The sequence below is a fragment of the Paralichthys olivaceus genome, chromosome 1, assembly GCF_024713975.1.
Source record: "Paralichthys olivaceus isolate ysfri-2021 chromosome 1, ASM2471397v2, whole genome shotgun sequence".
NCBI lineage: Eukaryota > Metazoa > Chordata > Actinopteri > Pleuronectiformes > Paralichthyidae > Paralichthys > Paralichthys olivaceus.
Genome location: NC_091093.1, coordinates 7,935,981 through 8,045,534, shown reverse-complemented (window position 1 = coordinate 8,045,534; position 109,554 = coordinate 7,935,981). Strand labels below are relative to the sequence as shown.

Sequence of the window (109,554 nt, the reverse complement as noted above, 5' to 3'; positions counted from 1 at the left end):
GTGATGTATTAATTCTGCTGCAGAGATCACATGATTTAGTTTACAGCTCTTATCACCACAAACTCTTCGCATCTTTGTCAGTGTCTTCTACTGACATGTATGACACCACCTTTTCACCACCCCTCCCCTCACCCGCTTACTTTCTACAGACTTTGTATAAGGAGGCCAGGTGGAGAACGTCCGCAGAAACTGCTGAGACTCTCATTATTTCCATTCTCACATGCGCCTCCTCCAGAGAAAATATAGAGGATCTGTGGAATTCAATGCAAGTCTGAAAGCAGCTTTAGTAACAGTTCAACTTCACTGTCAGTTAAGAAAACCTTGCTTTTAGTTTTCATCATTGCTGTTTCTTGTTGGCACTAGTTGCTCTAAGTATGCAACCATTTGCAGAGGAGATAATACAAGTGTGGACGTAGATCGTTTTCGTTTTAAAACAAAAACATATTAGCATGGATGTAGCCTCAATAAAGGCACCGTCCAGTTGCATTATGGTCAATATATAGGTATAGTATATACCTAGTGTCTGAGCTTGATCCATGCTAGGGAATAAAATCCAGGATATCTCTGCTCTGTGGTTTTCAATATTGAGCAATGTTTTTTAAACCTGTTTCTTGTGAGTCCTTGAACTTTATGTAAGTACAGTAATGATTCTCTTTAAAATACTCTAAGACAATAAAATCCTGTGAATATCATCACTGATTTGGGGTTAAAACACATCAAGTTCTCCTAAAAGCAGCAAAACACGGAGCGGCTACCTTAGGTTTAACAAGTGTTTTTTTTTTTCATCTGACCAGGACTTGAAGTAATGTTAGTTTTCCTCCCCACCATCTGGGTAATCCCATTCACCTGGCATGCCAGGTGTAAATCACTCCCAGACTGTTTGGTTAGAACAGAGAGCAGCGTGGCCTCGAGTCCTGGAACAACAGGATGGAGAACCGCTGGGTGCTGCATTTGTGGCTGCGCTGAGGAGGGGGCTGTAATTGGTTCACGTGGCCCACGGTGTTATGCATGTTGCTGCCAGGAAAACTTTGGATGCAATTTTGACCCTTGCGCTCCCTTTGTTTCTTGTTTCCGGGAGCACCGCCAATTTATATTGCCCCCAAAAAGTGCACAGAATATCATTACAGTAATGTAAGCCAGACAGGGGGGGATTCTGAGATGGAAAACTTCACCCACCTCCTCCTCCAAGACACCCACCCCATTCTCCTCTTCCAAACCGCAACCTACAGCATTGTGGCTTTAATCAGCCTCCATCTTGTTGCACATCCAACAACACTTTCTGTCAGGCTTTCCCCCTCCAGACTCTTCCCTCTCTCTCTGTTGATGCTCTTAATGCGGCAGTGGTCTATAAAAGGGGTCTCTGTGCTCTAGACCTGAGGGAACCCTAGTGCCCTTGACTCCAGCACCCCCTGCCCTGAAAACAGAGAGCAGGTCAGCCCATTCACTGACGGCTATCATGAATGAAACATTGTACCTACGAGAGACAAGAGCCTCCTAAATCCTGTAGGGTCACTCCCACTTTGGAGCGGTGAAGATAGACTGAGGGGTTTGGCGGAGGGGGAGGTTGTTTCAGCGAAATGTTGAATAAAGATAATTTAGAAAATGGGCTACAGCACAGTGCTGCCTCTGTATCCCCCCTCTCCTCCCTCCGCACACTCAACTCCCTGAGGCTGCACCACTCGTGCTTGTTTTGATTTTGCTCCCAGAATCTGGATGAGGAGGTGGGGTGAGGGGGTTGGACGGGGGCAGGTTGGAGGATTTTAAGGTGTATGGCAGTGGTTACAACAGACTGGAGCAAATCTAACTAAACTAGATGGAATTTGTTTACATTTTACGGCACAATAGACGATTGGAAATGGATTCCTGTGGTTGGTGAAAAATCAAGCTGTGCAGAAGTATGCTCTGCAGCTTCTCTTGCCACTTATTCATCCGAAGGTCTGTCATCACGCAGGGCTGGGGACAAAAATGTAAAAAGTATGATTCACTGTTACAAAGGAATAGCAGCAGCTATGCTCTGTCTGTTTTTCAACTTACCACTGTACTTTTGTTCCCCTTTCCACCTCCCATCTAACAGCAACACTAAACGACTCTTTTACAATTTGTTTATGACTTGTAAATAACCAAAGTAAGTGTGGAACAAGTCCCAAATGACTTCTGATCATTAGCAAAGTTTGTGAATACACAGAAGGAGAAGTTGAGTCCTCTGATTACAGTAAACTCTGATACCAGCTCAGTTGGATGAATTGAGGTGTTTCCACAGCTGTCTATACCTGGTTTTCCACTCACACTTAAAATTCCTCACGAGGTTTGACTTACACCGAACTAATCCACTGGATATTAGAGGGCGAGACATGCAGAGCTCACTATGGACCCATTTTTAAACAATTTTCTCTCTATTTTGGATTTCATTTTGCAGTCTAAACATGACGTCAACTAAATATTTTGGTTCTCATCTGCGTTTGTTTGTTAGCAACCCATTTCCGTACAACCCTGTGGAGGGGTGGGTCATAGCCCCAGGAAGAACCCGTTACATTCTGGTGTGGATCTGATTCAGAGGGCGGAACCATTTGGTTTTCTTTTTAACAGTTTGTTTAAGAAATGTTTTGCAACATTTTCCTTTATTGAATATGTTTTGAGGACTGATATTTTTGAGTGTTGGAAATTTGGTTCAGATCCAAATAGAAATCAGGTTGTAGTGAATTGAAATATTGTTTAATGAGGGGACTGTTGGGCAGTAGTTGCGCCCAACTGACTGACATTCTGGTTTGTGATATAAAATTCATGTAAAGAAATGACACTGCATTCAGAAAGCCAATAAATCAAAAGTAAACGTAAAAGCTGTATGTGGTAAAGGGCAGGTACATTCAGACATACACATAATAACCACTGTTTTCAACAACTTAGCTTAATCTACTTTCCATGCACCACAGAAGCATGAAACATATTCATAGTTTCACAACTTCTTCAGAACTAAATATTGTACGATCAACAATAATCAAGCACGAGTCTTAAGAAGCTCCTTAGTGACACATTCTTGTTCACATTTCTTCCTTTCATTTCATTCTCTGAGCTCAAATCACACCATCACACAACTTTAGCTGATAAACATTTTATTATAAAACTCACCCTCCCACATGAGAGACACTGCTCTGAGATGGTTACTGCTATGTTTCCACAAGATGAGATGAAAAATTGGAAAATCTGTATCATGTCAGGCGTTGTGGACAAAATCTGAGCTACATTACATTTGTGTGTATGTTGTGTATTAAATGCATTTTGCTGTAACAGTGGCCATGCACTGGCTTCATTTAACTGCATATAATTGTGAAGTATATACACATTCTTCATATTCTAGCTTCATAATTTAACATGTATCAATGTTCAAGACTTAAAACCAAAAACAGAAAAAGATTAGTTTTGACACTGGTTCCGTTGGCAGAGACACAGCAGGGCAGCTTTGTTACAGAAGTGATGAATACTAATGAAAAAACACTGTTTACTTTCCCTTTTTTGCTAAACAGCGAGACGGAAAGGCTGCTGGTTTGAATCCCTGCACTTAAGTTGTGGACCAGGTAACATTAGCCTGTTTGACACACAGAGCATATCCACATGTAAATGTCTGCAACAGTAAAAATTCAAAATAAAAGCCTTCTTGGTTTTTTAAAGGAATTTTGAAACCCTACTAAATCACATTTCAATTCTTCTGACCTTCATTTGTATTTGTGCAAGTTATTTATTAAGCACTTAGTGACCGTCCTGCTACATTCCCTGATTGTTGTTATTCCTGCGGGAGATTCCATCATGACCTTCATCTTTAATGTATAAATGTATAAAATGACTTCTCTTTGTTCAGTGAGTTTATGAAAACTCACTGAAACACTGGAAACACATTCGTTTAGAGCTGCATTCACACACGAATATCAACATAACAGACGTCCTGTCATGAGCAGAGTGAACAAACTTCAGGCGTGATGTGTTCACGCGTTCACACGTTCACACCAGCAGCCGACAGGTTTCCCTATAGCTTCAGTGTGAGAACAGTAATAAAGACAGGGGTCTTTTAAAGGCGTGAGAGGGGGCAGGCAGCAGAGAGGGGGGGGTCTCAGGAAAAGTTCAATAAAACAATCTCAAACAGGGGAGGGGACCCAGACAGAGTGCTACAGAGGCGCTTCAGTTAATTTAAGAACTTGATCCCACACCCTTGCCTGTCCTCAGACCATTCCCCACAAATATCTGAAGTGTGCCTTTGCTGCAACAATGCATGTGGCCCCTGAAATGAAGAGCAGAGCAAACAGACTGTAAGAGTCCAATGTTTGCCCAAGGTCTTAATAAAGCCACACACTCCAAGTGGCACTGAAACCAGACCAAACAAACAGGAGCTTCTTTTAAAGACATACAAAAGAGCAATGGCCCCGGAAAAAAAACAAGTGTGGTTTTGGTTCATTTCCTCTCATTATCACCTGGATGTATGTGTGTCGTTTCTGACGGCAGTCGCTCTTCTACTAATGAGCAGTTAACTCTGAGAACTACAAGGCCACCTGTGGCAACATGAGAATCACAAATCAAAAGAGCAGTATTCCTGAGGGAGATGTGCATCAAGGAGAATTTCTGTGTGAATTGTACCGTTGTGGAAGGCCTACACAAATCACTACTGTGCTCTCTGCCTCCATGCAACTAAACTGGGGTGTCAGGGAGTCCTGCTGCGGGCGGAGCTCCTTATCCATTAGACCCAGGTGCAGGTTCTGTGTTGGCCACACAATTAATGTTTTAGAACAGTCATTTATAAACCCAACAAGTGTTTGGAGTGCCCATCATCTCAGTAAATAATCCGTGCTAGAGGAAGGAACAGGAGCCCCATGCAGCTGGATAACCTCTGGGCAGAGGAGTGGTCAGTATACACCTCCTCTCTGTCACCTTTAGGGTCATAGTCCTCATCCTCGTACATGTCATCCACATCAGGCTGGTCTGAAATAACATTGTGGTCTCCTATGGAGCACAGTTTGCTCATGTTCTCCTTGACCACTTCACAGAAAGGCCGCTCGACCCCATCGCAAACACAGCGGTTGAGCAGCATGCCATTTGGGATGAAAAGCATCTGCTGAATGGTGGCTTTACACTTGGAGGAGCACTTCCTGCCGTTGAACAGCTGGCCGCAGTATGACAAGTAGGCCGTGAGGGAGGTGTGGCAGTTGCTGTCCTCCTCGCAGCGCTGCCGGGCCTCCATGCACCCGATCCCGCCGGCGTCGCTCGGGTACCTGCGGGGCAAGCACGGCTCTATGGTTCGCTTGGCGCTCAGACACTCCAGGTCCCGCGCGCAGTCGCAGGTCTCCAGGTCCGGCCCGCTGCGGGTGTGATTGAGTCTGATCAGCGCGTTGATGCAGTGGCTGGGACACTGTCTCCTCGTCCCCCTGATGTTCCCCTCACAAGCCGCGAGGTACTGGCCGTACGCGAGATCGCACTCGGGTTCGTCGTGGCACCGCAGCAGCGCCTGCCAGCAGATAAGCTGAGCGTCTATGGCCACCAGCACCCATGGGAGAAGTGCCAGGGCGCTGCACCAACATTTCATGCTTGGATGGAGTTCTAGTTCGGTTACGTGCACTTTCTCCACCAGCACATTAGGGGACAGGGGCAATTCACACACTCGATCTCGCAGAATGAAGTTCACACAAGTATTCCATGAGTTTCTTTTGTAATCAGTTTGTTACAACCGCACATAATTTAGAGGTGATCCTCAAACCTGCGCATTGGTTGGGTTTGGGTGCTCCTGGTGGAGTCAGGATCTGACTCGGGGAAATCACCACGCGTGGCTGCAAAAGAGAGAAACAGCTCGGCAGCAGCAGTGATTCCGGGACGCATGTCCTGTTGGAAAGAAGGAAATGTTATCTCCAGTCTGTCCGCTGCAGATACGAGGCCGGACACCGCGACGCGTCACCGCAGCGCTATCCGAAGTTTACGCGCAGTCCGACCATCGCTGTTGTCCACAACTTTGCACACTTGAACTCCTCTCTCCTGTGTGTTAACTTACAATCCTCTTCGCGTGCAGCTCTGCCACTTTTATAAACACCGATCCACGCATCCCGATGTTTTCTTGTTGTTGCGTTTTTTAGGTTTCTATCTGTCTCATTTTGTCCCGCTATGTCCGTCTTTGTCCCCCTCCTCTGCTGGTTACGCTTCACGGTCCGCCGAGCATTTCCCCCCACACAACACCCCTCCTTCTGTCGAGAGAAAGAAAAGTTTTCCTTCCCCCTGTCTCTCCCTCCCTCCCCCTTCTCCCTCTCTCTCATTTACAATCCTGGCCACCGGATTGGTCGTCATTGAAGAGTCAGTCGTGGGACCCATCTCCCGGCCTGTGTAGCGGCAGCAGCTTTACGCACAAATCCTCACGGGTGCATGAGAGACGGGACGACATGTTCATCCAGATGGGCTGGATGAACATGTTTATCATTTTCCTCGCATCGTGCATCTGTGTGGTCCCCCTCTCCTGCTCTGTTCTGTTGGAGCAAAACCCAAGTAAGAAAAGAAGAGGAGGGGGCTTGCATTCCTCTGCAAGGAGCTCACATCTGCAACTTCACTGCTCCACTTTTCAGCGTGGAAAAACAAAATCTGTTGCTTTTTATCCATAAACTGAGGGCAGAACAGAGAGTGGGGGTGATTACCGCCTCGTCGTTGAGGGGTTTTCTCTTAAAGACCCTCGCTAATTGTCCCTCTCTGTCCCTCTCTCCCTCTGCAGAGTTTTTAAAGCCTCGATTGATGGAGGAGAATGGGAGAGAATAGTATTTTCTGGCCCGTTTCACCTCAATTGTGTCAGATTGTCCATGCAGCGGCCCAGTGTGTCTCTCTCCAGGCTGAAGATTGTTCACGCACTGCGGCCTATGAATGGAGAGGGGTCTCAGCATCAATATATTTTACAGCCATCCCCTTTCACACAACACTTGAAGACTACCAATAGCTCAGGCTTCCCTTCCATTGAAATGGTAACTAACTTAATTTTTTTCTTTTTGCAAAGTAACCCCCTCCACCCCCCAAACACCACAGACTGTGCCAGTTTTACTGCACAAAACCAGATATATGCCCAAACCTGGTATCTATTCATGAATACAATAGGAAAGATAGCTGTGTTTTTACTGTGCTTTAGAATGCAGGGTGTTGATAGAGTTGCCTTGTTTGTGTTTGCAGTACATTTACAAAATAACAGACACATATAGTTGTATTATTATTACATGCATCATCTCCACTTACATACATGTAAGCGTGCATTTGTATTTCTCTTTATGAAGGCTTTGAGCATGTACTGGTACATTTGGACTATTTGATTTAGTCTGTGTTGCTTCTCACAGATAATGTTTCCCTCCATATGAATATTTATATATTATTTACGTCTTTTAAAAATACTTAATGACAACAACATCCAATGTCTGATGCTGTCAATCACAACCATCAGTCAGCTTCTTGATCCATCAATCTACAGCCTCTGTTCCATAACTTTCCTGTGTGTGGTTTTGTCTCCACCTGGTGTTCAAGCCTCTGCAGATGTGACAACACTGATACACGAGTGAACACAATCTGAGGCTGCTCCTTGTGAAATTCACACAACACACAGGACGTACATTATCCTAAAAATCAGTTTATTGCAGTTAAAACTTAAAATCACTGAAATCCTTTCAGAGAGAGAATGACAGAGATAATCAAAGAACGAGGAGAAACTGCTTGTCGTTGCAGCCACTTCCTGAAAGATACAGAAATCAACTGCACAGTATGACAGCACAAAAGTACATTTATATATCACTATTAATATAAGTAGTATTATTGAGTTACTGAATTCTTATTTCAAGTTATACACACTCATACAAAGCAAACAGTTTGCTTTATGGCTTCTGCTCCACCCACTAATGTTGTCTTACCATGAAACATGATAATTGATCATAAAAGGACTTATTGCAACTTTTCCTCTGCTTCATATTATTGAAATATTATGAATATACTGTTTATTTATCACAGGGCGATATCCACCGCACTGAAAATGTCTCCCTCATGTTTCCTCAGGTTTCATTCAGCAGTAGTGTGGCATCTTCAGATGGAAATTACCAACAAAATTAGAAAAAACAGGCAATATCTGTTTCCCCCATATTTCCTTAAAATATGTAAATGAAATAAAAAAATTATAATAACTTTTTTGGCAGTTGAACCATAACAGGAATCAATGTAGGGGGCAGCTGACATCACCCTCTACACCACTGCTACGTAAACTCAAACACTGGCAAAAATGTATATGAACGTAACACGACACCAACGACACCCCCCTCTTTAGTCGCCCACGCTGCCACGCCTCACGGTTGGCAGGGAAAACAGCACAGACAGAACACCTCAGTGACTGTGCTGCATGCGTAACTCTACCACCAGCACTCTCTGCCGGGACCAGGTTTTTTTTTTTTTTACAAAGACACCACTCGACATATCACATCGTCTAAACATCACAAAGTCCACCAGCACAACAACGGAAGCCACTGAGGACACACGGGGTCGGTGAGATGGAGGACAAGGTCAAAGGTCACACAAAGCGGGCTACAACACTACGAGACCAAGCGAGTCGATGAAAGTGCAGTGGATGATGGCCGCTGTTGACATTATAGGCAAACAGGAGATACATTTACATCTTATACAACATAAATGTTTGTATGTGGATTTATACACACAAACACACACTTCGGTTACACAGTTTGACATATTTACGCCATTTCCTTTGGCATACAACTTCTGAAGCATTTACATTTCTCTCATCTGAGCAGCTTTCGTGTCTGTTTTTTTAAAACTGGATGCAGCACACAAACAGATTTACTCATTATGTAGTTGAGATTGTTGCCAGGTTAAATTCAGGAAGCCAGTTATTATACACGTTTTACTGTATTTACTCACAGCTCATAAAATGCAGCAAACATAAGACATCATATATGCCTGACTATATATTGTTTGCATCTAATTCAACTTAAAAAAACTGCCACAGAGGAGCAAACCAGAAGACCAGTTTTTGTAAAAAGTAGCTTACACATCTTGAAGCTATAAAGACGACAACCTTGTACGGACGTCAGAGGCACACCGAAGTACTGAAAAAGCTAGAAACGCCAGTAAAATGATATGTTCAGGGAAATATTGAAAGTAAGATTAATGCAGCTCACAGGGAGCTTAAGTCTGGGCACCAGGGCGCTGACATTAGTAAGCTACTTACAACAAAGATCAGCCTGATTTGTTGCTCTAAAATGAATATTGCCTGTATTTTGGCTCTTTTATTTTATTCACCCTGAAATAAATCACCAAATTTCCTACATCCAACATAAAACATGACTTCCTGACACAAGCCAGAGTCAGTCTCTCCTGCTGTTAATGCATCAGTGAAATCTGCGGCTGTGCTGTGTGTTTGGAAGCAACTTAACCCTCTACACATAACTGAGAGCTCTGCTGCAGGATTGTATTGTATTATCACAGGTCAGGTGAGGTACAGACACAGAGGAAGGTTTGGGAACGAAGGGATTTGATACGCGGGATAAACTTTTCTCAGAGGAGGAGTTGTTCTAAATGCAGAAATAGTCTCATGTGTTAAATCAATAGGAGGAGCCCAAGAACCACAGTCTTTGAGAGTGCAAGTTAGCTGATTCAATAAAAATATATGAATGACATTCATGGCTTATAGGAGATTTGAGGGTTAACAAGAAAATTCCCTAGATGACACTGTAGCTAGAACTACTATCTTTCCAGTTTGTAAAATGAGCCCCAGATTTCAAAATATCAGCTTTTCCTTTCTTTTCCACAGGGGCGTCTGTCCAACTTTGCACAGCTAGAAAAACTGTTATTATGTGGCTCTGCCAACTGACATTCCACTGAAGCAATGAGAATATTTCTATCTCTAGAGCAGCTCTGCCTCTGAAAAATATTTGTACAAGTCAAACTCTAATCTTCTGGGACTCAAGAGTTTTGCAGGATCACATGAGGCTGCAGTTCTCCGTCTGCTTTTTCAGGTCTTCCAGCGTGGCCTGGGCTTTGTCTTTCAGCTGGTCGATGTCCACGTTCTGGATGTTGGACAGTTGGCCCAGCACCGACTGCTTGTGCGTTTCCTCCTGGTTGTCTTCAGCGATCATCTTGGCCAGCTCCGTGGGCAGCTCCACGTCGTCCCCGGCCTGCTGGATCTGGGTCTCATCCAATTCGTTCTGGGGTGGACACAAGTTGGCAGACACATGGGAGACACATGTATACATTCAGGTCCATACTGACACAGGAACCTTTAAAAGAAGACTCAGATTCCTACCCAGTTTAAGTAGTGTACTACAAGAATAACCTTTAAAATGCAGTTATTCTGTTTTTTTCTTCACAAAAGCAGAGCTGGATTAGTTTACCTTTGGTAACCGGTACTTTTCCCGGAAATGAGTTCTAACTGTAGCTCTCTCAGCTTTCTTCTGGGCAAAATTTGCTTCTCGTTCCTGTCTGTAAAAAAAGGAGAAAAACAATTATAGGTTTTGCTCAATATTCATGGTGCTATACAAATTTAGACCATCTCAGCTTCCAATCAACTGTTTGAATTGCATCACCTTGCACCTACGCTGAGCACCACACATAAAGAAAATCAGTGTTCCTCATTGCAATGCTCATGTCCAGTGGCATCTCTGCTTTAAGATCATCATATAAGGCCTGGATTGGGACCCTGGAGGCCCTTGAGGCAGAGCATTGCCATGTGTTCTCATCTTAACTCAGCTCCAGCAGAAGGTGGAGCAGCAGTGATGCCGTGGGGACAACAAGCAGAGAGAGATGCTCATGTTTAGGGGCCCCAGATGCAGCACTCTGTCAGTCCAACACTCCTCTGAGGGATTTCCAGCCTTTTGGGATGTGGACTGCCGGAGGTGACCGACTAACTGCTGACTCACTGCCGCGTATACAGCTGCCCCGTTCCCTATTCCGCACAAATCCTGGACTCAACTCCCTTTCTGCAGGGCTAATATTAAACGTCAATGTGTTTTCATCTTTTAATCCTGGAAATCCTCAAAATAGCAGAGGAAGTATCTTTGCAACATGGGCAGTTTGGGCTAAACTATTTAAGAAGAGAAATAACCCATAAGCCCATTTTTTTTATATATAGATATTTTTTGGGAAATGTTCTGTAATTTGTCTCCTAAAAGTCATTTGTGTGAAGACGCCAGCTTACAGTATGTGATGCCTCCAGCAGAGGGCAGGCTGCTGGCAGTGCTCTCTCCCATCAACACCACTGGAATAATTATGGCTTCAGTGTGGTTTGTAATTGTTCCTCATGAATTGTAAAATTTTGTGAAATGCCTCTACAACATTGTGAGTCAACAACATGACACAACTCTGATCAAACTTGCTGCAATGGCCCGAGGCAAAACATGTAGCGTGAGCAACGATGACAAAAGGCCACAGTTTTTATTATCGTACACCCTGGATGATGATCTTTAAGGCAGAACTACAGTGGCAGCTCGAGGATACACTGTACGTCTGCAAGGATCAAATCAGCAGCAGGGAACACAAGCCTGGTTTGCAAAGTGCTTGTACCCAATGTGTCAGGGCAAGGTCATATTATGTGAGGATGCAGTTCATGGTGCTGTCTGTGTGAGTGTGAGTTCACTTTGTATTAACATGAGCGGGCCGAGCACCAAACAACGTCACACAGCCCCGTGCAGCGCTCCCTGATACAGCCTATGAGCTGAGCTGTGTCTTCCCCTCTCAAGGGCATCAGATGACCTGGGTTGTCACTGTTGCCCTGAGTGCTGAGGGTGATAAAATGTATTTTTTACGTCAGTGTGAGCAGTACACCACCCCCTCAACTCCACCCCCAAACCTTATTCTGCTTTAATCTGAGCAGTATGGTCGTCTCGGAGATCTATGTTCATGTTTAGCACCTCTGACTAATAATTCACTTCCACCGAAGGTCACATTGCGACAGAAGAGCGTTAAGCATCTCGCCAGGCCTCCTGTGGAGCTCAGTGGGCCGAGCTCAGTCAGTGTTAATGCTGCTGGAGTTAGGGCTTCACTTCCCACTCATTCCTAAAGTGCACATGGTGCAGTGAGATTGGCTCCAGCCCCCCAGTGAATGTGGCTTGTCATGTAAAGAGCTTTGAGTGAGCAATAAATACACATCCATTTACCATTTGATAAACCTAGGTTGGGTTTATTAACTCATGGATCAACAACAATCTATCAAATCTGTTCCTGTCTCATGAAATCGCAATAAACATCCTCATTATACACAAACATGTAGCAGCTAAAGACACAACTCAGACCTGCTCAAATTAGTTTGTAACAGGTTTTTGGATTTCCAAATTGAAATTGTTTTTTGTTGACTTCAATTGTAAAATAAGCCAAACAAGAGGTAAAGCAACCTGAGTCACTCTAAATTAAGATGTAAAATACTAAACTGAAATCTACATTGGCCCCAAGGGTCCATCATGAGACTTCAGAAAATATGTTTCTGAAAACACATTTTATAGTAGACAATATGAGAACACAACATTTCACGAAATACATTTCGAAACGTAACAGTTGGATGGATGGTACGATTAGACACTACAATCAAAATCTCTCTCTCTTTCTTTCTCTCTCTCTCTCTCTATATATAGAACATAATTTATTTAATCTTAGGCTGGAGAACATCTGATATGGGATGTGGAGTCCTGCTGTAAGGGAAGCATCACACTAATCAATAGTGAGTTATTGTCTGCTGGGTGAAGTCTTTGCCAAATGACCTTGTTGTTGTGTTAAATGAACCTCCAGTATAGGCTCAGGGGATAAACACCATAACAAACATGCAAATCAGAAATGATGGTACAATAGTCCACTTTTGTACATCACACACAGAGTAAAGAGTTAAATGACTTCAAGAATAAAGAATTAAAAGGTTCACAGCTGTGAATATATAAATGAAATTAAATTTAAGGTACAGGTTTAGAGATATGAAAGAGATTGTATCCATATTTGTTTAGATGATATCAAATCCCATAAATTGATTAAATCATATCAAAAGAAACTTATGAGCGAAAGATGAATGTCGTCTAAGAAAGTGAAGCCAATGTTAGTTGATCAGTTGGTGTCGGTTTTTTTGCCCTCCGTCAATATCCAAATGTTTTTCACACACAATCTGCTTCATAATTTAGACTAATGCACAGCATTGGGGACGTTTTTGGCCGCAGGGTCCGATCCCTGAGGACATTTCCACGGAAGACTGATTCCAGGAATCCCAAATTATAAAACGACTCAACATAATTTGCCGGAGCGAAGAGAAAGCGAGATCCCTGGGCGAGAGGAGCAGCTGTGTGTGGAGCGCCCGCGTTATTGCATTGATGCGTAAAGAGAAACGCACGGCGCACTGGGAGCGCTCAGCTATTTACCCACGAAAACACACAGTTTAAATATGATGCAGAGCTCCCACCACTACACACACACACACACACACACACACACACACACACACACACACAGTCTAGATTTCCATGACAACTTCACAAGCTTCAATCATCGCCTTACTTTTCCTCCTCTAACTGTTGCTGATATTGTTCAAATTCCTCCTGGGTCATCCCCTGCGCGGCGGCATCTGTCTTCTCTGCCTCGGGTTTCTCCTCCGTCAGTCCACCCGTCAGGTTCTTCAGCTGCCCCCCCACCATGTGCTTCACCATGAACGACATGGCTGCGCCTCGGAGACTCCTCTCTGTGACCGGCTAAGAAGAAGTTGAGGGCTTGGTGCGCTCTTGGCGAGGGCGGTGACGCTTAAACGAGACGTCTGGACGTGTCGCACGGAGAGAGCATATAACTTTCTTCAAGCTCGGTGAGAGGAGTGAAACAAAGATGAAGAGAACAAAAAAAAGAGGAGATAATTCCTAAGGCGCGTCGGGAGGTGAGAGTTTCAGCACCACTGGACCCTGGACAGCTCCGCGCCGTGGAGGATGGAGAGCTGTGAGTCAACAAGTTTGGCGGCGAACTGAACCAATCACGACCCTGCGTCCGCTGCAGCCGCCGCCCCCTCCCCCCCCCACTCCACCCAATCCCAGGCACCACCGGACCGGGTGTGCGCTCGCAAGGCGCGCGTCCGCATCCACGGGCTCGCACGGGATTCCGTGATTCGCCGTCTGATTATAACTCAGGAAGGAGTCAGACAGGACTCTGGGGGGGCAAACAACACGTGACGAGCCTCAGCGTCCCCTGGCTGTTTTGATGCCTCTGTCTCTTCCAGAGTTGTGCGCGCGCTAGAGCCGAACAGTTTGTCAACACACCAAAGAGCCTTCTAATTGCAAATGAGTCAAATGGCCGTCGATGAACTCAGGGCATGAATACATTCATTAGCCTGATCAGTAAGGAATGATGCGTCTTCTCCATAAGAGTCTGGTGATGTACATGTAAACTAATCTCCAGAAGATGAGGAGACCCAAGTGATGAAGCATCAACTGCAGATATTCACCCTTCAGTCTTACCCAGTGCCCTTGCAGATATCCATTGCCCCTTTCAGGGACCGGAGCTGACATACTAAAATTAGAAATGCTGTCTCCAGTTGCATCACCATAAGATTCCTACTGTGACTCATGTGTCTGCTTATTTGGTCTCCAACTGGATTGTCTGTGCTCCTTCCTCTCATGTTTATGTGTCTTTTAATGGGGAAGGTGGGTTATAGTTCATCATCAGAAAAGATGATTTATTAAAATACTGGGTAGTACTGGGTGGCAATGTGTGACGCAGTGTTCAGCTGAAAAGCCTCACTGCTAAAACATATGACCTGTGTGTGTGTATGTGTGTGGGATATTTAAAATCTCTCTCTCTCTCTTTCTCTCTATGAGATTCCTGACATCCAAAGTGAGAAAAGAAACTTTGATCACAAGTCAACAACAACTTCAGCGTCCTGATCCTCGCAGCAGTCTGACACCGTGCCTGGCCTACTTTTCCCCAGTCCCCGTGGATCAGGAGAGACACTACACATCTCCGTGTCTTCTTCGTCGCAGGCTTAGATGCCTTGTTAGCCTATACCTGCCGCACTTTAAAGCCCCCTTCTCACTTCAAAGCTGCCAGCGGTAAATAGATGGAAACGTAACATGGTGAATAAGATCAGAACTGTAATCTCTGTGAAATTGAATAATAAAGAAAGAATTTGTCCATCCAGCATGTTTCAACATCAGTTTCTGTCCTTTTTTGCTTTTCACACCTATAGGATTTGTTCCCAGCACAGGTCTCACTCACTTTTTCATGAGTTCTCGACTACAGGTGCTTTAGCAGTTACGCAGCAGGAGGGTTGAAATCCAACATGATGTCAATCACACACATACTTAATAGCAAAATCCATAAATTTCAGTAAAGAAAACTACACACTGCATGTAGTGACATGTTTGACAACTCAGCCTCACAGAAGAATCAACCTGATCCAAAAAAAGAAGAAATAAATAGAGGTGTAGGTGCTTTTTGCTTGCAAGGTTGAGGTAGCTGAGGAAACGGGTGGATAGCACACAGAGAAGAGAGAGGAGTTTGACCTGCAACCAATGTTTCTCATTATAGTCGAAGAAGAGCTGCTTTTTATGCGTTTTGTTTTTGGTCCAGTGACATGTCTTGTGTGGAAAAGAAAAAAAACAGTCCAGAGGAAGACAAGTGATTAAAAGAGAATTGTACACATTAGGGCTAGGGTTGGTAATCCTGGGAAGCTAGTAAGAGCAGCCTACACTTTGAAATTATGCAACCAATACATATCACCCTCTCCCATCAGCCCTCTCGTCCACGCCCCAAAAACACATGAACGTGCACTGACAACTGATGTAAGATGACTTTTCTGTGACTCACTGGCTACCTTCAGGCTATCATCTCTGTTTGTATGTTCTCCCCATGTCTGCGTGGGTTTTCACCGGGTTCCTGCTACTGTCCAAAGAGATGCAGATTGGGGTTAGGTTGATTGGAGACTCTAAATAGACAGTAAAAATGTTTTGAGTCTGAAATGTAAAACCGTAACATTAGAGTGGATGCAATCAGTTGTATTTATTTTATAAGAGCATGTGGCACTGACGTGTAACCTTCATGGTCACATACAGACAAACAAAACAACAAATCACACTGCCTGGTTTAAAAATAGACTCATGTAAATGCTCCTTGCATGTGCTCAGTTAATTTTACCGCCACTCGGCTTTGAATGATGCTGCATTGGACTGTGAAAATTAACAGTTGAGGTTTCGTTGAGCATGTATAACATCATATCAGCATGCAAAGTATTCACACAGATGTTTACTGCAAAGGTCACGCATGGCTGCACATGAACCTGGCACATTATTCCGCCCCCATGCACAAACATCTGTGTTTATTCTGAAGAAATACTCAAATTCAAATATCTAAAAAAAAGCAGTTTGTGCATTTGATATAGTAAATTTCATATTTGAATGAGAATGAAAAGAATTTCTGTGGAAAAAGCTACAAAAGGATAGACAGGCATGACGAGTTGTGTTTGTCGTGCGCCAGGAGTGATCACGTTGTGAGTCAACATAACCGAAAGCATCAAACTGGCTCCCGCCCAGTCACATTTCCAGCCTGGTTACACTTGATCTTCTCGGATTAGGAGCCTGTGTGGGATTGGGAGAGATGGGCTTCTGTACGCCATCACTCACACTGATCCTCAGCACTTTACACTTAACACTTTTTGTTTCTTCAGACAAGGGATTAGACTCATCAAACCAATGTGCCCTGCGGCACACAATATCCACACTGGGGGAGTTTTTTAAATTCACACAGGCGGAGATGATGCCACTAGCAAGTCTCTGGGATGCCTGTTTTAAGGAAATCAGCATGTGTGTGAGTGTGTGTGTGTGTGTGTAGCGACCCCCTCATGAGATGACAAAATATCACACTAATCTCATTAGAAGTGAAAAGTGCTCTGAGCACTCGAGGATGAAATTTCTTCTTCTCTATCAGGAAAGCATTGGAGGCCTTTTGGAGATGCTGCTGATTCGATGAGGTGAATTTCTGCCTTTGTCAGGTCCTGACCACAGATCAGACTGACAAGCTGGGGTCACTGCAGAACGGCACCATATGGTGGCAAGCGTGTCGCCCCAGCAGAGGTAGTTTGATGCCCCGCAGGCCGTCCAGGAGGTGTTGAACTACACCACTTATCAGAATGGCAACTGTCCCCCCAGCTAACATCAGCTGCTTCCACGTGACCTAAATATTACAGCCCTGATCCAGAGAAAACAAGAGGATTTAAAGGTCACATATTTAACTCATTTCTGGTTTTGTTTTCCACAAGAAGATATTGTGATTTTGAGATGATGTAGGTTTGCATCTACTCTCTCACATCTCTCACTGGAGTTCACGTAAGAGTAGGTCAGTTATCTGAGCAACACAAGTCACATTGTGATAATGTGGCTGCAGCCCCTTTTCCACTAGTCAAAAAACCCACTAACACCTTCTCACATCTGACTTTTGTCCGCAATGGGAAGGATTCAATCGGCATTAACTGATGATTCTGCAGTTGCATGCTTCCCGTTTAAACCCCAGGACCATTTGGAAGTGTTTGGGTAAGAGGGTCCAGGTCCAATGCAATAGTGGCAGAGCCCCCTGCCCCTGCCTCCAGCATCCCCAGACGGACCAGCACAGTGCCAGTGTGCGTGGAGGTCAGCCACAAGAGTGTGTGTTGTCGCAGATGTCACAGAAACCTACATCTTCACCATTGGGGACATCATGGAGTTGGACAATCGGTTAGCTGGGACTGAGTGGAATATAGTGAGTGGATTACCACAAGGGAAAGGAATAGTTTCCCTTGCAGCCCGGTCATGAAGAGTTTTCAATGGGATTGATTGAAAGTAGTGTCAAAAGACTGTCGGTGAAATTAATGCGAGTGCATGAAAGCTGCTAGTTTGTAGGGAAATGATCAGAAGTATGCTTCGCCTGGGCAGCAGCGATGGAGAGAAAGCCGTCAAGCAGCTTATCCTTTTTCAGAAGCCCTGACTCCAGGCGATTGGATTTCATCCCTTGAGTAAGCAAGATTTGCGTCCACACACACTGTGGTAATAGCAGCTGGTTTTCACACCGTATAACTCATAAAATAGTGGGATTGGTGAAACAGAAAGCTTAAAACAGCAAAATGAAATTGATCCGCCATCAGAAGAAGAATAACGTTAAAAAGCTGAAAGAGAGACAGAGATCAAATCTGGAAGGTTTCACAGATATGTGCTGCAAGGCTGGTGGGCAGGTTTGATTGGGCCTTGCTGCGGGCATTGCTGTGGGCGGTTACTGTTTCATTGTGACATCACAAAAGCTGCTTTGAAACATGTACTGAAGTCCAGACATTTTTCCAGAAATTTTCCAGAGGGGCTGCGTGTAAGAACACAAATGCTGCTGTGGGCATTTTTCAGGACTTGTCCTTTCAGCTCTCTGGTAAAATGTCAGAGTGAGCGAGATGTTTGCATTTTGAATTCGCGCTGGACGTGCAACTGGACAATACAAATATCTCAAAATGAAAAAGTAGTGCCACACATGTAGAAGACACTGACAAAGATGTCAACTTGGAAAGTCAATGAGATTGGAGAGCTTTTGGAAAAGTTGATGCCGGTGCTGATGTGTTGCAAACAAAGACATATGATTTCCACAGTGGAATTGACATGTTATCTCCTTCCTCCTGCATGCTCCAGTGACACTAGCCCTCCTCTGAATGTTCAGGAGATTTTCCAGTTGTTGCAAAAGCATCTGACTGGACAGTCTCCTGGTGCATTCTTCATATGTGGAAGACAAACCTCCGGACAAACGTCTAAAAGCGACTTAGTTACAGCTCTTTTAAAAGCAGTTTCTGAATATGTGCTTGTGCATCTTGCATGGATTGACTGTTTTGTATTTAGCACCTAGATCCGTTTTATAATCAGATTAGATATAGAAATCTCACGTTCTTCAATATGGGACCTTTAAACTTTTGAACTTCCTCTTAACCCAGACTACAAAGAACCAACGAAATAAGTGCATGTGAAAAAAGCATCAAGTCTTTATAAAATCAGTGTCTCTATGAGACTTGATAATCCACAGAACTCACTGCAGACCATTTTCAGAGCAACTATTTCTTCAGCAGTTCACAGGAAAACTGTTGACAGCAAAGTCTGTGGATTACCCACAGTAATTGGGACGAAGTTTCGGGGAATGAAGTGTTGCTGGGAAATATCTTTTTTTCCCTTTTTTCTGTTTAGCACATCAATAAAAATAAATAAGTTTCTGACTGTTTTCTTTCAGCTCATTTCAGTAAACTTGGATGAGAATTATCTCATTTCTGTGGATGAGAATTGGTTCTCAGCAACCTGGTGTCATTTACCAATGCACCAATATGAAAATTAGATGATGTGAGGCTATGACAGCTTTTCCTTTCCCTCATTATCCATCCATCCATCCATCTTTCCAAACCCATCTTTCCTTACATCCATCCATCCATAGTTTCACAGAGGGGTTGTGAAACTATGGATGGATGGATGCTCAGAAAAAAACACATTCACAGGACAATGTGGTGACAGTAAACAGGGCCCCGGACAGGGATTCAAATTACACATTGGTGTGTTTGTACGTGTGAAAAGAAGCTGCTAAGAGACACAAACAGCGACAGCATTCACAGCCGATCAAAAGTGAGAAAGATGAAACTGAAATGTTCAGAGAGTTGGCTGAAACAGACCTGTCCGCCTCCGAAATGGCATTCAGACTGGGGGAGTGACGCAGAGCCTGAAAAAAGACAAATCATCATTGAAATAAACTGAATGTTAGAACTCAAGGACGTGAACTCAGTCTCAACATTCACAATATGTTGCACAAAACCAAACGCCTAAGTGAACAGTGAGTTTAGTATTGTTTCTGATTGCTGCCAAAGAGAGGAAGCAAAACACCATCCATCATCATCCAACAGTGCGGTTTCTTTTTGCCTTGATGCAATTATCTCAGGCTGCATCAAACTGTCTTGCAGGTCACATGCAGCCCAGATGCCAGATGTTCCCGGACCCTGGGCTGGTTTTATACTTTATTTTCTACCATTAATGAATCAAAGTGAATGCATTGCGTTGTTCTGTAACAGCATGAGCTGCTCGTGCTCTGGCCATAGCGAGAAACATCCACAGTCGCCAAATTTGAGACATTTTGTCTTGACTCTCCTCCACTCCGGCTCTGCATCACTTTTTTGTCCATCAACATCTGACATTGGATTTGTTAACAAATGGTTATATTGTTTTTACATGTAAAAACCTTTTCTCAATGGTTGTGTTGTTTTTAAATGCAGAGTTGATTTACTTGCTTAATGTTTCGTTTTAAACCTGAATCACAGGAAGTTTTCATTGTAAAACAAACAGTTACTTCAGTGAGCCTTACCTCTTCAATGTTAATGTGGCACACTTGATATGTTATTGGTGCTATTATTATTTCTATTCATAATAGATATACTATGTATTACTTGTTGCCATTACTTCAGTTTGTGTACCAGTACTTTTTGAACATTTTCGGCACATTTTAAAAATGCCATGATAATTCTGATAGCTGTAACACTGTTTCCTCTCTACATGTGATCTCTGGTGACCATAATAACTTTCAATCCAGTGTTATTTATCCACATCCTGTGCATTAACTGTTCTTTCTTTTCTGCTACCACGCTGTAAAACTACTTTAAACAAGCTCCTATCTCCATGTCTGCTCAGACTAGTGTTGATATCAGCATGCTCCACTTCGCTACATTCAAATGCACCAACTTGTATTAGTGCAAGTAGCTCTGGTGGCTTTTAAACCTCATAAGCACTGGAGCTTTATGCCATGCTGCAAAGTGGGCTAAGTCACCACACAGTGAGCCGGTCTGTGCGCTGGATGTCAAGTGATAAAAAACATAAGAGCGGATTTTTATCCACAACTGATATTAGAGAAGGAAAATTATGCATAGTGGCAAAAGAAAAAGAGCGAGAGTGACATTAGCATGTAAGGAAAATCTGCGTTTTACAAAAGGACATTTTCAGGAGACAGGAGAGAGTGAGGATGGAGAGCAGGAGCGGTCATGGGCCAAAATTAAGTTCACTTGAGCATATGGCTGCTTGAGCCTGTCGGCGCTGTAACATCTCTGCTTATTTAGCTTTTCTTTCCCATTGTACATCTTACACCTCTCCCTCTCTGCTTTTCCCCTCCTCTAACCCTTCCTTCTTACCCTACCCTCAAATCCCCACCATGCTCCCTCCCTCCCTCCATCCTAATATCCCTCCCCCCCTCGCTGTCTCCCCCTGCCTGATTTAGACCTCTTGCCTGAGAGGAACATCAGAGCACAATGGGTTAGTGCTGGCTGAGCTTAAATGGAATGAGAAAACCGGAAAATTCTCTTTCATGAATAGATGCAAACAATTGGCAGTGCGAGGGTGAACGGAGGAGAGGAGGATGAGATAAAGCCGGCAGGGGAAGTAAAGAGGAGAGACACCGGGAGAGAGAGAGAGAGAAACGGCTGCTGAGGTGATGGTGGAGATGGGGTGAAGGTCAGAGCAGGGATGGTGACAGAAAACGATGACGGTTTTTAATTCCAGAGGAGATTGTTCACTAAAACTTGTGGCTTAACAATACACTGTAGATTGTGCTCATGTAGTTTTCATGAGCAAGGTTCTCCATCTCCTGATATTTTCAACAACTCTCTGCTTTGGAGCCTTGGAGGGGTTTTCTATATTTAGAAGACTCTGTGGCTTCGCTGTTTCTCTACGAGCACAAGCAGGTGTTGAAAATCCATCAAATAAGTGGTCAATGTTCGTTTTGTTCACTGCACTGTGCCTGACCCCTTCACATGGTCGTTTCATACGCTGTTATTGTGCAAGGCAATTCTCGATGGTCACGTTACATACCACATATACTGTATCCGTCATATTTCCCATGATGCAACATGCCACATATTATCCATACATCTTGCTATCTTGTTGTGACCCTGGGGTTTGCTAGAAGCCTCCATCTGTTTCCTTAGAGAGTTACAGCTTTATTTGTGTCTCTCTCTTACACACACACACACACACACACACACACACACACACACACACACACACACACACACACACACACACAGCAATGATAGCTGTGATGGAGGTGTTGGTAGAGACTCACGTTTTCATCTGCTGCCATAACACACACACACACACACACACACACACACACACACACACACACACACACACACACACACACACACACACACACACACACACACACACATGCACACACACACATTTAGCCATGCCATGTGTACTTCTCTCCTTGTTATATAAACCTCCTCCCCTACCAGCACAAAGAGGAGTTATGACCCAAAGTCTGTTACTCGCTCCTTGACCCTGTTTTCCCTACGCGCACGCACACATACACACACATACATACACACACATACACACACACACATACACACACATACACACACATACACACACACATACACACACAAACACACTCACATACACACTCACACACACACATACATACACACTCACGCACACTCACACAGTCACACAAACCTTTGTACTTCTATCTTAGTGAGGATATTCATTGACAGTGCATTCCCTAGCCCCTTACCCTTACCTGAACCATCAAAACTAAATGCTAAATATTTAACCCTTACCCTAACCCAAACCTAAGTCTAACCCTAAAACCAAGGGTGGACCAGTCAAAATGTCCTCACTTTCCAAAAATGTCCCCACTCCCACTCTGTAGGGTCTATGGTTAAAATGGTCCTCTCAAAGATACAAGTACAGCTATGAGACAAATTGTGATTTGTCAATATGGGCTATAAAAACAAACTATATAAAATAAGTATAAGGGAAACCAACAATGAAAAATATGAACAAAGGAATAGTTGTGACCTTTTTTATAGGCCTGAAACAGCAGCAGAGAGTTTTTCTGACTTGGACGAAGCCTGTGACTTTTCCTTTTGTTTGTGGTTTGGGCTGGAACTGAGTGTCTCCTTCACCACGTGTGCTGGCTGAGGCTCAAATAATTCGCAGATCTGCTGTGATGCAATGTTGCTAAACATTCTCAGCACGTCAGGAGCAAAACAGCTGAGCTGGGCATGCAGGACGCTCTGTGACTTCATTTGAGACTTACTATAACCACAGTAACCATAGTCACTAGTTGCCTAACCTTAATCTAAGCCGAAACCTAACCTGAACCTTAATTTACACCTTAACCTTAGCCTTGCCCTTAACCTAACTTTGACTTAACTTTAAATGTGGACTTGATTTAATTCCCCTTTAACATGCATAATACTACTATAATACACACACACACACACACACACATTAAATACACATATGCTGACGTGACAGTGGAGTCATAGCAGAGCTCGGTTTGTTCTTACATTCAAATAAACACGCTCTGTATGTGTTTACACTAGGAGCACAAACTCCCACAGTCTGACCTCAGAAAGCCTGCCCCTGACCCGTCTTTACCCCGGCCTGCTTCCCTGAAGTGGCCAAACACCAGGATTCAAATCAAAAGAAGGCAAACAAGAGAGCGTCTACCCTGGGAATGAAAGTGATTTTCTGTTCTGTTTCAGACCAGTGTGGCAAAGCTGTGAGCCAAAGTCGCCTCATCAACAGTGTGTGTGTGTGTGTGTTTGTTTGCAGTTAAGTGCAGCCTCTCTTTCTGTCCACTCACTGGAAGCTTGTGAGCGATGATGTTTGCACTGTCCCAGTGGACGCAGCCGATCTGAGAAACAGCTGAACCACCGCAAACATGAGACCTTGCAGAGTCGCGACAGATCAGAATGGGGGTGGATGATGCCTATATGTGCCAACATGTGTGTTCACACAGTAGCAGCTCAATGTTAATGCTCTCTTATGTGCCCTCATGTGCTATAAATAGTTGTTTGTTTTTCCGCTCATGCAAATGGTGCTCTGTGAGCTTATTAACAGGAGCTTGCAAATTATGCATTTAAATGCTGTATGTTGTGAAGCATGAACACTTTGACCTTTTTCAATTACAAGCAAAAATGATTAAACTGATTAAATGTTCACTCCACTCTTTCAAAATGCCAGATTTGAAAACATCTATTTAGTTTTTTTTGTATGCAAATGTAATCATTTCTACGGTCAGCTGACGCTAAAATCGAAACACTCTGACGTGCTGTATCTGAGAGCGTCCTCTGCTCGACTCTAAACACACAGTTGACTTCCTCACAGCGCAGACAAACTCCTCTGAGCTCGCCATCGCTGATGACCTCATCTGATCTCGGCCCTCACACATCAGCGCCCCTGATCCATGTTATCCTTAGAGAACTCATATCTGTAAACACCACACACACACACACACACACACACACACACACACACACACACACACACACACACACACACACACACACACACACACACACACACACACACACACACACACACACACACACACACACACACAGTAATTTAGTGAGAGGCTGTGTTGTTCTCCATGTGAGGACGAAGTATGAGTCAGTGTGTGTCTGTGTGCACGTGCAGTGGGGTGGACGGAGGTGGGGCTAATCGTCCTCATCCTGTCACTTCCTCTGTTCCTCTGTCTGCTCAGGTTCTGAGACGACTGCACAGATAAACAACAGACGACGGTCACAGAGAATATAGATACACTGACGAAGCCATCAGCTGCTCCTGCACCACATGGTTGTTTTTCCTCACATAAACACAATGGATCTGGATTTTATTTTGTGGGTTTTCTCTGAGTAATTCGGCTTCCTCCCGCAGTCCAGTGACATGTAGCTTGGAGACTCTACATTTCTTGTAGGTGTGAATTTGAGTGTGAATGGTTGTTGTCTCTGTATGTCCACCCTGTGATGGACTGGTGACCTTTCAAGGGTCTCTCACGCCAAGGTCAGCTGGGATTGGCTGCAGCCCTCCCATGACGCTAAAAGAATAAGCGGTATAGATAATTGATGGATGGATGGAAGTAGATACCAGAAGAGGTTGTTCAGAAACTGTGTGATTCTGTAAACTGAGAGAGCCGTTCAAATGTGAAAACTCCCTCTCTCCTCTAATATTCAAACCAGGTTTCTCGGCAGCCACTGACCCAGTGCAGCACGAGGAGGAGTTACATAAGACCCTGTGTATTGGTAAATGTCTCCGTCCAACCTCCCATGCCCTCCACCCAACCAAGCCAACATAAGGCCAGCTCTGATGAAACCCACTGAAACCGGCTCATATGCTCTACTGAATCAAGCCCTCACCCCAGAGGCAAATTCATCATCTTCGTCCCTGCTGGAGCACTGATGTCCCTCCCTTTCCTCCCTCTTCCCCTCCGTCAGACCTTTGTTCACCAAATTCAATTAACTCGGGCTCAATCAGAGCGTCTCTGCACGCGGCGCAGCTGAAGGTGAAGGTAAGGTGAGTTCTCAAAGTAGGTCGTTGACATCTGAGAAGTCAGGGCCGATCGGAGGAGTCATCAAACTTCCGGAGGCTGGACAGGATGTTGGATTTATGTGACAGGCTGCCTGAAGACGTTAGCATTCCTGGGCGTCATGGACCTCACCAGGGCGATGGCCCTCATGCCACGTGACACATGATGGCTGCATATAGAGAGCCTTGATGTTTCCCTCGCAGCCAAGAGAGTGTCCGTCACGGCCTGTCCCCGCTAACTATGCAACCTGTCACACTCCAACACGACACACCTGGCTGACACATCACACGACATGGATAAGCTTCAGAAATAAAGAGCATGATACAAACCGTATAAAACTGTAATTGAGACACACATCAATCAAGGATCCAGAAAACTAATGACTTATAAAGGTGAAGCACATTATGAGAACATGCAAATAAAGCTAGGGTTGGTAATCCTGGAAGATCTAATAAGAGCATGCTCCACTTTGAAAAAATGCATTCTTCCCACCCCCTCTCATCAGCCCCCTCGTCTCAGCCCCCTCATGTTCCCAAAACACATGAACGTGCAGTGACTGACAACTGCTAGAAAACATCTTGAAGTGACTCCCTCACTAACTTCTGACCATCGTCTGTGATCCAGTGGTGTGTGTCTCTCTGGCTGAAAACTCTGGTCATGAGAAGTGAGAGTTCGGGCAGGTAGGTCGGTTAGAGGAAATCCTTTATCATGCTATACTTCTATATCACATACATTGTGTGACTCTCCTCTGCACTGGCGTGTTTGTTCTATCTTTTTTCTGTTTTATAATATTATCATGCACATTTTACTTGTTCATACCTGTGTAATGTGACTAACAGCAGCAGAGCTTTCACAGCCTTTCTTCCCACATATCCCTTAAGATAATAGACAGTCTCTCCTTCTATTTCTCGCTGTTTTTCTCTCAGCGGTCCTCAGGTGTAAATCTGATCCACCTCCTGCCATCCTGCTTCATGTGCAAATTGTTCATATGGCACAAAAGCAGAAAGGATGACACACAGTTTGAAGGAAGAGGCAGGTATTTGATTTATTTACTGAGGCACCACTAAAAGGATTTTAAACACTAACAAGTGCACTGAGCTTGTATTTGTACTTCTTGCTGGGGAAAAATGGGACACTGAAGATGACAATGCATTTTAAGGGAAGTCCTCCTGTAATGAAGCAGCAATTTTTTTTTTTTGATCTAACAGAAAAAATGCTGACAAGGAAGTCAAAGATGGACTTGAATATGAACATAAAGCCTAATTTTGATTGGTACATGGCAAATTTAAATCTAGAGTTGCTGAAAGCATGTTTTTTAACCCTTAAAGGGATAGTTCACCGTAAAATGAAAATTCACTGATTATCTACTCACCACTATGTTGATAGAGCTGTGATTGAAGTGTTTGAGTCCAAAAAAACATTTTGGAGTTTCAGGGGCAAACAGCGTTGCAGCCAAATCCAATACAATTGAAGTAACTGGGGTCTCCTTCAAACGTAAAACAACATAAAATTCCTCCATACTGCTCCTGTGGTGTCATCCAAGTGTCTGTTAGCGCCAACATTCATATTCAATTCAGAATGGTGTAATTTATATTGTGTTTTTAGTCTAAATGTCCTCTGGAGCCACGTTCATGTTCATACAATGTCAGGGCTTACGGGCACTTGGATGACAGTCACCAGTTACTTCAACTGTATTATATTTGGCTGCAACACTGTTTACACCTGAAACTCCTAAAGTGTTTTGTGGACTCAAACACTTCACCCACCCCTCCATCGCCCTAGTGGTGAGTAGACTATGAGTGCATTTTTCTGTAAACTATCCCTTTAAACAATCTCTCCTGAAGTGCTCTTGAGCAAGAATACATGCAACCCCTCTGGTGGTGCTGTTATCTGCCCACTGGAGAGGATGTGTATTGGGTACCTGTCATTGTTGAGGTATGAATGTGTGGTTAGGTGGTGCTGTACATCTGTGGCGACTTAGATGATTCTATCATTCATATACTGACTAAAGGAATCTTTTGTAAGTCACAAACATCTTTCAAGGTTTTCACCTCGGCCACAGATAATGCCTCCGCCTCTTTGTTAAGCAGTGCGGTGCTAAAATCGACGCTCTTAAGAGCCATGTGAGTCACGCTCGACGACGCTGCCCACGTCTGTGTGTGGGGACTGATGAGTAATCCAGCTCGGACTGAGGCAGGAAGCTGTAAAGCTGAGGCTCAGCAGAAAGGGGAAATGCTTAAGCACAGACTAAACATGCCACTAATACAAATCTGAAGCCAGTGATAGTGAGTCATTCACCTTGGTCAAAAATGTAGCCATGCAGTGTAGATTAGATCCTGTTTAGGTTTCACAGCTCACTATATCAGTCTCAGTGAGCTAATGTATATTAAAGGGACTAGTTCCTCATTACATCAGACTGAGCAGGAATGAAGTCCTGACACTCGCTGAACCAAAACGTCAGAGTTGTGCAGGAATGATCCGGAGCAGAGCGGCTGCAGGAACACGGCAGCAGTGATGTCATATTGGCCCCTGGCTGCATGAACAACAAAGGTTTGCACGTAATTCTTACATAAAGTGTATCAGCGCACTGAGCTCGCTGCTATCAGCGGATCCAGGGTCAGACGGCAGCCGGTCCAAACCACTCAACCATCTGACGTCCCACAGCAGCAGCAGACATCACTAAGCACAGGTTTAGATGTGACAGTTAATAAAATACAGCAGAGGTTAAATTATACTTTTGCAGTTTTGGGGTTTGGGGTCATGAGAATTGTTCACAGCAGAGCACGACCATGTAGTTTATTATGTACATATCAGTATCTGTGTTAGTCTGCTGATATGCATCGATATAAAAACTTTTATTTTACAGAATAAAGAGTGCACATATGTTTGTTTTGTACATTTTCTTAATACAAGTTCTATTTGGTTCTATTTGTCTTTGCTTTTAATTGACTAAAACCTGACATTACGATTACATGTCTTTGTAATATAGCTTTTATTATGAAATCTTATCGGAATGATTTTCTATAATTATATTGACCTATATATCAGCACCAGAAGATTTTTATCCTCAGACATCAGTATTGGCCTTGGCTCCAAAACCCACATTAGTCAGATTATAATTCATAGAGGAGACTGCACTTCCTCAAGTCCTCAGAAATGCAGATTCCGAAAAATGACAGACAGAGATTTCTGTATTTGTTAGGAGATTAGATTATATAGATTTGTCAATAATAAAAGAAACAGTTGTTTTTTTAATTGTAAGGATTATGGAGTCTGGTTCTTCCTGACTGTGTGCTGCTGCTGGCTGGGTGGGTGGGGCCTCTGGTTGCTTCTCTGGTCTCCACCAATCCACACACGTCATGAATCTCAAATTATGTATCAGGTCTTGTGTTCTACTATTAGACTCCTTCCAGTCCTAACATGTGTTAGAAGGTAGTAGCATTTATATATGCATAAACAGGATTTCAATAGAATTTTCTCAATTCTCAAATGTAAAAGTACACACACACACACACACACACACAAAACCACACATACACACACACACACCTGCAGTGTTGGTAGCACGCTGTAATGATCAGCATGCTGATTTTAAATAGCTGCTTCATGTAATGGTCACATCATCCCACTTTCCAGCATTACGGCCCAGGAGGCAGCACAGGAATACATCAGCAATCATGAGCTACTGAGGCAGTGATCCGTTAACCTGAGAACACAAAGGGACGGAGTGAAAGGGTCAAGCTCTGCCCTGAGTCTATAGTTCATGTCAGACCTACACAGCAGCGTCGTCCACGTTAACACGAGCTTTCTTGCGCTCCTCATCCAAACGGCACCGCTGTGTGCCGCCTTGTGCCCGGCCATCACGGAGAACGCGTGCGCTTGCTAACAGCTTGCTTTGCTGCGGCTATGTGATTATACATGTCTGCTCACATGTGAGTTGCCACAATGCATCAACTTAATTAATGTGAATGTGCTCGGAGCGGCCCGGGGTCATTCCTGCCCACGGTAGAGAGGCTGTTACATCACTCACACACACAGAGCAGGAAACACACACAGCTATTTGGAGACATGCTTTCCTGCCCTTATATCTGTAATCTCCAAGACAAACCTTGTCGTGTTTGTTGTACTCGGTGAGCCATGAGCCACTCCTTCCCCCTTTCAGTTTTTATTTCTTTTCTTGGCACAGCTTCTGTAGGGTGGTCTGAGCCGTGGAGCTGAAGCTGCTCAGCCACACACTGACTTCTGGCTGCACTCATTAGCTCCTGTGTTTCTAAGAAGGCCTGGTCACCAAGCCTGCGCAGACTTCTAGCCCTCATCTGTGTCCCGACTACCCCCCCCCCCCAGCTCTGTGCCAGGCTTCAAGATAAATCTCAGCTGTACTCTCTGGGTGGGCAGACTGAGGCTTTGTTTTCCTCAAAGCCGTCCTCATAAAAATCAAGTTAACTAGATGACTAAGCTCAGGAGCAGCACCTCAACCACACCTCAGGCCGACATTTACCTGTTCAACCCATCCCACTCCATTTGTCTCAGATTCACCCTTTCCCTTCATCCTTCTTTTCCTTATACCTCCATCTGCTCCTCCCACATCCCTTGTTCCTCCCCTCATCCATTCATTCACCTTCCATCATCCCTACACATACCACTTTATCCCTCGTCCATTTATCCTCCTTCCCTCATCCCCCTACCCACATCCCTTCATCCTCTCTTCCATCATCCCTTCATCTTTTCCTCCCACATCCATCCATTCTCTTTCCCTTGTTCCTCCCCTAATCCTTTCATTCTCCTTCCATCATCCCTACCTTCATCCCTTCATCCTCTCTTCTCTCATCCCTTCCTCTTCTCCTCCCACATCCCTTCATCCTCTCTTCCCTCCTCCCTACCCTCACCCATTTATTCTCCTTCCACCGGCCCTTCATCCTCTCTTCCCTCCTCCCTACCCTCACCCATTTATTCTCCTTCCACCGGCCCTTCATCTTCTCTTCCCTCATTCATCCAGCCTCTTTCCCTTGTTCCTCCTCTCATCTTTTCATCCTCCTTCCCTCATCCCTTCACATACCACTTTATCCATCATCCATTCATCCTCTCCTCCTCGCTCAACCATATTTGGTGCATACCTCTTGCATACCTGTTACTGTCTGGGGAAGGAGGGGGGATTGATGCCTGAGAACCCTCACACTGAGTATCCCTCTGCCCTGTCACCAGTGCATCCTCCCACACCAGCCAATCACATGTTCAATTCGACCACTTCACATAACATCCATTCATTTCTCCTCAACATCCAATATATCAATTTCCGCTCAAACTTAAATCACGAATGGGGGATCGGTCCTTGCTTGTTAAAGGAAAAGCAACTGTAAGCTAATATTTATGTTACCTTCCTGAGACTAAATAACCCAGAACCGAAGAAATGTTGCTGCAGGGGTGTGATAATGTGCTCTCAGGCAAACCTTCAATTAACCACATCTCCCAAAAACCCCCACAGTCCAAGAATGTGGCTGTGAACGTGTCGTTGTGACAAGCCTTTGACTGCGCGGGTTTTATTAGGAGTCTACAAGGCATTTCATGAACCTTAACATTACTCATGGTTGGCTGCAGCTCCTCATGTGTCACAACAGTTTAGAGTCTGTCCTCCGCGGATGCTCGCTATGCGTCGCCGATACAAAGCCCGGCTCATTTGTGAGACAGAACATTTATTTTGGTTTCCAGAGACAGGAAATGTTCAGACGCCTCCTCCTCTTCCGTTAATCATTACATCTCTACAACTGTCACACCGGCCATGTCAGAATGGACACTGACTCTCTGTGGCTGTTCCCACTTCTGCCTGTGAATGCTGACTCCCCTGTATGCAATGACTTATAGAAAGTCCCACATGATAATATCAGGTTATTTTATGGTGCGGTGCGGCGTAAAGTTTAGCATTCTCAAAATAAATATTATCCACTCACACAGCCTGCCACACAGCCTGCCACACAGCCTGTCGCTTGTCTATAGAAAGTGATAACCAACTCCTACTGCTGAATGACAGCATGACGAGTCTTAGGTGTCAACACTGTTAATGTTATCCAACCTAACATCATCTGCCAGGCTTAAATCATTTTTCTAGCTTTACACAGTTGAGTCTCCAAATGGCATCGAGTCGTCTTTGGAAAAAAAAGGTTTGAATTTCAAAACCCTGGTTTGGCAAAAGGCTACATTTTATTTTGGTCTCCGATTTATTTCGAGAAATGTCAAGCTGCTAAATGATCCAATATATTCATCAACACAGGATGTTAACGTTGGCTGTTTGGCATTTAGCGTACAGTAGGTTGATCAGAGATTTTCAGTGAAGCAGCTGTGCCCAGAAAACCAGGTCAATAAAAACCAATGTGGCTGAAGAAAAACGCTGCAGCCTCTGAGACCAAAACAGTCAAATACAAATGCTACAAATCTCCATTGATATAAGCGGAAGTTGAGCCACAGTTCCAAATATTAGCAACACATCTCATATGTAAACAATCTGTTTCATTGTTAATATGAAATTATTGATTAGAGCAGCTTTAAAGGGATCACCCACAACACTTAGATTGGATGATATCAAATTCTTCTCTGATGCAGAGTATTCAGGTCAGGCAAAAAGGAAAGAAAAATTGCAGCTTTGCAAGAAGTTATGTGAAGATAATTTAAGTTGTAATTTACAGGAATAAAGTCATAATATTATGGTACATAAATTGACAAGAACAAAGTCATTATTTTAGGCTACATATTGAAGGGGGATTCTTTGACTTTGAGTAGATTGTGCTAGACACTAAATCTGTTCTGAGTCTATGATCTTATTCAACACACTATTCTCGAAATCTTGGGATTTAAAAAAAAAAAAAAAGGCCATAAAACTGTAAAGTTGTTTTTTTCTACGGGTGCAGATTTACAGTTTTTTCCTCTCTTAACTTGCTACAGTGAAGAGGATAACGTGCGAAGGAAAGTTCCTACATGGATACAGTGGTATCATAATGGTGGCTCCCAGGGGCCGCGGGGCCCTTCACCCTCTCCTCATTGAAATGTGTGTTGGCACAGTTCCCCCCGCCGGTGACCAGCAGGCCAGGGGCCCGGGGCAGGGAGGAGGTGAAATGTCAAGAGCAAAATGCAAATTCATGCTGACAAGCGGTGCAGAAAACATGTTCTCTGCGACTCAGGGAACCTTGATATTTCACAAAGTCAAATGAACATTGACTTTGAACACTGCGGGGCAACTTTTGGGTTATTTAAAGAGGAGGTTCAGAAAGCAGGCTGGTGTAACGTCACAGGCAGCGGGGACTGTTTATGTGCAGCTCAGCGGACAAGACTTGCCTTTGTTGTGGTTGTTATCCTCCTTCTCCAGCCTCCCTCTGTCTGTGAGCCACCACCGACTCTCAGAGTGAGACACAGCGAGGGTGGGCCAGTGGAGGAGACGCATACCGGTTCACATTACGTTTCGTTATGGCATCACTGCTGCACACTCTCATCTGCCAGTTCCGCTGTCGGACACAACCCGTGTGTTATCTGCCTCCAGCTCACAAAACCCACTGTGTGGCCCACAGCTGGAGCTTTGATTGGCAGCGGGACACCAGGGATTCTTAAGAACCAGATTCAACCTCCAGCTTTAATAATTCAAACTGCTTTCTGACTACAATAATACAACAATTCATTGTGTGAGCATGCTCATGATGTACAGCTTTTGTTGCTTTGCTGCTTTCTAACCAGGCATGAACTCCAGACAACTTATTGTGCACTCGTGGCTGGTTATTCTCGGCTGTGGTGAAGTGATTTTGAGCACTGTTGTCTGCATCTCATCACCATAATCATAAAGTGTCCTTGGGCCATTTGCTGCTGACATATATACCGGCAGTGTTTGCATGGTGTGCACAGCATGTTATAGTGCTATAGATAAATATAGTCCCGTTATCATTTGCCATAATCTAAGGACTGTGACTCTGATTGGAAATGGTCATGTGTTGGATTGTCCACCACTTTGATCCAGACAAATATCACCAGCTATAGAAATCAGTAGAGTGCATTCCTCCGCCAAGGCCCAACAGTCCCTGTTAATTCAAGCTGCACCAAACTGTACATGGTCAAAGATAACAGTCCCCTAAATTTCCTCTGAAAATGGTGTAAAAGAAAGTGAAAAATATTTCCTGGATCTTTCTGGGTCCACACCAAAAGGCAAGGAGTTCTTCCCAGACTCATACCACATCCATCCACCAGGTTTCATGGTAACCTGTGCTGTAGTTTTTGTGAAATGCTACTAACTGACTGTCAAACAGACAAATGCCGATGAAAACAATACCTTCTTGGTAGAAGTAACAATTGTAGAGACGTTCATTGTCCTCAGAAGATGATTAATACCACTGACTCCCCCCTGACTTTTCATTTAACACCACCATGAGGCTGACATTTCTGGTCTATCAGCAAACAAACAATATGCTGATGTTCACATTTAGCTCAATGCACTGCTGTGCCTGAGCCTCACAGAGCTGCTAGTGTGCCTGTGAACCTTTAGTATGTGGTGTCATCACTTGTCTGTGTGTGTGTGTGTGTGTGTGTGTGTGTGTGTGTGTGTGTGTGTGTGCTCCTATTCCTCAGCTGTAGCTGAGCCAGGAGCCACAGTCCATGAAAACACAAACTGCTAATAAAAAGATGATTTTGGAAGATCTCCATCTGGTTTGTTGAAAAAAACTGAACCTGAAGCCTCATATTAAGTTTGGCTGCAGATCCAAAGATTTTGTTCCCTCATCCATTTCACAAAGCTGTGAGGAAGTGATCTTTATACACAGATAATATGGAGAGGAGAAATTATAACAACCATTTAAAACCATTTCACTGCACATGTAAATATTGTTTTAACTGGGAAAAAAATAACCTTTCCTATTGTTGAATAGTACGCACCAAATGTAAAATACAATATGTGCAAGAAAGTTTTTTTAAAGAAAAAGTTCATAGTACCTGCATTAAATTAAATGATATTTATTCTCTCTGCAGTACAGTCTGAATCTGTCGCTCTGCGGAGGAGTAGCTCAGCGTACGAGGTCATGCCTCCTGCCGCCTGACATTAAAACACACACTGAGTTGCTGGTACAACTGAAAGTCATATGCTTCATTATATCACTTGAATCTCAGAAAGTCAAAAACAAAAGAGTGAGAATAAAATCCAGATATGTCAATACGTCAACATGGCAGATACAACTGATGACAGTTAGATGGAGCCACTGCAGTGGAATAAACTCTGCATGTACATGACAAATAGGGATGTGATTCAGGTGTCTACATCACTTTACTGCTGTGACACAGAACAATTAGGCCTGATTGCAAATGACACAAGAGAAAAGAGTGGTTTTCATGACTGAAAGGCAAACATCTATGCAAATATCCCCAAATAGAAGCTACTGGCAGCAGGAAACAGCTCATTTATGGTTTGTTCAGTGAGATGTTGAGTGGCACATCCAGCAAGAAAAGAGCATCCGACCAATTTGTATAGCCCATATTTACAAATTACAATTTGTCCCAAAGGGTTTAACATGGCGCAACATCCTTTGTCCTTAACCCTCAACAAGAGTGAGGAAAAAAATACCCCAAAAATCTTATTGACTTGCGAAAAAAAAAACGTGGAAACCCCAGAGAGAGCCACATGTGAGGGGTCCCTCTCCCAGGACGACAGAAGCGCAATAGATGCCTTGTGTAACTGAACACATCAACAAAATTACAAAATGTGTCCTTTTGAAGAGATCTCTGTCACTGAGGCCATGTGCACGTTGGCCTGATAACGTCAATGTTTTTTCCTTCAGCTCCACGGCTGCTCCCTGTCACTGCAATGACCTGAAAACGAAGAACACCCACGGTCACTCAGTAATAGTGGTGGGGCTGCACAAACAAACCCCTCAGTGTGTGTCAGTAACTCTCCCCTGCAGTCTGCTGCATCACAGACTTCAGCCCCCAGACGTGTTTGCTGTTTTACTTATTTAATGGGATGATACCGCTCATTCTGACCACCAGCAAGTTAGCTTAGCTTAGCATATGGGGACGATAGGGGGGAAACAGCTAAACTGGAATAATGCTGCTGACGTGACCCCATCATTTATTGTAAGATCCAGTTTCTGCAGTGTAACTGGTTTTAATGGTGAGTTTCCATCAGCGTGAACATAAAGCATTGGGTGCTGCAATGACGCTGCGATACTTGGCGAAAAGAAAATGAAATTCCCTCAAATAAGGCTGAGGTTAATGCTGGGTGATGTGTGCCTGACGTAGCTCACAGATTTGTGTGTTTGTGGTGAGTCATGTGGCGTCAAGAAAATCAGCCATCACGTTACTCAGCAACAGGCACATGATGCCAGGGCCGAAGGTAAAAATTAAATAAAGGAATAAATATACTGAACGCCGACACCCTCATTCTGTCACACATGTACCTGTGTCAGGTCTGGCTTGATGAGCAGGACGACAATGCAACATGTCACCTCTATAAAAATGTGCAGCGCCCTGCATCTTCCTCAGACTTACCCCCCCAAAATATTGTGTTGGAATAATCACATTAATTCAGAGGCTAATTTGTTGCTGTCAACTCGTGCCTGGCTGCCGTCAGTAGCACAGATCCATAACTCATCAAAAGCTGATTAACACATCAATCCTCCTGCTAAGAATGTGGAGCTGTGTGGTTGTCAGGATTAGTTAAGTGTGAGCGGAGGAGCGAGCCGTCCAGACGAGCGAGCTGTGCATTAACTCTCCCTCCTGTCATCACAAGCCTCAGTCACGGTGATACCTCAAGTTGGGCTTTACATTTTGAAATGTACTATCATAATTCATCCTATTTTATAACATTATAATGGTTCACTGTTCTGTTAATGTGGAAAGTAAAAGAGAGAATGTCGTGAGATGGAGGCAGATGCTGCAGAGGACGAGAGAGAATCCCAGGTTTCTGTCAAGACGACATCTACAAAGCATCTTTGAACAAGAGACTGGATGCCATGACCTTTGACCTCTGTCTTCAAAAGTCATCACGTCCAAATATAAGTTGTTACACTTCAGGGGATGTGGTAAGTGGCGAGATGTCCAATGCTTGAGTATCACGCTTCAACCAAACAACCAAATGGTAAATATGTAAAAAAAAAACAAACAAACAAGGCTTTTCCAACTTTCTCAATGTTTCTGACGTCAGCTCTGTTGCTAGGCAACAACAGTAAGGCAGGGACAAGCTGGTGACACAGATCACACAAATCCTCCGTAGACCAGATCGTCTCAAATTCGTTTCAGCTTTCGCGATTTAAGTGGTCCACGAAGGAGGCAGTCTACGTGGGCTAAGTAGACTGCATCCTCGGTATGTCCTCTGAAGGATGCAGTTCCTGAAAGGACACACAACTGTAATGTCTAATATCTTGAGTAAAAACTTCCCTATTTAAATCCCATCTAAACTCAAAGCTCCTTTTAAGCTCCCCTGGGAACCTTGCCTCCCTGCGGTGTCTTTTGGCGGCCAGGCGACATCCAAAAATGTTCCCCGGAACACCCAATGAGCTGTACTTTTTGCCAGTGAGCCAAAGAGACAAACTGTGTGAGTATGAAGGGTGGGGGGGGGTGGTCTCTCTGCAGCAGGCCGCTCTCGTGCGCTGCAGCCATGGCGAGATGGTAAATCGGCGCTGGCATGATAGGTCCTGACAGCAGGACAGTCTTGGCCATGAGCACAAACTGCCTTGCTTATGTAACCAGGCCCAGTGCTGCCACCCTGTCACTGCCATTAAGATCCATAGGAATCTCATGTGATTATGCCCCAAACAACTGTTGTGCTGCAGCGACAGCAGACACAGACAGGACAGGGTTTGTCAAAAGTCTAACAGATGAGAGTAGAAGGAGTTTAAACTGAATCACAGGGTGCAGACACAGTGTCAATAAAGGGAAGCTGGTTTCCTCTCAGCCTGTAAGTCACTGCACAGGGAGGAAAGCGGACACACCAGAGCAAAGGTGGCGAGGTGAAGCCAACTGTGCTGTGAACAGTTAAAAATGACTTAACACTAAAACAGCTCTTCACACCTATGAGGCTCCGCTGACACTTCACCACCTGTTCACAGCACTCACTCTCTCCAAAGATGATCACAGCAGATTATTTATAGTCCTTGAAGAGATTAGGAGACAGATGCAGGACGCACGTCTTTAAATCAACGGTTCACACTCAGTTCACACTCTCGTCACAAGACGATGATGATGATGGAGTGTTACATAGTTATATCAGGTTCTTTTGCAATGACCTTTCAACACTGAAGGAACCGACACTCAGTTTGAGAGCCACCATCATAGAGGAAGTACTTAAGTATACATTTAAACTACAATTACCTGTATGCCACCACCAACCAGCAGTAAGAATGGGAAGGACAACCCAAGAACATAATGCCGTCAGCCCCTGGCTGTCACAGAGCATAAAACTTTCAGATCTCCATTCAAGAGTAATGTCACCTGTTGGATTGAGGTCTCCATTTTAAAACTATGCACGGGCCAGAGACAACTGGTGGGAGAGAATGAATGAACTGTTACCATGTTATGATCGATGATAAGGAAGTTAACATCGATCATATCATGGTGCTCCTGAACACGTTGAGCAGCTGCAGAGGAGCTGCTGAGTGACCTGCGGTCGAGCTGCAGTGTGGATGTGTGATATAATGTGAGTACGGTCAAATCAAACATAGAAACATATGTTTTCATTGAAGACAGATAGTGACTGTCGCATCAGCTGCTGCTGATTTCTGCATCATCATCTTCTTAAAACAGAACAGTCATGTTCCACCATAGTAACAGTATTCACAGCACACAGTCTCACTTGTATCTTTGAGTGATTTCAAATATCACACACACACACACACACACACACACACACACACACACACACACACACACACACACACACACACACACACACACACACACACACACACACACACACACACACACACACACACACACGGTTCAGATGGAATGATTTATTCATAATCATGATAGCATAATAAAACAATTAACATTGAAAGCACTGACAGTTGAACCCAAGGCCTCTCACACACAGCATGCACCACCCTGACCCCAGCATTCACAGAGACACTGAACATTCCTAACGCCAAGAGACTCCTGGCTTCTTAAAGTCCTCCTCTTTTTAACTCTCTGCCCCAGTCAGTTTTTTCCTTGTTCTTTTTTAATCCTTTAAATATATTTTGATATAAAAACAAGCCCACATATGATGAATTGACCATGTTCGAGAACTGCCTTCCCCCCTTCTCCTCCTGGTATTGTCCTGCTGCCCCACCGCCGGCTCCTCTGGACTGTCTCGATCGGAGGACAAACATGATACTGGTCCCCACATCCTCCTTCTTCCTGTTCACGCTCTCTCTTTTTGGACATCTGAAAAAAAATGCATACAGTCTGATGGGGGCATGTTGGAGGTGGGGGAGAAAGCACTAAAAATGGTTTGATAACCTCCCTGAAAAAAACCCCGAAAGCAATAAAAAAAGATCTCTTAAAAAAAGCAATTAAAAAAGCAAACCACAAAAAGTCCATTGAAAGAAGTGCTGGAGGGAAGTCTGGAGCTCTGTAGACTGGAGGCACTTTGGCACAGAGCGAAGGCCCCACACCTGACACCACGCCGACGGGAGGGAGGGATTGAAGGAAGGATGGAATGACAAGAGAGATGGGCTGAAAAGGCATGCAGAGCCACATCGTGATACGGAGAACCGGGAATGAAGGAGGGATGAGGGGGAGGAAGAGAGAGCACCTGACAAACGTGGAGGAAAAGGCCAGCCTCCCCTCCAGTTAATGCCATGTTCAGGAGAGGAGGAGGATACAATAAAGAAAGAGGGATCTTCATGAGGAGAAACCATGAGAGGAGAAAGAGAGAGGGAGTGAAGCGGCAGGTAAAGAAGGAGGGAAGAGTGCTGGCCCATCGAGAGAAGAAGAAACTGGCCAAAGCTATACAACACAAACAGGAAACAGTCCGTGTGTGGAAGTAGAGGACGGCTAGTGGGCGTCTGAGGTCGAGGAAGGGGAGGGGGCACAGTGCGGCAGTCCCACAGGTCAACAGGCTGGGCGGGCAGGAGGAAGGCGCTGTGGTCCCTCTTCTTCTCCTCCTCCTCCTCCCGCTTTACAGCATCGCTTGGCTGCTTCTCACCCCATCCCCCCTCTTCTCTCCCCCACCCCACCCTCTCCCGTGCCTCCTCTTCACAGGTAGAGCTCCTTGGCTCTGATATGCTGCAGCTTCTCCCTCAGCATGCGGAAGGAGGGCCGCACCACGGCGTCCAGGGTCCAGCACTGCTTCATCAGGTCATACACGACGGGCGGGCAGCCGTCCGGGGCGTCCATCTTGTAGCCCTTCTCCACCCGGGGCACCACCTCCTTCAGCGGCTGAGACACAGAGACGGAGCGAAGGTACACGTAAGATTCTCAGCATTAGCGTTTGGGTCGCCGATGCAACTGAATGACTCAACAAAGGTTATAATTTACAATGACATGTTAGTAAGTATGTTAATGGGAATGTATAAAGTGGTGAAGCATGGAGAAATTATTTAATTCATAATTTACAGAACATAACGCGTCACATTTTCATCATGAGCTCCAGCAGTTAAAGGGCAGAAATCTAATTATTTTTAGGTCATCTCTGACGCATGAGACTTCATTTCATTCATCTTGTACTAAAATAAATTTAATAAAAAAAAGTGGTCCCAGCAAATGAAGCCTGCCATCTGCTGGTACACCTCAAGCCTGCCTGATCCAGAGAGACCTGGTGCTCAGGTACTTGTAAAGTGCTTTGAGTAATCGAGACTAGAAAAGCGCTTTATAAACACAGAGCAATTACACTTTTACTTACAATTCTAGGGTAAGGCACGCGCCCAAACGAGTAGATCTCCCAAAGTAGGATCCCGTAACTCCACACGTCCGACTTGGTGGAAAACCTCTGTGGGACGAAAAAGAAGAAGAGGCTAAATTCACTCACTGATCAAAAGGTGTTCAGAGGAGCTTGGTTCTTCTTCTACCATACAAACTAGGCCTCTCGTTTGAACATGCGGAACATAATAACATAATTTAACCCCTACACATCAGGCCTTTTCTCAGACTCCTGCTCGAAAAATACATGCCAAAATGAATCGAGTATATCTCTGCAACTACAGGGTCTATATGAATAATCTTTGTGTCTATACAAAGGTAACACTTGTGAGATTTCTCCAGATGTGTGAGCATCAGTATTAATATTACTGGACCAGAGTAAATGAAGACGGAACATAAATATAGAAAATAAAGACTTCATGTCCCCTATGAAATCATGCATTCTGAAGCCTAAAACATCTGAACATTATCTGTGCCAGATTCTATTCAAATAAGGTGAGGCAGAGCAAAGTGACAGAGGTTTTATTAGAGATATGTAAAGATGTAATCTCCAAATCTGTTATGCTGCTTCTCCACCTGAACATTGCAGGAGCAAACTATTGGCTAAAAGCAGTCAAATGAATTTTATAAACACAGTGAGCCTCGTGAAAGAACCTCAAGTACCAAGAGATCCTCTCTTAATTGGGAAATATGACTGATTTAAGAGGGAATGCATTTGCCAAGTTTTTCATACTTACAAATTATATTATAATATCTGTTGTATGAGTCATGCACTTAGAGTCTGCCTCTCTTAAATGAAGGAATGAAAATTCATAATACCTTAATCTGAAATAAAAAGATAATAAACAAGCTTTATTAAACCACGTTATTTCTGTCCCCTTATTGCTGTTACCTGTCTGGTGCTCAAGTTAAAATAGGTGAAAACAAATGCAACAAAAGCCAAAACACACGTGTGATACTGGTCCAGCCTCCGTCCTCTCACCTTCTCTCTTAGTGCTTCAGGGGAGGTCCACTTGACAGGCAGCTTGGCAGTGTCCTGAATAGAGGAAGCCTCCTTGGTGAGGCCGAAGTCGCTGACCTTTGCGATGTTGTCGTCGGACACCAGCACGTTACGGGCTGCCAGGTCTCTGTGGACGAAGTTGTTGGCCTCCAGGTACTCCATGGCTTCACACACGTCACTGAAAGGAGAGATGAAGAGTGAGACAACTGATGAAAGCCCATAGGTTAATGTCTGCTTCTTAATCTACATGGACGTATCTGTGGCTACAATCGGAGGGAAAAACTAGACTCGGATCTCCTTTGTTTGCTTCATGTTCGTGCAGTTAAAATCAATTTTTTGAATCTTTCATGACTCTTTAAAATGTTCATTCTCAGGTTTTATGGCTGAAAATGAATCATGAAACCTCCCTGTGAATGCATGTTTTTATGCCTACTGATCTGAGAGTAACGGTGATAATAGTTTCAACTTGTGTGAGGCCACGGTTCTGAGCTCCATGACTGTTAAATAAAAAATAAAAAACTTAAATGCACTTGACGTGGAGATAAAGCAGCCATTCATCCCTGCATGATGGCTGCTTGTGTAAACAAATGGGCCTTTTATGTTGCCAGTCAAGTGCATTTACACTGTTCTTTTGTAAATTCATTTAAAATCCCGTCAGCTAAAGAGCAGTCGTTAAGCTGTATACCCTGATCTGTGCTGACTAAACATCGGTCTTTCTGAACAAACAGAGAAGGACTTTAACAGAGAGGACTCACAGTGAGAACTTGAGTAGGCAGTCTCCGCCGAGCACAGTCCGTCCTCGAGACCGCAGGTAGTCCACTAGGCTGCCCTGTGACACAGTTCACATTATCAACACATCATGTAGACGACACAACTAAACCATGTGTGGCTGCAGTAAAGAACAAATCCCTGAGCGTCAAAGTGTGAATGTGTTCTCAAACCCAGCTACATGGAGTTTTTCCCCAACATTTTAATTCACAAATTCGAACGGGCTGGGTTTGGAAACAAATTTAGAAATTATATTCAGGTTTGTTCCTGGTTGGGCTGATTTTAACATGTCTGTTATCGGGATAAACAAGCAATGACCTGTGAGGGACACGGTGACACAAAGTCAGTGCTGCTTATATTGACTGGCTCGGGCTCGGGTCAGGTTTGGACCAAAAACATATTGACTGAAGGGTTTGAATGTGACCTCAGACTCACTCCACTTAAAATATATTCTAAGGACATTTGTCATCTTTATTTTATTGATAGGACAATGGACAGCAAGTTTGAAATGGGGAGCGAGAGCAGGGGAAGACACACAGATAAGGGTTGGGTCAGAACCAAACTGCTGCTGGAGGAGTGAGGCCTCTGTAAGAGAGCACCAAGGAGGTTATGTTTTCATCTGCATTCGTTTGTTAGTTAACAGGATTACAAAAAAAACTATTGAACCAATTGCCATTTAGAACAAAGAACACATCCGGTTTTGAAACAGATCTGGATAAACTTGTGGAATGTGGATCAATTCTTTTCCAAGCGCTCTTCTAGTTGAGCAGATGTTTTTAGGTTATTGTTTGTGTAAGCTTTGATTGTTGTAAAGGGCTGGTAAAACAAATTCAAACCGTTTCTCCGGAAATAAATGGCTTTAATGGGACTGACCTTTGCCATGTACTCTGTGACGATGTAGAGACTGCCCCTCTCCTCGACAATGACTCCTAACAACTGCACCAGGTTGTTGTGCCTCAGTTGCCTGGAGAAACACAGAAGCAGGAACATATAGAGGGTTAAACTGCAAGAGCCCATTATAAGATTACTTAGAAATAATGATTTTTGCCCATAACCCAATGATAGAGGATGGTGTTACATATGAAAGAGGTATTTTATAGGTAGTGTAAAGGACAAGGACTGAAGAGCTGGCAGATCTTACGTCATGACAGATGCCTCAGCGATGAAAGCCTGCGCTGTGGCGTCATTTTTGATACACTTGACTGCCACCTTGGTCCCTCTGTAGTCTCCCACCATCACATCTGCGAAGGACACGAGCAGGGTTAAGTTTCATGACAATGTCCGAGACGTCCTTGGTCCGTGTTATTATTGCCTCTGTGTATGAAATTAAATGCTGTGATTGATCGTTGAAAAGCTCAGTTGCTCACCTCCAAACTCTCCTTTGCCGATGGTCTGGATCAGTTTCAGCTCCTTTCTGTTCAAGGCCCAGCCACCTGTCGAGAGAAGACAGAAGACGCAGTGAGAAGACATCACAGCTGAAGTATAAGATCATCGGGTTCATATCATCCTGTAACTTGTAAGCCCCTCTTCACTGGTCAAAAACCCATTAACACCAGCTAACATCTGGCTTTTGTCTGCAACAGGAATGGCTGCAATCAGCATTCACTCCTGCATCAAATGACTCTGCTGTAGACACAGCACAGAGATTTTAATCGGCTCTGGCTCCGATAGGCAGGGATGGAAACATGACACCCAGGTGAATTTGTTCAGACAGCACTGTGAGAGGGCATCTCAGTTTTCAGTGCATTTGTGACGTTGAACAAGACATACTGGAGAGAAAAAACAGAAAGGCAAACTCCTCTATATGTTTGGGGTGTAAAAGAGGTATTGTGTGATCCAGGGAAAGGCTTTTTGTAAAAAAAAAAAAAAAAAAAGCAAAATTCATTATTTATGTTGTTATCAGAAGAAGTAGTAAAACATATTAGTTTGACAGCCATCTTCTGGTCAGAGTAGAGCTCCCACTATTTGAATGATGAATCTCTCATGTGGGAAAAAAGTTTTAATGATTTATTGCAACATTTATCTTTTTTAAATTTGTGTGGGGAAGGAATTTACAATTTACTGAGTACAGACGGGTACATGTGGAGAAATTAAGAGAGACAGAGGTGAAGGAAGACTTGGATTGACCTTGAGAGCTGGTGAAGCCCAGCAGACGTCCCCAGACACAGAAAGATTAATTACCCTCTGTTGACTAATGCTATTAGGACTGGGATGACAGCAGAGACTTGAAGGAGATGCAGTATACAGTCTGTATACTTTAGGTGTGTGTACACATCTACAATCCTCTTCATGTTTGAGAGGTTAGCGTGACATTATACACACAGTAATGTCCCTGTGTGCCAGTGTCCCTGTAGAGCAGTGTAATGAGCTCAGTGTGTCCTTACTCCTGGAGAACTCGTCCTGCGCTGCCACTGTTCCCTCCATCAACTTGGGTTTAATCAGCCTGGTGCAAAGGCCATCAGCATCTTTGGTGTAATGCTAGAGACAGAGGAAGAGAAGATTAAATATAAACATTAAAAGCAAACAATGAAAATACATATATTTGTTAAGTTTGAATTACAATTTTAAAAGAATCTTAAGTATAAAAGTCTGAAATGTGAACTAGTTCCCTCTACCATCTTTAGACTGTGATGAGTGATCAGGACTGACATTCATAAATGAATTCTGATTGGTGCGCCCGTACACAAGCTTTTGAAATCTAAAACAAAACCGTGGCTACTGTTTTCAGATAAAAAGAAGCTTCAGACTGTGCTGAGAGTTTGATGTGAGGAGATCCCTCTGTTTTATATGTATGAGATATCAGTGGGGTTTGCTTCAAACAAAGAGATGAAGTACAGCAGGTTTAACTTTCATCAAAACGCATCAATGTTAAAAGGGATGTAGGGTTGTCCTGAGGGAAAACAGAATCCCTGCCTCATTTCCATACAAGAGATGCGAGAGAAACAGGGGGAGGAGCAAGGCTTTGCTTTAGTGTCATTTTGTGGAAACCATAATGAATATTTATATTATTATTTTTATCTTTACAGCAAGTGCATAAGTCATATTTATTCCAATATTTGTTTCTGCAAAGACAAAAATTGTAAATGACATATCCCTGAGGTTTGGACTGATGGACTGAACTAAGAAAACTGATTTTAACTTCTAACACTTTGTCATCAATCAATCAAATTTTATTTGTATAGCCCATATTCACAAATCACAGTTTCATAGGGCTTTAACAAAGTGCGACTCTGTCCTTAACCCTCAACAAGAGGGTAAGGCCTTTAATTGAAGAAACCGATCTCTACTAAACTTATAGGTCACTGTTTGCGAACATGACTGTGGTTCAAACCAACAGATTTCAACATGGAGTAACCTCACAACTGTAACATCAATTACCTAAAACTTTGAATAACTGTTGAAATATTTCTAAAATCAAAATGGGAATGAAGAGATTAAACCCAGGCACCTGCAGCACAATCATACAGCTGTAGTGGAGACAGGATCAAACATATGAAGTAAACTTCTACTGGTGACAAACAGTATAAATGTCATTATGTCATCTTAGACTTAAAGCATCTGAAGAAAAGCTTGTGGAGTAACTCCCCTGCTCGGAGGTTTGGAGCTGCTGAGCATTTACTGTGGGAACCAGCAGCAGAGGACGAGTGTGTGGGTGTGGGAGAGGGCAAAGCGTTCAACCTTTCACCCCCAGAATCACAAGGAACCAAATAAGACCTCGTCGATATGTGCTCATTATAAAACCAGATTCGATCTCAGCAACAATCAGGCAAATGTCTTGTGTCGGTGACATTTGTCAAACATAGAAATAAATCAAAAGATAGAAAACATGTATGAGACAAATAGTGAATCAGAGCAGGGCATCAAACCTCTGACTAAATAATAATAATAATAATACAATTCTCTCTCCTCAACTAAACCATAGTAAAATTGACCAGAGTGTAGGCTACCATTACAACCACCAGGGAGCAGCATAATGCAGGTGGGGGGTCAGTTTCTTCTACATTATTGAGAACAGAGGCTGATAAATGAAGTCACAAATGTAGAACAACAACACATTTTTTTCAGCTTTTGTCAGCGATGAAGTGAAAGATCATTTGTTATTAAACCTGCAGTGTTTCTATATCATCATATATAAACACCTTGGGGGATGTTAACCATTTAATGCACGGAATTCTATATTTTTAGGAAACAATGGAAACGGATAAATCATCATCTTGCCATATGTAATTAACATAGAAAGCTGTAATCACTGAGTAAAAATACAAAACAGGCATTGTAGCTGACAACACATTCACTGTGCTGTTACACCCTCTAAATACCACATGGAGCCATCTTTGTTTCACTGCACACATGTGACAGACAAAGGGGGCCTGCGTCTGTGAGTGTACATATATGCATATTGTGTGTGTCTATATGTAGGTATGTGTGAAGCTGCTGCACAAGCGGTGGAAGAGAGAGCGAGACGGAAAACACACAAGAATGTGAGGAATCCTCCTCTCATAGGCTATTATAGAGAGAGAGAGACAGAGGAAGAGAGAGAGACAGAGGGAGAGAGAGACAGAGAGTGGGGACACAGGGGAATGCATATGGAGGAGAAGAAGGAAGAAAGAAAGAGAGAGACACACAGAGAGAGAGAAGCAAAGTAAGAGGTTGAAATGGATAACAAAGAGAGGAGGAGAAGAAGTAATATGCCAGGTATCCACGAGGGAGGACAAAGAGAGAGAGGGCGAGGTGGAGAGAGGAAGTGGAGGCTGATCCATGCCTCGAGGGTGTGAACGAGAGAGAGAGGGTGATAGAGAGACAGAGATAGTGGGTGGCTGAAGATAACAAGAATGCACCGGGGATGTAGCTGCTCTCGGTGCCAGTTGGCACTTTCCTGTCGTCCACTTCCAACGCCCCACGAGGCAAAGAGATGAGGTCCAATTAAAAGTGTGATAGCTGCCAATCCATCCCCTCTCTTTATCTGAGAGAACGAGCACCCCCCCCCCTTCACTCTGCTATCAGGTCCCCTGTCTTCCCCTCTCCACACTCTGAACCGGCCTTCAGATAACAGGCAGCGAGTTCGAAGATCAGACGGCTTGGTGGAGAATGCACTTGGTTTTGTTTTTGGGAAACTCACCGGGGACGCTGAATGTGTTTGTGCTCTACTTGTGTTCATGGAGTTATGTAATCACACTGCATCACAATTAAATCAGAGTAAATTATGTTGAATACTTGTAAATAAAAGAATTGGAAGATGGATACTTATGACCTACATTATTTAGTCAAGATTAAAATAGACTTTGACAGTTATTAACAGTATTTGTGTGGAAAAAGCATTGAAACAAGAGTGTGTCAGCCTGATAACAGACGGGTAACAAAGGTTTCACCCAACCTCTCGCCCCATGTGTGGCTTCAGTAAGCCGGTGATGGATAAGTGGGTTGATGAATAAATTAATACAATACATAAACAGTTGAAATGCAACAAAGTCAGAAATATCCCATTCACATTGGAATGGGATTTTACTACTAGTAATGTTTAGGGGAGATTTCCTGATTTACGTTTAGAGACTGTTTTAAGTGTAAGCACAGTCAGTCAGTCACAGAATTGTAATTCATTACACTGTATCTTCCTGTTTTATCCAACAAACAGTTCAAATATATTCAGTTTACTATCACCAAAAAATAACAGCAAATATCTGAACATTTGAGAGCGTAACTATCTATCTATCTAGTATTTTTGAAAATACAAATATTTCAACATACAAAATACATCAGTGGATATGTAGCCTTCAAGTAATAAACAGAACAGTGGCATGTAAGAAAATGATCAGGTCAATGACTGTAAGAAAACAGCAGAGGCTGCACATGCACTGTACTAACAGACACACATGTTTGTTCTTCTATCTTAGTGAGGACACTCATTGACATAATACATTCCCTAACCTCAACCATCTTCAAACTAAATGCATCACCCAAACCTAATTCTAACACTAAAACCAATTCTTAACCCTCAAACAGCCCATCCCCAAAAGTGGGGATTCACAAAGGTATAAGTACAGGCATTCACACACACACACACAGTGTCACAAGTGCAACCCCTCAGCACTGCACGGCTCCCAAGAACCTCTAACCAGTGACGTTTTTAGAGTTTTGGCATGGACATGGTACCAAAGTATCGGTTCTTGTGACATCCCTTCCAGCAACAGCCTGAAAACATCACTCCTCATCTCACTGACTTCCAGGACGAATGTGGACTGAATGTCACTGGCCAACGGTTTTATTTTCTGACAAACAGTCCTCTCTACTGACTCTGAGGTTCAGCTCAACATGCAGATCAATTCTTCTTCTTCTTCTTCTTCTTATTAGTGGTGGTGGTAGTAGTAGTACATATTTACACATTTACACACTGTAGATCGATCCAATAATTTTGTGTCACTTTCTTTAACATTGTGAGATGTATGAATAAACATTTTCACAGATTTCTTAGAGAATAATTCATGGTTCTTGATGTCAAAAAATCAAGCATTTTAGGGGGCTGCTATTTATGAGTGTGTGACATTTGGTGCAGATCCAAATAAAAATCTGGATCTGGGGAATTTAAATGTGTTTTCATAAGTGCACTGTTGGGCCTTGGCAGAGGTATGAACTATTCTGTGCCATATTTCTGTACTTGGGTTGATGTAAAACCCAAATTTTTCCGATGGGAAATCAATAAAGTATGACCTTATCTTATTCTGCAATGATAATAACATCCTTTTCAGCTGCCACAGTAAAAGCCAGGGTTATTATGGGTATCACTTTTATAATGTGAATGGCAGCCATGCTCGGTACCGTCCCTCACCTCCACCAGCTGCATGAGGTTCTCAAAGTACTCCTCCTCGTCGATGGTGAGCTTGCCGTTGTGGTAGATGATGCGGTAGTGCTCCACCTTGCCATCACAGCTGACGCACAGGGTGTAATCACCGGGGTAGTTGGTACTCTCCCTCACCAAGTACAAGCCCGTCTCTGGAGGGTAGAGGAGCCGCTCGGCCTGCTCCCGAGTTATCTTCCCATGAAACCAGCTACAGGCACAGAAGAGAGGGACAGGGAAAAGGGAGTGAGAAAAGTGACCAAAAAAACACTCATAAAAGTTAACGCTACATTGGTGGTGGTCATCACAAGACAAGTTTGATCCATATATGGCAATTTCACATGTGCCTCTTCTTGTTCTTGTGGAAAACTGAACTTTATCATTTCTTTTTCGTCTGTGTTAACAGCATCAGATTATTCAACAGCTCCTACAGCGGATCACACAGCTTTTTCCTCTCCTCAATCTCATTTGCAACTTCAACCCAACAGAAGAATCCACTTCCACATATCAGAGACATGCAGCCTCCTCTGATATGAGGAGTGAATAAACAACAGTGGGGGTGATAATGGGAAGGTGGCGGAGGCATTTCCAGTCTGCTCAACTAAAGCGGAGCAGGGCTGTGGGCAGTCTCGTCTTGAGGAGTCACTGAGAAAGTACCTGAACCCTAAACAACAGGAAGCATGGTGCTCAAAAACACACACACACACACACAGGGACTTACACGAGAAGCCTAGGGGCAGAGTCGGAAACTGACACACAGGCACTCTGCAATAACAGGAAAATGCAAAAACTGCTCAGACAAGGTGGAGTGTAGGACAGAACCAGTCACCCACTGACAGGGGTCAAGGAGACCAACAGATGAGCGCACCATTGAAAAAGATACAGCACACTTAAATCTGAGCCGTAAACTGAATTATATGACTGTTCTTTAATAAAACACATTAATGCTGCTTTTAACTGAAAACAATAAAAGCTCTTGCCTCCTGATTTAGAAGCTCGCTGTCTAACCCTGCTTCACCCTCACCATATGGCCTGGTGGTTACATCTATAGACCACTAATGGATGGATTATACTGTCATCTCCTGCTCCATGGTTTACACCAATCTCTTCTATGCCAACATAAATATTTCTCACTGTCTTCAAAAAAAAGCCCCAGCAAATAATTGTTACCAGAAATAGGAAAATGTTTTAAAGTAATATAGCACCTAACTATAAAATACGATGTAAAATTATGAGTCCTCTTTTCTACCTCTGTGGACCTGTGAGCTTTAACAAACAACCATCCAACCTCAACCACAAAACACGGCACCATATCTCATTGATTCATGTCACTCCTTGTGTGAAAGGCAGTTTTAGCTGCAAACAGTAGCAGCCTACAGGGTCTCTCTATCCATCTTGGCTGGTGCATGGGTGGTAATCAACCGCCATAATTGATTTAGCTCATTTTCCCGTGGCAGCCTCCGTCACTCCATACTCCAACTCCTCCCCCTCCTCTTCATCCTCAGACAGCGCAGCCCTTGTGGCAAAGCAGCTTAATATGGGTTGAGTTGATTAGATCAGTGCGGGCTGCTTCTCCGATGGACAGCAGCTCCTTAACTCCCACTAATCCGAGAGCAGGCGCCAAGCGTGGACGGCCAGAGAGATGCATTCCACTCTTGGTTGACACACTGGTTGTTCGGTCCATAGACATTAACTGCAGTATTTTGTAAATTACATACTGAAAGAAGAGAGACGGGGGGGAATGTGGTCAACAACTTGGTGGAGACAACAGGGAAAGAGGGACAGCAGGGTTCAACACCCCAGCTCTCGAGGGTGGTGCTGTAATCTGATGAAGATGTCTGCCACAGGGGGGCGGCAGAGAGAGCAAGCTGTTATCTACCAATGAGGGCGGTGGTGTTTGTATCTGGTGCTCAGGATCAGTCGGTCAGAGTGACCATGGGGACAGAGGACTCTCATGTGAACCAGAGGCGAGGGAGAGGTCTCTGAAAAATCTGTTAGTCATTCATAACAGAGTCAACAAGTCTCTGAGTTACAGTTCATTCTTCCACAGAAACAACTTGCGACGGCGACTTTAGTATTTTGAGGGCCATGAGATCAGCAAGAGAATCAGGCCAAATATAGTGTTTATTCATTCATGACAGCAGTTAGCAGGTGCTAAACGTTTTTCCTGTAGTACATCAACTGTTGATGTCAGTTAGAACAAAGTATTTTTAATCGGTGGTACGGCAAAGTCAACACACGGTGTTGAGAGGTCGGGTGAACAGTTAGGAGAAAAAGAGTTAAAGCTTTGAGCATCAGGTGGTGAAGCGAGACAATGAGGGTCAACTTAAATGTTTCCAGCTGACGAGATATTAATACAGTAAGTCATACCACCAACTACTGAGAGCTCCATTAACAGTGTTGAAACGACTGTCATACTTATGACTATTCATTCATGGGAAAACATTTCCTATGATGACTGTTCTGGGATTTCAAGCATTGCCTCACTTTACATCCTTCATTGGTAAATGGCGTTTTCAAACTATGACAAAATGACCTTTTAATAATAATATTAACAAGCCTGAAAACTATATCACATGAACACACATACAGAGCATGCACGGGCCATGTCTTCTACATATGAGCAGTTGTAACATAGTAAAATGCAGAATTGAACTGCACAACAGCTGTTAGCAAAATCCACATGGCCAGCAGCGCTTGTGATTGATTATCCATGTTGCATTCTACACTGGTAGCTGAGGCTAATGCTAATGTTTGGGTCATGTGATCCTGACGAGGAGCCTGACATATCAGCAAAGGCTACGTCGTGACCAAAAAGACTCAATAAGCAAGAGATTGTGAGAATCTATTCTTCCTTTCTGTCCAGACTAAAACGCAGCCCTGGAGATTTCAAAACTGAAACGGAGACAGCAGCGTTTCCAAAATCCAGCACTTAAACTCCAGAGTAGTGTGGACACTGGACGTATCTGTAGCACGGATACTGCACATCCCCTAATGTTGTCAAAGTCAAAAACTGGCTGGGAAAACAACACAATAAACAATGAACAACTGAGATGAATGTGTCAATCCAGCTCTGGTCCATGAATCCAGTTCCATTCATTCACACTGGATCTCGCCGTGCACCACCTAACTGTGACCAGCCTCTAACTTCAAATCATCTGACATTTACAACTAAAGTTCAAAACGTTCTACTTTAAAATGTAAACCCTGGAGAAGCCAGTACGCTCTCAGCTTTCCTGTCTCTTTTCATTTGCATGCGCTTACATTTTCTTTTTTCTTTTAAATAGCACATTTAAAAAAAGCCTGATTCAAAAGGTAGCGCGCAGCTGCTCCAGCAACATATTGACAAGAGGAGGCGACACAGAAAAAACCAAAAGACTTGAGGAGATGGAATTTCCTTCTTTGCCTGACTTTTGGAATCAGATGTAAGTGAATTGGTGGCACATCATCTTGTTCAAAGGGATGGAGCACACGTGGAAAAGAATAGAGACACATGAATGTATCTACAGTTATTATTTATATTACTGCTGCATACTATCACATTCTGTACTGCACTTTATCTATGTGTCATCATGTTCATACAATGTTCTCTCTAAATACATTTTCATCAAAGACATTATGTATTACAGCTATATTTAATCTAACACTGCTCTTCTGATGTATTTGATCATGATTTACAGTATATTAAACATTACATGGACTTAAACAAAGTCAGAACATATCTCAAATTTTAAATAAACACTTTGACGGTGATATACACAAAACTCTGAACATAATGTTCAAGCCTCTCCTGTTACCCCTCTGGTACTTACGGCATAAGACTGAGTTTCCCTCCTGACTTGACTCCTTCCCTTTTCTGGACATAGTTGGCTGGGATAGTGCCCTCTCTGCCCACTGTGTTCCTCGCTCTGTACCAGTTTGGATCCTGAAACAGTCAAACACACGGCATGCTGTCATCTTTACAAAAATTTACAGTGATTCTGGAGAAACCTACAGTGCATTGTGCAGAATGGATGCTGCAGTCCACTTCAACACCACTGGTTCGATCAGATATGAGTGGGAATAAGCTGCTGCAAACAGTGAGCGCTGATGTATTATCTAAAGCACCAATGGGAGCCAGAGAGGGCCTCCAGCTAAAAGAGAAACATACTGACTGGTGCTACAAAGCTGTTGGATGGACTCACATCTCGCTTACATACTTTATCATGAAGCACTTGCTTGTTTTGTACTGTGCTCTATTTGATTGTTTGCAGCATGTTGTGATGTTAATCTATTTGAATCCTAACATGAGGGGGTGAGCTTTTCTCTCTTTTGGCTTTTAACATCTCACTTTAATACAAAAGACATGAATATCAATATTAAACTTGTGACAGGGGTCACATATTAGCACTGTGTTCAATGATTGGACTGTGTCACAATGCTACAGATTTATGTTAACACAAGTATGCTGTAAGTCACATGTTTTTAATTCATATCATTTCTTAGTAATACAAATTTTTGGTCTTCAATACATGATGAGAACCTGGAGAAACTAAAACAAATCATGTTCAATGTGCAACCTAATGAAGAAATACATTTAGAAAAGCTTTACACTCTTCCTAGAACTACTGTCCTTTGCGCAGGGTCACAGTTTGGTGTGTTTATCTGGTATAATCTACATAATTTACAGATGTGCACTCTTTACCCTGGTGACGCCGATGATGGTCAGTACGTCTCCTTTGCAGAAGGGCAGGTCCTGTTCGTTGGCGGTCTGGAAGTTGTATTTGGCTACACACTCTGTGCCAGTCGACCATGGTGCCTGAATCACACAGAGAAAAGAAGGAAGCAGCATTTAATCACACTGATGTAACTTGGTTCAGGATAAGGAGCTGAACTGAGTAATTTGTGAGAAAGCACAGAACCCTGCAGCAGTCAAAATTACTTTAGATATAAAGTTCTATTCCACAATGTTATGGGATTGTTGTCCAGTCTAGGTTTGAATATCTCTTTGTGGAGTTTGCATGTCAATGATTTATGATGTGTTGTGACTGTGTTTGATTTGTACAGTCATCTACATAAAACTACAAGTTAATTCACAAATAAGAAAATGATGACTCTTCTAAGATATGTTTAAATACAATGCAGATATCTAATTGAATATGCACAATGAACTTTTAGAATTTTCACACATGATCCACCACTTTGCTTATTATTCTAAAAGCGTGAGGAATATCTAAAATACTTATTTCAGTGTACACACAGAGGGCGTGGCACAAATTCTAGGTTATAGTATATCTCAGAGACTTGTGTATGCTAACCCCACTCATTTTAAAACCCATCATTTATACACCCAAACTGTGGTTGTATAAATGTTGGAACAATATTGAGGAGCACTGCAATGACATGCAAAGACAAAGATGAGAAACCGTCTTAACTTCAATTCATATGCTTTATTTGATGCCCCTTGAAACTCATCAGTTACAGTGTATAGCTTTTAGTAATTAAATTTTGTCTCTGTTTTACTGGATCTTATCTAGTTTTACCAATCTACTATTAATATTTTTAATGAATTATAAATATATAATAAACTTTGTTTTAAAAATGTGATTCAAAGGTATAATTAAACCAAATATCAGATGATTTACATGAGAGTGAGAGGTGATTAGTGGTGTTTTTATTTATTATAGAAAACTACAAAACTAAAGTTCTATTTAGTAACAAATGTTGCTGAGATTTGTAGTTTTTACCTTTTTCTTTATGGTGACCTGCTCAAAGTCACAGACATTTGAGAACCCCTCTGATATGAACATCTCCGAGGTAGTTCATAAATGTTCTTATTGATCCAGGGTGTTTTCATCTGTCACACCACAGCACTTAATTACAGGCCATATGCCATTATCACAGAAACCCATTGTTTAATTTTAGAAACACACTGCCATCAATGGGTGACCAGAACCACACTAAATCTGCAATCGATTTATGTTGCAACAAGCCACAGGGTTTTATGTGAGAGTCTTAAACATCCTGATCAATCAAAATGTATTACTTGTAGCTTAGATTGACAAATAAAACATCATGGAAAATCTAGTAATCAAGCAAACGTGAAGAATAAATTCCATGCTCGAATCACAGTCAACACTGAATTCCCTCAGTACACTTCAATAAAACTGAAACAGATTCAAAGAATTCAGTGTGATCACAGCCTCTTTCTACAATCCTTAAAAAAAGGTGCATTTCTTTTAGACTTTCACCTGACTGCCGTGAAGTGCTGTGACAGATGAAAACACCCTGATCAATAAGAACATGTGAAGCCAGAGGATCCAGGAGAGACAGTAATCCTACTCTGAGGCATTAGTCGACACACTGAGTCAACCTGGAAATGTGAAACCACCAAAACTGAGCTCTGCATTTTTGATGGATGCATGCACACCAGTTATGTGCATCAACACAGAGCTGCAGAGAGGGAGTTATTTCTGCACTTCAATGTCTTGCACTGGTTCTCTAAGCGGTATATGTATATATGTATATATGTATATGTATATGTAAGTGAATGTGAATGTAACATCTCAACTTTAAAATAATTTTAAAATCATTTATGACATTTTATAGAAAGTATTTGATGTTTGTTAACCATAGTTAAGATGGAGAGTAGCTATGTGTGACTTCATGGAGCTGAACACCCCTCACCTCACCCTCTCCTTCCAAACATGAAAAAGAACCTGTGGTAGCTTCAGTTGTCATAAAAACTCAAAAGGTGTTTAGTTTGTCCAGTCTGGACAAATTAAAGTATTTTAATATAAAGGGACTTTTCTGGGCTAAAGAAAACTACAATTCATACAATTTATATGAAATGAACTAGTGAAAAAATCATGAGGATTATTCTACAGTAAATCTCTGCCAATAGATCCCTTTCACCTAAATCTTACACACCGGACTCTTAAAGGATACTAATATTCAGAATTATTAAAGTTGGACATTAGTGTTCATCAGAAGTAGAAGAAACTATCAAACTGCTCCATTAAGCAGTGTTGTGCTTAGAGGAAGTTGTGAGTGGATTTACATGAGATGTATGACACTAAAATATGCATCAGAATTACAAACTGACAACTAAGAGGGGGTGTGTGAAGGCCAATGGAACAATTTGTCAAGAAGCCCAATCAGAGACTGAATTTTTAGTTTTTGAATTGATTTTATATTATGTCAGGTTTAGTTATATTTAGTTGATTCGAAAAACAAAATCTAAAATAATCTACAGAGGGTGAAAATATCAAATTTCTCTGATTGTCCACAGCAGCTTCTTCTAGTGTAAAGCTGATCAAAATGTACAGCTGATAGTGTGTGTATGTGTGATGGGAACCAGTATACATAATAGGTAAATGTGAAAATGTTCAATTTGTGCAACAACACTTACGTGAATCCCAGACATGATGAAGGGAGTTGGGCAGCAGGTGTCCTCAGGCAGGAAGCGGTCACTGTTCAACTAGTACCATCAGAGCTGTAAATAAAAAGATGCAAGGCATTAGAGATACCACCAATAATAGGTTAATCTGAATGAATGTATGCTAGAATCTTAACAAATACATTACAGATATGTCTTTGCACAATATGTATGCAAGAACAAAGCTGTCTTTTAAAAAGTACAAGTTAACAGAAAGCAAATATTTCCTCCTACACAGGCAGAATAATGACCATTATGATGTTACAGTAAATGTATATACACTTCCTCTTTAGATAGGTGGGTGGTTTAACAGACTGAAAAACTAGACTTGTGAGCTATGATGTGGATATGACTTTCTCACTGGTTCTGGTGTAGAAAACATGTTATTATCACATCACAATCAGAGAAACAAGCATTAGTGAAGCTGAGCATGTTAACCAGAGATGATTGAACCCTGATTATGTGTAATAATAAGAACAATAATTATCCCATAGTTGATGTGTATTGGCTCCATTATAATAGAGTCACTGTCTGTGAGGTACATATAAATTAAAGATGTCTGAACTGTACATAATAGTATAATATGATAATAATAAACTTTATTGATCTCAACATCTTATGACAAATAAAATATTGTGTAAGTGTGAATAAGAGCCAATGTCAATCATCATCTTCACAATAAAAAAAGGTTTAAAAGGAGAATTACACATGGAAATACATGTGCCTTATTCTTTCAAATGATAAAAACGAAGCTGCTAATAAAATATGCATGGATAGTTAAAGGTTGGCTTGCAAACTTTTTAATTATGCTTCTTAGTAATAATATAGTCACTGATATAACGTAACAGTAAATCAGCAGAGGGCTTCTTTCTGTTAAAAGTCAAGTCTGTTGAGGATCTCGCTTCTGCAGCCACTTACTCGTGTTTAAATGTGACCTTGTCCCAGTGGCAAGGAGACAGAAGGAAATCAAGATGTAGAGGAAGACAAAGGAAGACGAGTGAGAGGGAACATTTAGACATAAAGATGAGAGTGTGTACATTTTTCACTTTTGATGTGCAGTTGGGTGTTTCAACATGTGTGTGGGTGAAAGTGTGTAGAAGCATGTGCAAGGTGCAAGGAAAAAGTGTGTGACTTTGCGGGTGTGTCTCTACATGCTTGCCTACATTAACCTATATCTGTGCATCTATTGTCTTGTTATGCAGATGGTAACTGAATGTGTATGTGGCTTTTTTGTGTCTCTTAAAGGTTCAGTGTGTAGAATTCAGTGATATCTAGTGTTGACATTGCATGTTGCAGCTGAACACCCCTCACCTCACCCTCCCAAACATGAAAAATAACCTTTTGTAACCTTCAGTTGTCATAAAAACTCAAAAGGTGTTTAGTTAGTCCAGTCTGGACTAATGTAAAAAACATGGCAGACTCTGTAGAGAGGACCCCCTCATTGTAAATGTAAAGTATTTAAATATAAAGGGCCTTTTCTGGGGTAAAGAAAACTACAATTCATGCAATTTAGATGAAACGAACTGGTGGAAACATTAAATGTCTGCCAATATTTCCCTTTCACCTAAATCTTACACACTAGACCTTTAAATGCCACACAGCCCTAAACACTCCTTTTAACTATGTGATTGCTTAAGTCTTGAGAAATAACGTTTCTGCATGACATTGTGTCGCTCTCAGATCAAACCCTTTCTCAAGAGACACTTTCCAACACACCTTGGATGTGTGAATATATAATACATACATTGCGATAGCTGTCTGCCGGCAATCACACTGACTGGTCACACTGGTGCATCTACAATTTATCACTGGGCCTTTTGTCATCGCAAAAAAACCCCAAACTATTGTACCTTTTCTTGACATTTCACATAAGCATTGGTGATTTTCTTAACTGAGGCTGGGTATCGCCACTGATTTCTCAAATTGATTTGATTCAGCTTCACAAGGTCTAGATTTGATCTAGATTGATTAAATATCGATTCAGTTTAACTTCGTACATTATTAAAAAGATTAAGGAAAGCACTGTCATGACAACCAATTTTATTGGATGTTATTTTTTTCCATAAATTATTGTGATAAATGATGAAATAAATAAAACAAACAAAACAAACCACACACAACCGAAACAATAAATAAAATGGACTCTCTGGCACTGTTAACAAAAATTGCTCTTAAAATATATTTTAATATTTTGTGTAGAAATATGCAATGGTTGATTTTAAATTGTGTTTTTAAATGATATTTTTGGTATGGTTTGGTTTGACTATCCTACATCTCTCACCCAAACTTCTCCATCTTGATACATTCTATGTTTAGATGACCCTGAGTATATGTATGATTCCCATGAGTTTCTAACAACACATTTTTGACTTTCAACAGGTTTGCTAACAGGGCCTTATAATTAAGGCTGGCTCAGACTTGCCTGAACCATCCCGTAGTCCTGCTGCTATAGGTTTAGATTGACGGGGGCCTTGCTCCTCGCCATCTATACGTATTAATGCACATTACTAACTTGGCTGTTTCTCTTTCCTGCAGTTTGTACTTTCTCATTTCTCTCCTGCTGTTGCTTTCTGAAGGTTCTCTGGAGCTACAGAATCTGGATCTGTAAATGATCTGCAGGCTACCTACTGCCCCATGGAGCCTGCTCAACACCCATTACTACAAATGTTATTTCTACTCTCATTACCATTATGCATCTTTCTGTGGAGCCTTCACTGTGCTATGTCCTCCTCCTCTGCCTTTCTATGAAACCCAACCAGTCGAAGCAGACAGCTGCCCTTCAATGAGCTGGGATCGGTTCAAAGTTTCTACAATATGAAGGAATGTGGGTCTCTCTAAATAAAACTGAAGGAGAATAAGGCGTCCTGCCGAAAAGACTCCATTAAAAGGATCTCACTTCCGACCAGCTCAGAGAACAGGAAGTTGAAATGGGCAGGGAGGTGAGCCAGAAGGAGGAAGTAGCTGATGCATATTTTCCAGTGCTTAACATGAGGATAGGGGGGGCTGTAGTTGGAGTCCAGTGTGATCATAGCTACACTGGTCACTGTGTCCCTTTAGACTGACTACAGCCTAATGAAGTTCAGTCAGAATAGATCAATAAACATGGAAAATAAAGAGCAACAAACAACCCGAGCATAATTCATAGCTCAATTATCCCAACTGAAAAGACATTTTTAAACTCTGTTTGATTTGCCCTGCATGCAAGATGTATCCTATAAATAAGAGCCTATAGATCTTTACAGAAAACACTTTACATTAGATACAGTATGCAAAAGCCAGTCGTTTCCCACCAGCACTCTCAAAGTAACTTAGTGCAATGTGTAATTTTACATCCATGAAAATGATGCATCTCCGTCAGAGGGCCCGGCTACTGGCTGGCATGCTCTCTGAGAGCATATATGGCCAAGCTCCACTGCACTTCCATATCCTGTGTTCAAACAGGAAACGGCATAATTGTAGACCATGGCAGATCTGTATGCAAACTGACAGAGTCAAATATATCCAAGGCCAGGCTGCTCTGGTGCACCCGGAGGGCACCCGCTTCTTTTCTCTCAGACACTCTTTAAGTCTAAGGCAGTGCTGCTGAAACAGAGCAGCCCCACGCTTAACAACCTACAGACACTAGTCGGACAATAGGAGAAAGACAAGTGAGTGCTATTCTTACTGCTCTCCAGTGCTGACGAATGCCTGCCAGCTACTCAAGAGCTTCAGCGCCATGCTGCTCACATCACTCTTCTTAAGTTAGTCAAGTGGTACTCAGCAGGGCTGCCACATTCTATGCACATTCAAATTCATTTGAACGAACTGCGCGTCATTCAATCTTTGTTTGAACTTGAAGCCGTTGCACAGTAAAGGAGGCGACTGAAGAGTTCTTCAATTCAATTTTCCATTGCAGACTGTGGAGCAATGACACTTCACTGACTTCACTGATATTCTCACAGAGAAGAATAGAGTTGCAATGCCCACACTGAAATGAATGCACTGTGATAGCGTACGTGTTCGCTGAGAAAGAAGGTGTGGTGCTACTCTACTGGGTGTTATCCTACTGTATGCATCAACATAACTCCTGTTGAATATCTATGTTAGAAACCCAGGACTGTGTTCAGTGATAATGGTACTGCGTCAAAAAATAAATAAACAAAAGTCTGCGTATGTTTGGGTGTGCTGCTGGATTTACAATGCTGAAAGATGAAATCTGAACCAGTAAATCAGTTTTGAAGGATTATCAGTTTATATCCCCTTTGAGACGCTATTTTATAACTCTTCAAAGTTATCACAGCAATGATATTTTAAAATCATGCTCCTCAGTGAGGGAATACTAGCTGATGTGTGTGCTTGCATTGACTGTATTCGATAGAATGCTCTGCTGGCTTATTTTGCCCCAGCACTGTGGGAAATGTGGAGTCAGAATCAACTCTTTTGTCAGACTATACTTTTTATTTCATCTCTAGCTCTGTGCAGTGGTACTCCTACTGCATGAATGCAATGGCCTCAATTAGATGAACCGGGAGCTTGTATTTGTGATACAAAGCTATTACAAGTCTGAACACAGCCTTATTATTTGTATTCGAACCAAGATCAAGGACTTGCTCAGCACTTGACACCAGCACTTGATTCTTTTGAATAAAAAGTAACTTCACAGCTCTTCATGTGTTAAGGTCACACATCAAAGTCTACAGCTACCAGATGTTCCAGGCACAAGTGAAAGTCACTTCCTTCTCCACTCTGCTCGGGTCCTAATTTTCTCTGTGTGACAGAAGCTGCTGGTGACACTGTCATGGCAACACACCCAGTGATGTAACAGTCATCTTTTGATATAACGCTTCCCAGAGTGCAGCACTGCCTTGTCCTTTGATATGACAGCGATATCATTACTGTTCGTGTCTCACGTGCTAATTTCACTATCACTGTGTGCTAAATCACATTGAATTTATAGAAATGTTAGTGTTGTGTTTCTGTAATAATCCATCATCCACCTTCCGGAACCTGAATGTTGCTGTTTTCATCGTAAATCGGTGAAAAAGCACCATACGGAATGGAAGTTCTGTGTTTTCTATAAGCCATCTGGGTTCCCTTTGAAAGCTACGCTGGAGTGTGATACATACGAGTGCTCATCATATCAATTTCTATTCCAGCCTGATCACACCTCATCAGTCATTCATCAATCATTTTACTTATTTAGAATTTTACACCATAGACATACAAACTGCTCTGATGCTGGATGAGAGATTTGAACCAGTGACAGTACAGAAGAAGACAATTGTATAAAAGGTCAAATTACATTATATACATATTTTTCAAACATAGTTTTCAATTAGTAATTAATTAATGTAAAAACAGGTGAAACATCATGATTGACAGCAGGGACTGACTCACAGATGCTTGATTGATCATTATTGTACAATGGGAGGAAGTAGGAGACATGTTGTCCATCTTTATTTACAATATAAGGGAATTACTCAAATATTTGTTACTTGATGGAGCCTCTGCTCTCCATATTTCTGGTTTAGTACTAAATTACAGTTTGACATTTAACTTCAACTCAAATCCAAGTTTGATTATCTGACAGTCAATCCAAGAATCAAAGTGCTGTATTGGACATCTACCACGTGAAAGCAACTCAGAATGTTTAGCTGGTTGTTGCTCTGTTACCTCCTCCTGCATGAAAAAAAGCTTCTGACAAAGCTTTGGGTTATGTAAGAAGAAGTCTCTGAGGCAGGCCCATGGGCCATTCACAAATTACAGTGCCACTAGCACAACATCTACAAGTGAAAACTCTACACTGACCTCTAAAACTCCCCAACTTGACATGTGCCGGATATATATGTCATCATTAGTCCTCGCAAAATTCAACTTACCGAGCCAGCATTAGAAAAAAGATGATATCCCACTTAACAAGGGACGGTGCTAACCAGTAAACAACAAGTTTTTATTGTAGAGTGAACTGGCAGTAAAAAGAAATGGGGGGGAAAATATGGAAATGTGACCTACTGGGTATGCAAATATTCAGTATAAGCTCACAGGACTGCATGCTCTGCAAAGAGGACAGCATGGAACTGTCAGCAACACATGACTTGCGACTGCACAGCATTTCCCATAAGCAAAGTACTTGAGAGCAAACACAATTTGCAACAGCATATATTTAAAATTAGGACTGCATTGTGTATACAACATGACGTTTATCAGGTGGTGGTCATGGCCCACAGTGATACCTTGTTGGGAAATATGCAAATACAGATGTGTGCTAAAAAAGTCAGGTTAGATATTTTAGTGTTGATATTCTGCACAATTTGCATTCTAGCTGTCAGTGTTTCACATTAATATCAGACATTTAGCAGAGGCTGAGTTGCAGTGAGGGGTATTTATACATTTGTATCATTGGGTCTGTGAACCACAGGTGACCCTGGCTCTTTTCACCACTCCTACATCTGTAGGCAGCAGATCTATTTTTTGCTAAACCAGCTTCCATTCATTATCTATATCTATAAGGGACGCTGATATTGGGTGAGAGGCACAATCCCAACTGACAAAAAAAAACAGTCACACTCACGATCCAGAGTCGACGGGAAACTGGTAAAAAGTTGTGTAAAGGTTACAAAATATATTAACTAACAGGTATGGGAAAATATTTATTAAACATTAACCAGCTTGTATGAAGTCAGGATTCATTTTATGGTGAAAACCTATGACACCACTTTGGGCCCATCATTTCTACTCAAATAACTACTACTACCGATGTCAAATCAACTAGTGCAGCACAAGGGTCCGGGCAGGTCCAGATTTCACTTGGAGATTATTGCGAGTAAAGGGTCAGGTCCAGTATAGAGCCTTTTGGGTGAGGATTGGCAAAAATTGACCCATTCGGGACTTTGCTACGATCAGCGAAGAGCCTTCAATTAATCAAACCCATTGCTGCAGGAAGTACAGTACCTGGAAAAAAACCTACACACACACACAGGGAAACTGCAATTGAAATTCAAATGTTTAATGATGCATTTCATTTGTCACTGGCTTTATCCTTACACACAAACAGTAAAACAAATATAACACTGAAATGACAATATAAAAATAAATGTGATAGCGTGACTCGAACAGTCACATGGTTACATCAAAGTAGCCACAAGCAGACATGGCAGCCTTTGCGTGCACCTTCGCTCGAGCCACCCGCATCAAGGAACCATGCAGGAAGTAGGCTTCAAATGAATGCAAATGCAGAAGGATAATGTGCCCAGAGATGGAGGCAGTATCCCTAGACATTATTAATATGCCTCGGTGTCCTCATGTCCTTTTCATGTGGATGAGCTTTCTCCCAGCGCAGCAGGTAGCCGCTACTGGAGCCTCCACATGCTTCACTGATCACATGACTCTGACAGAGTCAGGAGTGCAGGAATAAAGCAAAAACGTCCACACAACACTGGTTCTCCACCACACCAAACTAAAAGATCACAACACAGTGTATAAAAGAGATATGAAGGAGATGAAATGATACTTTAAACAAAATCTGTCCCTCTGGTCATTCATATCAAGATTTGTAAATTACAAACAGATGACAGATGATCTCATCTGTTTTGTCTTCTTGAGACTACAGACACTAAGGACTAATGTTTAATTGAAATCATGTTCTAGATGATTAAATGTATCCTTCATTGATGCTTTTATGATAGAGCTGTTTGCTGCTAGATAAATGACAGCAGTTATGCAATTAAAAAATATGCCGTGGTAATTGGTTATTTGCTGTCAATTTTTGAGCACAAGCTGTGCTGGTAAACATGGAGAGAGGACCAGCTTCTGATGTTAATATAAAGTATTTAAATATAAAGGGCCCATTCTAGGGTAAAGAACAACAGACTAGTGAAAACATCACTAGGATTATTTCATATTCACCTTCTGTCAATAGATCGCTTTCACCTAAATTGTACAAACTACACCACCTAGAAGTTCGTTAAGAAAAAATAAAAAGGGAGGATACTTTAAATATGGATTGAAAGATATTCTTGGGATAGTACCAGAGAAAAGTTGAAGGAGGAAACTAAAGTCGTTTAAGTACCCTGGTACGAACAAGAGCATGGAAGGGACACTGAAATCTCAAGCATAGCAGAGAGAGCTGCAAGGGATGGTAAATAATAAAGGAGATGATAATGGCATGAACGAAGTTAAGGGAGTCTGTGGCTTGCCCAGGCTGTACAACTGTGTGAGTCTGCCTCTGCCATCTGCCACAGGAAACATTTCTCGTGAGCTTCACCTTATTTTAAAGCTGTGGTGCCGTTTTCACCGTCCCACTGAAACTCTTCTCCCTGTTCGTCTTTTCTCTTCAGAGAAAGACAGATGGAAGCAGTCTTCTGGATTGAGGTTTTTCAGCGGTCTTTTAAACAATTATTTAAACATTTAGTACACTAAAACTCTGCCCAGCACAACCATAGACTTCTAGCATCCACTAGTCACTGCACTAGAGGGAGCAGATTTATATGCCTTGCTCAAGGGTGTCATGCTGTTAATAGTAATAATAGTAGAGGAGAGTGAGAGTTTCCTCTATGCAGATTCAGCAGATGGATCAGAGGTTTGAACTAATAACCTTCAAAGTATGATTCTACAATCCTAAGACTAAAGGTGGCTTTATCGTTAGTGAGGAGGAGCAGGACAAATTAATACCCGGTTCAGTATTAATTTGTCCTGCTCCTCCTCACTAACGATAATGAGACATGATGGCCTGACAGTTTTAGAATCTGCTTGAATAAATCATTTCTCATCCATAGAGATGTTCCACCATTGGCATCAGTTGAAGGAGTAAGGTATAATCGGTGTCGGTCGGGAAATGGTATCGGAACATTTGTAATCATCAATGCTAGGAAGTGACAAAATAACACCAACAAAGAACACCTAAAAGGCTTAGTGGCCCTATGTTACAGAATAAAGACTGTTTATGCAGTTAAGTATGAACAAAAACACACAAGGCTGCAAACATTAACCTTATGCAGGTCAATTGTCTGCACTATAGACTGAAGGTTTAAAATTATGCCAGACAACAAAAAACACTGAAATTCTGAATTGAACACAAGAGAAAAAAAACACAATGGCACCCTTTCATATCACACCCTTTCTTTGCGGTGGAGCAGAGGAGTCATGTGCATGTTTACAGCAGTTGTCCCCTATTTTTAGCAAAGTAAATGAAAAATAGAGTTGCGTGACAGATATACGTCTCCGACCACAGTCAGACAGACAGGCAGACAGGTGGGTAGACAGCCAGTCTTCCTCTCTCCGGCTTCCCTGACGTAACAAGTGACGGACTTGGGCTCGCCACTCATGACAGATTACAAAAGCTGGGAGGCAGGAAGTGGAAAAAAAGAAAGGAAGAGGGAGAGAGAAGCGCTCCCCCCTCTTGAGCTCTGGGAGGCTGCTGGACTGGAGAAAGCAGAGGGGAGGAAGGGTTGTGGTGAAGGCTTATTGTTTGAGCCCTGTGTGCTGTGGTTCCAGTTTCAGCGCACACTCATCTAGCCCTGGCTATTTATATCCTCTCAATATCCATGCAGGCGGAGGCAGGCGGAGGAGGCAGGCAGCAGTCGTTTTTATCATTGCATATATTATGAAGACACTGCATAAAAGAGTCTGTCTACTGGGGGTCTGCCTGCTTGTATTATGTTTCCTACACAATTTTCCACATTCAAATTTGTGTGTTTTTATATAAAGTGAAGAAAAATAAGTCATCTAACGCACATTGAAATCCCTTTTTTCCTGTAATGTTAGTGGGACTCAAAAACAGGATTAGGTTAGGAGTGGGAGTAGCTAACCCGAACAATGTATCATAGCATTTTGCAAGTTCTGGGCCTTGTCAAGACAGATCGAAGAATTACAGCACCAGAGATTGAGAAATACATTATTTTAGTCCCAAGATCAAAAGATGCCGAATCCAGCATTTCCCATATTGCAACTCAACAGCATCTCCCGTGACCATCAAGGTTTTTGGAGTGGCTAACTCCACAGTGGTCTTCGTCGAAAATAAAACTTTAAAAATCTACAGACTTGCCCGTAACAAACCTTTGTAATTTGTATTAATTCCTCACAGCTCATGAAACTAGCCGTGGAGTGTAACATGGCCAATATGGGGCTATTGTCTGGTGCTGATGGCAATTAAAGATAAAACGAGCACTGGTTTGGGCCCATCTAGGATTATAATCCAGATATGATAGACAGTTAATCTATTATAGCACACTATCACATGAAAATTTGACTCATGTCTTGAATCACAGGATATGAAGCTTGTCACACATGTTTATGATGAGCGTTTACTGGTGAAGGTTAGGTAATTTACAGAGAAATTTAATCATCCTCAAATGTACTCGAAATGCTGGTGTGTATGTGTCGCTATACAGACTTGGCTCCATTTATCCTTTAGCTATTACAAGCAAGATGAAAAGGAAGTCTTTCTTCTGATAGAGGAATGCTTGAGTGTGTGTTAAAATGCAGAATGAAACAGAAGGATAGAATTACTGAAGGACTGTGGTTGAAGTAAGTAATGGTATGTTGAGGCAGATATACGCAAAAAAGTGGTGACACGGTATGTAGGAGGAGGGGATGCAGGCTTTGAGCCCAAATGTTGGGGATTCTGGGAAGCTTCGTGCTCTTCTGACAGGATATCTGCCTGGATGTGCACACGCAGGCACATACACACTATCAGCCCCAGCTTATCCTGTCAATGTTACTGAACTCACCCTGAACCACAGAGGCACACACAGAATGCCCTCATGTATATACCGTCACTTTCATACATATGCATATACACTCTTCAACCGTGGCCTGATATGTATGCTGTCCCACAACTACTGAACTGGCTTCAAACATCCCATGGGCGAGCGAGAATGAGTGAGGAGGAAAAGGAGAAGCTGTCTGCTGTCCCTTTCATGGCCTCTCCTCCTCCTCCTCTGAAGGCCACACATGACAGCTCCTTCTTACAGATAGAAGGAGGAAGAGTGGTGGCAACGCAATGGAATGAAGACACAAAAATATCATTAGCAGCAAGCCACAGCAGGGTGCTGGTACAATATGGCAGCGGCATTAGTGGTGACTGGAGCTCCAAATCTCTTTAATAAAAGAAGCATTCAGTGACACCATGGAGAAAATTCCCACTCTGTGGACTAAAAAGAGCAGATTTTTTTTTTTAAATATTTTGCTTAATTATTTGTTTTACTGTTTAGTTATTATAGATTGCCTGGGCAGTAAGTACTCCATAACTAAGAAAGAAGTTGCCTCTGTGCTGATCGAGTGGTTGTAGACACAGACAAACCTGAACCAGAGCTGTACTTTTGAATGAAAAATGAGATCCGACATACCAGTGTTTGGTCTTATCAACCGGACCAAAGTTTTGTCAGGTCACTCATTAAATCTTGGGTTGGTAATCCAGGAAAAACTATCAAGAGCAGGCTACACTATAAAAATATGCAACAGTTACATTCCTCTCCATCACATCAGCCATCTCGTCAAAGCTACGCCCCCAAAGCACATGAACATGCACTGACTGACACCTGCTAGAAGACGACTGATCATGAGCAGTGAGAGCAAGGGCAAGGGCTTAGTGACAGGTACACCAGCCAGTCATTTCAATTGGACCGAATGAAATGACTGGTCATGGTTATTACAGTTTGGCCACAGAAAGGGTCTTTCTTTCTTTTTTTTTTCTCCAGACGACTTTATTTGTTGAAGACTTTCAGGAGTGTGGAGAGGGTTTCAGCAAATTGTTGTGTTTCTGAAACACTTGTTACAGAAACAAATGACCAGCTTTACCTTCATAGTTGCACATTCATTATCGGCTTGGAGGTATATTTCAGGCCCTGCTGGATATATTTTCTAACTGCAAATTATCCCCATCATTACACTGTTTTGTTCATTCTTGTAAGGAAGCAGATTTGAATTTCAATCAAGACTTCACAGGGAGATAGAATGAAAAGGAGCTGTGAGATAGACACGGAGAGACAGATAGGCAGGGGGATTTAGAAACAGATATGTAGATGACACAAAGTGAGGGAGAAAGAGATGCTATAAAGGGGTGGTGGGGAGTGGTGTGTGTAGTGGCTGGAAGATGGAGACAGACATGGAAGTGTTGAAGTCTGCTTGGTTTCTTTGGCGGAGGACTGTATCTGCTGGTTCTTAATATTAACAGCAGTCATCTGTCGGTTCCAATGCCAAGCATGAATAATAGAGGCTCAACCTAACTATGTCAGCTCTCTGAATTATTAATTCACAACCACAGACTTGCATTAGCGCTCAGTGTGGGGCCCTCTCCACTGTGAGCTGCAGACACATGCTGTACGCCTGCTTAAAATGATCCACATGTGCATCCTCACACACAGGAAGTGACCATGTGTGTCTGCAGAACATGAACAGAGCCATTGAACGAAGATTCTGATATGCACAAATACTAACTGAGGGAATGTGAAATTGTTTATCAGACATTCTAAATATAGTGATAGAAAAGTAGTAAGGTATTTGCTTTCCCAAATGTATGTGAGACCAGAGTGATAAACAACTTTCCTCTCAATATGTAGCAAAATAATTTGTTAATAATCATTACAATTTCAGCCACAATAGCAAATCCCAAGAGCCAATGTTAACTGGGTCATTAGTTTCCTTTCATAGGCTGAGTTAAGAATTGTAGCCTAATTAGCTGAGAGGAGATCTGCCTGACACTGCTTTGACAGCATGTTACACATTGTGTATCAGTAGACGTGAAAATGTGAAGCCTGGGTGTGTTTTTTATTTGGATCTGCACCAAATTGAACTTTTTTTTTTTTCTCATCGGGATCCATGAATTATTCAATTAGAAATCAAACAAAATGTTTTCAAATGCTGCAATGTAAAATAAAAGTGAAATAGAAGCATCCTGGAATTTGCTCCCATCCAGATCAGCAGGAATTGCTTTCGTAGTGTTTTGCATAATCCAACTAACAAACAAATAAATGTCGAAGAATATCATCCTTGTTTTATTTGTGTTTTTTTGCACATTGAAACACCAATTTTGAACAAATGTCTCCACTAATTAACACAATGTTGAACCTTTTCCTGAATGGTCATTAAATCACGTTTTTTTCAACATTACATTGCCTCTTGAACTTCCTTTCATCAAGTTGGATTGGCCGTGGTATTCATTTGTTGCATGCAGGTCGCATATACAGACAGATGCTCACTCAACTTTAGTGGTTTCAACTTAAACAGAAGGGAGAGGACAGAAAAGTGAAGGGTCAGATGCACAAAAGCGAGAAAATAGGGCTCCTGTGAAATCCACTGTGCAATTCAAACACTGTCTACAAATGGCATAAACTAAAAGAACATACTGCCGTGTTCAAGTATATGAATGTGTGTTACACAAAGTGTGTTGTGTAGGTGGAAAAACTGCATTCAGACAACAAATCCAAATCCTGTGTTCACCTGTGGATGAGGACGTTGGGTGATAAGGTGATGGTGTGGGTGAGAAACCCCATGTGGACACTGAGGCACACACGAGGCATCACAGAGGAGAGTATCTGCGAATGCAGAGGCAATGTTTGCAGAGGCAGCAACTGCAAATCTTGCCTGCAGAGAAGAAGGCTTTGGGATTTCTTCAGTAAATTCACAGAAGCCTCACACACACAGTGCATGCAGTGATAACCCTGTTCACACTCGCAGCCCAGGGAAGGCAGCTTTTAAGAGAATGCTGTGCAAATGGAGTTAAGCAGTATGATCCTGAATTCACATTACAGTACATTTTCAATATTTGCTTGTAATAAAATAGCATACATCACGATAGGTAACTGTGGAACTTAACATTTGAGTAGAATGTGACATACTGCAGAAAACGTTCTCTAACTGAATGTACCCTCTCGCTCGGGCTGTGCAATATGATCATTTATATCATACTATGACTATTGTTTCATATTAATCTCTATCGTTTATTTCCTTGTGCAACAAATCCCACTCTTTATGGTAATATTTCTTGCTATTCGGATAACACTGTGTTTTTCCACAGGGCACACAGGCAGCAAATTTGCATGAAGTCAACACAAACAAACGTGGAGTGTAGGTGACATAGAACAGATTGATTCTGAACGGGATTCTGATCTGCCAAGAACAAGAGGGGGAGACTGATCCCCACACCAGACTATGAATCTCATTTACGACCCACACAAGCATCATATCAAAATGTACAGAGTCTATAGGTGACAGCCACAAGTGCAGTCGAGAGCTCAGAACAAACCTAGGTGTTGCAAGAGGCTTTTGCCTGTGACACAACATGTGGCAAAGAATCCTGAAGACAAGAGGAGACCGTAACATCTGCAAAGACCTTTTCTCAATCTTGATATAAACTGTATCGGGATGCAATCATATTGCACCACGGGACCTCTCCCTACTCACTCTGCCTACATTTGCATGTTCATCTGGGAGTTTCGTAATATCTAAGGACCATTGTAGGGTCCCGTGGTAAAATTAGGACTGCTAACACTTGTCGTTAGCAACTGAATCACAGGCATGAACACAGCAAAGACATACACACATTAAAGCAAGTTAGAGTACTGCGCACTGATTCGCTAAAAGAAAAAAGATGAACTTCCAGAGATTTGACAATAGAATTTTTATTTTATTGAGGGCAACCCTATGAGGGAGGAGAGCGTTAATTACTGCAATAACATCTCAGTGACAACATTAAGAGGCTCCTCTGCCAATATCAACACAGTCCTCTGGTTACCCGACCGAGCTGACTGGGGGAGGGATATGTGGCACCAACCACGAAAATAATCTAAAACCCAACATTCATACAAACTCCGCCCCTTACTTGACACAATGAGGTTAACACTGAAACAAGGCGAGGAATATGCAGGGAGGGGTCCTCGTTTCCTAAATGGTTGGTACATTCTTACGTTCCCAGGAGACTCAAGATGGGGTTTTGCTGAAACTTGAGACGGGTGGTTGTATTTTCCTCCGACACTGACCCCCTCGTGGTCTACTCAAATGCTTGGACATCGCCACGAATAGCAGATAATCTCAGTGTGGGTGTGTATGACCAAGTAATAGTATATGGATCTGAATGGGTGTGGGTGAATGAACATGTGTGCACATAACTCGATGGTTAGAGAGCTGAATGAGACGTGTGAAAGTCAGATGTGAATGTAGAGTGAGTGGGAGAAAACAAGCTAAAGTCAACAGGTTAGCAAAGCGCCATCAGCTGTAATCACTACAAACACTCGACTGCATTAATTGAATTTCCTCAACTGCTCAACACCAATTCTAGTGTGAATTGAACTGAAAGTTCTTAGAGGCAAAGAGAGATCCAACCACTTGATACAAACTTAAATTTAACATTCATTTACATGGGAAAAGAGCAGAGCCACAAAAACATTTTCTTCACTGAGGATTTGTTACAAAAACACAATGAAAATTTTACAAAAATCAAGAAAAGGAGGAAAAAATAAACGGAAATCTACCAGAGCTAAATTGATACTTTCAAAACATTAACAGTGCCTTAACAGTGCAACCTGTACTTTGTTTTTTTTATAAAAAAGCATAAAATGCAAGCATATTGACTGCTGACAAGTAAACCTAACTTAAATATACAAATATGTGCAAAAGTCACATATTAAGTCACATAATAGATTAAACCTAACCCAGTTACAATAATGTAATAGTAAATAAGAGTATCAGTGCTAAATACAGCAAAATAGTGGGGCTCCAAATTTGTTATCAACCGTCTTTCTACAGCTGGGGTCATGGATGCCCACAGCCCCGACGATGTGCTCTGCATAAGGTAGTACAAACAGTAAACGCATCCTTCTGCTTTAAAATGTATCCTGTGCATCGCTAGGTGAGGCATTAAGTTTGCAGTGTTCCTCCCTTTACACAGAAATGTTTTAAAAACATTTGCTGCATGTCCCTGTGTGAAATACAGCCACACGTTCAACCTTTTAGCTTTGGGTGTTTTGTTGTCATGCCGAACTGTAGACTGAAGCTACTTGCTGCCAGAGCCCTGTAGAGTGTGTGTTACCATCAGAGCCTTATTTTAATGCTTAATGTTAACAAGCAGCATATCTGTAAACAGGACAGCTATTTCAGCACAGAGCTCACTGAAATGAGGTACCGAAATCTGCACTGAGATCTGGTCCAGCAGGTACCCGCTGCCGTATAGGAACCAGTACCTGATTGGCAGAGGATTTTGCTACCCAACCCAAGCCTCAAATGCCACACATCAAACATCTGTGTTATGAAGGCTGTCACCTGATATCTAAATTTATCATGAAATTAGATGTATTGGGATCCACCTTGATAGAAACAACAAAGCCTGTATCAGGTAGCAATTCAATATTGATTTTTTCAAGGCCTACACTAAGCAGAGGATAGAAAGGAACAGTGTGTTTACGTGTACCCACAACATTCACAAAATGAGCTTTGTCCTGGATTAGATCTTTGCTGGTTGTTTCATGCAAATGCCCTTTAAACTGAAAACTGTTTATTCCAGGGAGCTGTTAAGAAGAAGATTGTTCTTTAATACTTATGAGTATTTCTGCTGAGTTCACTGGTGGCGTGTTACTTTAATACCTGGAACTCCATGGAAACAGCACTTGCACTCGATCAACAGTCCCAGTTGTAAACAACATTTTCATTACAGCCCATAGCATAATGGTTCATGTCCATATAAATACCAATATACTATATTACTGGCTAGAACATAAAGAAGATGATGTTGAGTGGGTCTATTAAGTTAAGAAAGAAAGAGGGCCCTCTTACAATCTACCTAAAGGATTTCAAAATACAGCCACCTCCAAGATGTAATCCTCACACTGACAACACCAAGTTTTAACCAAACGTTTTCTGGCTCATAAGCGTTATATTTGTGGTCCGTTTTAATGACAGTGATGATACCAGCCAGGAAAACCTGGTCAGACTTCCACTTTCCGACCAGATGCCACCTACTCCTGACCAACAACTATGACCTGCTAAATGCTAATGCAAAAACAAACAGGTGTTCCCTCACAGACCTCCCCCAGGCAAAACACTGAACTTCTGTGTTTCACATCCAGCTGTTTGTGTTTCTTATAAGGACACATCACTACAACTGTTGTACGACACTGTCAACAATAAATATCTCTACACTGCGTAAATCTTCTGCCTCAATCTCTCATTGGAAAAACATCAGGGGAAAAAAGTTACTTTCATTTAAAAGGTAGCCTGAGGGGAGTTCTATGCAAAGACATGATCAAATAAAATCTTACTTTAAAAAGGAAACCCAGTATTAAAGTAGACCTAATTCAGGTCAGTCTCTGTGACGTCATCACAGCCGACATGTTTGCTGTTACTGTATCTTTGAAGTTGATCTGACGGCTCAATTTCACAAAAATATTCTGGAGCACACTGAACAGCAGATAAAAGAGGGACCACTGGAGCCTCCCTGCTGAGAGAGAACTGATCGTCACCAACATCATCATCAGCGATTCCTTCTGAATTCTTTTCAGGACAGTCACGATACAGCAGGAGGTTTTGTTTCTCTATAAACAAAGACAAATTCCTCTGTGGACTTCAGTGAACTAGGAAAGAGGTGATCAGACAGTGGGTCTTTGGTACTTTCTACTTCCTGCTTGGCTAATGAACAGAGAAACCTGATCCTCCATATATGCACCTGACATTGTGTATGTGACAGAGCACAGCTCTCCAAAAATAATGCAATAAAATGATCTCATGTTACAAGGTGGTCTTTGTCGTTGGATGACACACAGATGTGTCTTTTACTGTTTATGTATGCATGTAATATAGTAGGTAGTTTCTTTCCTTCTGCTCGTTATTTCAAGTCAGTTCTCGCCCAGCCCTAAAGGCACAGACTGATGTCATTCATAGGGCTGTAACCATTCTCGAATCGAAATCAGTCAAAATACACACAGTTTTGGTTCTTAATACACCAAGTCGGTACCGCAAGATGTCTCCCTGCACAATCCCACTCGTGCCACAGCAGCAGGTGCAGCCTGTTGCGTGTGTCCAATCACAACCCTGCATAATCTCAATAAACACAAAGCGTGGAGTGTGGTGGTCAGAGAGGATCTTCTGTTTTATCTTTACAAAAGCATGTTGTCACCACTCAGGAGCAGATTAGGATTTTATTATTATTTAAAAAAATGTTTTTTGCTGTATCTGTTTTTCATAGTGTGAACTGGATTGAACTGAACTATGTTGGGCTTGTGGGGGGGACTGAAACAGACTCAGACCCTCACCTCTTTCTTATTCTTTGGTATATGATTGTTGTTCTTGTAGTTTAATGTGAAGTTGAACATGTTCTTTAGTGTTCTTCTCTTTACTGTTCCAAATGTTGGTTTTTTAATAAAACCCAGAAAATGTCCCCCCGCTTTTTCTAAAGCAACCACAACAACGATGTGGAGAATCGTTACAGCCCTGGGGCCTCATTTAGATAACAGTGCTTAGGATTCATACTAAATGTGTATGTTTGTACAAAAGCCAAAAATGGCGTACGCAAAAAATCAGATTTATAAGACCGTGAGCATGCACACCTGAACGAAATGTTCTCCCTATATACCAGTCCATCTGGAAACATTCGTTCTTGGATCTGCCTCATATACCGCCCTCTGCACCCCCACATTCAACTATAACTATTACTATTCAACTATGGTCAATGCAAAACGCCTCATGAATATTAAATTGTGCTGCTGACCAATGGGATTGCACGGTGATTCACGGCATCAAGTGACAAGAGGAAGCAAAACCTTCTGACACATAGTGAGTGATTTTATGGGACAGCAGTGATGTCATTAATAAAGAAAATACAGTGAGAACGATAGAACAGAACCTGAAATAAAAAATTGTCTAATCTTCACACTGACTGTGAGGGAGCTTGTATCAACTGTTCATATTTTAATCATGCAAAACTGCAGGATAATTAAATTCAGAGCAGATGTGGTGTCCACAATTCATAGAACTTAACAGAATTATTATTATATGCTTGAGTTTGTACTGTGATGGTTCGGTCTCGTCGGTCGATCTGTGTGATACTGGACTCAGTTCAGCAAAAAGATCCAAGAGCACACATCTGTAGAATCTATATCAGCTGATCAGTCATCGTCATGGGACAAAAAAATCTTTGTGATTGCTGAACCCTCATCTGAACCCATCAGGCAGCTCTACGCAGTGTCACCACAGTATTTATATATTGAGATTAATCAGACCAATTACTTCAAACATCAGTGGATTCTAACCTCCACTCTGGGATATTATTTGAAAGTAAGAAGTTTGAAAGCGAATAGTTTTTCTTAATTTTTTGTGAGTGGTCTTCAGTGCGCTCTGTGCTCCTGATGGCACAGTCACGTTCACTGCAGCGATTTTACACACACTCGTTCTTAATGATACATGCACAGTGTAAGAAGATATTATTAAAAACTACTAATGGCTTGGCTCTGCAACTCTGCTGTTCGATGCTACCTGAATGTAATTTGCCGTACGTTTTTAACTGAAGGTTCTTATGGAACAGTTTTGTCGTGCGAGCGCAACTAAAGCTGTTGGTTTTAATGTGAATAATGAAGTGGATCAATAATCTGCCTCAGTTCACCACCTCACATCTGCATCGTCATTTTCCTGTCTCCAAAGTGTTCGTACGCATGGGTCAAAGTTAGCGTTGAAGTGCACACATTCTCCTGTCAACTCCCAACGCTTGCGTGAGAAGTGGCGTACGCAGGTTTCATGTCCCATTTTGTGCGTACGCAACGGTTACAAATCAGGCCCCTGGTCATTCAAATAAGAGACCATTGTGTCGTGCTGGTTCGCACAGTGGGGTGCTCTGGGTATAGAGGCAGGGTGGTTAGCGAAGGACGGGCAGGGACCAATAAGCTATAATAAAGCTGGTGACTTGGCAGTTTTGGTTGATTTATGATAAGGGCCTGAGGAATTCTTCACTATGCCATTTCTAAATTATTACCTCAGGTAAAAATCGTTATGTGGATAATAAAACATTTCAGCTGCAGGTTACAGGAGCTTGTGGGGGTTGTCTGGCTTCCGCCTAACAGATCAGGCATTGTTATTATTACAGCAGGCATACTGCCACACCGAGATTTTAAGGAAAAAAAACACACTTTGACTTTTAGTCAGTCGTTTTTTGTGGACAGTTGAATTATCCTTAAAAAGTATCTGCAAAGTCTTTAAAATAAGGACAATTCTCCGTGATGCAGAGACGGAGTCCCTACAGTTTGAACACCACCACAGTTTCACCAGCATCAAACTGTTTAAAAAAGGAAACAAAAAAAAGATATGAATTTGTCTGAAATGGCGTGTTCTAGAAAATCTTGGATTAACAATGTCGCTGTGTGAAGCCCTTCTCAGTGGACAGCTTTTGGACGCTGTGGGTGTAGTGCAAGACCCGGCATGTGTCAGGCCTCCGGCTCTGCTCATTGCCCACATTGTGCAGCCAGCCAGCAGGCGTGGCGGCAGGAGCCTCCCGGCCTTCAAGGGGCTGCCTAACTGACCACTCGCTGACCAGATGGAGAGGCCACACTGAGTTTGCACGCAAGATGGCAGCTACAATGCCACTATTCTACTGAGAAGCATGATCACCAGGAGGGAGGGTATGAAGGGGGGGGGTGCCCTGATCACAGCTCAGCGGGCGCCGCACAGACATGAAGAAGTAAGAATGACACTTAAAGAACTCAACTCAAACTGTGAGAGACTTTAAGACTATAACCTTTGTTAAAATGGCAAAACAGAAATAATGACTTGGTGAGTAGATTAGTCAACTATGGGAAACTATTGCCAGCATTTCCTATTATTTTACATTCCATGTTTTACACAACTCGTCGACTAATAAAGACAGTAAATAAGAAGATGAGTAATCATTAGTTGCATTACGGACAATAATCTGATTAGGTGGCTTATTAGGCCTGTCCTTATCAGGAAACGGAGAGAGAGACGGTAGTGTCTGGTATACACAAATAGACAAACACAAAGGGCGCTTTGATCCTCGATCAGCTGAAACAATGCAGCTGTTGTACGGCTCACAACAAGTGTGTACAGTGCTACAGATGCACCTATTCGGTCTCTACAGTGGTTTAAAAAGAGGAAGCAGTGCAGGTGCAGTGCAGATCTGCTGTCAGTTTCATTTTCCATCACTCTTCCTAAATAAGTGGACGGTGGCACTGCTTGCCACTTTGCATCCGGCAATGTCAAGAAAAAACCTGCATAACTCAGAGTGTGCATATATCTATCATATACAGGGACATACGCTATATAGTACACTGAGTGTTTGTGTGTGTGGGTACAAAGGCAGAAGGAAATAGTCTTTTACAGGTATGAAGTGACCCAGGTTGCTGAAATGCAGGCGATCATGTAGTGAATGGACTGAATGCATCTATGCAGAGTGACACAGCCTACAGTGCAGAGTGTAAGTCTTGCACCATCTGTGATGTCCTGTTGCTCATGAGTGTCAATATACTGTTAAGCTCTGCACCAAAGTCACCATGATAAATCTCCACACTGTTGTTGCGCTTGCTGATTAAAGAGACAGTGGGCATTGGAGAAAATAGGCTGGAGGGGGAAAATGAACTGAAGGCAGGCATTGTGTTGAGGTCAGCAGGGCCTTGGACAGGCTTCAAATGTGTGATGAGATGGTCAGTGTGCAGACAGAGGAACCATTACTTCCCAGCCGAGTACATAAGACACACTCAGAGCTTAACTTAAGACATTAGCAGCTTCTCGACCGGACAGGGCTTTTTTTTTTCTTTCCTCAATGCAACTCATCACTAAAAAGAAGAGAGCAGACATGAAGCCAGGCCTCCAGACTTGTCCTGTCACCTCTAGTCCACGTCAAGCTTCACCTCGATTAGACTACTCCGATCGAGTCAGTGAGACGGCGAGAGCTATTGACAAACAGAAGACAAACAGGCAGAGAAAGAACTGACTTCATAGATGGAGAGCTGCATGGTCTCACTACACAGGCACAGAGCTGAGTCACGCAGTGTGTACAGGACTGGGACAGTGTTCTGAAATAAAACAATTTGTGCTTTTTTTTTCCTGCATAGAAAAGACATAAATTCACACTCTTCGAAAAAAGGCCCTTTATTGCCACCAATCTCATTAAAGACCCTCATGTCATTATGTTGGACATCCTAGCATGACGACAGCAGGTTAGCCCCGACAGACACAGCATATGGATCTCTAACACGTTGCAGTCTGGTTCACCAGATTCTTTTGGGGATAATGAATGCCAAGCTCTCACACCCCCACTTTGCCCCAATTGGATTTCTCTGATGGAAAACCCAAAGCCACCTTGCTGCTACATCAGCACTCACCGTTATCAACATGGCATTTAAGACGGGTGGGCTGCAAATAAGATCTATTTTGTACCAACTTGTATAGCTGACTGTTGGTTGGGTTTTTAATCAACCCAAGTACAGAATATACAATCTAGTTGCAATCCTGAGGACACATTTGCGCAAGTGAGACTGTAAATTACGTAATTATATATCACAGTTATCTATCATAACATACTCTTCAATTGTTTCTTCATCCAAGTTATCATCAAATCATCATTATCACACAAAAACCATTTATAATATATATATATATATATATATATATATATATATATATATATATATTTATAATATATATATATATATATATATATATATATATATATATATATATATATATATTATATAATAGCTTAAACTAACAAGATCTGATGGGTTGGTACTTTAGATTTTGAGCAGTAAGATGTCACACAACATGTAAAGGCCCGGTTATAATGTGCTAATGATGAGATCTGCTCAATGCAGAGACTGAGAGTGATAAGGTGCGTCCCTATGTAACAATACACTGCAGAAGCCACTTGGCTTTGTCAGTCATGACACAGCTTGTAAAGGTATGTACAGTTCAGCATTTCACTCAGACATTTACCTTCAAACACTGGCCGAGCAAATAATCAAGGCCAGAGCAGCTGGGAGAACAGGCTTCATGCTGCTTTGATTCATGAGATACCGTTAACATTTGACAATAAAACAAGCTAGCTCTCATACATGCACTGGACTCCACAGATACACCGTATTTTCTCCGGAGGAGTTGCGTGTCTAGTATAAAGTCCGTAGAAATCCAGACGAAGTTGATGTGTGAACGCAGAAGGGGATCCCCCACTGGAGTGAGTGGGGAGATGATGACGCTTCTAATGTGCGACAGACGCAAAAATGAAGAAAACAAATATCTCTGGCGGAAAAGCAGTGAAACACACACAGAAGACATCAACGAAGATGTTAAGAGAGTTTGTGGTTATAAGAGTTGACGACGGTTTCAGGGTGCTGTAAACAAAATCACATGATCTACACAGCAGAGTTAATACGTCATCTCCTGCCTCCTGTTCCACCTCTCGCCTGTATAAAGGCTGATTCATGCTTCTGTGTTGAAGCTACGCTGTTTGTACGCACATAGCCAATGCAAGGGGCAGAGCATTTAAGTTGTGTGTGAGTCAGGCGGCAATTACCCTGCTGAAACACTAGCTGTGGTAGAGTTTCTATGCTGGTGTTGTGTCTTCCAGTTTCTGGTTTGCTTATTTAAAAATTCTCTATTTAATTCAGAAAAAGTGTTACTGAGTGGATCGTGTTGGAGTTGGACCTTATAGGTGTGTTAGAGCAATTACTTTTTCTTAAAGAATTGCAACGAAGAAAAAGAAAGACATCGTCCGTGTTCATTCCTTCAACTCAATTTAAAATGGGGGCGAGTCGGCTGGAAATAGGATGCCACCAAGCGGACCAATCACAGCTCTTGCGGTCTGCTTCGCCTCGATGCATAATTACATTTTTGGGGACGTGCACGTCAGGGTACAGGTTAGGGCTCTGTGTTGGGTACACGTCTAAGCGTAGGCTACAGTGTAGCTTCAATGCAGAAGCATGAATCGGGCTTTACGCAGAGGATTTGATGCCGTTGTGAACGCATCCGCTCAGAGAACCTCCCCCTGTGTTGTGCGAAATGTGTGAAATTCAGACTCTGGGTAAACTCTGTAGCCAATTGTCTGCATTTTACCCAGAGGTCATGTCTGAAAATGGATTTAGTGTGTTTCATGTCCCTTAACCTGAAAACCTGTATTTGCAGGCATGCACCCTGTCTGAGTGTCCTTAAGCAAGACACTGGAGCTCTACCTGCTCCAGGATAGTGTTCTTTAGTTTAACCTGACCTCTGACCTCCCTCTGGAGCAATGTAAGAGACATAAAATCTATATCATATACAGCATGATCACAGTATGATCTGCTGTTTTTATCAACAGGAAGACTTGTGTGTTGCACTTTAATATGCTCAGTTATATACACAGACACACATTCACCAACAACCAAGATCAGCGCTAAATGATGACCATTAAAACAGTATCAGTGCTGATCAGTGTCTCCTCGAGGTAAAAGGCTGAACCTCAGCTCCAGCCCTGTGTGTATTATCGGACAGGACTGTCCTCAGTTCCCAGTAAAATACAAACCCATGAACAAGGCCACACCAGAGCAGTGTCACAATCTACCATGCACATGGTTCAATGATACGCTATCTGCCTCTCTCCAGCCAGCCCCGCAAGCTTTTAATAAACCCCCAAACAGTGCATCCGCCTGTGACACAAAGCCGGATAGTTTCCTGTTTTACTGACGTATAGCTTCATGTCTGCACGTCCCTGCAACACCAGACTACACTGGATCCCACCAAAGCCACTGTGGATAGAGAGGAGAGTCACAGTGGGAGGTCAGAACCAAAAGGCGTTAGCCACCATCGAGGTGTCCGATTATGGAACCAGTTGAGCCGAAGGGGGGTGACCCGCAGGTTTTGTGCAAAAATCGCCAAAGAATATAAGAGAACATGAAAGCGAACAAGATTAATACGGATGAACTAAAGCCGCGTTTAGTTTGTGTTTACTAAATAAAAGGGCTACAATCTACAGGGAGCTGGGTATAAACACTGTCCGATATTGGATCTCGTTGCATTGTATGGTACCTAGCAGCTAAGGCTAAGGCTCTCAAACGTTTCACGTTAGCTTCTGTGCAGAGAAACACCAGAGTAGCCTGAGCCGAGTTTACAGCGGGTACTGGTGTAAAGTAAACATCAAGTACTCAGTCACAGAGACCCTCAGACTCTGTGTTCACCACCATCAAGCTGCCCAAGCTTTAAAAAAAACCCCAGCAAAACAACGGAGACAAAACAGCGGCTGCGCTGTGGCCAACTCACCCGAAACACACCGGAGAGCAGTGGAGCAGATGTGGCTGGAAACTAGCGGCGAAGGCCCATCGGGGAGAGTCGGGCGGTGAGGGGGCATCCAGCTCCAGCAGCGGGGAGATATCACAATCCCAGACGTGGCTTCGCTTTGACGGTTGTCCGGACACTATCCGCATCTGTGTGTGTGCGTGCGTGTGTGCGTGTGCGTGTGCAGCTCAGTGAGGGAGGCCTGCTGCTGGAGGAAATGGTCTCCGCTCCGTCACCGCACCGCGCATGCGCAGTGGAGCAGGCAGAGCCACGGGGGCGAGCAGTGTGTGAGCGCAGCCGTGTGGCCAACAGGTGGAGGACTGGTTACTGCAGCACGACCCAGTACTTTATACCAGGTATACAGTATCCTGTATTACACCAGGTATACACTATCCTGTATTACACCAGGTATACAGTATGTTGTTTTATACCAGGTATACAGTGTGTTGTTTTATACCAGGTATACAGTGTGTTGTACTATACCAGGTATACAGTGTGTTGTTTTATACTAGGTATACAGTGTGTTGTACTATACCAGGTATACAGTGTGTTGTACTATACCAGGTATACAGTGTGTTGTACTATACCAGGTATACAGTGTGTTGTATTATACCAGGTATACAGTGTGTTGTTTTATACCAGGTATACAGTGTGTTGTACTATACCAGGTATACAGTGTGTTGTATTATACCAGGTATACAGTGTGTTGTATTATACCAGGTATAAAAAAGGGCTGCTAGAATGTGCACAATACATTTAATGCCAAGCTATTTATATTTATTTCACACACACTCCACTCCACATTTACCAGTAAATGATATATGGACATTATTTATATAGAGCTCTTCCAGTCATAACAACCACTCAAAGTGTTTTACAGTACAAGTCAAGTTCACCCATTCAATGGCTCCATTAAGAATTATATTACTGCAAAACTATCCCTGATGTTTATGGATCATGTGAATTACCAGTGGTTCAATCTAGAACTAGAATGTCACTCAGTAGAGCACATGACTCTGCCAAAACTGAACAATCCTATGACTGTCTACTCCTTATGGTAGAAATGTTAACCTTGGATCGGTCCCTCAATCTGCATCTACAGCAAATTTCAATGTGTTCTTCCTGGGCTCAGGCCCCATCACTGCAGTTTACTGGACATTGATTCATTAGTTTTTTTTATAATCCTATAAACAAACAAAATAATTCAGGTGAAAACATAACTTCCTTGGGGGAGGTAACAAGAAATCATATTTTATAAACTGATCATGATATGTATATCTCAATATCCAGAGTACTAGATTGTGTTCATAACTGATTTGGCTGCAATGCTTCTTACCCATGAAACTCCAGAAGTGTTTTGTGGACTCAAACACCCCTCCATCAGCATAGCGCTGAGTAGACAATGAGTGAATTTACAGTTTTCTGTGAACTATCCCTTTAATGTTCAGAATGCTTATTTAGAGTGTTGTAGAAAAACAAAAGATTCAGTTAAGTCTGTTCTTCTCCCCTCGTCAGCTTTTCACACCTGGTTTTAGGCAGTTTCTGTTTTTTCAGAAAGCTATAGAGATAATAGAGGACATTTCTCACATTTCATGAGCAGCTGTCATCTGGTTTGACTAAAATTTCTTGACTCCTGCTTACAATTTCTGCCGGTACAAACACTGGCTTTAATTGAACAAAATCGGACCATCAGACATTAATAGAAGGTGAACAGCAATGTGGCAAGAAACTGCTGTTTGGTGAAGTACATCAAAGCTGACAACAGTTTTGTTTTCAGGTGTTTAATGGAAGTAGTGATTCGAAAAAGGAAGTACATGACAGAAACAGGTAACCATCAAAAAGCTCTACCAGTGTAATTTAGTGAATAGCTGCCATTCTAAAAATAAGCCTGCTTCTTTTGCCTAATAAACTTGACATTGTGCTGAAAAGTTTCCACACAAATTCACTGCTGAACAGAAAAGAGGAAGTTGGTTTGAGTAGTTATCTCACTTAATGGGGCAGAATCTTACATGTCAAAGATGTTTAATAATAAGATTTCCCTACATTTTGTATCACTTGAGAGGAACCTGGTCCAAGAGGATTTTTTGGTGCTTGGAATGTATGCATCAAATTCTTATCTGTAGGATTTGAAAAATACAAAAAATGAATACTCCAAGGTGTCTGCTACCACTTCTCATTTTCAGTTTCAGTAACTATTAATTCAAAACAACCAGCAGAGCAGGACGAGTGCAATCTAATGCAAATATAAAGACTTCCAAACAATAGCCCTGAGGTGTATAAAAAAAAATACAAATATAAATTCTGTATACCATATCTTCAGTGAAATGCTACAAAAACATCTGTTTGTGTTTATTTAAAAAAAAGGAAACTCTATTGAATTGAAAGACATGGACATGGAGATCAACTGTGGGGCTCATGACTGGCAGTTTTAGCCTGAGCTGTGTTTCAGTTCACCGGGTTAGCACCAGACTCCACATGCAATTTAAAGGAGGAAACAGGAACTGAGTCTCTGCTGCTTTGACTTGTCACAGGGTCAGAGGGCACAGACAGACCCACAGTGGTCAGCATTTTGTAAACATACTCAGATAGTCACAGAGCCCTTATAAAAACACACCAAAGAACAGGAAACCTTTCCCTTTCAAAAACAAGGTGGCAACCCAGTAAGAGGACAAACCCAGAGCACAAGCACAGATCAGTGTTTCACATTATGCCTCCTGAATGTCTCATGAAGTTGTAAAAAATGTCTAATTGTATATTATTAAATGTTTTATTTGTCATATAGTTATTTATGCACTTGTTTTTAAGTGTAATGAGAAGTGAGAGGGTACTTTGTTATGCTCGGTGCAGAGGAATGACAAATTTACATCCAAAGGGCGAGAGGTAGCGAATTCCAACTTCCTGGAACACCAGTTTAGGGATGCCAATGTCACAGAGGTAGACTCTGCTGTCCACCTCAGCTAAAGGAAGAGGAAGTCCTAAAGAGAGAGTCCACTTCGCCTCAACAGTCTGAGGCTGCTCGCCGACTGGAGGGTCGATACTGAGGACCGGAGCCCGGTTCTGGTTGGCCCATTCAGCTGCTGATTGGTACCAGGGCTTTTCTCTCAGCAGTGGCTTCTCGTGACAGTCCAGGCAGTTGATGAGCAGGTCGACTGGGCTTGCAGGAAGGTCTGACACAGAGAGAGGGGGAAATAAAACAAAAACAAATGGTGAACACAGTGTTTCAAAGTGCCTCACTAAACCAAGAAAGAATTAATTTTTGGTAAAAGTTATTTTTTTCTATTTAATTACATTAAAGTGTCAAAATAATTCACACATCATAAGAGGCTGACGTCTAAATGTTTGTCACAACCATATTGATAATGCAGAATCATAAATCACCCCCAGCTTTTCTCACATCTTCTTAATATAACTACAGATTCTGCAAAGATGTTTCAACATGCTTCCAAGGGATCTGTGTATTTGTTTTGTTTTTTGAGTCAAAAAGCTGTTACTCCACTAGAGGGCAACATTTGCCTGTGCTAGTCGGTTCCAACAGGACAAGATGAATTCATTCTGTCTCAGATTCTACGACAAACTTAGTTCCTTCTATCTGTGTCACTGCATCCTGAGTAGACAGGGATTTACTAGTCTAAGTGTCCTCTGTTGGCGTGTTGTACCTTTAATGCTTGCCACTTGCTTGCCACTGGTCCTGCTGTAGAGGTTGACCTCGCTGGTTACTGCCTCCTGGACCTTGACAAAGTTGGGCAGGAAAAGAATGACCTCCACTCCGTGGTTGGCCAAGTGTCTGCCACAGCTGATGCCCTGGGCTCCCTGGAGGTGGGGCCCACACAGGAGAACCACAGTGGGCCGCTGGTGGACGTTTTTTGGGGTGAGTCTGGGGACATTTTAGAGATGACAAAGATGCTTAGCCACAAGAAGACAACAACAAAAATGCATAAAAACTACGTAGTGTGCATATAATCTGTATCAAATTAGACATAGATACAACTTTTCTATAGAAAGCCTTTTGGAAAATGTTAACAAACATTAACATTGGTGATGTGTGTTTAGTGTTCAGTCACAGCAAGTCCTTGGGTTTTTCAATTTTTGAGGTCTACCCAGGTACACAGGAACAATGTACAATGAACATTGTTGAAAGACTTGATTGGCCATGTCTTTTGGTGAAACTGTTGCAGGATAATAAAGCTCAGAAACAAAAAAAACCCAGAACTGTTATGTGAAAAAAAATACATGAGAATAATTTCAATCGAATGATTGATTATTTGTCAGTATTTCTGGTTTTAGCCACCTTCTAACCGAACCAAAACAGAGAGTCTCCATTTTAACTAATGTTATAGATTTGAAAACCTTTCATCGGCTGTCAAAACCATCTCCTATCAAAATGTACTGCTCTCAGTTGGAATAATGAATCTTTGTTACTAGAGGTAAACCATATTTTCAGGTTATCACAGGCAAAAGAGAGGTCAGTTAAAAAAAGAAAATGTTGCTCCCTAAAACTTTTCACGGCTACATCACACGGTCGTGGGAAATAAGAAGCTTTTACTTGACATTAAAAGTCTGTTGATATGTGGAAGATTGATCAGGAATTAGCTTCAGATTGATTCAGAGTGATTCCAATAGACACTAGTGGTCTGACTGCCATGCTATATTCAACAAGGTGCCATGCAATATCAAAGACCAAACTAAGTGTACTGCAGAATCGTGCTCGATGAAATATTTCTTTACACATTACTTCAATTATCATCTTAGTACGTGAACCAGTAACTTTGCAACAAAAGGGGCATCCTACCAGAAAGTTCATCAATGAGGTTATGGGCATTTTAGTAATGGAGATGGTACTTTGCTCAAGCTCATAAAATATGGTCACCGTCTTATTCACCATCAGTTTTAAAACATCCCATTAGACATGAATAACTGCACATACTGTATAAGCAAGCCTGATTTGAGGATTGAGTGTCTGTAGACTTAACAGAGGAAATAAAAATAGAGGAACACCATTGTAGTGTCTGTGATCCAAGTATTACAATACAAAGTTAAACTTGATCTGAACTCCTGGTAGTTCCTGAGAGTAAACTTGAGACTCGTAAGTATTACAGTGGTAAACTGGAGAAAAAGGACGTGAGGAAAACAAACCAGTTTGTTATATGAGCCCCTTCACTGAGGCTCTTTGATCTGAAAATGAGACTCCACTACTCATAAAGGTGCAGATCAACACCACAGGTAACACAGGAGTTGTCAGTCTGTGAGGACGTTCTCGACCTGACCGGTCGCAGCAGTGCCTCTCTATGAAAATAAACCCTGAGGGGGTCAAGGTTTACATCACCTAACGCATGTAGAAACATAGTAGTAAAGAAGATTTCCATGGAAACTGGAAAACATTACATGACAACAATCGGTTTGACAGACCAGCTCTTATGATTGTATAACTACTCAGGGATGTTTGGCAGAATGTTGTACATTCTTCTTCTTATTATACTCATAAGCTCTGTTGCTCTCTTGTACATTAGATGACACGTCATGTACCCAGAGACTGATCTCTTGATGCTTTCTCACACATACCAGACATGGTCAACAGTAGTATTAGGAGAAATATTAGGTCCACTTAAAGGGGAAAAAAATATTGGAGATTTTGAGAAAAAATGGTAATATTCCAAAAGAAATTGGAATTTTCTAAGAATAAAGTTGTAATGTTACAAGAATAAAAGTTGTACATTTATGATAATTAGCTGTAATATTTACAGTAAAAGTTGTAAAAGATTTGAAAAGATTGTGTAAGAAACTGTGTCGATTCCAAGAAAGAGGAACAATGATTTTGGATCCAGAAGAAGTGAAAGTCTGGTAAGCAGGGGTTCTCCTTGCTGCTTTTTTGCTAAAGATTTTTTTTCTTCACTTTCATAATATTCTGACTTTATTCTTGTAATATTGCAAAACAATTTTTCGAAATCTCTGAATTATTTTTTGGAGTTCATATTGCCCTAATACATCTTTCTCCACAACTATACCACCGCACAGATTGGTACTCCTTACCTGTTAGGTCCACCCAGCAATGTGAGAGCCATCTGACTGGAGCAGACACCAATCATCTCCAGCCTTCGCTCAAGAGTCAGGCCCCAACGCTCTGCAGTAGCTAGTAGATGCTGATGAAATTCATAGGTGACACTGGGAACAACCAGGCCTGAGTCTGCAGAGGGAAAACATGGCGTGAGACAGAATAATGAGTCATTTCTTATGTTAGCAGAACATGAGTGTGACAGTGTGGTGTAGTGGTTACTACAAACATCAGACCGCAAAACATCTGCCCAAGTGAGGTGTCGATAATTGAGAGAGACACAAAGCACAGGCAGGGAATTTCACCATGACCAATTAATTAGTCATTACCATCCTCCATAGCTATCAAAGTCATGTCCCAGTCCATGCCAAAACCAGGCAGCTCAACTGTGCCTTGCTTAGCGGTAAATGTAGTCTACACGGACACATACAAACGATCCAGTGAATATGAACTGAATATTTTTAATTAAATGTCAAAGAAAAAGAAGGACAAACAACAAACAAAACTTGAATTATACGGAAACACAAAATGTACCCCAGATGCGATCATGAGCACAATTATTGGCTGTAAGGCTTTGATTTGGGTACAGAACCTTCGGCAACAAGGACAGCCTCTCAACATTTCTTGAAGCCATCTAGAAGCTTCCTGCACCTGTCTGCTGATACTCTCTACAATTCACTATGGGCAATAGAAAATGCTACTGCTAGACTACTCACTAGGTCAAACACATGGTCCCATATCACATCAGTTCTCACTCTTACATATCAGTGACTGCACCATCAAACCCCTACATATCTAACACATCCACCCTCATTCATCTGCTTGCTCTCTCAGATCTGACAATCAATAACTGTTACATATCCCACATACTCGTCTTAAGACTTGTGTTGACAGGGCTTTTGAGACAAAAGCACCAAAGTTGTGGAATGCCCTACCTACATCTTTCAGGTGCTGATTCTGTGTATTCTTTTAAAAACTAGTTAAAAACCTACTTGTCTAAACAGGCATTGAGGTGATTTATGTGTTTCTCTATGCACTTTACTGGACTCCATTATTCCTTTAATGTGTGTGTGTGTGTGTGTGTGTGTGTGTGTGTGTGTGTGTGTGTGTTTCTTCCGTTTTTACATTTGCCTGATGTAACTACTTTGGACCCCTAAATGTGTTGAATCTTTTCTGTGAAAAGTTGGAAACAAATAAACTTAACTTGACTTTGTGGTGTCTGCAGTCCTACAGTATGAGTCTGCACCATGTTTTACTATGGGCAGGGTGTTCCATTCCTTAAGGGCTTTATTTTAGATCCATTAGATTTTCTATAAGAATGTGGCATATCTATGGAATTCTTTTTTTTTGCAAACACAATGTCTTGCCTTTTTGTGTCCTTGGCCCATGAAGGCTTTCATATTATAGTATATCAAATGGTTCAGACAGAAACCACCAAACCAGTCTTCACAGACATCTCTAATTGAGTTTCTCCCTTATACCACACCCAAGCACATTAACAGTTTTATGACTGTGAAATGTCTTGATAACATTAAAAACTGCTGAAGCAGGGAATACAAGATCCTTGGTGATTGCTTTGTAGCCAATTTCCTGTTGAACAGGAAACCTGCAGTGAAATAGTATCTCTAATCAGCTCAAGTCTTTGCCATTATGAAAAAGAAATAAGAAACAACCAGTTTCTTTTTCAACAATATAACCATCATCCATTGATTATTTCAGGTCATACAAACAGTGACAGAAGTACAGGTGAGTCCTATTTGTTCTTCTGAAATGAATTTAAATTCATCCATGATATTCAAATAATTATTATTATTACAAAAATGTCTTTCAATATTTTCTTTTGTTCAGCTACCTTGGACATTTGTTGAAAAATATTCTGGTAATGTCAAACTGGTTTATTTTCATTTAGTTCAAAATATATTCTGTACTTAAAATTCAGAGTGGCAATAATTTTGATCATGAGTGTAAATACATTCCCCACTCTCTCTGAAACACAGAAATACAGAGGAGCATGTATTCACTTTAGGGGAAAGGGTTGAATTAGAAAGCTTAATAATATTCATAGACATATTTCTAATCTCATATTGTTGCATTCACTGCAATGGCCTGACAGGTTCCAGAAACACACTCACATGCTGGTTTGCATCGCTAAACTAAAAACTCAGTAGAGTGCATACCTTTGCAACAGTCCACAAGATCTCAATTTTCATTTGGATCTGCAGCAAATTAAACATAAATCACAGTTTCCTAAAGATGCCTGATTTTTTGTTAAGATCCATGATTTACTTTTTGAAAAATGAACTGTTATGTTGAAAAACATCCTATCAATGATAAAGAAGAGGAAGTTTCTTGGATCTGCTCCATGATCCAGACCAAAATCTAATGAGTTCTTTTTTGAGTCATGCCCCATCGCTCCACAAAATCTGATGCAAATAGGTAAAGTAGTTTTTGTGTATTCTTGCTAAATAACAAAGAAAAACATATACAGATGAAAGCATAACCTCCTCAATGGAAGTTTTGATACATTGTCATTAGCACTATGTTATTTTCAAATGTATCTTCACCTGTGCAGCTTGAAACACAATAGCTTGACTTGTAGTAAAACCTAGAAACCTGACCTCTAAGATAAGGACAAATGTTTGTCTACAGATAAGCACGCTCCCAGGTTCTCAGGGGCTGGCAGTTATGTGGAAGTAACACAGATTCTCATGTGAGGAACCCATTTATAAGGGAGAAGCCTTTGCTCCTCCTCATGACCTGATCTTGTTCCCATCACGGAAGATTCTCCATTTCCTCTCCTGTTTGTCACTGCTGCCTGCTGCAACAAAGGGAAGATTGGCAGCCTTAACAAAACATGACAAACATGAGGCAGCTCGAGTGAGACGCCTATTCCCCACCAGGGCCTGAGTTCACACGCACCATCACATGCTTTCTGACCATTCTCCAACCCCTAGCTTTGGGACAGGGCTGTACTGGGCTGGACCCCCCACACTGTCTCAGTCAAAACACGCATGCAGCGGGTTAGCGTGACAGGAAACGGGGACAAACTTCATATACATACGAACACCTGCACCTGTATCCCAACGGTTCATGGTGAGAGATTGGGGAGGACTAAACATGAGGGAGGTATGGAGGTGAGCGGGAGAAACACTGGGTTCAACTGAGTTTCTGAAAATAGGCTGTTGACTCATCAGCCATACTAATTCTTGAACTGTCTATTTTTAGTTGGGACATGTCACCTGACCAATTTTCAGCTCATTTTTACATATAGTAATGTGTGAAGTATCTAAAGGAATGCACAACTTTTTTTCAAATTGTCAAGAAGACATAGAACACAATCATATCTGTTTGTTATGAACTATTAAATATTTTATGCACATATAGCCCTCATAATTATTGTAAGATGCCTGACATTCTCAGTGTCAAGGGCTGATTTTAATCCAGATGCTTTTTTACGGAGAATGTTGTTAGTAGGTAAGATATAATGTAGGTTGACTTTTTTAAATATATTTCTACTCACTTCCACCATCTTACCCCTCATTTTCCATGAGTAGATTCTGCTTTGAGTTCACCTTAACTTTTGTTGTCAGGAAAATGCTTAAATACCTTTTTTTAACGAGTCCTGTCATGTCAAGTGACCTAACCTTTGTCGGAATTATTCTCTTTTGTGTATTCTTTGAATTATTGTATTAAATAATGACAATTCAGCCTTTTTAACACAGCACAAACTAAAATGTGCGGGAAACCATAAAGAGCCATGTGCTAATCTCTGGCTTGTATATCGCCTGTGGCACATTAGAGGGGTAATGAAAGTCAAGCTGGGGGTACTGCACGGCTCAGGATCCCTTTGATAAATAAAGCTACTGGGAGGCAGTTAAGTCCTTAATGGCCTCCAACTGATTTCTGACCTGGTAGCTGAGAACTTAGAGGCCTCTTTGGCATGCACAAATTCATACTGACAAACACACTCATGCTAACACACACCTCATCCTACATCACACTCACGACACGACAAGGTATAAACACATATCCACCCACCCAACTTTTCCTTTTTTTTTTCTTTACAGTGGCATGCAACACGCACACACACACGCCCTCACAAGATATATAAACACAGAGACTTATGCCGTGCCTTATTAAAATTCTGGCTTATCTTTAGGTTGGCCATCACCCCTCACACTATTTGTTTATTGATACCGCACAAAGAACTGTTAATATGTTTCAGTGGAAGTTTGGAACATGCCAATCCTTATGTGAGCGGTAAGCACAGCAAAGTTAACTGCCTGCTGTCATGCAAACGGCTGCCTTGAGTGCTTCACTCAGAGGAAGTAGCAGTTGCACTAGTATGCACTAATTGCTTCTCAAGCATCCCACCAGGTGTATTTCTTAATAACCCTCTTGCTGAAGTCTGACACTACGAGAACGAACCACTCTCCGCACGCACGCCATCTCCTCCCTTCTGACACTCTCACACATGCAATGATTTATGCACACATACACCCACTCACGATGTGGTGTGAAAACAAACTCAAGAGTCAACTAACTAAGCCGGGTAGCTATGAGTATGCAGCGGCACTAAAATAAACTGAGTTGGAAGCAATCCTTCAAGCATGACAAGGAAACCGATGGGACTGAAAGCAATACACGCTGGCTGGATGCGGGCCATGTGTGACTAAGGCTCACGCCAGAGTCAGGAGAGTGAGGCGCTTCCATTCTTCTCTGCTGCACCGCAAGCGCTACAGAGGTAGCAAGATGGGCCACTGGTTCACTAGGGCATAGAAAATGAGCTCAATGCGGTGACCTGTCAGACTCCTGAGTTGGTAATAGTTAATAAGTTAATTGTTGTGGCTTTCTTCACAAATCACTTATCAATCAAACTATTAAAAAAAAAAGTTTCACTTCTGCAGGTGGCACTGTTCAGCCATACAGTGAGTGGTTGATGTCCAACCACACTGCTGATGTCAAAACAACCTATGACTGCTATTGCTGTAAAAGTCCCACAAAGATCTTGCTAACCGGAACATCTACTCGACAGGTGCATCAGTTCACAAGCTTTTGAATGGGAAGAAACCAAGAATCCTGCCCACATAGATGATGACAAGATTGTCTTTGTCATTTTTGTAATTGAAGCCTCCATCAAGGTTTAAAGATCAAAAGGGGTGAACAGAAACTTAAAATGCATCACTGCCAAATGTCTCACATGGTCCCTATGTCTCGTGGCCCTCTCTTGAACTGCAAAAGATCGGTTGAAATACTTTATGATCACACAAGTTTTTAAGTTTGCATTCTGCAAAGTGATACAGCCTAAAAAAATAACAGAAAACTTGGAAGACCAGCTGACAGTTGGCATGTTTGTGATTTGTGTTGTGGCCCGGCTTGTTAGCATTGAAGACTGCACATCTGGAGTCAATCACGCTGCAGGAGAGCGAGACAATAGGAGAACTAAACTTGCACAGATTGTAACCTACACAATAAACAACTCTCTATAGGAACAGGCCTGTCAAACCTGTGCCTGTGCATTATGGCAACCCAAACATACAGTCAGGCACTTTGTTTTAATTACTATATTCTTGTGTGGTAGATTTATCTGTTCACTGGCAAAGATTCCAGGTCATGAGCACTGAGGTTTGTTCCTGTTTCGGAGGTGCTGTTTATGTAAGGCTGTACAGCGGCGTGCTAATTACAGAGTGCAGAGGATGGGGATTATGATGACAGTCCTGGGAAGCAGATCTGCCTGCGTGGTAAGAAAAGGAGGCTCTGTTTGGCAGCTGTCTGCTGATTGGTAGACTGCCTCCCCAACTGAGCTATGCTGTGTCATCGCAAGACTGTCTGGGATGTAAATCCTCAAAACCCTATTAGTGCCACAGCCTGCCAGTCCCCTACTATAGACAGTCTTGCTAGATTTTCATCAACTGTCATCCTTGACCTAGTCTTCATCTGCTTTTCCGCTAACACTGAAGTTCAGACAACATCCTGAAATTCTTTGCGGGGGCTGTATGTGAGAACACAACTGTCCGAGTCAGTTGCTCTGGATATCTTTGGAACGTTTTCCTACGAGCCCCCTGGTAAGGTATTGAAAAGCTACAAGAAATAAGTACATATACAACTGATCTTTTACCAAATAGATGACTTGGGAGTATATCAGTCAAGAGAAGGGCTTTTACTCTGCATCACAATGGGACAGATTTAATTTTTCAATGGCCAATGGCTGAATTGATATTTGAAGAGCAGGGTGATATATAATGCCAATATTATGTTGTTTTTACTAAGTAAAATGTATTTATCAAGAAAAATAATAATCAAATAATAAAACATAATCAATTAAAATAATAAAAAACATTTATTCAACCTTAATTTATCATTCACTTGAACACAAAATAATATGAAAACAAACCATTTGCATAGGCTGTTTACTTAAGTAGATCTAAACTCTACTTATTGTAGATAATTGTAAGAATTATTGTAATCCAAAAACTAAACTTTAAATTAAGTTTTGTGCAGACTTTGATTTAAGTCCTCGTTAGCAGTAACATTGGTTGATCAGCTAATGTTATGTCAAAATGTCAGCAATCAGTCTTATTAATAGGCCAACTGATAAATCGCTTGATCACTAGTTTTGTCCTATATTTTTCCACAGCTGCCCTGTAAACTACTACTATGTCAGTATAAAAATGTGACACTGTAGCTCTGATTTTACGCCTACACTTACTGATACAAATACTTATACTTAGCCCTTTCCCCATTTCTAGCCATTCTCCTCTTCCTCACTGCTCCAGTTCTTGGAATGAACAGATAAACAAGGTTCATTTCTCTCACACCTTGGACTCAATGGCCAGTACTAGTGTGCCATTTACTTATCTTCTTTCTCTATTAACCAGTTATGTAACACTCCTAGTGAGAATCTATATAAGAGGGGGAGTGAGCCGTTCAAGGGTCATTCTCATGAACCCCTAATTACCTCCATCAAGCAGGTTATGCGTTCACCTCTGTCCATTTATTTGTTTGTTTGTAAGCAAGGTGTGGTATGGGTCAGAGAAGAACTCATTAAAATTTGCTGTGGATCTGGATCAGGGGGCGGATCCACGAATGTCTTTCCATTTTCATTCACATTGCGCGACAGGGTTTATTTCAACATTTTTACTGATTTCCCAGGGAATCATTTATGGATCTTGCTAAAGAAAATGAGGCACATTTGTGGAACTTATATCTACGAATCTCTGAAATTTGGTGCAGCAAGGTAGGACTGTTGGCCCTTAGCGAAGGTATGAAGTGACATTCTCGTTAAACCTAGGTTTGTACACTGCCTGGCACCCTGCACCAACCTCACCTCACCACACCCCCAACCTGTAGCCTGAATGTTTTTCTCACTGTGTTCATTAGAAAGAGACACTAAAGCACAATCCTCACAGTGCTGAGAGCCTCTCCGCCTCAGAATCAAGGGCAAAACGTTTGTAATTTTTTTAAATTTGGCAAAAGCTGAAACAGTGTTTTAGACAAACACATGGCGCACCAGGTCAAAGTTGAAACATAGTGCTCACTGATAAAATGTCCCAAAGAGGGACAACTCAGTGCAAAAGACACACTGATAACCATCTTAAATAAAAATAAATTCATGATAGGTTTATACAATCATCTCGGAAAGCAGGGGAGAAGCAAGCAGAAGTGGAACCGCAGGTGCCAAAGTGGCTAATTATAATAAAATTGCATGTATGCACAAATCTAAAAGGACGGAGTGTGTGTGGCAATGTTCACAATGTCTCCAGAGACAGCACATACACAAAAGCTACTTGGAAACCTAAATTGTAAAACTGTACATTTTTGCATGAAAAAGTGTATATGCATCTTTCAGGCCCCGGTTTATGTGTCAACGACAATGTAAATGAGAACCCTGGGCTTTGTATTTTCTTAGCAAATGTTACTCTGACGGGAATTCTGGGAAACAGTAAGTGTCATGTGACACAATTTCTAGAATTTTCTTTAACACTACTGCTCCTATTCTCTATTTGTCTTATCAGGATCAGCCACAGAACTGGCATCATCAAGGATTTTACTTTAAGGTAGAGTTGGTATGTTGCTTTTGACACTTTTTATTTATTTATATCGATAATCATCAATAAATAAAGTCATCTGGGTAAGAAGAAGTTAAAGAACGAATTGCAAGTGTGCTTTTCTGTGTTTTGGGAATGTAGCTTTGAAGAGAGGGCTGATGGGGGGGTGATGTATCTGTTGCATATTTTCAAAGTGTAACCAACTATCGTTAGCTGTTCCAGGATTACCAACCCTATCTGTAAGTGTGCCACAAATTCCTTTTGTTGAGGAAAACTGTTGCTGAGTGTTAAAGGTCCAGGGTGTAAGATTTAGGTGAAAGGGATCTATTGACAGATAATTGAATATAAAATAATCCTAGTGATGTTTTCACTAATGTGTAATTGTGTTGTAAGAATTGTTGTTTTCTTTACCTTAGAATGGGTCCTTTATATTTAAGTAGTTTATATTTACACCGGGAGGGGGTCCTCTCTATGGAGGCCGCCATGTTTTTTACATTAGTCCAGACAGGACAAACGAAACACCTTTTGAGTTTTTATGACAACTAAAGGCTACCACAGGTTCTTTGTCATGTTTGGAAGGAGAGGGTGAGGTGAGGGGTGTTCAGCTGCAACATGCAACTTCACCACTAGATGTCACTGTACTGTAAAGTGCTTTGAGTGGTCATCAAGACTAGAAAAGCGCTACATAAACACAAACCATTAAATCTTACACACTGAACCGTTACATCTAAAAAACATGTGACTGTTGCTTTACTTCCATATTAGCTGACAGCACTGTATCAAAGACTTGTGTGTGTATGTGTTTGTGTGTGTGCGCCAGTGTGCATGCATTTTGCTCTCACCGGTACAGTACTCTTTACCCCCATGCTGGGGCACTGTTATCTGTCGGTATATGACAGGCTTCCCCTCCAGGATATTCTCATCATGGCGATAGGACAGTGGCTGCTGTTTGACCTGTGTGCTGTGAGGCTGCATCCTGCTGTCGTTGCTACCGGTCCTGTCAATTTGGGAGAAGGTAGCGGCTTTGTCAAACAGAGCCAAATTTCCCTCAAAGTCAAAGTCAGTGTCCAGATCCTCTTCGGTCCCTCCTCCAAAGCACTCGTCATCCTTTGACCTCGCCAACCCTGAGGTGCTTCCATTTCTCACACTGTTCTTCTTGGGTGTGGCCTGTGTCCCCCCTCTACTTTTGGATGAACCTGTAGGGGCTGGAGAATACAAATTTGAATGTCACAAGTTTCTGCATGTAAGGCGCAAACACACATATCATAAGTTTCTTCCTCTTCATTTTGGTGACTGCTCACGTAAAAAAAAAAAAATTTAAATCATAATTTGGACCAACATATATAATCTCCATAAAAATAATAAAAACATCTACAGTACAAGACTTTGGAACATAGACATAATATTAGCCAAATGACTGATCTGACTAGAGAGAGAAATAAATGCATTTCCACACTGTATTACAGCAATAATCCATACACTATTCTTTAAATTTAGTTCTTTTTTTATTAATTAAACAATTGTTTTATCATTATTTATTATCCGGCTTTTCTTCATAATGTAGAAAAATTGGATATTCTTACTGACATTCTTACTGACATTTTAAATTTGGTCATTTTTACATTTTTATAGTTACTGGACAAAATGGTAACCTAGAAATTAAAATCAAAAAGAAAAAATAAAGAACAGGATTAAGACTTACCACAGGTTTTATATTAAAGGAAGTGTTAATACGTTAGGTGTATACATAGATATGAAGGATAATATAATAAAATAAGTAATGGGAAAAGATAGAATTTATAATAAATAACTGTCGATTAATAAACCCTCATAAATCTTTAGAGATGGGTACAACCACATTAAAGTGTGTTTTTAATTATATACCAAATGTTTGTATATTGCTAGTAGAATATTTGGATATAACCCAGAGTACAATATTTATTTTGGTCAAGCAATATATAAAATGTAAAAGGAAGGTGAAAAGCTGGGAAAGTGTTCCCATTGAAAATGTTTTCACTCCAAATTTCATTAAAAAAGAAATATCTACGCTACAGTTTGAGAAACATAATCAAACAGTGCCTCAAGCTTTATAAATACTAAATTAATAACATAGCATCTTAATATGAGTCTCTGGGACAAAGTTATATAAACTGAGGGTCCAAGACATAGAGCGGGAAACTCTGCATGGGCTAATAAGATTCTATCAACCCCTCAAGCCCAAAATGCATGGATTACCCAGAAATCCTCCCATCTCTCAGCTCCGCTCACATCCTAATCATCTCTGAAAGGAGCAATGAGCTGTCACACTATACATCGTCGTGTTCTAAGTGCTGTAATCCATACACTAAAAGTTCCTGCACTCAGCAGTCTCAAATTGCGACAGGATGCTCGCAACTGCTTTTATCTCATGAAACTCTGACTGGCAACTCCTCTCAGTTAGTTACTGTAACCAGCTAAGAACAAAACGCACCTGACACACTAAACATACAATGGCCGCCTGAGCAGCGCTCCATAAAGTTTACATACATGTAGGCACAAACCAAAATTAAAATGAACCTTGAACGGAGAAAAAAAAAAAAAAAAGAAAAACCGGAAAAACCTGGCCTTCAACCCCAATCATCCTGGGCTCTCACGCTAACCAGGAGACAGAGAGGCACAGTCGCACGCTACTGTCACTGTGACAGCTAAGGTGCTTTGGACTCTCACGCAAAACAGTGGGAGGCTCAGTCATAGTACACTGGCATTGGTACAAAACCACAGCCAGCTATGAGCCTATGTGAGACGTGACTCGATACCGCAATATGGCCGTACAACCAACACTCAGAGACAGACAGATGACATGATTTTTTTCTAGCTTCATTCAGCACTCGAGCTGGTGTGTCAACAAAACATTAAGAAATATTAATGACCCTTATTTCCTCCCATCACAGACAATAATTCTACTGAATATTTTGGATTGATTTAGTAGCTATACTGAATCATAATCAAACAAAAATGATAAACATTGTAAAATCTGGTTCATAAATTCAGGTAGAAATGTGATGGATGCGTGTGAACTGTGTGAACAGGGACAAGACAGCATATTTATTACCACCTTACCATGTTTTGCTATGATTGAAAAATCTGAATGAACTGGGCGGAACTCCAAGTCAAACAAGCTAGTGAAAATACACCAGGAAGTTTACTGATTTTAGTTTACACAAAGTAAACTAGAGTGAGTAACTCTGTGATGCCGCAAACTAGTGCATCTGCACAGAATATTTCACCTGGGATAAAGGTGATGGTAAAATTCCACCATGATCACTTTGTGATTACATTTCAGAGTAATTTATTAGGAATGCCATGCATAACACTGGGTAGGGCCTCAATTTACTTCGTGTCCTGGATTCCACAAGATGCTGGAAATGTTCCTCTGAGATTCTGCTCCACGTTCACACGACTGCATTGTATCGTTTCTGCAGATTTGTCAGCTGCATGTTCACACTGCCAATCTCCTGTTGTAAATCACACAGGTGTTCTACTGGTGGGTCCTGGGAAAGTCTGAATGTCATGAAGTCGTTCTGACCTTGTTGTGTCCATGTGCACAGAATGTGGAAATAATATATAGATGCTGCGAAAAAAATTTGTTGTTATTATGTGTTTAGATCATCACAACAACACCACAATGACACATATTTCCAATAATTGCACAATAATGAAGACCAAAGAAGGAAGGATCAGCTGTGACGGACAAGTTTCTAAATCATCCCATATCAATTGTCTGTATTGGCTAAAAATTGCTGTTATATTAGCATGTGACAGTGTGCAATATTTGACAAGTTACATTTAAAAGCTACAATTTAGAGCTAATTGTAAAATGATGTTTATATGTATATAGAGGATGACGTCAGTTATTGTTCTGACTTGAGAAGGTGTTCATGAGAATTCTTTCAGTCGATGGATGATGGATTCCTGTCTGGTGACTGGGGAGACCAACTGAGGTCACTGAACTGAAGATCAAGTTCAAGAAAGTAGAAGTTTAAATTTGCTTTGTGACTTGGAGCATTACCATGCTGGAAGTAGCCATTAGAGGGCTCTAAACTTTGGCCACATAGGGCAGCACATGGTCAACAATAATACCAGATAGAGTGTGACATTCAAAGGATGGCTGATTGGTAGTAAGGGCCCAAAGTGTGCCAAAGGTACTTCCATGAATAAGCAGGTGGTCCTAAATTGCTTGGTGACTGCTTTAAGGTTCATGGGAAAACACCAGGCTGCACATAATTTCACTTTATATACAGAGGTATAATACTGGTTATGGGAACAGTGTCTTCCAAACTGCCCTTCTATTGAGATCTGTTTGGGTCTGGCAGAATCTGGACGCCTCTGCATCATTCACAAGATCAGTCCTTTTCTTAATTCCCATTCTACTCTCCCAGAAAGATCAGTGCAGATATTCAGAAACCATTTCTGGAATCCGTGATCTTGTATAAGCAATGGGCCACCCTGCTTTCCCTTCATTGTGGCCGAGGGGTAGTTGGTGGGGGGGGCTTCTTGGAAGCATGGCATTGCGTGTGAATGGACCAGCCCTGCCCAAGCCACTCAGCACTTTGGCCCTGTGCAATTTGGCCATTAGCTCCCAGGCCACCAGCCTGCGAGCAGGAGATTAAAATAAAAACTGCAAAGGTAAACATTGTTTCCACAATTGATATCGCTTCTGGCCTTCCAAGCACACTGGGACAACATGGCTTCCTGTCGGGGGTGAGCAGGGGGTTTCCTGTGCAGAGCAAGAGCGAGGGAGGGAGTGGAGATGGGGGGAGTGGGAGAGAGGGAGAACAGGAGGGTACTGAGGCACGAAAGCCAGGCTTTGCATAACCTTCTCTTTAGGAGCAAACAAGGAGAGGGTGGGGGGAATGTTTATTGATCTTAGTCACACACATATTGTAAAGAGGAACTTTGGTACAAGCCTTTAGCACGCTATGGGAATCTCTGGGGGAGTCACAGCAAGAAAGCGTTTGGTCCCTTGCTCAGGCTTCTTAATATGGACTAGTGGTCACAGGAAGTAGCAAGAGACACTGTTAGATGAGCCTTGCTGACACGATGAAATATGCAAACTCAGATCTGAACATATCTCTTTTAATAGCTGAGTTGTTTTGTCTTTAAAGATAAAACAGAAAACATGTGGTTTCCTTTGTGCAAGTTTTAACTTCCATGTACAGGAAAAGGCACTGAGGCAGAGGTCATTTTTACAACCAGGCTTATGACTATTATACAGTGTCCATTAGCCCATTCTTTTGGCCTCTGACTTCACCATTGTTCAGCGATCCGCGGTGTGAAAGTGAACAGACTTTAACTGATTCCTGCAGAGGCCACTGAGCTGTCTGAGCAGACTTCCTGCTGACTGGATGTTGACGAGAGGAAATGCCGCTTTTAACCCTTATCTACTCAGGAAGGTTAACTAACATTCACATTTTTTATAGCTTCATGTACGAGCTAAGACAGATGAGTGCAGAGGTGCTCTTTTACTATCAACATGTGTGACCTCCTCATCCCATCACAGCATGACTGATACTCATATATCATATACTGTTGTTATCTTTCAACATGTTTTCATCGAATCACATTTCACTTAGAGGGGTTCAATCATTTAAAGCGTTCCTAAAATGATTGTAAAAATGTTAAACTACAATTAAATGTAAATTTTTATTTATATTTTCCTTTTACTGCTATTATGTTTTCACGTTTTTATGTGTTATCTTTAAATATGTTATGTTTAAATTTATTTATCCATTTTGAACACTACTTTGTTTTCAACCATCTCAACTTTGTTGTCTGCCTTTCTTTTTCTTTCATCCTGCCAATTGTTATTAGTCTTGTTATCTCTCTTTGCAGTCAAAGCACTTCATAAACTCTGTTTTTTAGGGTGCTATATGAATAAAGTTAATTAATTATTACTAATAGGCATGGGACTAAGATCCATTTACAAGGCTCTTGCTGACTATAACAAAAGCCTGAAATAATTACAGTCTAATTCATTAAAGAACATTTTAAGTGCTTGAAAAATTATTTTAGTGTACAGTATTGTGATTTGATGAAGTGTAATTTTTGTGGTATAAAAAACATTGCACATTTCTACTTCAGAAAAATCCTAAACAGTGATGTTGAGTGACTTCTGTTATCTACCTTTATGCTTTGTGCCTCGTGGTGCATACGTATTCTGACAACAATCTGGGGATTAGAATGGAGTTTTGTAATATGTGACACTTGCGAGTCATACTTCCTTAAAGTTGTGGAACAATGTCTATTTTCAGCTCTTCAACAGAGGTGTACTGTATGGCCACTGCTGTGGTAAATTTTTGTCATGACTCAATAAACTCAACATGACAATATAAAATCTGCAACAACAGTTTTGTTCTGTTAAATGACAATGAGGAAATGCAGCTTCACAATGAATAAGCACAAGTCTGAAATAAACTGGGCTTTCCTTACTCACAAAATCCTACTTCACAGTGTGTTAATATTTCGTGACAATTGTAAAATGTCAAGTCAGTCTTCCTGTATTCCACTGCACAATCATGCTGTGTTCAGTTGTTGTACAGAGTAAAGGTCTTGGACTCCAGTACAGAACATAATGAGTTATCTGCTGCAGATGCTCATAGCAAACTTAACTCATTGTTGAGAGAGCACAGTTTACTTGAGTAAATGAACCAGTAGTTGTAAGTCACATTCCAGTTATTTCTGGTTGTATTCATGTTTATGGAGCAGATCAGTCATGCATGTCTTAAATAAAATGGATTATAATTCAGTGTGTTCTCGTGTCTTCAACCAGACAAAATTACACATTGACAAACTGTATTCAACTCATGACATGTATACGTACAACATTCTATCACTGGTATTATGACTTACAATTAGTCACAGACTATTATGACTGTTGTGACTCTAAACACTGTAAATACTTATCAGTGTGGGATGAATAAACGCAAGGTCTACCTACCTCTGTGTAGGATGGTGATTGGAGGAATGTCAGAGTGAGTGCTGCTGCTTGTAACAGGTGGGCGAGTGGTTCTGTTACTTTGGCCACGCTGTCCTGCTGATGTGAGGCTGGGTCCTCTTGCAGCCCCCTGACCACAACCAGGCTTGTTGACTGTATTCTGGATATCTAGGAACTTCAGCTCCTTGATATCCATGGCACTATAAGACAAACAAGTTGCTAACCTTTTACAGTAATACTGAATCAGATATTATAAGCATAGCCCATATTCACAAATAACAATTTGCCTCTTAGGGAATAAGAAGGTGTGAAATCCTCTGTCCTTAAACCACGATTAGAATGATGAAAAAAACATAGACTACTCAGAGAGAGTCACAAGTGAGGGATCCCTCTCCCAGGATGCACTGATGTTGCATGTTACAGAGCACGTCAACAAATAACAATATTTATAACACTCATGAGAAAAGACAGTGTATCAATGTTTAAAATATGTATACGAAGCGAAAATGTATGACTAGAATGGTTATTTCTTCAGAAATGGTTCCTAAAGATCTTTTTCACGTGTTTTCTAATTCAACAAGTTACTACACTAGAGATCTATTTTCAGTCGCATGCTGACGTACAAAAAAATCAACACTTGGCAAATTACTTCCAACTGTGAATGACTATATTTAATAATCTCATTCATGTCAAAATGTATCAAGAACTCATTCATATATAAATGCATGAATATGTATTCTGGAACAGCCATGGATACTAAAAACTAAACTTTCTCTGACCAGCCACATCCATAATAACCTCAACAGGAAGCACTGGAATGTCTGTGATAACATTTTCATTTCAAGTAAGAGACTAATTCTCATCCTCTTTATATTGTCTGCACATTTCAACCAGTTGTTCTTGAGCTCAAGTCCAACAAATTGGTCAAAAGCACAGAGCACTCCCAGTGCATTGCTTTATCATGACTCTACAGTCATACAGAAAATATTTAGAAATTATTTGATTCTGATATGAATAAAAACAAAAATAACAGCAGGAAAAAGCTCCAAATGTTTTTGCCAGTTTTTTTTTTTGCCAGTGTTAAGGCCTGTTTCATGTGGGAAATACTGAAGCTTTGCTCACCTGGATCCAACTTCCCACCAAATGTCACTAAGACCTATAAAGTACGAGGCTGTCGTGATAATTACAAACTTATGGCTTTTTATGGGAACTGTTGGAGGAAAAGTTAACAAATTTACACTAAAAGTGACGTCTTAAAACACTTCATTGGGGGATAAAAAAGACGGGAAGTATTTGTGTTGGATGAAGACATTTGAAGATATCTTTCTTCTTTCTTACCTGAACGTGACCTCAGAGACAGGACACTTGGTCCCATTATGATAAGGCTGTTTGAGTGAGATGGTCTGGCTGGCATGATCGACAGAGGACACTTCTCCCTGATAAACCCCCAACGTCTGCCCACAGTTTATAGACACAACGTTACCCAACCAGTCTGTGGCCATTGTGCTCACTGTGAACCTGTGATTCAAAAACACAAACAACACAAATTATATTCAATGTCTCAAAGCTATGTAACAAGCTATACATGTGTGTAACAACTACTTTATGTATATTTCAGCCATGATCGCAGTTTTTAGGGCTGGGCACTAAAACAATATCAATAATAATTGCTATATAATTTTCATCAAGAGCAATATAACTAAAGTCCAATATATATCAATATAATGCTTAAGCATTGCGTCAGCACAGTGAGGAGGTCTAACACATAACTGATCTAACCCTGATTAGAAACAATATGACATTTATAGTGATAATTATCGGTAGGGTTAGATTAGGTCATATTCAACTGTGAATATGTGTAGACTAATAAATAAAGATTGATGAGAGGTGGGGGTTGTTTTAGGAGGACTGGAGAAGACCAGCTTGAATCACCTGGCCTCCCTGATGTGAAACTTTAAACCAAACTCCATTAAAAAATGTGTTACTTCACTGTTGCTAAGCACATATTAGCCTGAAGAAATGTTTAAAATAAATGTGGTGTTCTGCTACACTCGGTCAATTGTCGTAATACAGCACGTTGTTTTTTTCAGGCTCTTTCCCTAAAACATATTTCGTGATGTCCACGTTTCCTCCACCGGTGGATAGAAGACACAGAGTGAGTTAAAGGTGTAATTTCATCCGGACAAGAGTTACTGTTGTGAATGGTTGGCGGATTAAAACTGGACACTTTGATTATAAGGTCTTCGTTTATGTTTACAACGCGAGCTCAATGGGAATACAAGCTAAAGCTAACTTGGCTAAAAGCTAAGTTAGAGATGACTATGTTTATTTATTATTGTAGCTATTAGTTTATTCTCCGGGGTGACTTCAAATGTAACATGTATATGAGGGCAGAGTTTCAGAAAGATGACGCAAATATCAACAGTTAGCTTTACAACAAGTAAACAGTCCGGTTAGCTTAACAGCTAACGCTAGCTTCGCTCCTGTCCGCCCGGTTTGTTTCGATGATTTGATCTCCGCGGAGAGTTGTGCGCGTGTTCAGAGAGTCTGCTTCACAGACCGAACACACACCCTGAACACACTAATCGATAATGGATAGATATACCTTGTCGATAATTCAGTTTCCTTATCCTTGTCGATAGAGCTGTAGCCAAAGTAGCTCTTGTTATCTGGGCTGTTTTCCGGGTTGATGCGTGACGTCAGTTCCCTCGTCTCCAACGTGGGTTTGTTGTGATTGTATTTTTTCTCTGAGGTTTAAATCAGTTCATGTGGATCGTTCTGACTCGGATCCTCTTTGTGGTGAGAAGCAGATCAATGACTGTAATATATGGGGATGTTGGTTTTCTTTAAAATTAAGCAAACAACATGAAGAAGATGATTAATTAACACATTTGTTTTACTTTATTTGTGTTTTAAAGAATGCCCCAATCACATGTCCTCACATCATAGACATCATCATCAATACATTAGAGATAGAATTACAAAACTTTATAGCATATTAATATATTCCAAACATCACTGGAACTCTTTTGGTGTCCTCATAAATCATATAGATGCACAGACAAAAAAAAAAATAAACTCAAATATATACAAACGCTGGGCACAAAAAAGATAAATTTCTAAATTACAAAAGAACTTGATATACACACACAATCACATTCTGGGATAAAATATATCTTCAGTGTCTTACGTTGACATTTTTAATGGAATAAAAAAATAGTAGCTTACAAGTATAAATGGTGTCATAAGGTGATATTTGTTCTCACAGAAAAAAATATGTTGCAATGATAATGCCTATCCATTAAACATATACTGTCTGTCCCAAAGTTGAACAAGGCAACTTCTGTATGGAAGCAGCTTAGATTAGTGGACAATACAACAGAAGAACCAAGTATCTCCTTATACTTCACTGAGAAGCATCCGCCTTGTGCAGGAATATCTCTTAAATCATGACAGAGATATATTCACACAAACCCAGACACCCATGACACTCCGTAACAGGCACATGTCACTAATATGCTTCAATGCCGTGCGCCCCTAACATCAAATATGGCATCAAGCCTTTTACATTCAGAGAGAGATGCTTCTTCCACTGACTCTTAATCTGACTGTGATCGCACTCGCTGAGTCAAATATTGTACATGGTGATGAGCTTCACTGCTCATCCCTCGCTCGCATCGTGGCTTTCAGGTGGCAGCGTTTGTGCTTCATTGTGAGACCATATTCAGGTGTCATGTCTAGCAGCTCTCCCGGCATTGTGTGGAAGTGCAGCTTCTGGATGATGATCGCCAAGAAGAGATAGACTTCATTTCGAGCGATGACCTCGCCGATGCAGCGGCGCTTTCCCATGCCGAAAACCATCACCTTCTCGCCTTCCAGCTTTTTGATCCCTGAGCCGTCGGCACTCAGGAAGCGATCGGGGTTGAAGGAAGATGGATCTTTCCACAGCTCCCTGAAAATTGCAGCGGATGAAGAAAAAGATCATTAAAAAAAGGTGTAAGCATACCCCTGAAAGAATGATGAATCAGAGGTTTATTTTCTTGATTCAAAATTAATGAAGGCTGCTGTGTTTCTTCCTTTTTGATTACTAATAGGGTGCCCTTGAGCAAGACTAACCTTCCACAGCTTTAGCAGATCTTTCTCTCTCTCTCTCTCTCTCTATCAGTAAAGTTCCTCACATTTTAATAAGATTTTTTTTATGTAACTTGTAGTACTTACTCATCATGGTTGATCTGCCACTGATTGATGAAGACACATGTGTCTTTGGGAATGAAGTAGCCGTTCAGAGATGTGTCTTTACTGGTGCTGAAAAAGAAGAACAAAGCATTTGTGTTTTGTGTATTTACAAGTTAGAACCACGTATCTTTTTATACTGGTGAACACCATGTCTTTGTGTCAGTCTTGTGTGGTTCCACGATAGCATGTCATTTACATATCATTTGTGGTAGAATCAGACATCTGAAAGAAATGAACCTCACCAGTGTGGGATGGTGAAGGGCAGGAATGAAGAGTGGCGAAAGATTTCCAGGATGAAGGCTTCCAGGAAAAGCAAATTGGGTTTATCAGAGAGAAGAGGTGTGCGATCCAGACCCACTTTTTCCTCTGAAAAGTAAAAAATCATCTCAGGATGAGGACAAAGATTGGAGTCCTATCTCATAATCATTTACACGTCTGAATCAAAGCAAGAATGAAAATCCAAGGCATTATCTCGCCTAAAACAGCAGTACTTACTTATTTCTTCATAAAGCCTCTCCTGTATCTCTGGGTAAGCCACAAGGTACATCACCGACCATGACAGGGCAGTAGAGATGGTGTCGAAACCTAGGTTGAGAAACGTAACCTCTTTTAGGACTTTTTCATTCATTTTTGCAGAGGTCACTTATGATCACATCATTCAACATGTAGTCTTACCAGCTCCAAACAGGTCATTGACAATTCCTACAATCTTCTCGTCTGACATCTGGATATTAGAGTTCTCATCCAGCTTCCTGTCCTCACAGTGATCAATGAGGGAGTCTGTGATGTCTCGGATGTTGTCCTGAAAGAATGGTTGGACAATCTCAATAAAGCTTGAATACACAGTGACTGAAAAAGATATGATATTATGAATGTTACATTTTGAGGTGTACCTTATCAAAAGTGGCGTAGTGCTCAGTGACAATCTTCTGCACAAAGCTGATGAAGCGCTCATTGATGCTCATAAAGTTCTTCATTGATTTGCTGGGCAGGAACTGGAGGATAGGGATGAAGTCTGCAGGGTTTCCGCTGCCCACCACCTGGCCAAATTCATCGCTGAGGTTCACCAAGCTGACCAGCTCCTGATCGTCGTGGTCGTAGCGTCGGCCAAAGCACATTCCGCAGATCACGTTGGCCACAGACACCACAATGTAGCGGAATGGGTCAAAGCTGCCATCGGCCTTCATGACAGTGTTGAGCTGTTTGATGAGATACTCCCCCTCTTTGCAGATGTGTTCCTCCAGAACACAGGAGTATTCTGGAGTTGTGCCCTCCAGGGTGGAGAAGGAGCGGAGGGCACTGTAGGCCAGCTTTCTGCGGGCACGCCAGACGCCGGCCTGGTCCGTGCTGAAGGCCAGACTCTTGCCATCACTGATGAAGCGGAAGCTGTACAGGTCGGGTCTGCCTGAAAACTCTTCCCCTTGCTTGATGAGTGCCTGTCGAACTGTTTCGCTGCCGCTCAGCACAACCACAGGACGCATGCCAATCTGGATCTGGAAGACATGGCCGTATCGCTTGCTCATAGCAGTGAGGCTCAGGTAAGGTTTGCTGCCCACCTCCAGCACATTGCCAATGATGGGCAGGGGCTTTGGCCCGGGAAGCCGGCGGAGCCCTTCGGGAATATCAGTGTGGAAGAACTTGAGTATCAGGTAGACCAGACACACCGTTGTCATGGCCACCAAACTCTCGGATACAGACACGGATCCAATGAATGGAAGTATCATTAGCACCATAATGACGACTCTTTTTTTCTGTCTTCAGCACAATCTGGAAATGAAATAGGTGGGGCATTAGAGTAGTGAAGACAGGGAGGAGAAAAGGTGTTGTGCAACATGTTGACTATATGCACTATAAAGTTTAAAGTTACTAGAGACTCACAGATCACAAAGTATTTGCTTGTTGTTAACCTGATTCTATGGGCTTACATGCAACACTTATTTAAAGGTGATGGTCCATGCAAAGTGATAAAGTTTATGACCACAACACATTGACACACAGAGAACCAATAAATGAAACCAGACATTTAAAAATAAGGAGGATATTCAAAGCTGCAACTGCAAAGACCAAACTCAAACGCAAACAAGTTTCTCCTGCAGAAAAAATCTCGGAACTTTTGCTCTGACATGATAACTCAGTCTGTCGTCATTTCTGCGCATGTTGAGCTTACCTCAGTGAAACGGTGAAAGAGGAACGATAACGCGATCCAAAAAGTTCTTTGTAAAAAAATATTAATAGTTCAGCTGAGTTATTGTCGGAGTTTGCTCTCTTAATGTTTCAAAACAGAGAATGGGCTCTGGCTTTATAGTGCGCTCCACAGCTTCATTGGCTGCTGCACATGACGTAATCTCTCTCTCTCTTCGTGTCTCTCTCCCTCTCTTGTCATGAATGAAGTTTAGTGCAGGGGAAAAGTGTAGGGGTGTGTGTCTGTGTGTGTGTGTGTGTGTGTCTGTGGCGTGAGTGTACTTGGCTAAGTGATTACTGATATAGTGTGGAACGACATTTGTGCGCATAATTTGTACATTTCCCAGTTGTTAAGGCAAAGTTTGAAACCATCAGGACCTAATAGCTCTGCGGTGTATATGCCTCATTTTTATGGACAGATAAGACATGATAACCATCATGGGCAAGTATAACTTCGACCACTATAAAACAGTTTACTTTGATGCTCCGCAGGAGGTTTGCAAAAGCACTCGTGCTTTTTGAGTTTTACGCCATGTTTAAAATAGCGCTTTGACCTCATCTGTGCCGATGCAGGAATCTTCTGTCATCAAACATTCCCACATATAATCAAATTGGTAGAGTAACTTTTGTAG

General features: G+C 41.9%; 5 protein-coding genes across 5 annotated transcripts; all 5 read right to left on the bottom strand.

The window, feature by feature from the left end:
* Positions 1-4,666: 4,666 nt before the first annotated feature.
* Positions 4,667-6,220, bottom strand: LOC109624742 (growth arrest-specific protein 1). The gene has a single exon (XM_069510680.1). It carries the CDS (start codon positions 5,564-5,566, stop codon positions 4,817-4,819), a length of 750 nt encoding a protein of 249 aa, XP_069366781.1. The 5' UTR covers positions 5,567-6,220; the 3' UTR covers positions 4,667-4,816.
* A 1,384-nt stretch (positions 6,221-7,604) lies between these two features.
* Positions 7,605-13,995, bottom strand: cplx3b (complexin 3b). Its single transcript, XM_020079719.2, has 3 exons — positions 13,522-13,995; positions 10,386-10,473; positions 7,605-10,199 (listed from the first exon to the last, which is right to left on the bottom strand). The coding sequence occupies exons 1-3, from the start codon at positions 13,677-13,679 to the stop codon at positions 9,975-9,977; spliced, it is 471 nt and encodes a 156-aa protein (XP_019935278.1). The 5' UTR covers positions 13,680-13,995; the 3' UTR covers positions 7,605-9,974.
* A 24,308-nt stretch (positions 13,996-38,303) lies between these two features.
* On the bottom strand, positions 38,304-81,687 carry LOC109625159 (tyrosine-protein kinase CSK). The gene is made up of 13 exons (XM_069539953.1): positions 81,421-81,687; positions 56,197-56,280; positions 53,491-53,604; positions 52,619-52,731; positions 48,798-49,017; positions 44,359-44,452; positions 43,342-43,407; positions 43,116-43,215; positions 42,848-42,938; positions 41,962-42,035; positions 41,189-41,384; positions 40,190-40,276; positions 38,304-39,726 (listed from the first exon to the last, which is right to left on the bottom strand). Exons 2-13 carry the CDS (start codon positions 56,209-56,211, stop codon positions 39,544-39,546), a joined length of 1,353 nt encoding a protein of 450 aa, XP_069396054.1. The 5' UTR covers positions 56,212-56,280; positions 81,421-81,687; the 3' UTR covers positions 38,304-39,543.
* A 1,513-nt stretch (positions 81,688-83,200) lies between these two features.
* On the bottom strand, positions 83,201-105,243 carry LOC109625192 (enhancer of mRNA-decapping protein 3). The gene is made up of 7 exons (XM_020080328.2): positions 105,111-105,243; positions 103,844-104,023; positions 102,509-102,705; positions 96,375-96,737; positions 87,463-87,616; positions 85,092-85,309; positions 83,201-84,602 (listed from the first exon to the last, which is right to left on the bottom strand). The coding sequence occupies exons 2-7, from the start codon at positions 104,005-104,007 to the stop codon at positions 84,268-84,270; spliced, it is 1,431 nt and encodes a 476-aa protein (XP_019935887.2). The 5' UTR covers positions 104,008-104,023; positions 105,111-105,243; the 3' UTR covers positions 83,201-84,267.
* A 140-nt stretch (positions 105,244-105,383) lies between these two features.
* cyp1a (cytochrome P450, family 1, subfamily A) lies at positions 105,384-109,089 on the bottom strand. Its single transcript, XM_020080232.2, has 7 exons — positions 108,909-109,089; positions 107,635-108,508; positions 107,417-107,543; positions 107,237-107,326; positions 106,984-107,107; positions 106,724-106,810; positions 105,384-106,457 (listed from the first exon to the last, which is right to left on the bottom strand). The coding sequence occupies exons 2-7, from the start codon at positions 108,472-108,474 to the stop codon at positions 106,160-106,162; spliced, it is 1,566 nt and encodes a 521-aa protein (XP_019935791.2). The 5' UTR covers positions 108,475-108,508; positions 108,909-109,089; the 3' UTR covers positions 105,384-106,159.
* Positions 109,090-109,554: the final 465 nt, after the last annotated feature.

Excerpts from the sequence above, each read along its gene's own strand:
- LOC109624742 (XM_069510680.1), bottom strand. The coding sequence starts at position 5,566 with ATGAAATGTTGGTGCAGCGCCCTGGCACTTCTCCCATGGGTGCTGGTG.
- cplx3b (XM_020079719.2), bottom strand. The coding sequence starts at position 13,679 with ATGTCGTTCATGGTGAAGCACATGGTGGGGGGGCAGCTGAAGAACCTG. Across the intron at positions 10,474-13,521 it reads CAACAGTTAGAGGAGGAAAA|ACAGGAACGAGAAGCAAATT; the intron begins GTAAGGCGATGA and ends CTTTTTTTACAG. Across the intron at positions 10,200-10,385 it reads AAAAGTACCGGTTACCAAAG|AACGAATTGGATGAGACCCA; the intron begins GTAAACTAATCC and ends TGTCCACCCCAG.
- LOC109625159 (XM_069539953.1), bottom strand. Across the intron at positions 52,732-53,490 it reads CCATCATCGGCGTCACCAGG|GATCCAAACTGGTACAGAGC; the intron begins GTAAAGAGTGCA and ends TGACTGTTTCAG. Across the intron at positions 43,408-44,358 it reads GCAGGACGAGTTCTCCAGGA|GTGGCTGGGCCTTGAACAGA; the intron begins GTAAGGACACAC and ends TTCTCTCGACAG.
- LOC109625192 (XM_020080328.2), bottom strand. The coding sequence starts at position 104,007 with ATGGCCACAGACTGGTTGGGTAACGTTGTGTCTATAAACTGTGGGCAG. Across the intron at positions 87,617-96,374 it reads GGGTAAAGAGTACTGTACCG|ACTCAGGCCTGGTTGTTCCC; the intron begins GTGAGAGCAAAA and ends TTCCCTCTGCAG. Across the intron at positions 84,603-85,091 it reads GCAAGTGGCAAGCATTAAAG|ACCTTCCTGCAAGCCCAGTC; the intron begins GTACAACACGCC and ends TCTCTGTGTCAG.
- cyp1a (XM_020080232.2), bottom strand. The coding sequence starts at position 108,474 with ATGGTGCTAATGATACTTCCATTCATTGGATCCGTGTCTGTATCCGAG. Across the intron at positions 107,544-107,634 it reads ACTACGCCACTTTTGATAAG|GACAACATCCGAGACATCAC; the intron begins GTACACCTCAAA and ends CCATTCTTTCAG. Across the intron at positions 106,458-106,723 it reads TGGCAGATCAACCATGATGA|GGAGCTGTGGAAAGATCCAT; the intron begins GTAAGTACTACA and ends TGCAATTTTCAG.